Source organism: Geotrypetes seraphini, chromosome 10 (assembly GCF_902459505.1).
Source record: "Geotrypetes seraphini chromosome 10, aGeoSer1.1, whole genome shotgun sequence".
NCBI classification, from domain to species: domain Eukaryota; kingdom Metazoa; phylum Chordata; class Amphibia; order Gymnophiona; family Dermophiidae; genus Geotrypetes; species Geotrypetes seraphini.
In genome coordinates this window covers 60,203,232-60,347,410 of record NC_047093.1, presented here as the reverse complement: position 1 = coordinate 60,347,410, position 144,179 = coordinate 60,203,232, and the positions used below count along the sequence as shown (strand labels likewise).

Sequence of the window (144,179 nt, the reverse complement as noted above, 5' to 3'; positions counted from 1 at the left end):
TGATCTTTTGCATATGCTATACTTTTGCCCTAATATTCACAGTTTCTGGTCCTCTGTAGGGGAAATTATAAAATCACTTTTACCAATTTCTTCTCAGGTCACTAGTAATATTATAACTTTCTGGTCACTTGCAATTAATGACACCTTAAATATTTGGGAACAGAAACACGCTGAATATCCTAATAGCTTTAACTCTACAAATGATATTACATAATTGGAAATCTGCCCATTTACTTAACACTATTTTATGGTGGGTGACAATCTTAATGATCCATAAATATGGGTGAATATTCAAATAATTCAATTTTTATCAAAATTTGGGCACCACTAACTAGTTACCTACAGTCCAATTGACTATCCAGGTTTTATTATATCCCATCTTTTATTGACACTCCAATGTTTTATATACAATACATATATTATTGCTCAAACTTATCCTCCTGTTTATATTTTGAATCTCTCCTAAAGTTTTGTTGTTATTATTAATATTTTCCATTGTTCTCATAACCATAGTTTTATGGTGTAATTGATATATATATATATATATATATATATATATATATATATATATATATATATATATATATATATATATTTATTTATTTATTTTTTCTTTTAAAATAAAATATACTGAAATTGAAATCTCAGGTAGATCAGGGCACAGTGTGATGCAATTCATCATTTTCAAAGTACTCTTTCCATTAAGAACTATAAAACTCTATTACCTTTCACCTTCTGTTCACCCTTAAAACCCACAGATGTGAACAAATTTCTGGACTATAAAAGAGGAACATCTTTTAATTAATTTATGAATAAATCCTCTTGCTTCTTTTATCACAGTGTCTTTTCTATCTTCATTCTTTTTGGATCTTGCAGACCATTTGCCAGTTTGTTTTTCAGGTCCTTCCCTAGTTTTTGATATTGTCACATTTTGTTCAATCTGAGCTAGGCATGCTAGCTCCTGAAACCTAGATAAGAAAATGAATTAAGTTTTAAAAAAAAAAAATCTTAAAAGATTACAAACTATTCAAAATACTGCTATAAAAGTACTAGGTTATAAAAAGAAATTTGATAGAGCAACACCTCTCTATTTGCAATTTCATTAGTTTCAAGTTTCAAGTTTCAAGTTTATTAGGATTTTATATACCGCCTATCAAGGTTATCTAAGCGGTTTTCACAATCAGGTACTCAAGCATTTTCCCTATCTGTCCCGGCGGGCTTACAATCTATCTAACGTACCTGGGGCTATGGTTGCCAGTTTTTTATAAAACTCGCTTCAAAGTTCTCATTCTTACACATAGAAGCCATTGGGATGTAGGAGGGGCCTGCATGTTTAGTAGACTAGCCAAACAGACATCCCAGCCGAGGGTTCTGCAGTGAACTTCACATAAAAAAGCTCCAGGTACACATCTGATTTTTGGAATGAGATGAGTGAATATTGACTCTCCAAAACCCATCCAAAAGCTACTGGACCCAACTGTACACCATGACAATAGCCATTAAGCTTGAAGATGTCACCTATATGTAGGTACAGTGAGAATAGGGTGAGTTTTGGAAGGCTTACATAGAGCCTTTTATTCTCAGCAACCCAATTATTTACACTCTCTGACAATTCCTTATGCACCAATAAGAACCCTAAGGTCAATTCAGGATAATAGATTCGTACTCTCATCAGCAAACAGGGCAAGGTGGGAATTTAGCATTTTCCTCCCTCTTTTACTAAGGTGCGCTAGCCAATATAGGGCTCATTTTACGAAGGCGCGTTAGGGCCTTAACGTGCGGAATAGCACACACTAAATTGCCGCATGCGCTAGCCGCTACCGCCTCCTTTTGAGCAGACAGTAGATTTTCAGCTAGCGCATGCTATAGCGTGCACTAATCCAGTGCGTGCGCTAAAACGCTTAGCATACCTTTGTAAAAGGACCCCTTAGTGTGCGCTAAATATTAGCATGCACTAAACGCTAACATGCCCATAGAATATAATGGACGTGTTAGCATTTAGCGCATGCTAAATTGGCTAGCGCGCCTTAGTAAAAGGACCCCTATATTTCATTGCACCAAATTTATTTGCGTGATTTGAGGCTGGAAGAAAAAATGAATGCTTTTAAAATTCTTCCATGAAGGTTTTTGGGAAAGATGCAATTGAATCTGAACTAATCCATATTTGTCATGGACTTTTGGGTTTTCAGTTAGTTTCCTGTGATTTGACATTGGTACAAGAAGTATTTGTGTATTATTTATATGACTGAATGTTGCTCTGTATGTTTGGTTTTGAATTCTTTAGGTCTGTCCTATTTTAAGATGGAGTTCTTTTTCACTGGTTATATAAGAACATAAGAACTGCCATCTCCGGATCAGAACTTCGGTCCATCAAGTCCGGCGATCCGCACATGCGGAGGCCCAGCCAGGTGTAATTTTAGTCACCCATATCCCTCTATGCCTCTCGTAAGGAGATGTGCATCTAGTTTGCTTTTAAATCATTAGAACGGTGGATTCCGCAATAACCTTTTCTGGGAGAGCATTCCTGATGTCCACCACTCGTTGCGTGAAGCAGAACTTCCTGATATTTGTCCAGATATTTGTCCCTCTACACCTGGTGTAATTTTAGTCACCTATATCCCTCTATGCCTCTCGTAAGGAGATGTGCATCTAGTTTGCTTTTAAATCCTAGAATGGTGGATTCCGCAATAACCTCCTCTGGGAGAGCATTCCAGATGTCCACCACTCGTTGCGTGAAGCAGAACTTCCTGATATTTGTCCTGGACTTGTCACCCCTTAGCTTCAGTCCATGTCCTCTTGTCTGTGTCATATTGGACATTGTAAATAATTTTTTTTCCTGCTTTATTTTGTCAATTCCTTTCAGTATTTTGAAAGTCTCGCAGTCTCCTTTTCTCAAGGGAGAACAATCCCAGTCTCTTAAGTCGTTCCTCGTATTCCAAGTTCTCCACACCTTTTATTAGCTTCGTTGCTCGTCTCTGCACCCTCTCCAGTAGTTTTATATCCTTTTTTAGGTTGGGAGACCAGTGTTGGACACAGTATTCCAAGTGTGGATATATTTGTAAACCGCTTGGACCTGTTGTATGAACAAGCGGTATAACAAGTTTTAATAAAACATAAAACAAATATAAGTCTATGGATTCTCTCAGTAGCCTCACTAGCCCATTATGCTCCTGGTTTCATGACCATATCAGCTTAGTTTAGAGAAGAGGAACATAACCAGTTACAACTCTGCTGCTTGAATGGTGCAATGCGATGTGGTAGTAATTGCTTTGTGATGCTGATAAAAGAACCAATACAGTACTTTAGTCACAACTCATCCTTCGGACCTAGTTCATTTATGAAAGAGAGAGGTCTTGTCTGACTGCTGAAGTGAAATGATGAGAGTTCGAGCCACATGGCAAAGGAAAAGAGATTAAAAAATAGAAAGAGCTTAGCTACAGGAGAGGGTATTATGTGAAAAGAATCCCCATCTGGAGAAAGCCCGTGTTAAAGAGAATCCCAGAGTTGAGGGAAAACTCTGTGAAGTTTCAGCCAGAAGAAAATAGATTTTCTCAGTAATTGAGAAGCCACTGACTTAACAGAACTGACAAACAGAGAAGGGGATCAGAGACACTGATGAAAGAGATGTACAATGTGCAACTGGACAGTGTTTATTTAATGCTGAACATCCTCAGGGAAGAAAAACTACCTCAAAGCAGAACATAAGAACATAAGAGTTGCCATACTGGGACAGACCAAAGGTCCATCAAGCCCAGTATCCTGTTTCCAACAGTGGCTAGCCCAAGTCACAAGTACCTGGCAAGATCCCAGAGAGTAAAACAGATTTTATGCTGCTTATTCTAGGAATAAATAATAGATTTCACGGAGTCCATATTAATAATGGCATATGGACCTTTTATTTTAGGAAATTATACAAATCTTTTTAAACCCTACAAATCTAACTGCTTTCATCACAATTTCCAGTAATGAATTCCAGAGTTTAATTACATGTTGGATGAAGACATATTTTCTCCAGGTTCTTTTAAATTTACTGCTTAGTAGCATCATTGCACGCCCTCAGTCCTAATATTTTTGGAAAGAGTGAGCATGTGATTCACATCTACCTGTTCCACTTCACTCAGTATTGTTTTAGAACTCTATCATATCTCCCCTGAGCTGTCTCTTCTCCAAGCTGAAAAGCCCTAGCCACTTTAGCTTTTCTTCATAGGGAAGTTGTCCTGTCCCTTTTATCATTTCTATCAGTACTCTGGGATATATACCATCTGGCTCAGGCGATTTGGGTACATAGACTATAGCGTGTGGGACAACGGCGCGCTGACAAAGCCGCTCGGACAAATGTGTGTAGGACGTCAGCGCGCTGGATTAAAACTTAACTTTAAAGCGCTCTGAGAGTTTTTTGGAGGGGAAACCCCCCTGCCGCTACCGTTGGGGGTGTGTTTGGGGGGTATCCCTCCAACCCACCCCCGACGGCAGCAACGGCATGCTGACGTCCTACGTGCATTTGTCCAAGCGGCTTTGTCGGTGCACAATTGTCCCGCTTGCTTGTGACTCATCATTGGTGATTTGATGCTCTTCAATTGGTCAGATTTCCCCATTCCAGAGATTTGTTTCAATTTCTATGACTCCTCAGCATCAAATACCATTTCTAGCACTGGTATTTCCCCCATATCTTCCATTTAATTTCTCTGCTATGGCCTTGTCTTCCCTAGGTACCCCTTTTACCCCTCAGTCATCTGTCAGTACAACTGATTCTTTTCCTGGCTTCTTGCTTCTAATATATCTACAAAAAATCTTTACTATGTGTTTTGCCTCCAACTCAGTCTTCTTTTCAATGTTTCTCTTTGCCTTCCTTATCAGCACCTTACATTTGAGTTGCCATTCCTTATGCTGTCTAATATTATTTTCAACACAAGGCAACAGTGATGGAGACAGTCATGTTTAAATGCCTTTATTACAGCAATCAATGGATGACATTAAAAAAGACTCTATAAGTGTGATACCATGAAAACAATCATGTGCAGATAAAATCTGCCAATGTTACATAATGATTTTGCGAATTTTATGAGCCTGATGAGAAAATTTCAATGTACAGACTAAGGGGTTCTTTTACTAAGGCACGTTAAATGCTAACACACCCATTATATTCTATGGACGCCTTAGCATGTAGCACATTCTAAATCGGCTAGCATGCCTTAGTAAAAGGACCCCTAAGTCTGGTTTCAGTCTACTATGGCGTTAGAGAATGACACGGTGGCAGTTACCCACAGCTAGCCACGGGTAACCTGCTGAAACGGTGGGGGGGGGGGAAGTGCTCACTGCGGGCATGGGGACAAGGCCATCTACCACCCCATGGAACCTGAAGGGCGGTGAGGTGGCGAGAGGGAAGGGTGGATGCGACGGGGACGGGGACAGGGACAGAGCAGTGAAAGGGACGGCGGGGACGGGGCAGTGAAGGGGACAGTGGTTTGGTAACGGGGAAATGACAGGGACAGATTTTTTCCCTGTGTCATTCTCTATACAGCATGTCTCCAACAAATAATCTCTGTGCACCAAACTAGTTCTATTCTCATGATAACCTCTATTTTTAAACCTAGATGATACATCTTGTGCATGTGTTTCAAAATCACTCATGTTAGTGAATAGTCTCCGTAATCTCAAAATTTAGGCTGAATGGTAGATTCTTTTTGAGACTTTCGTTATGAAAGTTGGTGTAGTGTAAATATGAATTCCTGTCTATCTCTTTTCTATAAAGGGTAGTGATAGAAAAAAAAAAATCAGATTTTTAAATCTTTAAATCAAGAAAAGGAATATCATTCCCCCGAAATTGAATTTGAAATTTAATATTCAGACTGTTTATTCAGCCAATCATAAAATTGCAAAAGTTTGTCTTCTGATCCCTTCCACAAAATAAAAATGTCATCTATGTAACGCTTATAGATTTTCAAATCTGCCTGAAATGGGCAATCTGTAAGAAACAATTCCTCAAATTTAGCCATGTATAAGTTGGCTAGGCCTGGGGCCATGGAAGACCCCATGGCTATGCCTTTAATTTGTTGAAAAAAATTGCCCTTTAAACAAAAATAATTCTGAGTTAGTGCCAACATGGCTAGGGTAAGGATGAAATGGCTTGGGGCTCTTTTCTTAAGTGTCTATTCAATGACAGTCAAACCTTCAAGTTGGGGGATGTTGGTATAAAGAGATTGTATGTCCACTGTGACTAAGATAGTGCCTGGGACATCTCCATCATAAGCCATCAATATATTGATAATGTATGTAGAATCTCTGATGTATGATGGTATAATTGGAACAAATGGTCTGAGGAAATAATCAACAAATTTAGATAGAGGCTCTAGAATGGACCCATTACCGAAAAGAATTGGTCTGCCTGGTGGATTTATGAATCTTGGGCAGAACATAGATTGTAGGAATGGTAGGCATTTTCACAATGAGGAAATCTTTTTCTTTGTTTGTGATATATCCAATATTATGGGCATGTTCTACAATTTCTTTAATTTATGTCTATAATGCAGGTGTAGGATCCTTAGGTAATGCAGTTTAATAACAGGAATCGCCAATCTGTTGCTCATTTTCAGCAATATATTTAGGTCTATCCATCAGAACAATGCCTCCTCCTTTATCCACTGGTTTAATCACCAATTCTGTGTTCTTTGAAAGATCATTGCCTGATATTCTTCTTTGGTTAAATTATGGAATTCTTTACGTTTATCAGTTTGCTCTAGATGTGCTACATCTTGTAAAACACATTTATTAAAGGCTTAATAAGTGGGTCACAAGGGCCAGGCAGAACCCATATCTGTCTCTAAGGGCTCCTTTTACTAAGCTGCGATAGCGTTTTAGCACACGCAGAATTTTAGCACGCGTTATGCGGCTAGAACTAATGCCAGCTCAATGCTGGTGTTAGCATTTAGCGCGCATGGCAATTTAGTGCGTGCTAAGTGCACGCTAAAACCATTATCGCAGCTTAGTAAAAGGAGCCCTAAGTGTTTATAGTGACGAGGCATCTCTACACCTGAACCTTAAAATCTCTTCCTACCAGACAGAATAATAGGGAGTAATTAATGATGGTAGAAAATAAAATATGTGACAATATCAAACACTGTTAAAGCTGTTTCCATTTGACTGGTGACTTATCAGCAATGGCCTGCATGATGCTGTATGAAAAATCATAATGTTTGATTTTTCCAGCCCATTTATGTAATATGTGAGAGCATCATCCTCAGTCCTGTCTTACTGATTCATTATTGCAGAGTTAGAATTGAGATTGGATTGTGTCCAGCATGCACTGATGGCTTTATTCCCAGAAAAGGGTCTCTCTAAGTCATTAAAAAAATGCCAAAGTAAGACTCTGGGCTCAGAGGCTATTATTTATTCATGCAATGACCTGGAATAAAAGGGATATGTGTGTGGGGGTGGAGGGAGGGAATGTGGAGAGTTTCTAATGTTTCAACTATTGTATAGTTATTATCGCATATAGAATTCCACTTATAACTGTAAGTTCAGTCTTCTTTCCCTCAACCCCATTCACCTGCCCAAAAGGACAGAATTCTAGCTCTCTGGTTATCCTGCGTAACGCACTTAGGGCCTCTTTTACAATGCTACAGTAGTGATGCTCTCATAGTAAATGCACCACAGCCTGTTCAGTTCTTATGGGCTTTGGTGCGTTTACCGCAGCACCATCACTACCACTGCTTTGTAAAAGGGGATCTTAGAGGGGGAAGTTATTAATGTCAACTATATTTAAGAAGGAAAGTCAAAGCCGAAAGTCATAACATGGGATTAGAACTGAACATAAACAAGACGAAGATCTTGAACACGGAAAATGCTGAAGATTTTGAGCTTGAAGGTGATAGAATAGAAGTTGGAAAGGATTTCAATCTCCTGGGCTCTTTTGTAAACAAAGAAGCAACTAGCAGGGAGGAAATACTCCGCAGAATAGCAATTGGTTGCTCTTCAATGAAGACTCTCGCCAAAGTATTCAACGGCAAGGAGGTAACACTCCAAACGAAGATCAGACTTGTCCATGCACTCATTTTCTCAGTGATCAGTTATGAATGCGAAAACTGGACACTACGGAAGCAAGACAGGAAGAAGATTGACTCGTTTGCGCTTTGGTGCTGGAGAAGGATTTTAGGTGTGCTGTGGACTGCCAAAGAGAGCTAACAAATCGATTCTGGAAGTGATCAAACTGGCTACATCACTTGAAACCCAAATGATGAAGTTACGACTGTCTTATTTTGGTCACACCATCACAAGAGAGAGATCACTGGAGAAGGACATCATGTTTGGTAAGATCGAAGGAACCAGGTGAAGAGGGCGATCTGCAATCAGATATCTGGACATGCTGAAAACAACCATGGGAATGACACTGGGGGGCCTTTCCAGACTAGTACAAAACCAATTTCTTTTTAGATCCGCAATTCATCAAGTCGCTAGGACTCGAGCACAAGTCGATGGCACCTAACAAGAACAACAGTTAAGAAGTGTTCTGTTATTGTTAACCCCAGTTATTAGTACAAGGTCTCATTGCATAAAATGGGATCTGTGTTGAAAAAGAATGAGCTAGTGGTAAAATAACATATCTTAATGGTAGCTCACATTGATAACTATGCCCCTTTAGGGGGCTTTATTAGAAGCATCTCCACATGTAAATTGCATACATGTGCATATGTTGATTTCAGAAAGCCATTATCATGCAGAAATTTCAAGACAGCATGGTTTGGGTGAGAACAAAATGTACATGTATATTCCCATTTTACAAAGGGAAAGGTATGGGAATATGGTATGGGAAAAGTACAAAGAGAAAGGTATGTATGCAAAGGTATGGGAATATGTTTCCATCAGTTTTTACACTAGCTCAAAGATATGCAAAAAAATAAAAATTAATTTCAGCAAAGGTTTTATACAAGTAATCAATGGACTAATTGTACTTAATCCTTTATTTTTACATCCATAAGAACATAACATAAGAACTGCCATCTCCGGATCAGACCTTCGGTCCTTCAAGTCCGGCGATCCACACACGCGGAGGCCCAGCCAGCATTGATGGTTGGAAGTATTGTTATCAAGGTGTGTTTTTGAGTTCCTCGGACGCCATTGTGCCTTTGCCTTCAGTTCCAGCGTGATTGTGCCGCTGCTAGTGGAGCGGGGTTGACTGCACTTTTGCTCCCAGCTATAGGATCAGTTCTTTCGTCCTTCCAGTACTCCCCATTCCTGAAGTAGACACCGAAATGGGGCCCTGCCGAGTGGAGATATAGTGGCGATATGAATTCATGAACTTGAGAAGATTCAGCTAAGTTGATTGGTCCCTTAGCGTTTTAATTACGATCTTCACTATCCGTAGTTGTTTTTGATTGTGTGATTTGCGATTGATGAATGGAGACATAGTGGTGATATGAACTTATGAACTTGAGAAGATTCAGCTAAATTTATTTTTATTATTCACTATTTATGTTTGATTTTTTTTGAGGGGATTTCAAACACACCCTACATTCTCCCCTTTTCTTCCTATGCTGGATGCACGTCTGCACTTTATATTTATTTAACGGTATCAGCTAAATGTTTTGAAATAAGGGTAACCTTGATGTACAGGGCAGGATTTATTTAGACCTTTTGGTCTGGTGCTAGTCACCTCTGAACACCTGCTCGGGGCTTTTGGTCACTCGTAGGGATAATTGAGCAAGTACTGAAATCTCTTTATTCAGTTTCTGAAAATTATAAGGTTAGATTTAAATTGCAGGTGCTATCATTATGCTGGGTATAAAAGGGTTTGGTTTTTTTAAAACCAATTATTCAATTTGAATTTTACCACTAATGTATGCTACTTTAGTCCAGGTCCCATTTTATGCAATGAGAGGTGAGTTACTAAAGGGTAGCCACACTGATTTCTTTCTCCCTCATTTGGAAGCAGTCGCACATCTAGGTTTATAAAATTGGACAGTTCCATATGGAAGCAGTGCCATGTGCACACAGAAGTTACTTAAACACTTCTGCATGTGGAAATGCTAGGTTTGTGCTATTTATTTTGTTCACTACTAATGTTCAATATCCGTCTCTTAAATTATTACTATTTTGCTCACTCATCAAATACAGCGAACAGTAAATGTGAATAAATGTGAAGCAATATAAACCATGTATATCTTCAGTATAACCAACAGAATCTTCTATTTAGGTCATCAGATGTCTTGATCACTTTTACAACTTAGGCAATGATTTCAAAATTTTAATTGTTACTTAGCATTCCTCATTGACCCAATTTTATGTGCTTTATTTATATGCTTTATTCATAAACTTTATGCGTTTTGTTTAAATACTAAGCATTCTCAAAAGTTTCAATTTTTAAATACCATATACAGTATACTCGAATATAAGTCAATCCAAGTATAAAACAAGGTACCCTTTTTCTCCCCGAAAAGGAGGATAAAAGGTTGGCTTGAATATAAGATGTGTGTGTGTGTGTGTGTGTTCATATTTATGTACTCTGCAAGGATCTGTGCCTTGACCTCCTCCCTCCCTCCCTCCCCTTCCAGGCTCTGCATCCTGCCCTGCCATGCTCTCCACCCTGTCCCCTCCCTCCCTGCCAGGCTCTCCACCTTGTCGCCACTCCCTCCCTGCCAGACTCTGCACCCAGCCCCCCTTCTTCCCTGCCAGGCTCTGCACCCAACCCCCTCCCTGCCCTGTCCCCTGTTCCCCCCCCTCTTCTGATGTCCTGCAGGCCTCCACCAGGCCTGTTGTATGACATGGTGAGTCGAAACAGGAGGGATCCCTCCTATCTCCTGTCCCGGATGACTGCCAATTTGTTTTAATTCCCTTCCGCCTCCCCCGTGTACCTTTCTGAATTGGGTCAATGAGGAGTGCTAAGTAACGATTAAAATTTTGAAATCATCGCCTAAGTTGTAAAAGTGATCAAGACACGGAGAGCATGTCTGATGATCTACATAGAAGATTCTATTGGTTATACTGAAGATATAAATGGTTTATATTGCTTCACATTTATTCACATTTTCTGTTTGACTTATTTTGTCCATGTATACAGTATGTAAAATGGTGCTGCTCCTGTGAATACTGCCAAATACACATGGCACCTGTATGTATTTTACAAATATGAGTGTTCCATGTTTGGCAGAAACTTTTGAAAAATATTGATGAGATAGAGAGCATATTCTGACCCAGATATCCAAATTCTAATGTTCTGTATTAAATGAGTCTTTTAATTAAGAAAACAGGCCTTCTACTAAAAGGACAATGTTTTCTGTAGCTTTCAGAGTAAAGAAAGTGACTCTAATTACAATGTAGTTTGTGAACATCGGGTCAATATTTTTGATTGGAAACTCAGTAAATTGTTTTCCATGCATCTTTGTTAGGAATAGGTATAATTCAACCCCTATGACAATTATTAATGAAGCACACAGAAGTAATTTTTAACTGCCTTAATACCATAGAAGTCATTCTTAGCTGCTTTAAGTTCTAATATAAGCCAAATTAAAAAAAAAAAAATTCAAGATTTATTTCTACGCTTTATTTAAAACATACCCAAACTTCATTGAATTAATACTACCTAGGAATATTTATCAGAATTGTCATTAAATAAACTTTCTATAAGTACAAACTTTTTTTTCAAATTTATTATAAGCACTGCAAGTCCTGCTCTGTATTTGGAAGGAACATAATAATGTGATAAAGAAGAACACCAGATTCATCTGGTGTGATATAACATTAGCTGAGCTGATGTCACCGGCTGGTAATATTTATTGAATGATGGTGTGGGTAAAATGGGAGGGGGGACAGATAGTGAGGGGAATATATGAGGTGTTATCAAGGGTCTGTAGAATAAGGATTGACAATTTTATAAGAGGAGGTAAGAAAGGGTTAATAGATAGAGCTTGTAAGAAAGAAAAATGATTAGGGAGGTTGCTAAGGTGATGGGGTGGAGCAGTCACGTGATTGGTTGGATGTTGTGGCACTCTGGAGTGAATTCTGTGAGGAAAGGGGAACAGTAGAGTAGTCTCTTCAGGAAAAGATTATTCTCTTCAGAGTATATTAATTCTTACTAAAAATATTCTTCTTCATTGTGATTTTAATGTTAGGAAGTTTGGTTTATTTTGAGTAAGATAATTTTTTGCCTTGTTAACCTTCTCTGTGTCTGTGTTTTAGTCAGGACAGGATATTTGTCTGTCAGGTGCTGGATTTGTTGCCTGATTAAGCAGAGACTGTAATGGAGAGGAGCAGTTTGGGCTCTTCTGTGGAGGTTTAACAGCCTGGCAGCACAACAGTCCCCTGTGTGGAGCAGTAGTTAGCGCTGGGCTGCCATTTGGTGAGTTGTCTGCATGACCGTGGGCAGAGTGGGTTGGCTGTGAGGGAGATGGGATGTATAAGGTGTTTGCTCGCTAATGTACGGTGTGTGAGAGAAGGACTTACCTGTTGGGGTTATTTCGTGTGACACAGAGAGGTCTTTCTGTTGAGGTGTAATTTTGCCAGGTTGTTTCTTAGTAGGCTAGTTTGGAGGAACTGGCAGGTGGTTGGTCTTTAGTTCACGAGGGTAGTGACTGGCTGGTCTGTGTGCCACATGGTAGGGCACTTCTAGATAGGTTTGAGGCTTTGACTCTAAATTCTGGTGTTAGAAGGAGGGAGTTGGGAAGTGCCAATGCTGCATTCAGGTGTTTGTTTTTACAGCTAGGCAGAGTTGTGGATTTGCGGCCTTCGCGGATTTGGTGTTCCCGTGTCTGGGAGCTTAGGAGCACTGGCAGCTGCCATTGCAATAGTTATGTGCTCAGCGGCTGCATGACTGTATGGCATCAGCATTCACAGTATTGTGATTTAAAAATTTTGTTTGGAGTGTCAATAGGGGCCATCTTCCTAATTTTCCTTTTGTGCTGTGGCCTTTCTGGGTCTCTTGGATCTTCCTGTGTCTGCCATTCTTTCTGTGGTGATTCAGCATGGTGTCAGCTGTCCTGATTTGTTAGCTCAGCTGGAGATGACCTGTTCTTGGTGTTTAAGGTACATTCATATTATGTACTTGTGGTGTTTTTCTGGGTGTGTGGTGTGTGTGTGTTAGGGGGAAATAGATTTCTTTGTGTCTGTCTCTGTGGAAAGGGAGAGGGTTCATTGTAGTAAAGTTGAGGGTTTGGTTTATTTGTGCTGGAGAAATTAAAGGGTAAAAGTTTTTATGGTGTTAGTGGGGAATCATCTAGGTAAGTGGTGAGCAAACCTAAACAAAGTTATTGTAAGGGTAACAACCTATTGTGTATGTCATGTATAGGAAATACTGAGTGGAGTGCAGTGAAAAGGGCTGATGTGAATCGCTGGTTCACTCTTTCCAAAAATACTAGGACTAGGGGGTGTGCAATGAATCTATTAAGTAGTAGATTTATAACAAACCAGATAAATATGTCTTCACACAACATGTGATTAATCTATGGAATTCATTGCTGGAGAATGAGGTGAAATCACTTAGCTTAGCGGGGTTTAAAAAAGGTTTGGGTACTTTCCTAACCGAGAAGGCCTTATTGAGATGGCTTGGGGAAATCCTCTGCTTATTCCTATGATAGGCAGCATAATTTCTGTTTTATTACTAGGGCATAGAATTTGGATTATAGGATCTCACTAGGTTCTTGGGTCCTGGGTTGGCCACTGTTGGAAACAGGATACTGTTCTTGATGGACTTTTGGTCTGTCCCAGTATCACAATTCTTCTGTTCTTCTGTTCTTATAAGGTGCAAGGCATCAGAAGCACTATTGGATAGAGTTAAGGGGGGGAGGGGGTTGGTCGAGTAGTCTAGAAAGTAAAGATAGAGATGGAAGGATAAATAGCTGCCACGATAATGATGGGGGACAAGACATTTTTGGATTTATTAGGGATAGGAAGACATGCAAAAGTGGCATTGTGGAACCCAAGGGTACAAGAGGCCAATAAGTAGCAGATGGTAAAGAGATAGATGACTTCTTCACTAATATTTTCTGTTCTGGGTTCACAGCTGAAGTGTTTGGGGGGGAGGGTGTACAAACACCTCATGTGACTGGGGCAGGAGGTGTAAAAAACCCTGATTGATTTTCAGTGGCTTGGGTTTGTGAGGGTTCGTTAGAACTACGGGTGGATACCACGAGGGGAATGGCTGGTACATCCAAGGGTACTGCAAGAATTTGGGGGTAGTTCTGGTGACTCTGCTGACTACCTTCTCACTGCTTCTGTAGAGTAGGGAGTGGGTAATGCATGAATAGAGCAGGGAGAATATGGTTTCCCTCCACAACAAATGGAGAAAAGGCAGCACTAGGGATATACAGACCGGTAAGTTTGACTTATTGGTGAGTATCTCAATAGAAACACTTTTACAACAGAGCTTGGGGATTCACTAGAGACAGATTTGGATTGACAAATCTGCTTACTTTCTTTGGGTGATCTTGGCATTAGATAAGGGGAGTGTGGTGAATATGGTGTATTTTGATTTTAGTCATTTTACCATTTTCATAGGCATATCGTATTCAGTGTTCTCGGTATGAAGGGCTCCACTGGTGGTCTGGGGTAGGAACTAGTTGGTCAGTAAGGTGTCAGTGGGTTGTGGTCCCAGGAGATGGTTATGCCAAGGGAGGATCTTATCGGTAGTGTGTTTGAAGGTTTGTTATTGGGCTTGTTCTTTTCACAATTATGTAAGTGGGATTGTTGTAGGAGGCCAAAGCAGTAATGGACCAGACAGTCCTGATGGTGTGCCTAACGAGGATGGGCTTAAGTTGTAAAATGGCTTCATATTGTGCAGCTCAGATTTCATGTTTAGAAATGCCAGGTCATGCATTTGCATTGCTGAACCACAAGGGAATGGTGCGATTAAAGGGTGAAGACCTTGGTGTACGAATGAGGAGTGCGAGTTTGGTGTGATTGTATGTGATGAGCTTCAGGAGGCAACCAGGTTGTAACAGTGCTAGCAAAAGCTAGACAGATGTTTGGATGCATGGGAATCAGTATGGCCAGCAGGACAATGGAAGTTTGCTGCCCCTCTACAAATTTTGGTGAGACCTCCTTGTGAATTTTGTGTACATTTAAGTTCAGTTCAAAGGAAGGCTACTACAAGGGTTGATGGTCTATGTCCTATAGGCATATGGGAACTGAGTTCATGATCTCCATCTGTATACTTTGAGGAGGAGCATGAGAAGGGAGATAATAGTGATGTTTAAATACCTATGTGGCCTAACTATACATGAGACTCCCCTTTTATTTGACAGCAAATCCAAAGTAAGAGGGCAGGGGATGCAGTGCAGCAGTGCTGGGCTCTGCAGTACGGTATGGCGCTACATTGTTACAGAAGGTGAGGTAGATGCATGAAATAGTTTTGGAATTCCAGTAGGTGTAGGAGTAGTAGATGCATGAAATAGTTTCTGAATTCAGGACGGCTTTGGATAGGCACATGGACTCTCTGGGAGAGAGGAGTTAATTGTTACTGTGGAGGGGTATACTGGCTGGGCATTTTGGTCTTTATCTGTCCTTATGTTTTTTCTAAGTGGCTTTGTTTGTGTCCTCAGACTGGAGGAACTGCAAGGCGCTGGATAGGTGCTGAGAGCCAAACTGCTTTGTTTGACTCATTTTCTGCAATTTTGGGTGCCAGAGGTGCATTGCTCCTTTCTCATATGGAGCAGCCGCATGTTCTATTAGTACTGTATTGTTTGTTTGTAGGATGATTTTAGAAGATGGTTCACTTGACATTTGCTGGTGTGGGGATTTTATGGAAGTTATGAAATTGGTTGTGGGTGCGTGTGATCTGGTGTCCATGTGCAGGGTTTACTTGTTTGTTTGTTTTTTGTATGAGGGTTTAGTGACATTTGTTTGCAGTATTGCCTAATGTGTGCACTTCATGATTTGTAGTGGTGCTCTGGCAATTAGCCTTTTTGCAGCACTGGGCAGATTATCGAGTGGGTAAACTGGCACCTTCTCGACCTGCTATTGTGTTCATGGGGTAGCTGTCTGGAGATGTTGGGTTGACTGCAGGTTAAATGCAATTGCCTATTCCCCGGTCACCTTCTTGGAAGGATCAGGAATTTGGATTCTTTTATACGTGTGTGTGTGGAGTAACGGGAATGTGCAATATCTTGTTTACCATTCTATTGGGCTGGTGAGGATTTTCTTAGCTGTTTCTGAGTCCAGTGGGGCATGGACTATAGATTTTATGGTTAGGTATATGGAGCATTTGTTGGGAGTGACCCTTGCTAATCCTTTTCCAGCAAAGGCAGTTTCCTAATCTTCTATCCTGCTTCCCTTATGATTCTTTTGATGGGTTGTGACATTTGTTCAGCAAAGGGAGAGGATTTCATACTGCCCCTGAGGCAGGATCTGTTGATTGCTGTCTGTGTTTTCCCTAATGCCCCCACCCCTTTTTGTTTTGTTTGGTCCTCTATTGAGTGTGTAAGGAGGATTGGGACATGGTTGCTTTGAGTGGGTTTAATACTAAACTTTTGGAGTTATGGATAGCATGTGGGGGTTTAGAGTGGTTTCTCATGAGTTTGTTGCAGCTATTTTCCATGGACATTATTGTCCTGATGCTGTCAACCTTTCAGGCATAGGTTTGGCCTATTTTATTGGAGACTTGTTTTAAAGCTGTTGGCCGCAGCTTATGTGGTGGGGGGAGCGGTGACAAGCTCGAGGCTGTCACCGCTTGTGGCGGAAAATGGGGTTTGGCCCAGTTGGATCTGGGAGATGAGCAGTTAATAAATAAATAAATGTGACACTCGTATGCGATACCGCTGCGAGGGGAAGCATGACCTTGCGTCACCGTGGATCATGTTTGGGGGGAGGGGAAGCATGACCTTGCGTCACCGTGGGTCATGTTTGGGGGGGGGGGGAGGGGAAGCATGGCCTTGCGTCACCGTGGGCCGTTTGGGGGAATGTTATAAATTTAAAGACTTAACTGGAGCTAGTTTCGACACCGAATAGCTCCCTTGGGGTGTGTGAAATATGCATTGGGGGTTTGTTGGTTTTTGGACACAGATTGCATTGTAAGTGAAGATAATATTCAGATAGATAATAAAGCTGCGGCCAAATATTTATTCCAATAAAACTGAGTTGTGTGATTATTGATTGATGGTGATTAGCTTTCAGTTGCAGGTGACGGGAATGCGAATGCTAATGTTAAGAAGAACACCAGATTCATCTGGTGTGATATAACATTAGCTGAGCTGATGTCACCGGCTGGTAATATTTATTGAATGATGGTGTGGGTAAAATGGGAGGGGGGACAGATAGTGAGGGGAATATATGAGGTGTTATCAAGGGTCTGTAGAATAAGGATTGACAATTTTATAAGAGGAGGTAAGAAAGGGTTAATAGATAGAGCTTGTAAGAAAGAAAAATGATTAGGGAGGTTGCTAAGGTGATGGGGTGGAGCAGTCACGTGATTGGTTGGATGTTGTGGCAGGCTGGAGTGAATTCTGTGAGGAAAGGGGAACAGTAGAGTAGTCTCTTCAGGAAAAGATTATCCCTCCCTCCCTCCCATTTGTGCTGATGTTATGTTTTGTGTCAGTGTTGTGGGGTGGGGGGTTTACATGTTATATGTCGACTTGAGTGGGTTTGGTGGAGCTTATGGGGTTGGGGGGGAGGTGGTCGCAGCTTTGGGTGGGGCGGAAAATGGGGTTTGGCCCAGTTGGATCTGGGAGATGAGCAGTTAATAAATAAATAAATGTGACACTCGTATGCGATACCGCTGCGAGGGGAAGCATGACCTTGCGTCACCGTGGATCATGTTTGGGGGGAGGGGAAGCATGACCTTGCGTCACCGTGGGTCATGTTTGGGGGGGAGGGGAGGGGAAGCATGGCCTTGCGTCACCGTGGGCCGTTTGGGGGAATGTTATAAATTTAAAGACTTAACTGGAGCTAGTTTCGACACCGAATAGCTCCCTTGGGGTGTGTGAAATATGCATTGGGGGTTTGTTGGTTTTTGGACACAGATTGCATTGTAAGTGAAGATAATATTCAGATAGATAATAAAGCTGCGGCCAAATATTTATTCCAATAAAACTGAGTTGTGTGATTATTGATTGATGGTGATTAGCTTTCAGTTGCAGGTGACGGGAATGCGAATGCTAATGTTATATCCACAGATCCATTCATTTTGGAGCAGATGTTGAACATTGTGTTCAAAGAGTGCTGAGTAATGGTATGATGTTATGACCTTGCAAATAAGTTTTATTGTGGCTCGCCAGATGTCCTTGTAGTGTGTTGCTGTTGACATGAAACCCTTGTAGAATGTATTAAGGAAAAGAAATAGCATACGCCAATAAGGACTAAAAGCAAACAGCCAAGTACAATGATACGCACACAGCTAATGTTCACAGATTAAGGCTAGGGCCAAAACGATGATCAGTATGCATTCTGTAGTCATCAAATTCCATGCTTGCAAAATAGTCAAAATCAAGGGAAAGAGTCTGCAGGATTTTCTAACATGGAAGTCTAAGAACAGAGATAGTCTGAACTCGATGATGCCTTTGTTGTCATGTGTTTTAAATCACCAGCATTAAGGGGATAATTTTAAAACAGAATGCCTGAGTGGAATTTCCAAAATGGCACCCATTTTATAAAAGTAACATTGGGGCCTTTTTACTAAGTGGTTCTTAAAAGTGGCCTCCACTCTCCCCGGTGTGAGTTTTTCCTTTGTGCTATGGCCACTTTAGCACTACCAGGAAATTTTTCTATTTCAGCCAATTTTTCATTTTGGCAATAATGGCCATGTACTAATTATCATAACCAAAAGAAACACTGCAGAAATTATGTGCAAGATTCAGGATCTTTATTGAAAGTAATAAACTGTTGCTTTCCAAAGAATAGTTCAGATTGGTTGGAAAACGGGACCCAACACGGTCCGTGTTTTGAATAACACTTCTTCCTCAGGGGTCCTATGATGGAATATAATGACATTTTTTTGTATGTTAACTTTATAGAGGACAAATGAAATGTGTGACATATGGCGAGTACACCCAATGGTAGATCAAACAAAGGTGTGATGAAGAGAAAAGTGTTACTAACTCTGCGTGTTAAGAACGTCATAGTGAGATGAGTGATGCATTATTATAAAACAGTGGAATAAATGGCACAGGATAATGTATGGTGATCAAATGTGAAGTGTGATGCATGAGGCGGATAATAAAGTGAAAGTTATGTGTGTGAAATGATATGAAAGAGATAGAGGATATGCAATGTACATGTATGTACCAAGGTGTTATTTATCTGGTTTACCAAGAACCAGTATTGTGGTTAAACATAAAATTCTTAACATGTAAGAGAATAAAAATAGGAATGAGAGTTGAGAAGCAAAAGTTAAAAACCCAAAGTAAAAAACATTGATAAATGGGTATAAAAAGTATTAAAAAGTTAAAATAAGAAAAAACTACGCTCTACTATATACATATCAAAAGCTATGGGCGGGCGCCAAGGACTAGTTTAAATAGACAGAATTCAGCTATCCAAGGGACATAATAATAAGGATACAGCTAACTAAAAGAAGCTGTGATTAATAAATAAATCTTGATTAAAGGACAGCGTAGGCAATTGGACATGAAAACTTTCAAGCGCACCCTTGTGAAAAGGAGTTAAAGTAACGCTATACATCTAGCCAAATTTGGTGCACACAATCTTATGTTTTTGATTGTTGTACACTAAATAATGTATTGCCAGTAGCCATTTTATTTTTTTCCTTATGTTTGTGCCTCATATATGAAGCATACAATCTCTTGTTCTTCTCATTTATATACACCCATCACGCACACTTTCAATACCTCAGTACCAATCATACACACAGGGCAGATCCAAACATTTACAGGGCAGATCCAAACATTTGACATATGCTCATTCTATTATTTGCCACCTTCTACAATTCCAAATACCCATACTATGGGCTATATTCACTAAGCAAACCGATCATGTACTGATGGGTTTGTGAGCCCTTTGCGACCAAATTTCCTTCCAACCTCATTCACTAACGCTTGTAGCGATCCGATCTCGACTCTCCCTTGCAAATGAGCAAAACCCCATGCAAAATAGCCAAGCGATTGATTCACTAACAATTGCTTGGCTATTTTGAATTGGGTTTTACTATTGGCAAACCCGACTGCTGCAGACCTGTCGGTCACTGAGTTACTGACAGGTCTGAGGATTTTTGACAGGCGTTCCTGTCTTTTTTATTCATTTTTTTCCCATGGCACATAAATAAAAGACAGGCAGGCCTGTCAAAAAAATATGCTCCCCACACACACAAATGCGCCCCTCCCCCTGAAGAAAAAAACAGGAGGGATGCCAACTCCCTCCTACCATCGGCGATTCAAAAAACCCAAAAAACCAAATGCTGCCCCCCATCCCGTGTGAATATGGCAGGAGGGATGCCTACTGTCCCTCCTGCCAATCCCCCGACCAGCACAGCCCTTGACCCCCTTCTCCCCGTCTGGCACGGCCCCAAAAAGTTGGAAGCAGGAGGGGTACTCAGTCCCTCCTGCTCCATAAGCCTCTCACTCCACCCGCTGCCCGGCCCGGCTCACCCGCGGTCGGGCCGGGCCACCCAGTACCTCTATGTTCAGTCCCTCCTGCTCCTCTGGGTCCAGCGACGCATCTGCTGGGCCTTAGGCCCCACCCTGGTGCATCATGTGATGCACAGGGAGGAGCCTAAGGCCCTGATTGGCTCAGGTGCCTCGGGTTCCTCCCCCTTGGGAGGGGCCTGAGGCGCCTCAGACAATCAAGGACTTTCTTAGGGCTGAGCCTAAGGAAGTCCCTGATTGGCTCAGGTGCCTCAGTCCCCTCTCAAGGGGGGAGGAGCCTGAGGCGCCTCAGACAATCAAGGCTTTAGGCACCTCCCCGTGCATCAGATGATGTGCTGGGGCATGGCTTAAGTCCGCTATTGCACAGCGGCCGGCGGAGGTGCAGGAACAGGAGGACTTTGCGCTTCCTCCTACTCCCGAAGATTGAGGCCTAGGAGCAGGAGAGACCGGGCACCCCCTCCTGCTCCTGAAGAGGAGCCTTGCCCTAAGGAGCAGGAGGGAACGGGCACTCCTCCTGCTTCCAACAATTTAAAAGGAATGCAGGGCGGGTGGGCCAGGCCCAACCTGGGGTGGACCGGTCATGGGTGAGGGGGTGGGGCCGGTCGGGGTTGATTCAGGGGGGTGTCGGAACAGGCAAGGGTGTCAGGCTATTGCAGACTACTGCAGACTCTCTTACCTCCCCTGCTCTGCCCTAATCTCTCCTGCCTGCTCGCCTCGACTCTCTTGCTCTCTGCCGCCATTCCCCGCAGGGCAGGCCCACTTTAAAATTACGGGCTTGCACTGCGGGGAATGGCGGCAGAGATCAGGGCACAGCCCAGACTGCAGTGACAAGGGGCTGCTTCTCCTGTCACTACTGTCAGGGTCTGCACATGAGCGAGGATCGCACATTTGAGATCCCTGCTCGCAAATGGGGGTGTTCCTCCAATCGCCCCCATTTGAATACGACTGATTGGTGAATCAGTCGGACCTTCCCCAATTGGAAATGGAGTGTTCCAATTTGGGCAGGTTAATGAATCTAGCCCTCTATTCAGTATTTTTCACACACTTAACACCACATGTACAGGCATGCGCTAAGTTGTGCGGTAGATCCACATACTTATCACATGCTCATTCCATTTGTTGCTTTTCTCATCATCACACCTTTGCTTGATCTACCATTGGGTGCACTCATCATATGTCACACATTTAATTTGTCCTCTATAAAGTTAACATGGAAAAAAAAGTCATTATATTCCACCATAGGACCCCTGAGGAAGAAGTGTTATTCGAAACATGGACCGTGTTGGGTCTCGGTTTCCAACCAATCTGAACCATTCTTTGGAAAGCAACGGTTTATTACTTTTAATAAAGATCCGGAATCTTGTACATCATTCTGCAGTCTTTCTTTTGGTTTTGCTGATTGACTTTTAATGCAGACCCGTTGGATTCTTCTTTGTTTTGTCATGCACTAATTATCCCATTTGCACATGGCCATTAGTGCACGAGCACTTAACACCTACTTTTTAGGCAGTAAGGGATCAGCAGCTAATCACTTGCTAATTGTGTAGCACGCAGTAATGTAACTATGCTGATTAGCACAGAACATGCCTGCTCTCTGCCCCCAGACTCACCCCCAACACACAAAAAAACAATTAATTTTTAGCATTTGAGTATCACGCACACATGCAAAAACTACCACGGGATGCCTGAACATGCTCTGTAGTAGTGCATTTTAACCTGCGATAAGGATGCAATTGTGCTTATTGCAGCTTAGTAAAAGAGCCCCAAAGATACTAAGATATCTTTATCCAATAGGCGTCGTGAACCTACCCTATTAATATGCAAATGCTAGCACACACATTTAATCTATGTAGATAGCCACTTATTATCTAAAATATTCACTTAAGTTGCAACTCTGTCTCTACTCCACCTAAACTATGCCTCTGCCTATATGCAGATTATGTAGTTTCAATGGAAACTTTTCGTCTGCTACCTTAGCCTCTCTGGACTGATACCATTCAGATTTAACCATTTGAAAGTAAGGTCTTCAGAATTACACAAAGTTCTACAAATGAAGCCCAGAGACTTATACAGAGACACAGTCTTCTCCTTTGTTCTACTTATCATTGCTCTCTCTATGCACCTACGCATCTTTCTGTCTTTTGCTACTATCATATATAAATTTTAATAAATTAGGCCACCTCTTTGGCTAACTTTAAGATTATCAGACACAATCACCCTAGGTCCTGGTCTTCTATAATGCACAAAAATACTTGACCCACTATGCTGTTTTGTTCCAGCTATGTTTGTACAACCCAAATCCATGACACTCGTACTGAATTTTAGTAGCATTTAAATCTTAGGTACCAAATGTTAGACCATTCCTCAAGATTCACTAGATTCTCTTCATGTTATCCACTCCTTTTCAGGTGTCCACCCTTTCATAATATCACTTAAAAAAATGTTAAAATGAACTAGTACAAGGACCTATCCTTGTGGCATATATGTGATAATGTCCTTTTCCCCAGTCTGAACTGTATTTACAACTATATTTTCTCAGCTCCCATTCAGGGCCAACCTGATCATCTAAGGCAACATAGTTTGGTAATGGTGGGGAGGAGGGTGTGTGTGTGTGTGCAGAAAGACTTGATCAATCACATAGCTAAAGACCTGTCATGTCCTACCATCTGTCACAGTGTTGCTGCCCACCAAATTGTGCTGCCTTGGAGGGAGTATAGAATGAAATGGGAGGTGTTGGACACCTCAGAGGAGGGAGGGAAGGAAAGAAAAGGAGAGAAGCTAGACACTTGAAGCAGGTAGGGAAAAATAGGCTGGATACTGAAGGAGGGGTAAGAAGGAGTGAAGATGGACCCTTGGGGTATAAGGAAGGGGAGATTGTGTATATGAGAGGGAAGGGCCTTATGCTGCCCAAGAGGACATTGCTGAAGGTTCAACTAAGTGTCAGATTCTCTTGGGCTGCCCCTATTCCCAGTCAATCAGTTTCTAACCTAATCCATCATTTTGGACACATACCAAAGGTGCACAGTTTATTTAAAGGTTGTCAAAAACCTTGTTGAAATCCAATTACACCACATCTAGTCCTATGTCTGGTCCGAGAAATCTTATCAATTGCTTTGACTTGGTGACAGAGAATTGTATTAAGTGAGAGTGTTAGACATGGAACATTGCCTTTTCTTGTTCTTTGTTCATTTGAGCTGTGAGGACCCTTTCATCAATACTAAATTAATGAATAGTACAGCCATATCCTGAATGAAACAACCTTCAATAATATAAACTGAAGTCTTCACCCCCACCCAAAGGAAAAATTCTGCTTTATTTTGCCACAATCTTCACATTATGATATAACAACACAGAAAAATTTGAAAACATGGAAGTATCCTAATACTTTATTGTTCTTTAGATAACTGTGAATAGTACAAAGTTTTCATCAGTTTAAAAAAATTCTAATGTCCTTCATACTTCCAATCTATGCAACATTTGAGAGGAAACTGATGCGCTACACTGTTTCCACAAAACCATTTTCATTGTCTTGTGATGCTAAGATATTGGAACAGTGAAGAGAACATTTCATAATTCTATTATTATCAACATGAAATTGGTTACCTTCATGTAAGAGTGAACACTGATTTTTATTATTATTTTAGAATCAAATCCTTCATTTATAAATCCAGACTACTCTATTGCATTTACAACATTCAGTGCACTAACTGGATGGACATATGCCACCAAGAGCCTCTGGTAAATAAGAGACTTACATTATACAATATATTTGCTGAATACATAAGGTCAAACAATATGGTCACGACAACTCTTCCTACTCATAGTAACATACTTAAGCCATTGTGTTTAATAGTTTACTAAGATACGGATCCATGAGCTACTTTGGCCCTCAGCATAGTTCATCTAAGAGACAAAACACAGAGAAGAGAAACGGGCATTTTGATAGAAATTCATGTGAAACTTATTGGAGATAGTTTCACTAGATCTCTAGTATAGCCCCTGGGTCAGTTGAATATTTTTTCCATTAGAATAATCGCACCCCTTGATGGCTGATCATAGTGCGGGAAAATGATCATGCAAACCAAATAGCGAAATCCCTTCTTCCACAAGAGGTGCCTACTCAACAGTCATTGCCTTATATCTTTAGTATGAGGATTTGCTACCAAAAAATCAATGTTTTTTTTTTTGTGCAGTTCCAGCTGCTTTCTTAGGTTCATGATTCTGTAATTTTGCTTCTTCAGTCTATAATGTGGGTCTTGTCGGTTCTTTAAAAACATGAATATCTGATATTTTCATATATTTGTAACAATGTTGCTCTGTGTTTTGGCAGCTGGTATTTATTTTATAAATGTTTGCCTTATATTGTTATGCTTGTTATCACCAGTCTCCGGATAGCATTGACTACAACTCATCTGACCGGATGACATGGAAAAGGGTGACATTGTACAGAACTTGGTGCCCATTGTTCCAGGCATACAGGGCCCTGTCCTTGGGGTTATAGTCCAACATAGAAAGATGAGAATATTTGTTCTGAAATGGGATGTCAATGTATTCATAGGTAGAAGTGTTGGTTTGATATGCGTAATGGACTTTTGTTCCTCCTGAGTAACCATTGGTAACGTAGAGTGTTCCACAGATGATAAAGGCCTCACCGGCACTACGTTTTGGGTAGCCAGTGCTCCAGCTCTGGAGAATCTGCAGGGTATTGGGGTCTAATTTGCTGATGACAATATTACCTGCATTTTGATTGGTGGCGTAGACAACCCACAAGCCATTTTCATCCACCATGATATCAATGTCCGAATGTCCACCCCAAGCATAATGGTACATATTATTGTAGCCTGCATAGTCCAGGCTGCGAGTCTTTAGTATCGTCTCTGTCTTCAAGTCAAATCTGATTATGATGTGGCTTTGAAACTTGTTAAAGTAAATCGACCCATTGTAGACTACTTGACCTGTTCCAGACCACGGATGGGGGAGGCGGTGAGAGGTGAAGTTATCCGTGTTCATAAAATCAGACATGGATTTGTACTCTCGGACAAAACGATTGTTGTGGTATCCATCCATGTACCAAACCTAGGTGAATAATAAATGCATTTATCAGTGTACAAAATACTTTTATCAGGATAGGTGAATAACAAATACTTTTATCAGGATACAGAAAAGACAAACTCGATAGAGCTTTTTTTATATGCGCAATTAAGAGGTCTGATCCCTGTCTGTCATAACACAAGAGACGTGGGTGGGAGTTGAGGAAGGAAGAATAAGGTTCCTTCCAGTCACAAAAGGGTATGCTTAGGAATCATCTCATGGGAGAGCAGGACATGGCAGTCTTTACTTTTGTTTTTACATAATGATAGCCTCTCAAAGTCATGGCAGAGGGCCCTTGATGTTGACTTGTGCTTAGGACAGGATAAGTGTCCTCATGAGGAGTACGAGGGGGTGCTGAAAAGTTCTCAGCCCAACCAAGAAGAGAACAATAAATCATTGATCGGAAACAATATTAAAACACATAATTTTGTTTCTGCAAATTGGCACTTAACAAAATAACATAACGCTCTTTTCAGCTACAGTGACAAAATAACGTTCACAATTTGATTGGTTGATTTGATTGGTTGAAGTTGATTGGTTGAGATGAGAACTTTTTGTAATATCACTTTTAATATGTTACTAGTGGCTATAAACCAATACTAGCAGCTGTATCACATCACCATTAAAAGTTCAAACCAGTTTCAATGCTGGATTTATCAAAAGCAATGTGCTCTTTTGTAAAGCAGATGTTAAATCAAGAAAATACCTGTATTAAAACTAGACATTAATGATTTTAATGCTGTTTAGAAAACAGACTTCCATGGGACTCCTGCCATGAGGCATTTTGAGCCATGAAATAAAATGTTGCCAGTCCTCCTCATAAAAACCATGCTGGTTTCAATTCTCTGAAATTTGAAGATGAGCAAATACTCAAACAGAAAATTCAAATCTCCTCAGAATAGAATCAAATATCCCCCTGTGATGACCTGTAGCTCAACTGGAGAAAACATGTCATGGGTTGAATCTACTAGTATTCAGAGACAACAACTTCAGAAATTTTGCAAAATCTGAGGCCACTGAATATACTTTATAATAATTAAACTTGAAATGAATGATCAGTGCAGAAATATGGTTGACCAGATGCCCTCCAGTACTTTTGGCTCTGGGTTTCAATGAGAGCTCTGAATAAACACTTTGAAAAGAACTCTCTCCATACTTATGTGTTTCACAGCCACTTGCTAATTGCACTTAGACAAATTATAGATAAGGACGCTTGGGAGAAAATAATATTCTAAGTATAAGTGTAATTAGGTTTAAAAGCATCTTTTAGTGCTACAGGAAATTTGACTTCCACAGGAATAATGAGAAAGCAGAAGACAAAACTGAAAGCTACAATCTGTGTTACATGTTCCTTGTCATGCTTTATATTCAGTTTTGAAAACACCATCTTGTTTGGCATAGATACCTATTTAGTTCTGGAGGCCTACTCTCAACATTTGGCTGCTACCATGTTTCCCTGAAAATAAGACACTGTCTTATATTAATTTTGGGCCCAAAAAAGGCACTAGGTCTTATTTTTGGGAAGGTCTTATTTTTTTTCATATACAATGATTATCTTTCTCTTCCTCTCCTCCATCCCAATTCTTCCTATTTCCTTTCTCTCCCCCACATATGCAGTATCATTCCTCCCCTCTCACCCATCCCCTTGTGCAGTATCTTTCTATCCCTCCCCCTCCCTCCCGTCCCCCTGTGCAGCAGAACCCTTGCAGCCTATAGCCTCCCTCCCGTTGTACAGAAGAACCCTTGCAGCTTCTTTCCCTCCCTCCTTCCCATCCCTTGTGCAGCAGAACCCTTGCAGCATCTATCTCTCCCTCCCACCCATCCCCCCATGGAGCATTTTATAATCCCTCCCATCCCCCCGCCACCGCCATACACCCCCCTCCCTGCTGACCCTTTCATCTCTCCCACCCATCCGAACCCTGACCGTGAGACTGAAATACAGTACCTTATAACAAACTGCAGCATCGACAGCACAGGCCCCATTGCGGCTTTCTCATGCCCGAGCGTTCCTCTGCCGCTAGCTGAATGGCTGCTTTGGGAACTTGTGGGAACTCGCGGAAGCCATTCAGCTAATGGCTCTCCTCAGGGCAGGAGTGAAGGAAGATTGCTCCTGCTCCGGTTCACTGGGGAGGTGGGAGGGAGGTAAAAGTACTTAGATTCAGCCAGGACAGGAGATGGGAGGGATCCTTCCTGTCACAGCTCACCGCTGGACCACTAGGTCTTACGGCAGGCCTTATGGAGGCCTGCAACAGGTCCAGTAGGGTGGAGAGTGGGTACTGACCTGAAAATAAACCAAGACCCCCATTTTGGGGCCATTTTTTTGGCCCAAAAATCTCAGTTTAGATTCGAGTATATACGGTATCTACATGAAAAGAATTTCATCTATCTACCGTGTTTCCCTGAAAATAAAACAGTGTATTATATTAATTTTGGGCCCATAAAATGCACTAGGGCTTATTTTCGGGGTAGGTCTTATTTTTTTCATGTACACGATCATCTTTCTCTTTCTCTCCTTCACCCCAATTCTTCCTCTTTCCTTTCTGTCCCCCACATGTGCAGCATCTTATCTTCCCCTCTCACCCATCCCCTTGTGCCTTTCCTCTGCAGCATCTTTCTATTCCTTCCTTCCTCCTATCCCCTTGTGCAGCAGAACCCTTGCACTGTGCACAGCATCTTTCTATCCCTCCCTCTCATCCCTCGTGCAGCAGAACCCTTGCAAAGTTTCTATCCCTCCCTTCCATGCAGTAGAACCCTTGAGCAGCCCCCACCCTCGCTGCACAGCCTAACCCCTGCTGACCCTCCCATCCTTCCATCTCTCCCTCCCATCCAAACCCCGCTGTCAATGATACCTGCATACCACCCTCCAAAGAGCAGCGTCGGCAGCACTCTAAACAGGCTGCTTTGCGGCCTTCTCCTGCTGGGGCCTTCCGTGCACCGCGTTACTGATGACATCTTAGGGTGATAAACTGAGAGAATGCCCCAGAAGGAGAAGGCCACGAAACAGCCTGTTTAGAGTGCTGCTGACGCTGCTCTTTGTAGGTCTTGCAGTCAGAGGGTCAGCAGGGTTCGGATGGGAAGGAGAGATGGAAAGATGGGCAGGTCAGCAGGGGTTCGGCTGTGCGGCGGGGGCAGTGGAGGAGGGGAAATATTGCTGCTGGAAAATCCAGTGACATCCGGGGACTAGAGCTTATTTTTGGGGTAGGGCTTATATTAAGACCTACCCCAAAAATCATGCTAGGGCTTATTTTCGGGGTAGGTCTTATTTTCGGGGAAACACGGTATCTATCTATTATGCTGGATCTGAGGAAGTCTTCTTTAAAAACTGATCAATATAATGTAGTCTTCAGTGTCAGTATAGAGTCTCAAACACATCAGTGCATGTTATGAACAATTGATACTTAGGAACTGATGCACTGAAGGGTTTTTGTGTCTGTGCTGAAAACGCTTCTTACATTTCGCCCTTGGCATATTGTATGCATTGTTATATTTTCCTATAATAAAAAAATAATAATGAAACATTTTGTACAATCTTAAGAGTCAGTGTTTCCTTCACTAAAGAAAAGGGCTTATTCTTGGAATGCATGTACGTAGGCAGAAATTCAATCAAAGGAGCTAAGTCAGAATTCACATAAGACATTATGCAGGGATTGACTCCAGGCTTTTTTCCAGACATTGACAGCAGTGGATAAACAGGATACAGTACCTCATCCATAAATACACAGAAATGACACATGGGGGTTCTTTTACTAAGGCGTGCTAGCCATTTTAGCGTGCGCTAAATGCGAACTCATCTATAGGATACAACGGGCGCGCTAGTGTTTTAGCACGCACTAATATTTAGCGTCTGCTACAATGGCTAGGGCACTTTAGTAAAAGGACCCCATGGTGTTCAAAGACAAAATTGAAACCCACTTACCCTGTCATCACCTTCTGGTGCCACCGGATCTGTCATCCAGGACCCAAACCTAGAGCCTGAGGTTTTAATGGTAACTGGGTCACTTATTCCTGTCAATTTGCCACAAGCTGCAAAAAAAACAGCAGTTAGGATGAGCAACACAGTTCAGGACTTGGAAGGTTTTTCTCAGAGCACTCTGTGATTGTCAGAACCTTCTGGGGCTAACAGTTCCCTCTTACTTCCAGAGGCACTTACCTCATATTAAGCCTCACAGATGCTGCTGCTTTGACAAGCCTAGGTCTAACACTGAAATGCTTTGTCAATTTGATGCAATTAGGCTGAGAACAACTAACAGCTGTTTGCTTCATTCCCTTTAATTACAATTTTCCTTATTGAGGTGCCCCTAGAAAACAAACTGAGAAATTAGCACCGCTGAGAATAGCAATGAAGCCAGATGACAATTGGAGTGAAACGGGAAAATTTGGTGGTCAGGTTCAAGGATTATACCCAACTTAAAATCAAACCAGTTAAAAATTGTGCCCTGTGATTAGCTGGATATACGTAGATTTAAAAAAAAAAAGAATTAATGTAATGAACGCTGGTATACATATGATAAACCCCAACAATTAGATGTTTCATCATCTCTTGTTATAACGTGTATAGAATACTTTTGATGTTCAATGATAGTACAGACACCTAATGAATGATTATGTTACTTGTTCTATGCAATACTGTTATTGAAGTATTGTATATTTTGTTTTCTCTTTCTTTAAGCTGTATAAAACTGGAAATTTTTCCAATATAAATTATTGAACAAAAAAAAAGAAAAGAAAAGAAAACAAGCTACCCAAAGCAGGGCCAGTGGAAGGCAATTTTGGCCAAGTTTTTCAAATATAGCCAGTTAGCACAATATTCAGTGATGACTGATTAAATTTACCCACACAAGTGACTCTCCTAAATCATTCAAGTTTTGAGCAAGTATGTTGAGCCAGGTGTTCATCTACAAAATTAGCTGGGTAAATGTCACTGAATATCTTTGTTCACAAAACCAGAGAGAAAACCAAGGAGTCCCACAAAACACAAATACTGGGGAAAAAAAAACCCCCTCCTCCTTGGGAGGTTGAAGGGAACAACATTACATAACATAAATTTTTATTTATATACCGCAAAAGCCTTTCAGTTCTATGCAGTTTACAAAAGAGATGGGCTGACCATTGTCAGTGAGCTACAATAGATAGAATATTGGCATCAATGAGTTAACAATAGCTTCACATCTGCTTTGAAGGGATTACAAGAATTTTGAGAACAGATGGGTTTTTAATAACTTTCAAAAATGCATATACGAAGTTGATATTCTAACCATTTAGCCCAGTTCAGGATCCATGGAAGTGGCTTGTTATGATGAGTTGGTTAATGAATCTTTTCTGAGCACAGCCTTTGACTGAAGGGTAGGTAAAAAATGATCGGGAACGTGTGGTGCGGCTTGGCGACAGGAACAAAAATTGAGCATTTAGGTAGTTAGGCAGTAGGCCATTCAGGGCTTTATAGACGAGGCATCCAACGTTGCAGACCAGATTGGGCCATGCCTTGCTTAAGGCATCTTGATTCTATGTTTCTATTCATCATAAGGTGTATGGGGCCAGACTTAAAGATCTCAATCTGTATACTTTGGAGGAAAGGTGGGAGAGGGGAGATATGATAGAGACGTTTAAATACCTACATAATGTAAAGGTGCATGAGTCGAGTATCTTTCATTTGAAAGGAAACTCTGCAAAGAGAGGGCATAGGATGAAGTTAAGAAGTGATAGGCTCAGGAGTAATCTAAGGAAATACTTTTTTACAGAAAGGATGGTAGATGCGTGGAACAGTAACCTGGAAGAGGTGGTGGAGACAGAGATGGTGTCTGAATTCAAAAGGGCCTGGGATAGGCACATGGGATCTCTCGGAGAGAGAAAGAGATAATGGTTACTGTGGATGGGCAGACTAGATGGGCCATTTTGCCTTTATCTGCCATCATGTTTCTATTCAGCTCTCTATTTCACATAACTATTAAGGTACTTTATATGTTTCATGAACTCCTGATGAAGGCAATTTGTACCAAAACATGGCCCATATTGGGGCCCCATTATATAATCTCATAATAAAGAGCTGTACACTCTGATCCATATTTGTTTGCCTGGTATTTCCCACTCGCCCCTTTTTTCAGTGAATATATTTGTTCAACTATTTCTCTTGTCTTTTTTTTCTGGAAAGATTAATTCAAGGCCCTAAAAGATGTATGAATAATGAATTGTATATATAGTATTTGCTAAACCTATCCATCACATGCCCATGAATGTGGTGGACAGGTGCTTATACAAGTCATGACTACCAAATATATGAGATAGTTAAGGAAATCCCTCCAATTATGACATAACTGAAAAATTAAAACCTGTTAGGTTCTGACCTGTCGTATGAACTCTGTTATACCATATCTGGAAGCTAGTCATTCTGTATCACACTTGGGTTCTTTAATTCCAACACAGATCATTGGGTTCTTCAAGTGGTGAGTTGAGGCTATGCCTTTTGTTTACAAAACACACCTCTGAACCATCCTCCAAAAGAGTCTTTCAACTCCCAGTAGAAGTGCTATCAGTGATTTTCATATATCAGTACACAAAAAGCCATTGTCTGTTCATCCTCTAGTTTCTAGACCACATCAGACCACCTCTCAAGCCTCCTTCAGTGGCATGGGGACCTTAATGTGGTACTTTCCACTCTGATGAAATCTCCCTTTGAACCACTCTCAGCCTTATCTCTCAAGTAGAAACATAGAAACATATGTTTCTATGTTTCTATGTTTAAGTATCTCATTTGGAAAGTAATATTCCCCATATTTCTTACATCTGCATGCTGAGTCAGTGAGCTTCAAATGCTTGTGTCAGATCCATCTTATACTTAGAGAAACAAGAGATGACAACTTCCCAAAGAATGGAAAGAAAGAACAAACAGAGAAGGAGACTCTGGTGTCCAATCACCTTTATTGTATCTCAAGACTCTGTCCAATCACCTTTATTGAGTCTTGAGATACAATAAAGGTGATAGGATACCAGAATCTCCTTCGCTGTTTGTTCAGTTCTAGCATGATAGGGTAGTTCTTCAGAATTATCCAAAGGTCATCTCAGAATTTCATCTAAATCAGCCTATAATTCTCTCTGCATTTTTTCCAAGATCACATTCACACTCTGGTGAGGTTGCATTCCACACATTAGACTGTAAATGTGCTCTTGCTTATTACTTGAATCAGACCAAACCTCACAGACCTTCACTCAGCTGTTCCTGAAATTCGATCATAACAGACTTGGAGCTCCTGTCATCAAGACTGGTGGACTGTATCTCCTTTTGCCATGCTCGGGCTGAGCTGATGCTTGAAGGCCGTGTCACTTCACATAAAATTAAAACAATGGCGACTTCAGTAGCTCATCTACATTCCACTCCCATTGAGGATATCTGTAAAGCAGCCACCTGGTCCTCAATTCACAATCCCACTTTTGTTTATAGAATCATTCCAGATAGGATAGTTGGTTCAGCCAAGCAGTTCTTTAAAATTTATTTTCAAGTTTCAAGTTTCAAGTTCAAGTTTCAAGTTTTATTAAATATTTGATGAATCGCCTATTAAAAAATTTCCATTTACATGCCAACTTCCCTCCAACCCTTTTGGTTTTACCAGGTTCATGGTAGTTGTCAATAACCCTCTTCTCATAGGCATGAGTCTGGAAGCTAGGGAGTTTCATATGTAAAAATATGCTGCCTGCTTATCCTTGGATAAAGTATAGTTACTCACCTGTAGCAGATGTTATCCAAAGAGAGAAGACAGATATTCTTGCAATTCTCCTACTTCCCCTAGTTGACTTCTTAGCTTTCTTACTGAACTGATGGTCTTGTGAGCCGATATCAGGCAAGAAGGCACCAGCACATGCTCGGTATGAGTGGCCTTAAAGATTTAAAGTGACAATACATTTTTTGACTGTCCGTGCTAGGTTCCCTCTATCCCCTTTTCCAGCAGGAAATTGTCCAATCCTTTCTTAAACCCCGGTACCGTACTCTGCCCTATTATGTCCTCTGGAAGCACATTCCAGGTGTCCACCACACGTTGGGTAAAGAAGAACTTCCTAGCATTTGTTTTGAATCTGTCCCCTTTCAACTTTTCCGAGTGCCCTCTTGTTCTTTTATTTTTCAAAAGTTTGAAGAATCTGTCCCTCTCTACTCTCTCTATGCCCTTCATGATCTTGTAAGTCTCTATCATATCCTCTCTAAGTCTCCTCTTCTCCAGGGAAAAGAGTCCGTGCTAGGATTTCCGTGCTAGGTTCCAAGGATTTTGTCACCCATCTGTGAGAATATCTGCATGCTGTCCTCGGATAAAACCTGCTTTAACATACCCCAAACAGCTGAGAAATCCAGCTATTACATAACACAGACCAGCCTCAGGGTACAGATATATCATGGCGTAAATGTGCATGAGTCAAGTCTCTTTCATTTGAAAGGAAGCTCAGGAATGAGAAGGCATAAGATGAAGTTAAGAGGTGATAGGCTCAGGGGTAAGCTAAGGAAATACTTTTTTACAAAAAGGGTGGTAGATGCATGGAACAGTCTCCTAGAAGAGGTGGTGGAGACAGAGACTGTGTCTGAATTCAAGAAAGCGTGGGATAAGCACATGTGATCTTTTAGAGAGAGGAAGACATATTGGGTACTGTGGATGGGCAGACTGAATGGGCCATTTCGTCTTTATCTGCGAGCATGTTGATATGTTTCTGGATAAGAACTCCTCGATAAGAACTGCTATTGATATGACTGGGCTGGAGGACAGAAAAGAGTTAAAAAATGCTGGTAGGCAAATCTATGTTTTTTGTGAAAAAAGCCTCAGGCACCAGAAACCCAAATATAGGCCAGTTCTGAATGAGCTGCAGACCCAATAGAGGAGAATGAAACTGTTAGGTAATCCTACTATCCATATCAACCTTCATCAATTTCAGTGATAACTAATATTGCTGAATCAGGCTCTATTTGGTACATACATTTTAGACTTTAGGACACCTTTTATTGGACTAACGTAAGTGTTATCCAAAGACAATGTAGCACTTGAAAGTTATGTGGTCTCAAATACTCATATTCAACATCTTTTGATAATCCCTATACTGGTCCAGAATAAAAAAAGAGTTACACCCTGTACAGGATTCAGTTCTCATCAATGAAGATATGAGAACTCTGCACAACAGAGTTGAAGGAAAATAAAACATTTTATTTTGTTCATCGTACCTGAACATTGAAGGGTGGCCAAAGTAACACGAGTTTAAAAAAAAAAGGTTCTAAGGGTGATCTGGGAATTTGCAGAACAGTAAATCTGATGTCAGAGCAGGACAAAATGCTAGATAAAGATGAACTGGTTGATGTGGAGGGGCATTTTCAATATGACGTCTAAATCTGAGTTCAGATATTTTGTGAAGCACGCACAAAATTCCAGTATCAAAATGTCTATCTTGGTTTTTTAATGGATGTGTTTGTGCTCAGAGTGTCTATCTTTCTGAAACATTTTCTGAAAAAAAACACATCCCCCCATAAAAGGCAGAACAAGCCACTGTGATGTAGGAGGAGGCAGCATTCTTAGTAGACTGGCCACGCAGACATCCCAGCAGACAGTGGGGCACCCTAGGGGGCACTGCAGTGAACCTCACATAAAAGGTCCTAGGTACACATCTCACCATAGTGGAAGAGGGTCAGTGACCACTAGGGAAGTGTGTTGGGGGTCAGTGATTATCTGGTCAGTTTGGGCACCTTTTTGGCACTTATTCATTGTAGAAAAAGATCTAGTCCCAGATGTCTAAATTGGGCCCTAAACGTATTCTTAAATGCTCAATTATGGTAAAAAAATGTCTGAGTCATAAACCCACTTTAGTCCCACTTACACCATGCCCTTAACACGCGTCCTTGAGATTTAGACACTGTAGATAAACAGCATAGAAATCTGTCTAAAATAGGTTTTAAAAATAGCACATTGGAAGGGTTTGGCAAAAAATATATCCATCTGCCCCTTCATGCCATTTTTGGATGCCTTTCTTTTTTTTGAAAATGAGCCCCATAGTATATGTAGATTTTCAGAAAGCATTTGACAAAGCTCCTTGTGATAGAGAACTGAGGAAATTAAAAAGTCATGAGATAGGAGGCAATGTTCTGTTGTGGACTGGGAACAGGTTAATGGATAGAAAATAAAAGGTAGGATTAAAAGGCCATGTCTATCAATGAAGTTAGGTGAATAGTGGTGTGCCCAAGGGATTTGTACTAGGTTCAGTGCAATTTATCATATTTATAAATGATCTGAAAATGGGAACAATGAGTGAAGTGATTAAATTTTCAGATGACATTAAAACTATTCAAAGTTGTTAAATCGCATGCAGACTGTGTGAGAAATTGCTGGAAGACCTTAGGAAATTAGAAGACCGAGCATCCAAATGGCTGATGAAATTTAATGTGGACAAATACAAAGTAATGCAAATATGGGAAGAATAATCCAAATCATAGCTACTTGATGCTAGGTTTCACATTAGGAGTCATCAACCAAGATAAAAGATCTAGCTATCTTCATGGATAACATATTGGAATCTTCTGCAATGTGTTGTGCTGGCCAAAAAAATCAAACTGAATGCTAGGAATTATTAGGAAAAGAATAGAAAATAAGACAATGAATATTATAATGGCTCTGTATTGCTCCACGATACAACTTCACCTTGAGTATTGTGTGTAATTCTGGTCACTGTATCTCCAAAATGATATAATAGAATTAGAAAGGATTCAAAGAAGGGCAATCCAAATGACTAAAGGAATGGAACTCCACTCACATGAAAAAAGACTTTAAAGATTATAGCCTTCAACTTGGAGAAAAATTGACTAAGGAGAAATATGAGAGAGGTTCACTAAATCCTGAGCAGACGTAAATCGATTCTTTCAAAAAGTTACATAATAATATTTTTTAAAACATGAGAATATAGGGCTCATAATCTAAACAGAAATAAGTCTAAAATCCTGCCCAAATCAGCACTTAGATGACTTTAAAGACAGGTCGTCCAAGTGCCGATAATCATAACGGGTTTTAGAAGTAGCTAAAAACAGCATAGGTTTTTTCAGTGCCGTTGTATGCCCAGAGCTGAAAGGGGCGTTTTAGGAGGAGTGGTGAGGGTGGGATTTGGGCGGGACGTGGGCTGACCTAGACTTAGTCGTACTACAAGTATAACCAAAAGTTTAACGGGATTGCCTAGATGGAACTTATACGCAGTGGCTTAGGAGATCTAAAAACAGGTCTAAGTGTCCAGAAGGTATCCAAAGTGACCAGATAACCACTGCAGACACAAAGTACAGACCCCCCCCCACACACACACACACTCCCCCAGTAATCACTGCCATAAAAATTGGAATAAAAACGTACATACCTGCCTCCAGAACATCAGCACCTGGCATAGGACAGCCTAGTAGAGCTGCACAAAGGTGGCTTCAGTAGTCTAAGGGGTGGGCTAGTGAACCATAGAGAGGAGGACCCAGGCCCATAAGCCACTCTAACAACTGAATTCATGGTGAAACATGTGCACCCAGCAAACCCCCCCCCCCCAAAAAAAAACCCTATTGCACTGCCTTATAGGTGGCACCTGCAGCCATAAGGGCTATTGGGGTAGTAGACAGGTGGGTATAGTAGGTTTTAGGGGTGTTTTGGGGGGCTCACCATGACCTATAAGGGAGTTGTGGAAAGATGTTAATGTGGCACCCTTTTTGTGAAGTTGCAGCAGTGCCTTGTAAGATGCTCCGTTACTCTGTTGCCATGTCTAAGTGTCCAGTCCATCACTTTGCTGACCCCTTCCATGTCCAAAAGGTCTTGTTCTAGGCATTTTTTGACTTGGATAAATTTTTGGATGAGAATGGGGTATAAAAATAGACGACTTGGCAGTATGGATGATCAAAGGGCTGGATGTATAATTAGATGATTCTATAAATGTATATATATTTTGGATGTATTTTTCGAGAATGGACTTTGGACATGTCCAACTTAGGCCCAAAATGGACTTAGACATATTTTTTGATTATGCCCCTCTATGCGTTTCATTCAATTATAGTTAAGCTCTGGAACTCATTGTCAGAGGGTGTGGTAATAGCAGTTAATATATCTGGGTTTAAAAAATGTGTGTACAAATTCCTGGAGGAAAAGTCCATAATCTACTGCAAAAATAGACATGGGAAATGCCAATTGCTTATCCCTGGGATAGGAAATATGTTTAGCAAGTTTCTTAATTCCTTGTTATACCATCTACCCCAAGTATCTAGATGGTTTACAAAATAGTTAATTCAGTAAAAGATAAAAAATTTAATCTAAAATATTGATGGGGGGTTGAAAGACAAACTTGACTGACATGAGTCCAGGAGGGAAGTGAAGGGAAGTAGGAAAGTTCCAATAGAATTTAAAAAGAAAAGGGTATGGGGAAAGTTAAGTACAATAGGTAAGGAAAGTCTTTTGGGTCTTTTTTTTCTTATGGTGTGAGAATGTTATTCTGCAATGAAAGCATCTTAAAATAAGAATGATTTTAGCTTAAATTTATATACTGGTAAAAATGATTCTTGTCTGAGTTCATGGAGCATCACATTCCATAATGTTGGGGCCATAATGGAGAAGATTGATTTACGGGTTGTATCATAGAAGATTTTGCGAATAGGGGGGATTACTAGAAGATTTCGAGAGTTGGATCTTAGCATTCTTGAAGAGGAGTAAGGAATAATAAGTTTATCAATGAAAGCAGGGGAGTTTGTGAGTCTTGTTTTAAAGGTGAGCAGGAGCAATTTGTAGGTGATCCGATGGGAAATAGGTAGCCAGTGTGCATTTCAGAGCAGGGGAGTTACGTGATCATATTTTTTTGCTTTATGGATGAGTTTTATGGCAGTGTTTTGAAGAGTTTGTAGTCTGTGGATTTCTTTTTGTGTCAAACCTTGATATAAGGAATTGCAGTAGTCAAGTATAGCATCTTGATACTCTTTGGCATTCTGCCAGGTACTTGTGATCTGGATTGACCCCTGTTAGAAGCAGGATACTGGGCTAGATGGACCATTAGTCTGACCCAGTATAGCTATTCTTATGTTCTATTTAACATTTTAAATTGTCCTTGGAGAAAGATGAAGTAAAGCAGTGGCTGGAGTTCTGTTCATGCATTTTCAAGAACATCATTATGAAATTGTGCATGTACTTGGTGCAAAATGAGTTAAGTGGGTATAATTCTTTAACTAGATACTAGGGTAAAGGTATTAATCCACATGGTTGGAACTTAAAATATGTGAATAATTTAACACCTATTTCGGTTCATAAATCAACTCATCAGACCCTATGGCTGAACTCCAAGATTCAAATTGGCGGATTAGGTTATCTGGAAGTATTGGATAAAGGCAGGTATATGTACTTTGGATGATGTTATTTCAGATGGTAAGCTGCTTGATTTTTCACAACTGCAACACAAATTTGGTCTTAATAAATCACAAAATTATAGATGGTTGCAGTTGAAGCAGGCCATTCAGGTTGGGTTCCCTGAATGGAAAAATCTCAGTAATCAGAATAGTTTGCCGCTCTTATGCTTTCAGGTAGACTTCCTGTGACATCAGGCCGCTCAGTGGTATAAATTAATATCTGGATTTCTAAATAAGAAACCAAAAACTGGTCTTCGGGATATTTGGAGCATTAAGATCAAGCATCAAATTACTGCTTCTCAATGGTCTTGGAGGATGAGATGTACAGTGTCTGCATCTATGAGACAAACTTGTTTTTTCTGTTACATAGAGCATTTTGGACCCCGGTTCGTTTACAGAAGTTAGATAGCTCTAAATCTAATAGATGCTGGCACTGTCATCTTGAAGCTGGGACATTAGATCATTTATTAATCTATTGTCCATTAATACTTGCTTTTTGGAAATCAATTTGGGGTCAAATAAATAATTTGTTAGAAAATCTGGTGGCATTGTCCTATGACACCGTATTGTTTGGCATGTCAATGATGGCTAAAAGCCAAATATCATCTAATAACAATAAGTTTCGACTCATTATGATAGGGGTTGCCATACAACAGATTACGAATAATTGGAAAAATTGGGATAGGCTGAATTATAGCTTTTGGTGGAACTCTTTGTGTCACATATTCAAAATGGAAAGGATAATTGCCATGCAGCAGGGAAATTTTATGAAATTTCAGGATATTTGGGATCCATTAACAAGATACTGTAAAGATTGAAATTACTGTATAGAATAAATATTAATTTTTTCCCTTTTGTTCATACACAGCCAGGGTGGGAATATTTTATGATTTCTTTTGCTTATGAATAACTGTTGGGTATAAGGGAGGGGGGATATTTGATGCGAGTTAGAATATGATGACATATTAAGTGATGTTAAAGTATAAATGATTGTATTATATGTTACACTTATTGTGAGTTTTAAAAATGAATAAAGATTAACAACAAAAAAAAGAACATCATTATGAAATTGTGCATGTACTTGGTGCAAAATGAGTTAAGTGGGTATAATGCTTTAACTAGATACTAGGGTACAGGTATAAATCCACATGGTTGGAAATGGGAACATTTTATTTCACAATGCTGCTGAAAGTGCTACAAATATTCTTGAGGCTTTTATTATGCTGCTGATTCCCTCACACCATCCCCTTTGGATTACCTAGGAGCAATAAGTAGAACGCAAATCAAAGCAAACTAGACTCATTGAATCTTTGTTCTTTTTCAGTTTGACTGATTACATTTTTTTGTCTGATTTTCTACTCTGAGTCCATCTGTACTGAAGCCAGGGGATTTAAGATGTGGGCAATTAAAATGAGGTTCTAAGCCAGAATAAACTTTTTTCACTTGTGGTCTAATTCCCATGGGAATACATATTCCAGATGTTTGCAACACACAGAACATTATTCAAGTACGCAGCAGATTTGTTTCATGTATCCAGTGTCCAAGTATTTTCACTGAAGAAGGGCTAAACCCAGCCCTTCAAACAAGGCCCACTTATGGAAATAACACTTAAAAAGAAAAATAATTAGCCCTTTCAAGAAATTAGCAAAAATCATTCTATTTATGCGCCCTTCGTAACCTACCTGAATATTAGGTTTCCAATCATACCCCCTGTTGTCTAACCAGGGCCACTATATTCTCCTGTTCTCTTAACACTGAAATGTTCAATAAGCACACATTTGTGTTCCACTTTATTGAACCAGACACTGAAAACATTTCTCTTCAGCCTGAGCTTGCAGTATGTTAAATTAAGAAAGCTTATAGGGCCAGATTCAGTAAATGATGCCCTAACTAAGGTACCAGAAAGATCTTTCCTAAACTCATATTAACATAATAACATAATAAATGACGGCTGATAAAGATCTCGCTGGTCCATCCAGTCTGCCCAACCATACATGCTCCATAAATTAATCATTTAATTTAAATGGTCCTCTTGCTTAGATATTTCTGGGCCAGAAACCCAGAGCCCTGCCAGGTAGTGTGCTTAGATTCTATCTACTGGAGTCTCCATCAAAACTCACTCCAGCCTATCTTAACCATCCCAGCCATCGAAGCCCTCCCCAGCCCGTCCTCAACAGAATGTCCATATATGGGACACAGACTGTGCAAGCCTGCCCAGCACTGGCCTTAGTTCCTTCAGTGAATACCCATTATTTTCTGCTTAGAGATCCTCTGTGTTCATCCCATGCTTGTTTGAACTTTGTCACCGTTTTCTTCTCCACCACCTCCCTCAGGAGCGAATTTCATGCATTAACCATCCTCTTTGTAAAGAAGAATTTCCTAACATTACTCTCGAGTCTACCACCCTCAACCTCAAATTATGCCCTCTGGCTTTACCATTTTCCTTTCACTGGAATAGATTTTGTTCTATGTTAATACCTTTAACTCCTCACCAAGCACCTTATATAGAATAATGCATAATGCCGATTCCTATGCCAAGCTTTGGGCATGGGGATTTACGACTGCTGTATCCTGGTATAAATCCTGGTGAAGACATTGGGCATGAACACTGTGCCTACATTTTTGGAATGCCCTTGACCCATCCATGCCCCTCCCATGACCATGCCATCTTTTGGGTTGTATGTGAGACACTTTAGAAGTGCGGTGTTATTCACAAAACATATTGGAAGTTCATATACCTTTTCCATATGGCATGGTGATATGTGGAACACGTGGTACTTCAGCGACATTTTTGACAACAAATTTAAATAAATTGTTCTTGATCCTGTCTGGAGTGGCAGTTAAGAACTGGAAGGATTTCACACTGGAAGGATTTCACACTGTCGAATTTCCATTTTGGGTGGGTAACAGTATGTCTCTTCTATAGATATGAAGCTAACTTAGCTGAAAGGTCTGGGAATATGGCCTCATTTAAGGATGTTTGGAGCCCCTTATAAGGTTTCTTTAGGCAGTATGAGTGATGGAATGACTAACCTGCCAGACAAATGAGAGGGGGGGAGTAGGGGGGGTTTGGGTTAGGGAGGGGGTTTGGGTTAGGGAGGGAGGGATGGGTAGATAATGACATGTTTTTGTTAAGAATTTCCTAGTGTATGTTTACATATGTTTATAATATATTTGTGCATTGCATTTCTCTGTAAGATGTTAAAATTTAATAAAGCTTGAACTAAAAAAGGAGTGCAGTATTATAGAGTAGAGTAATGACAGATTCATGCATAAGTCTGATTTAATGCCAATTAACCCCAATAATTGATTTTTAATGGCTTTTTAATTAATTAATTAGTATGCACATCTGCCCTGCATGCCCAAATTTGGATGACCTTTGTAGAATCCTGGGGATGGTCCTTAGAGGAGATGCTATATTAATTTGGCTCTACAGTTCAATGTACAGTTCCAAGTGACATTCCATAGCCTTTCTTTTCAGATAGGTTAAGAATCCCAGAGGCCATAGATTATATCATAAATATGGGCTTTTCTATTTCCACTTGGTGTACATCTTTCCCATGCAGGCTTAGCTAAATATTTATCCTGGTTGCCAAAAAGGCTTCACACTTCTCCCTCCGGATTCGCGGGGGATAGGGGCAGAGCCGGACCACGAATGGCGAAAAACAGCGAATATCCGGCTCTGACCCACCCCCGCCTTCCTGGCCTTACCTGGTGGTCTAGCGGGCTTTTGGGGCAGGAACAATCTTCCTACGCTCCTGCCCCGTGCAGATCGCCATTAAGAAATGGCTGCTGTGAGTTCCCGTAGTCTTGAGAGACTACGACGGGAACTCCCTACAGCTATTTCCTAATGGCGAACTGCACGGGGCAGGAGCGTAGGAAGATTGCTCCTGCCCCGAAAGCCCGCTAGACCACCAGGTAAGGCCGGGATGCCGGGGGGAAGACTTAACGATGTTTTTTCTTTCTTTTTTTCATCCTCCCCCCAAAAATCACGAATATGTGAAATTGCGATTACCGAAACCACAAATGGGGAGGGGGAAGTGTAATAGCTTAATGAGCACTGAAAACCAGGGGCTCCTTTTACAAAGGTGAGCTAGGGCCTTAACGCACAGAATAGCGTGCACTAAAATGCCGCTTACGCTAGCCGCTACCGCCTCCTCTTGAGCAGGTGGTAGTTTTTTGGGTAGTGTGCGCTATAGCGCACGCTAATCCGGTACGTGCGCTAAAAACGCTAGCACACCTTTGTAAAAGGAGCCCCAAGTTTCCAAGTTTTATTAAAATTTGATCTACCTCCTAAAAAAATTGTCAAAGCGGTTAACATCAGTCATATTACAAAATTTCTAAAATTTAGGGGGAACATAATTAAGACTGAATTTTTTTTTAATTGATTAATGGGGTGGGTTGGATTGGTTTGGGTTTTGAATAATTAAATATTTATATAGGTGCTTACTATTTCCTTATAAAGATGAAAAATATGCTATTTGCACTTTTTGAAGGTTATGAATATATTTCATTAATAACTATATAATAATTTTTGATGGGAAAATGTGTTGATCTATTTATATATTTTAAAGATTTTAAGTGATGTATAAAGTGTAAAATGATTTTTTTCTTGTATTCACTTAATGAAAGTGTTAAAAATGAATAAAGATATTAAAAAAAAAAAGACTGAGCACTAACAGAACTTAAAGAAATAATCAGGGAAGGGGGAGAGATACAATATATTATAGGAAAGAAATGCATAAAAGGTAAGTGCATGAAGGGGAAGGAAGGCTGCTCTTCCTTCATTCGTTTAATTCCAATGGGAGGGAATTATATATTATAGGTGTCATTAAATTACAAAAAAGTTTTTACGTTTGTTTTAAATATGTTGGTATGAGTCTCTTCACGTAAATGCAGGGGTAATGAGTTCCAGAGAGTTGGTGCTGTATCAGAGAATATTTTTTTCCCAATGGAGTCACAGAATGTATGTCGTAGTGAAGGGATATTTAGGAGATGTTGATGACTGGAGCAAAGGATTCTTGGTGAGCAGTGGGGAATGAGTCTGTCAATGAAGGATGGGGTGTGTGTGATTTTAGTTTTAAATGTAAGCAGTTGCATAAGGAACTACTGTCCAATATCAGTAATTGTTATTTTTTTCTAATTATTTAATAAATTTGGTTGTTTACATGTAAATTTTTTTAAAATGCAGCAGCAACAGTTTGCAGCATGTCCAATCCCGTGTCAACATGAACTCGGCTTTAAACAAGAGGGCATTCAACGCTTTAACTGGAATAACCTCTAACACATATGGAAGAGCAAATGACCACCCTCATACCAGCATGAATCTTTGCCCCAGGTAAGGATGTGTAAAGAGTTTAGGGCTCCTTTTGCTAAGGCATGTTAGCCGATTAAGCGCGCACTAAATATTAGCACGTGCTAAATGTTAACGTGCCCATTATATTCTACGGATGCGTTAGCATTTAGCGTGCGCTAAATCGGCTAACGCGCCTTAGTAAAAGAGGGGGGTTAATTAGGAGAACCTTTAATCCACTTGAAAAAAAACTCCAAGGTCAAAGTAGCAGAGTCTCTACCTCCTGGCTAGCATGTGATTTGAGCTCCTGCTCTATATTAATAAATAAAAAAAAGTGTCTTATTTCACAATGGGGGGGGGGAGGGGCAACAAATATTAATTCGAAGAGATGTGCGATTGCTTCATCTTCTTTTTCCCAAATGATTACCATTGTGATTTTTAAGGAAACCGATTTTACATCTGGAAACACAGAGAACAGCTCATACAAGGGAGTTGTGAGTGTTTGCAATACTGTGTTGCTATTTCAATATATCAGATCACCGCCCAAACTAATTAGCGCCAACGCCTTCCTTGATACACTTATTTTACATAGATGGAATAATTCTATATTAATTAAAGCATAATTGGTATGCAGATCAATGCCATTTTACTATCTTAATAAAAACGATCCATCACAAAACTAGTTTCCAACACTGTGGGGACAAGGCACACGACAAAGCGGAACTTGTCAAGCCCGGGCTGGTTTTCATGGTGATTGAATTTTGCAGATCAAGTCTTGCTTTGATCACATATCTGAATACACTTTGTGGATAGAAACTGTCTCCTTGTGTACGTACACTAATGCACGTACACTAATGCGTTTTGAAGTCCCCTCCCTTTGTTTATGGTATAAAAGCTGCCTCATTGTGCTTCATCTACTAGTTGAATACATTATGGGCCAGATTCAGTAAATGTTAGGTGCCATTATGATCCACACTAAGATAATATTTTGTAAAAGGCACTCCACTCAGATCACCCTTTACAGAATAGCAGCTTGGAATGCTTTCCTCAGCTAACGCTGGCACAATCACTATCACCTGCCAAAAGCTCAACTGATGGCAGGTGGGCACACACATCCAAGTATCTTATAACATTGTGCCTAATTTCTGGGAACACCCCTGTTATGATAAATGATTCTCCTTACAACTATGCTTTAATTAATATAGACTTACTCCCACTATGCAAAAGGAGTGTTATCAAGGATGGTGTTAGCTCTAAGTAGTTTGTGATATAGTCATACAGTGATATATGCCCATTCCAGAGCCACACCGTCTTTTGCACTAAGAAATTTAGGCAGGCATGCTACAGAATAGGACATAAGCTTGTAACTCCTAATTACTGCCAATAATGTGACAATTAACTCTGATAATTTACTTTTACCTCCTAATTCTATAAAATACACATAATTGTGGTCATGTTTCCAAATTGTGTGCACAATTTAATTGAACAGCAAACTAATTAGCACCAACAATTTCCAGTTTAGCAAGTAATCATTGGTGTTAATTAGAATCAATTAAGGGTTAGCCACATAAATTTAGGAGTGGAATCTGCCCCTACATTTTACATAAAAGTAAAAAAAGGAGGGATAGAAATGAGAGGGGAATGGGTGAATCAAGGTTGTTACTTTAAATTGTATATGTGATTGCAGAATTAGGGCCTCCGTGTCTAAATTTGAACTGCATTTTCATTAGTTTAAATGGCCACACCTAAATTTAGTTGCATTTCCTGGGTGTAGGCAGTATTCTATAAACCATGCTTAACTTTAAGCATGGCTTATAGAATAGGTTTTTTTCAGCACTGATTTTTTGGACACCTTATGTAGAATTTAGCCTTTATTACCTAATCAGCTAATTACCTTACACAATCTGCACCCTAATTTGAGCAACATATGCAGAATCTGGGGGTATATGCCTTTTATCTGAATTGGGTAAATATAGTAACCTGATTCTTTTATGAAGGAACATCTAGAAGGACTCTCAAACTAGTGAAAAGATTTACAGTATTTCACTAATCTGAGAATCCTTCTAGATGTTTCTTCATAAATAATCTCTAAAACAAACCTCTATGTACATTGAATATCTACTTCCCAAAAGACCCAATGCATATAAATTAGGATTGTGTATTTGCTTTGTAATAAGAATTTAGATTTGTAATTTATTTGTATACAATTTGGACATGATCATAGCTAATATATGGGCAATTGTATGGAGCTTTCTCAAAGAAAGATAACTAATTTTTTCAGAACAATGCACATTTGTGCTACATATGTGGAGCTCCATTTTGCATAGAACATAGAGCTCAGAATTTGGGATGTGCTTAATTCCAGTGGTATTTCAAAAAAGTATTTGCCTCTGAAGAGCCTTTTATACTGTATGTATTTGCCAGCATGTGAAGCAGGAGCAGCCATTTTGTAAATATGTACGTTGAAAAATGGACCCAGCAGCTTCTTCATGAAGTTGCCAGAAATTATAATTGAAAGTGATAATTTTACAACTTTCAAGCATAAGTGGCACCATTTTCATGTGTGACTGCCTCATTTTACAAACCTACATACATTAGTAGTACTAATTAATTTGATCTCATTTTGGAGGAAGAAATAAACTATATAGGATAAAGGAGAATAATTTCCTTAGTTCTTTCAATAAAGCCTTAACCAAAACAAGTTTTTCTAAAGAACCAATGTGTGTCTTTTAAAGAACCAATGTGTGTATCCCCTTTGCACACTTGTATATTTCAGTCTCACCAAGCCAAATCCAAACCTTTGCCCCTTGAAATCTTTGTGTGGCATTTATCTACACATGAAAATAGTGGCTTTCTAAAATTGGTATTACATGTGTATATGATGTTTCTAAAATAGTGGCCATTGTAAGTTCAGACCTGTCCAATTCAGCACGAACTGTGAACATAGCTAGACCTAGCTGAAAGGATTTGTCCAAATTTCAGCTCACATAAAATTGCATGATCACATGCATGTAATAAGCACACAAACAGAGCTGTGTGCCCAATTTTATTCAATTTGTATGGAGACATTTCTAGAGATGTAATTGGGATAGAGTATGTACACCTTCTTGGGGGAGAGGGGGTAAATTTCTGCACAAACATTTCTGCATTACTTATTTGGGCTGATGCTGGGAGCCTGTCATTATGGTACATAGAATACATAGGCATCTATGTTCCTTTTAGATCATTGGCTTAAAATTGTTGCTTTATTTGATATCTTGCCTAGGTATTCTATTATAAAATAACCCTCATAATATATTAAAGGCTGGATTTACTAGCCTGTGTTAATGTATTAGTATACATTATTTGCATGGGTTCCATTCTTGTTTACTAAAAGCAAGTTAAAAAGCAATAAAGTTGCTGAACCTTGCTATAAGGAGCTGTCCATTTCAGCACCACCAATGCTGTCTGTTCAAACACTACTGAGTGTATTATCCTTGTATTAATATAGCTGAAATTCGCTTTAATGGAGCTGTCAATCTCAGCACCATCAATTACAGATCTACAATTATACTGCATTAACACTGCTGTTCATTTTAGCACTGCTAACTAGAAGTGTATTATACAGTGATGGATTAAAACTGTTGCAACTCGCTGTACTTACACTTACAGCCATATTTAGCACCCTTCCTATAAATGTAGTTTCTAAGTGATGAGATGCTATTTAACCACTATCAACACGTGGGGTTTTTTTCACACTGATAACAGGCTTTAAATTCAAACACCATAGCCTATACATGTAGTGTGAGTTACATTTTAGCTGTCCACTTTATCAGACTGATGGCAAGTGGCTCTGTATATTTCATGTATCTGAACCTTCCTTTGGTGTCACTCACATCAGCACCACTGACTAAAGATGTCATATGTATTTTATATTGCTGATGGGTAGCTAGCTAGCACCAACAAAGTTTCTCTGAGCCTACCTAATTTTTGCATGCAGGCACGGAGCCTTTCTTCAAGATTTGACACTCTGCTTTGAAGCTCCTCGTAGTCATAGGCGCCAATCTCCTCCTGAAGATCGTTTAGAACTGACGTCAGATTCTGGACCTCCTCTTTAAACTGCAATACCAATTTTGCATCGGCTTTGTACTCTTCCAACACTGGTATCAAAGGCCTAAGTTCCTCCATTTTCGCTTTTATTGCCTGCAAGGTTAAAATAAGCTTGGTTCAGTGCCATGCGTGCAAAAATCTGCAATACCTTGCCTTTTTTTCTGGCTGCTATCTATGTGAGTGCAAATGTGCGTACCTCCCTCAATACCCTTTGTCCAAATGATGCAGTAGAAAATGCATATATGAAACAGTCTACAATACACCATAATATTTGAGAAAGGCTTTTATTGATCATTTTTGAATGCAACATCTTAAGGTTACATGCTTTCGATCACATACACAAATATTTTTCTTTTTTTGTTTGTTTGTTTGTTTCTTTTAAAAATATGAACTGACAAGGGAAACAATCTATTCATGGAATGCTCATACAGTTGCATGCAAAGGAGATCTCGGTTGTTTTCAAGATTCCTTAGTGATATGGTTGCTAGTTTTGAAAATGAAAAAGAAGAATTGTTTTTTTTGAAAATGTGCATGGTGCAAAAAAAAAAAAAAAAAAATTTAAACAAAAGCTCTGTGGCCCTCTTTCATGGTTACATGGGAGTGAGCTGCCTCTTCAGTCACTGCAGGTTTGAAAAATCTCTTTTAAGTTAGCCCTGTAAGCAAGAAAATGAAATACCGTTGAGGAGGTAGCTCACTAAGCCTGCCTTACACATATAATCATTCATTTACAGACACAGTTATGAGTATCAAACAGACCTTTGAATTAATGCTAGAGTTAGCAGAAAGAAAATACTTTAATGGTTATTTTAAAATATATCCTGGCAGCACTGGTTAATAGATTGTGCCTCTACATTTTAAGAAAACAGAAATTTATGACTCAGTTCTAATAAAATCCTGCCCCCCTGCATTATGCTGAAAGCAGCTTTTTGTCCTTGAAACAAACATTCAGGCACACCGTTTATTTCTTGCTGGTCCTTTCTGGGGGGAAAAAGGCATTTTGCTTTTATCATGGCACAGTATGCTGTAGCACCCCATGTGTGGTGTTGTGAATCACCGAGGTGTGCCATGGTATGTGCAACAACACTGGCTACCACTGTCCACATTTCTTTTCCACTCATGACCACAGAAGGGAGATCATTACAGTAAGGCTTTTCTGCACATAGAGCCTTTTCATCATACAGAAAAAGATGAGCACACTAATATGTTTGCCGCAGTAGGCATTCCCAGGGGTGGAGTTGGAATGTATGCCTTGGATTGGGTGTAATTTGAATTTGCACCCCACTGAAGATACTTCTGGCTACTTACTTTATATCAACACATAGGCGTCTACATTGCCTTTATAAAAATAAGAATAATATAGGTACACTAAAAATATTTTAGGTGCCCTGCTCTATTAAAAAATTCCCCATAAGCCCTAATAAGGTATCACATTTCGGAAAACTACTGAAATATATTATTTCCTAGTGTACAACACAGTTTAGCTTGAAGTAGTATCTTTAATTCAACAAGACCTCATCGTGATATACAACCATAATATTAATAGCACACATAGCAAGCTGAAATGGGTGGAGAAAGGACACTTAAACTACAGGAAGTAACGGAGAGCCAGGTGTAGACGTGACACCAGAAATAATAACCTATAACACCACAACTTCTGATAACGTGCCATTCATTAAAGAGGTGATTTTAAAGCTTGGCACCACTTACATGCATCATAGGAGCACTAGGTGCTATTCTTTAAGTGCTATAGAACAAAACTGCATGGGGGTCATTATATATGATTGGAGCATTGGTGAACCATGGGTCTGTCATCAAGTGACATGTATAACTTGCAGAATACTACCAGTTTTGCACATCACTTAGCAAATGAAGGTGCACCCATTTACTCCTACCAATGACATGGCATAAATGGTTGTGCCTAAACTTAGGCATGCCCATGTCAACGTATGCTAGGATTCAATGGCACAATGGCATCTTGGTGTACAGATGCAGTTAAAGATCTAGCACCCAGTGCTTAGCATCCACACGCCTTAAAAAGAGGCATCAATTTACAGAATTGCCTATTTGATGGTCACTGTATTTTTTTTCAAGCTTCTGATGAATACAATATATTATTTTGTCTTATTCAAGCAAAAGATTTCTCCTCTCACATCTGTCTACTTTTCATTGGAACTCACTTAGCAGTGACACAATAATTGATTTGCAGCATCCAACCATTGTGATGATGTCATAATGCTATGATTATGATTTCACTTTAAGATCAAGACTTGATTTTACTACTTATAGACATGGGGTGCCCACCAAATTAGGCATCTAACTTAAAATTTTTAATTGGTTGGCACTGATAATTGAAAATGACATAAATAACTGATTTTAAAAAAAACAATAAAAAAATAATTAAGCACCTAGCTTAGTAGACGCCTACAACACTAAGGTAGGCATCTATACTGAGGTACCTACTGTGCCTAGTGGGTGACAGGATAATCACGTGCCAGACACCAGTGCGCCGACAATCGAGCGCTGACAATTCTGCGCAAGAAAGAAGCACGCCGCGGGAAAACTTAGTTTTAAAGAGCTCCAACGGGGGGTGTGGGAGGAACCCCCCACTTTACTGCATAGTGCTCATGCTGCCATTGGGGGGGGTGCAACCCCCCACATTATAGAGAAAATGGAACTTTTCCTGAAAAAAATCAGAAAAAGTTCAGTTTTCACTATAATGGAGGATTACAACCCCTCACGCCCCATTTCGGAGCTCTTTAAAAGTTTTCACATGGCATGCTTCTTTCTTGCGCCAAATTATCATCGCTCGATTGTTGGCGTGCTGGTGTCTCGCGTGCGACTGAATATGAACTACCTAGTGGCGCCTACCTGGAAAGTAGGCGCGATTAGGGGCAGAGTTTTAGTATGGATTGAGTTAGGCGCGTGTAGGCATCTGGCCTAATATACCAGTGCCTACCTTTATGATTCATACCATCATGTAACTTGATTTAGGTGCCATAGGTGCGATTCTACAAATGGTGTCCAATTTTGATTGGCATGCGGTAGATACTGTTTTCCTTGTTACTTATCAAGTTAGGCAGCATTTATAGTCAGGCCCAAATAGCCTAATTAATCACAGGTGCAGTGTAGACCTAAATCATTATAGTAGTTATTTTAGAAGGGCTGTTTACATTTGAGATTTGTATAAGCCAGAATTTAAATGCTTATCTTGCAAACATTTCTAAATTCCTATTTTACGAGGGATCTTCAAAAAGTTCCCACACTTTTATTTTTTAACACTATCTCAAAAGCAAATTACGTCACTACCTGCAAGGTGAGCCTGCTTGCCTGTCTAGTCACATGGCATTCTATGACTTTACCACTTTTCTCACCCCAATCGTGTCCCGCAAAAATATGAAAGTGAGGAAACGTTTTGAAGAACCCTCATACAAACCCAGGATATGCATGTCAAAAACCCAAGTGTTTGTCACTGGCAAGGGGGTGTGGTTTGGGCGGGACTAGGGTAGGAAAGTGAATACACGTCCTACCAGATTGATGTGAGGAATCCAGACTTTTTATGCCCTTTCTAAAATGGAACTGTATACCTTATAGAGTACAGGTTTCAGTGGGCTGGATGCATCAATAAGAAAGTAATTTCATTTTGGTTCTATGGTCTACTTCAATTAATTCCCACTTTGGTGATTTACTGAACACAGATTTTCTGAGACTATGTCAAAATTACTTTTACAGTAAGAGTATAAAATTGTACAGAAATCAACAGCAGTATCAAACAGGATGTATTTCTTTCTGCAAAAACAGTTTTCTCTTTTCCATTGTATCCAAGAATAAATATTAATATTTAAGTTCACTTTCCTAAGTCTTTTTACATGAAAAGTGACAGATTTTTGGTTGAATGTATGCATAGAAAGTGGGCTATACAAATTTCTCCTCCATATCTTTGTATAAATATATAAGCAGGAAGCTATCCTACATATACTTTTATAGCTTTATAACATTTCTGGAAACAATCCCCTGGATTCCCTAACTGGCGCCCATGTCGGTGGCCACCTTAAAAGTGGCTGCCGATCACGTGTCAATCACGTGACGGTGCTGGTTAGAGAATCACGCCTGATCGCATAAATAGGTGGCTGAAACATAGGCTGGAAAACCCTAATAATTTAATCCCTCCAATGATCATCTGGTCAGTTTGGATAACTTTTTGGCACTTAGATGCTTTTACATAAGAACATAAGAAATGCCTTCTCCGGATCAGACCTAGGTCCATCTAGTCCGGCGATCTGCACACGCGGAGGCCCATTTAGGTACTCCTTTATGGAGACCCGGATTTACCGTATCCCTCAATATGATTAGCAAGAAGGTATGCATCCAACTTGCGTTTGAAACCCAGAACAGTAGTCTCCATCACAACCTCCTCCGGGAGAGCATTCCAAGTGCCCACCACTCGTTGTACGAAACAGAAATTTCCGACGTTAGTCCTGAACCTGCTGCCGCTCGGTTTCAGGTTATGACCTTTTGTCCGTGTCACATCTGAAAATGTTAGTAATGCTGATTCCTGGTCTATTTTGTCAAATCCTTTTAATATTTTAAAAGTCTCTATCAAATCCCCTCGCAGTCTTCTCTTCTCGAGGGTATAGCTCACAATGTCTAAGTTCTGTCCAGGACATCTTGGGAAAGGTACGATTATTATCACAAGATGTCCAAGTTTAAGCCCACCCAAAGCCAGCCTAGAACATGCCTCCAACACACCCCTCTTTTGTTTTGGATGCACAGTTACTGGGATATCTCACATGATGTCTAGAAAGATGATTTAAAAAATCAGCACTTGGATGCTTTGGCGAAAAAAACATCCAAATGCCGATTTATGCTGTTTTTTGGGATGTATTAGAGTTTTGAAAATTTCCCTAACAGTGTGTATTTATATCTGGTCTGGAGCAGACATACATATACATATGTGCTTCATGTTGCATGCATAAGCAACAATTCTAATAGGGAAAGTACAGGGGTGCTTTCCCTTTCTATGATCACTCCATTTGTATACTTATTGAGGTACATTGAATAGGGGTCACCAAAAGTTAGGCGCCAAAAAAATTGGGTGCTAAGCTATTATTTTATAATGGCAGAGTTGTGCGCTAAATTTGTTATAGAATGCTAGCTTAGTGCCCAGTGAATAGTTATACACAAAACTTTAGGCATGATCACTTATGTATTCTTGGAACCCACTTAGGTTTAGGTTTAAGCAGGTTAGAAATTTTTAAATAAATAAATATAGAGATTATTTGCCCATATAAAATCAGCACTGACAAGAATGGCACTTGGCGTGATTCTACAAGGTGCATGCACCTTTTAAAGAATTATGTTAAACGCCTGTGTGTCACATAACTTTTAGGCTCACCCATTTAGGCCAGCTAAAACCAGGCCAGGTACATCCAGGCCTAAATGCCTGCAGCTAAGCTGTGCGTGGATCAGGTATTTTCTATAACAATGCTCATTACTTTTAGGAACACCCACGATTTACCTAGGCCCCTCCTCTGACCACACTCCCTTTTCAAATTCACTCACTAGAACTGGTGCTTACCTTTCACAGAAATATGCTTTCCAGGTTATGCGCCTAGCTTTTAATTAGTGCCAATTAGCATCAATTATGAGGTGTTAGTTGCCAATTATCAGCAACAACTAGGCGAATTAATCAGTTAAGCTGTACAGAATTTGGGGGTATGTCACTTTTGCAGCTGTTGCAGAATAATGCTTAGGCACCCTGCTGACAATTTTGTGGGTAAGTGTACAGTAAACTGCAAAAATGCTAGCATTCTGTATATTTGCACGTAAGTGCAAACACCCACCCCCTCTTCTACGAAACCGTGCTAAAGGTTTTTAGCGCAGAGAGAGCACAGAGAGCTGCGCTGAATGGCCTGCACTGCACCCGACACCCATTGAGTTCCTATGAGTGTCAGGAGCAGCGCGGGCCATTCAGCGTGGCTCCCTGCGCTAGAAACTGCTAGCGCAGTTTCGTAGAAGAGGGGGTCAGTTATAGAATTAGGGAGATATTGGCCACATCCGATTTTATGGACCGTAATGTGTGTAATAATATTGAGTTATATCATATGAATATTTTCAAGCTTTTGCAGAACTGGGTGCCTGATTTGTGCATAAAGTTATGTGAGTACAGCATGCTCATGGGTAAGTTTATTTAGATTAGGCAGAGGTATTCATTAGATGCCTAGTCGGGGAGGGGTTTGCATTCCATGCAAAATTTTGAAAATGCACATGCATTGTTACTATGCTTCTTTATAGATCTCGATCATGTGTTTAAGTATTGCTGATTTCTGGCAAAATTAAATTATTTAATTATTATATTTGAAATTAATATAAATAAATAATAATAATAAAAAAAGAAAATATACATTTATTGACCCGGGAATTCTGTGTGTATCAAATATTTTCAAAATGGAGGTGTGTGTATACTTTTATTTCAAAAATTCATTGGAACCCTCACAGGGAAAATCTATATGTACTTTCCATGTATTTTTCTAGCTATAAAATAGCTCCCTTATGGTTGAGTTTGGAAGAAAATTTTCCCTTATATGCGCATCACATTTGATAATTATCAAAGAGATTTCAGGTCTGGAGGGTTTAAAAAAAAAAAAATTTACACTAGGAAAATAATGAGTTTTTGAATGATATTTCTTCACCAGATTCTGATGTCGAACTGTGTGGTAGGATCCCCTTAGATACCAACTCAGTGGGTTCAGCAGTGGCAACTATCTGAACATTTTACAATAGAAGGCCTAGAAATAGGCATTTTTATGTAGGGAGAATTGCTAGTACATATACAGTAAACATGGCTTCTGATTTGCAGTTATAACTGAAAACATTGAAAATCTATAGGGGGAGGTTGTTATAACTAATTCCCCCCCCAAAAAAAAACAACTTCTTCACTGAATAGCAAGGTAATGTCACCAGACGGCTGCCTGTGTTCCCTCTACTCTTGTAGCAAAGCTGTGCTCAGAAGCGTGATGGAACAACTAGAGAGGCCCTGCCACAAGGGGGGGCGGGGCTCCCAGGTCATGAGGGTGAGGAGCAAAGAAAAGGAACTAATGAGGGAGGAAAGAAAGGGAGGGGCAAGGTGAGTTGGTGGGCCCCTTTTTCAAATGGGGTCATTACCCGGCGTGGCCATTTTCATGGGCGCGCCGGGAGGAGAGGACACCCACCCGCTACGCTAACTGCCAGCGCAACCACCAGGGCAATGGTAGAGCTTGTTGCATCAGGCTGGACTATCAAGAGCAAGATTGGTGACCCAGGGGTCCTTGAAATGAATGGGGTGGGGCCATGTAGGAGGAAGGGGACTAGGATTATGCCAGTCTAAAGTGAGGGCTCCTACCTCTTGATGGCCAATGAGAAACCCCTCTTGGATGGAGGGGCACGTCCAAGAAGTGACCAACGGCACCTTATCACTTGAAAGGGGGACAGGGATAGTCAACGGGGCCTGAAAAGCTTTGACAGCAGCTCAGGCCAAGGGGGAGGAGAGCATGGATTGAACGGCGGTGCCTCCCTGCATGCAATCAGTTACACACTCAGAGAATTATTAATTATATGGGCAGAGGCCCCATCTTCTCTGTTTGGTGTGATAGTATGGCACTGGTAGGTATTAGGACAATAGATAAGTAGTATTGTTAGAACTAAATATTGTGATATATTGTAAATAATTGCTGTATTTGCTATCGTTTGTAATCATGCTGCAGCCTGCAATAAACTTGTCAGCAGAATTACCATGGACTCAAACTATGTTCTTGTTGGGAAAGGGAAAATAGAGGGGGAGGGGGAGGAATAGAGGAGCGGAAAGATCGGGCTGAGGCCTCTCCAGTTTTGTAGCATCCTGCCACTCTTCCAGGCTAGTCCTCAGCCTGCTGCAACTACAGCTAGCACTGTGCCAGGTAACAATTTCCTAAAGGAGCAATGCTAGCTTCAATTTAAAGCAATAATGTCAGTCCTGTCTAATAAGGAGCCTCAGCAGAAATCCTGCAGTGGGGTTAACTGTTGCTTAAGCAGAAATCAACAGCAAGAAAAGGGAGGAAACGCTGGAGACACACAAGACCGTCTAAAGCAAAGGGTTCATTTTAATTAGCATCCCACAAACCCAAAGCCGATGGTCTGGTCAGAAAGAACCAGTTCGCAATCAGCTACCAGCCCCCACATCAAAAACACATTTTTGTCCAGAATTCAGTTGTATGAAAGTGAACCGTCATATGACAGAGGACATTTTTGTATTTTGTAGGAAGAAGGGAAAAGAAGAATAAGCATCAACAGTGGTTCTGTTGCCAATTCATCTCTGATGCAGAGTTTATGATATTGTGTTGGGGGATTGGTGTCCTATTTAAATTAGATGTTAAAGGTTCTGATTTTTGAAATTAATGCTGCATGTTTCACTTTGGACTTTGTAGTAATGGAAAATATTAAATAAAATATTGGATTGATGATTACATTTACTATATATTAGCGTGCATAAAAACGGCTAGCACGCCTTACTAAATGGACCCTTTAGTTGTAGAGTATACATGTACAGTTGATTTGGGGATGATATTTGATTGTAAAATCACATGTTTTCATAATATTGAATATATTTTCATGAAACCAAATCAGCTACAGATTTTCCCTAATAAACCGAGTTACCTGTAGGTGTGACTGACATAAAGGGGATGGATCGAGGTAATGGAATATAACTTATGAGAAAATATTCCTCCCTTTGCTGCAATTACTGTCTTTGATGTGTATATTATTTATTTATGTATTGAGATTTATTAATCACTTTATAAGGAAATTCATCCAAGGCAATGTATATCAGGTACAGTGTGACATAAAATTTACAATTTTGATAACAGCAACTTAGAAATGACAACTGAAATCTAGTAATAGGACCAATATGAAATCATATCAGAAATATACATATTTAACAGCACTGTAGAATCATAGAAACACAATGGCATATAAAGGCCAAATGGCCCATCCAGTCTGCCCGTTCAAGGTAACCATTGTCTCTCATGCACATTTATGGCACGTAGGTATTTAAACATCTCTAACATATCTCAGCTCTCCTGCCTTTCCTCCAAAGTTTGTCCCTGTACGCCAACCATTTTAGTTGCCTTCCTGGGTCTGGACCAATTCCATCCTGTTTATATCTTTTTGAAAGTGTGGTCTCCAGAATTATACACAATGTTCTAAATGAGGTTTCACCAGTCTTATAAAGAGTCATCAATACCTTCTTTTTCCTACTGGCCATACCTCTCTCTATGCACCCAAGCATCCTTCTAGCAATTGTCGTCATCTTTTCAACCTGTTTGAACACTTTAAAATCATCACATACTATCACATCTGAGTCCCACTCCTCCTTCATGCACAAAAGTTCTTCACCCCCGAAATTGTACAGTTCCCTCGGGTATCTGCAGTCCAAATGCATAACCTTGCATTTATTAAATTTAGCTGCTAACTTTCAGACCATTCTTCAAGCTTCACTAAGTCCTTCCTCATGTTATTCACACCATCAGGGGTGTCTACTCTATTGCAGATTTTGGTATCGTTCACAAAGAGGCAAATCTTACCTGACAGCCCTTCAGCAATATATGTCATTAAAGTACAAATCATACTGTAATAATAGACAGCCTGGGAGAACACTCAAATAATGTAGATATGATTATTATTAATGCACCCAATTTGTCTCAGTGATACTTAATATAGATTTATCAGTCGGCTTATGTTAGTAATTTGACAATAATAACTACCTGCTTTATTTCATTGGCATGGTATAATTTATGGACTGGTTTTAAAACAGGGCCTCTCTATATAATAAGTTCATAAAGCTGCCTATTTTAGCCTCTTTTCTATAGATAGCACACCCAGAACCAGCGCCACCAGCATACAAATGTCATCATACACATTCCCACCTGCTCTGATGAAGATGTAAATGGGTGCATATACTTTAAACCTCAAATTCTAAAAAATAAACCCCACTATAAATTGGGTATACAAATTTGGGCACATGCCCAGTTTATGTGTGCAATTAATTGAACAGCAAGCCAATTGGAATCTTAATAACATAAGAATAGCTATATTGGGCCAGACCATCAAGCCCAGTTTCCTGTTTCCAACAGTGGCCAATCAAGGTCACAAGAACCTGGCAGAGACTCAAATGATAGTAATCCCAGGGCAAGTAGTGGTTCCCCTATGGCTATCTCAATAGCAGACTATTGATTTTCCTCCAGGAATTTGTCCAAATCTTTTTAAAACCCAGCTATGCTAACTGCTGTTACCATATCCAAAGCTTAACTATTCTTTAGGTGAAAAAATATTTCCTCCTATTTGTTTTAAAGGTATTTCCATATAATTTCATGGAGCATTCCCTAGTCTTTGTACTTTTTGAAAGACTGAAAAATCAATTCACTTTTACCCATTCTAAACCACTCAGGATTTTGTAGACCTCAATCATATCCCCCCTCAGCCATCTCTTTTCCAAGCTGAAGAGTCCTAACCAATTTAATCTTTTCTCATACGAGAGGAGTTCCATTCCCTTTATCATTTTGGTAACTCTTCCTTGAATCTTTTCTAAGTCCACTTACATCTTTTTTGAGATAAGATGACCAGAATTGAACGCAATAGTCAAGGTGCCCAACCCAAGGAGCGATACAGAGGCATTTTAAGATTGTTGATCTTATTTACCATCCATTTCCTAATAATTCCTAGCATCCTGCTTGCTCTTTTTGGTTTCCATCACACACTGGGCAGTCTATAATGGCACCTAAATCTTTTTCTTGGGTGCTGACTCCTAAGATGGACCCTAGAATCTAGTAACTATGATTTGGATTATTCTTTCTGATGTGCATCACTTTGCATTTGGCCATATAAAATTTTATCCAAACTATACCTTGGGGAATACCTACACACGGTACAATGTTCCTTCTAAGCTGCACATATTTTGATATGTTTCTACCAGTGCGAGCAGTGCTTCAAAATTACATTTTCAATCACGAGGGGCTGGCAGGTCCCATGGGAGCCCTGAGGAGCCTACCTGCACCTCTTGAAGATATGCTTTTGAGGCACCCCACTTCCCCAGTGGAATAGCGAGGGTGAGAGGTGCCTGGGGCGGTGGTGCCCCTCCCCCTCTTTTCCACCATACCCACCTCCACCTGCTCCTTCCCCATCCCCTTCTGCAGAGCGCACCCCACTTCCCTTCCCCCGTACCTCTATAACATTCCTGACGTGAGCAGCAACCCCCAAGCTGCTGTTGCGCCAGCATCGGCTCTTCCTCTGATGTAATTTCCTAGGCGCGGGTTTGGACAGCTTTTCAAAACCCAGCCCTTTGTCCAGGTTTTGAAAAGCGTCCAGCTCGGGACCGCATTGGGAGGGTGTCTGGGCATGCACCGATGCAATACAGCGATGTCACGCGCATGCGTGTGAGATCATCGTGTCATACCTGCGCACGCGCAGATGTCCTCCCGACATAGATCTGAGCACGAGAACAGGTTGAGGGGGGCAGGGCTGGGGACATGGCTGAGGCAAAACAAGGCAGTACATGGGCGGGACTGGGGGTGGGGGCCATAGGTCCAGATTTTACAATAATAAAATCTGGTAACCCTACAGTGGGCTCACAGTCTATCTAATATTCCTGGGGCAAAGGAATATTAAGTGACTTGCCTAGGGTCACAGGGAGCAGCATGGGGTTTGAATCCACAACCTCAGGGTACCCGGGTTGTAGCTCTAGCCACTATGCCACACTCTCCTCACTAAGCAGGCAAAGATAAGCCTAACTTTTCTGTGGACCTATCTGCCCAGTTAGCTATATGGGCACTGGCTTCTCTCTGATTCTTCTTCCCCATCAACTGCTCTAGCTTTAAGGCCCAGATTCTATAAATACACTTCCCCCTCCCCATTCGCGGTTTCACATATTCGCGATTTTTTGGGGAGAGGGAAAAAGAAAAAAAAAATCCTTAAGTCTTCCCCCCGGCATCCCTGCCTTACCTGGTGGTCTATCGGGCTTTCGGGGCAGGAGCGATCTTCCTACGCTCCTGCCCCGTGCAGGTCGCCATTAGGAAATAGCTGTAGGGAGTTCCCGTCATAGTCTCGAGAGAATACGGGAACTCACAGCAGCCATTTCCTAATGGCGATCTGCACGGGGAAGGAGCGTAGGAAGATCGCTCCTGCCCCGAAAGCCCGCTAGACCACCAGGTAAGGCCGGGAAGGCAGAAGAGAGGCAAGGGGTGGGTCAGAGCCGGATATTCACGGTTTTTTGCCATTCGCGGTCCGGCTCTGCCCCTATCCCCCGCGAATCCGGAGGAAGAAGTGTAGTACTCTAAGTTAAGCGCACCTAGCTGATTTTGACGCCTAACAATTAAAAAAAAAACAAATCTCCATTGGTGCCCTTAATTGAAAATACCATTAAAAAATAAAATACACTCCTCTTCAATTTAGCATTAGAACCATTTCTTCAATCAATACGGAATAATGTCAATATCAAAGGAGTTAAATGCGGTGATATTGAAGTGAAATTCTCAGCCTATGTAGATAATGTACTAATTTATACCTCACCAGAGTCCCTCCCTGAGCTGCTGACTTCTATAAAGGACTACTCAAACATCTCTGGATATAAGCTCAATAGTACTAAGACTGAGCTTATGCCTTTAAACTCATGGGTTTACCAGTCTGATATTAAACAATATAATTTTCACTGGTCAGGTGATAAATTCAAATATCTAGGTATAGATTTTGGCAACACTATTGAAATAACTATAGAAAACTGCTCAAAGCATATTGTTAACTTAATTAAAGATCAGATTAACAAATGGAGTCCATTACAATTATCTTGGTGGGATCGCTTAAAGTAAATTAAGATGGTTCTATCGCTTAAGATTATTTATACACTAAGTATGTTACCTGTGTTATTCCACCCTACAACATATAAGAAAATAGATACCGCGCTAACTCAATATCTCTGGAATAATAGTACATCGAGGATTACACTAAAAAAATTGAAAAGTTACAAAAAGGATGGGGGTGTCAACTTCCCTGATTTCTTCGATTATCATTGTGCCTTTCTTCTTTCAGATATCTCCTCTCTACCCACCAACAATTGGTTATCTTTTGAAAAGAATCGCTATTCTCCATACTCTCTGACATGCTCAACATTTATGGAATACCTACATTTGGAGTCTGGCAGGGACCATCTACTTATGTCTATGAAAACCATCTTTAAACAAGTTGAATGTTCTCTTGAGTGTTGCTGGTTAAACACGTTCCATTCTCCACTATGGAAAAATGATCTGATCGGAATTCAAAAACATGTTGTTGATTGGCCACATTGGCAAAGAGCTGGAATAGGGCAAATCAAGCAGTTACATGATGGAAAAGATTGGATACCATTCAGCAATTTATGTGCTAGTTCTGGTCTATCCACTAATAGACAATACCAATGGCTTCAACTCAAGCACATCATACATGGATTGCTCAGCACCAAAATTATAGTTGATGTAAATCCTGATATCCTTACCCTGAGCCAAATCATTACTTTTAAGCGAAAAGAAGCGTCTCAATGGTATAAAATTTTACGGGAAAAAAAAGTCCTTAAGACCTCATGAGGTAGAATCCATCTGGAATACTGAACTGCAAAGAAATTTATTGGAGTCAGATTGGCAAGTATTGTGGGCCTGTACGTCTTAGGGATGTAAAGCAGCATCCTTTCTTCAAACATCCTTCTTCCTTCTCCACAGAGCATATTGGATTCCTAGCAGATTATCCAAGCTCAGCTCTAATAAGGGTGATAGCTGCTGGTCATGTGGATCTTCAAGGGGCACACTATGCCACATGATTTATGATTCTCCGATACTTCAGAAATTTTGGAATAAGGTGTGGGTGGACATAAGTTCTATACTCCAAATAACTGAGCCCTTATCGTATTCCCTCATAGTTGCTGGCAGTTATGCATCTTAACTTTCGCTGACGAAAGAGGCGGACACTCTATTACATTTATTAATGCTTATTGCGATCAAGCTAATCCTCTCCAATTGGAAAAATTTGGATGCTGTGGATTACAATACATGGTGGAATACAGTTTGTATGACAATTAAATTTGAACGTATAGCTGCGGAGCGATCCAACTCCTTGGCTAAATTTGAAAAAATATGGAAACCATTGTTGTTCGCTAACTCTCCTTATTCCTTATGCTTATAAGTATCTCCACAATAAGTGGGTTTCTGATATAAAGTGATTTTAACACATATATATTGCGAGGCTGCATGTTAACAGAAAACATTATTAGGGCAATTACTCCAAAGTAATTAGCATTGTAGTGGAATGTTATGAGTTCCGGAACATTTGTATGTACCAGTAGTTATTTTACTGATATAATCTTTGTCTTTCATGTTTATAACTTACTTTCCCGTTCTACACTTATTCTTTGCTTTATTTTCCTTCCTAGTTCTTTCTTATTTTATTGTCTTATCCTTTTGCTGGCCTTGTTCTATAATTTCTCGTGTACTAATGAATATACTTGGTTCAATGCCTATATTTTTTTAATGTTCTGTTATTGAAATTTAATAAAATTTTTCATGAACTTAAAAAAAAAACCCCAAAAACCACAATTTAAAAAAAATAATTTATTGGCAGGTACCTTACTCGGTAGGCGTCTATTCCGAGGTGCTTACCAGAAAGTAGAAATGGTTAGGGGCGGATTCTGGACAGCTTTTGTGTATGGTTTGACTTAGGCACACTCATTTAGGCCAAGAAAACCCTGGCCTAAATTGACGTGTATCTAAGGTTTCAACACCTACCAGCACCTAAGACCACTTCAGTGCCAGTAGGTATGATTCTATAAATGGGACTGGCGGGATGATTGACAATTGTGCTCAACGGCGCCTAAAAGTTAGGTGCCATTTATAGAATCAGGGCCTAACTGCCCAGTACCATGGAGGTCAGAAAGGATAGTTAGCAGCACTGTGCAGTCAGGTGCTACTGAATATCCAATGACAGCCCGTTGACTGTCTACACCAGGGGTCCTCAAATCCAGTCCTCAAGGCCCACAACCCAGCCTGGTTTTCAGAATTTCCACAATGAATATGTATGAGATCTGTTTGAATGTAACGGAAGCAGTGAATGCAAATAGATCTCATACAAATTCATTGTGGATTCCTAAAAAAATAGCAAGGACTAGATTTGAGGACCCCTGATCTATTCCATTGTTTTCATTACAATAGCAAGGTAATGCATAAAAGATATTAAAGAATCTCACACACCTTAAACTGCCTTGCCTGGTGCTGCCTGTGATTTTCTTCAACTTGCTTGAATTTGGTCTCCAATCCCTTCATTTGGTTTTCCATCTTCTCTACATATTGTAAGTCTCTTTGAGTTCTCCTGTCCAGCACCTCTATTGACTGAGACATGTTTTGCACCTTTGAAAAAGACAAATTGGAGGAAATAGTTTTAACGTGAACCTCATACCATTTGCAAAAATAGCACTAAAATGCTGAATAAGCCCCCACTTTCTCCACAGTAATGCAAAGATTACTGACCTTTTACATCCTACAAAGAAACTCAGAGTTTCATAAATCATTTTCTCTGCTGAACTCTCCAGACACACCAGACACTCACATCTAGCCATACTGCTTGCTCCTTTTGCCTGCTTCTCAGGAAATTATACCGTCCATGGGAAAATATTGTTATATAACGAACGTATAAGTCTGTATTCTCAATTTGAAACAACCATATCTGCAGAGAGGATAATTAACAAAATGCAGGGGCAGCAGAACGCCTCTTTGGTTGGAGGAGCCAAAAGAGATCAGTCTCTGGCCCCTCCCCCAAGCTCTCTAACTTCTGATGCTCTTTTGAGAAAAATAGTGGTGACGTCATGCTCCCAGCAACATTCCCTATTTCTGTGCCTATCAATAAAAGTATATCTTTAGCAGTGAATCACAGTTCTATTTTTTTTTTAACCTTGGTGTAACATTTTAATGATTTACAGAAATACTTGATGAATAATCCAGTATAAATATAACTTTTTGGATGAAATCTGTATGTGTGTGCGCTAGATTGGAAATATATTTAGAAAGCTTAAGTGTCAGTCAAATATTTTAAAGCTGAAGATTGTTTTTTCCCATTTTTTCTCTTTTCAAATTTGTGTTGTTGTTACCCTCTCTGCTTTTAATTTTGTTTGGATTTTCTCTTTTTTTTTTTTTTTGCTTTCTCTTATAATTTAGCATGCTGATTTTTAGGGGCCTACCCATTTGACCTAGCTTAAGAGATTTTTCCAGCCTTTTATAACTTTGTAAGAAGCAGGTACTATCTGTTCACAAATGATCATATTTGCTGTAACTCCCAACAACTAAAGGGGTCCTTTTATTAAGGCACACTAATGGATCTAGCATGTGCTAAATGCTGAACAACCCTTTGTATTCCTAGGTATGGTATTTAGGGCCTGATTCTTGAAATGTATGTCCCATTTTAGGCGGCGGTAGGCATCCTACCGCTGTCTGGCAGCCAATTGGGACACATGTTTTTATAAAAAATTCTGTGAGGAAGGCATCAGTAGAACGTTTATGGAGATGAATAGGGATGCTTAAGCCCTAGGTGGGGCATGGGTATGGTTTTGCCTGGAAGTAGCCTTGGGAGAACTTAAGCTATACATCTCTGTAGATACCTTAAATATAGGTCTGCAAAATGCTGGCCTACATTGAAGGTATCTGTCAGAAATACTAGCCGCAATTCTGTAAAGGATGCCAACATGTGATTGACATGCGATCAGTGGTTGCTTCTAAGGCAGTCAAGGTTGACGTGTTCTATCCCACACCCCACTTGCATTCTTTCTTCGTTGTATTTTACATGGGGTTTCTGTTCCTTTTTTGGTTGTCATTTGAACAGAACCATTAAAAACCAATTTAAACCAATTTTTTAAAAATTAATTTTTAGGAAGGCACCTATCTCGGCAGGTGCCATGTAGGCTCTACTCTGAGGCACTTACCGGCGCCTTCCTGTACCTGCGGCAGAGTTTGGGTGTTAACTGTGTTAGGTGCTGGAATTTTAGGCCAAGAAAACCCTGGCTTTATAAACTGGCACCTAAGTCTTTGAAGCCTACTGGCACCTAACTTGAGTTAAACGCCACTAGGTGTGATTCTATAAACAGTGCCTAACCTTGAATGACATGCAATAGGTGTCATTTCCCTAGGGGGCCTACCAATTTAGGCTCCGTTTATAGAATCAGGCCCTAAGGGCTCACACGCAAATCCTACACTAATCCATTAGCACACAGTAATGGTATAGCACAGAAACACTCACTCTCCACCCCCAGCCATGTCCCTGCCACGTAAAAATTAAAAATTATTTTCCATGTGGTTTTCATGCACAAATGTCAAACTTACTGCAGGATGCCTGAGCACATCCTGCAGTAAGTCCTTTTAAGCTGTGTTAGGTACACTGTAGTGTCTAATGCAACTTAGTCAAAGGACCCCATAGTGATTTACTTTACAACCATTAAAGCAAACAAGTATATATGTGTTTATGTATGTGTGTGTGTGTGTGTGTGTAGGGTGGGGGTTGGTGGGAGATGTACAAGACTACATTCAATTTTCCCTTTGTAGGTCTCTTTGAGATCAAATCATATGACTGTATATCAGAAACCTGAGGGAGAGAAACCCAAGTGTAATGTAAGAAACCATTGTTTTTACTAGAGTGGTGGATGCTTGGGACAGACTTCCACCTGAGGTTTTAAAAGTCAAAATAATTGGCAGAATTCAAGCATGTAGGACAGATGGTTCACAGACAACTCGGCGAAAGACAAAGGCGCGCGCCGACAACTGAGCGCAAGACGGAGGCGCGCGCCAAAGAAAATTACAGTTTTTAGGGGCTCCGACGGGGGGTTTTGTTGGGGAGCCCCCCCAGTTTACTTAATAGAGATCACGCCGGCGTTGTGGGGGGTTTGGGGGGTTGTAACCCTCCACATTTTACTGTAAACTTAACTTTTTCCCTAAAAACAGGGAAAAAGTGAAGTTTTCAGTAAAATGTGGGGGGTTACAACCCCCCACAACGCCCCCACAATGCGGCGCGATCTCTATTAAGTGGGGGTGTTCCCCCCCATGCCCCCCCGTCGGAGCCGTAAAAACTGTAATTTTGTGCGGCGCGCACCTCCGCGCTGCGCTCAATTGTCTGCGCGCGCCTTTGTCCCGGCGCGCTTTTGACCTGACACCAGGACGGATATAAAGGGCTAGATTTACTATAAGGTGCTACTGTGCTGATGTGCATTCTTCTATTGCAGCCCTTATTTTAGGCAATGGGACCTCGTTACTAATAACCCAGGTGGAGTGGAGAAGGGGTCTGGTGGTTAGAGCTGCTTCCTCAGCACCCTGAGATTGTGGGTTCAATCCCAGCACAGTTCCTTGTGACCCTGGGCAAGTTACCTCGATACCACAGTTTGATTGCGAGCCTGCCAGGACAGATAGGGACACACTTGGAGAACCTAACTATTCACTGTAAATTGCTTCTAAACTGTATAAGTAGTTATACAAATCACCTTCAGGTCACATCAGGTTAAAGGCGTTTGCAGGTACTTATAAATCTAGCCTGAAGGAAAAAAGAAAGGGAGTAGACTTCAGACTAGGAAAGACATGTGACAGTGAAGGATACAAACAAGCAAACTGGGCTTTTCTCTACTTATCTATTTCCATGCAAATTAAAAGACTAGCAAACTGCTAGCTCTAGCAAATATTTTTTGTCTGTCTTTCTTTTACTGTAGCTACGTGAGAAATTTTTTAACTGGTTGCCAAGATTTGATCTCATTTCACCAGCATTAAAGATACTTTACTGGTTACCAGTTTTATTCAGGATCTCTTTTGAGATATTATTTTTGATACACAAGGTTTTCCTTATGGACAATCCTTATCTTTCAAAAAACATTTTTATTTCATCTCGTATGTATTTTCCAACTTGATCCCAATATTGAATTAATGATCTATTCTGCCACCATCAAAATATTATTTAGATACAATCAGACATACTGCGATGCTGGGGCCCCTATAATGGATTCCTGTTCTACAGTCATGTTTATTGCATTTAAGCATTAGATATATTCCTATAGTTTCATTATAGTACTGCTGTATAAGATTAATGACTGCATGATCTATTTAGAAACATAGAAACATAAAAATAGACGGCAGATAAGGGCCACGGCCCATCTAGTCTGCCCACCCAAAGACCCTCCCCTACCTTTCTCTGTGAATAGATCCCACGTGTCTGTCCCATTTGGCCTTAAAATCAGGCACGCTGGTGGCCTCAATAACCTGAAGTGGAAGACTATTCCAGCGATCAACCACCCTTTCAGTGAAAAATAATTTCCTGGTGTCCCCATGCAGTTTCCCGCCCCTAATTTTCCACGGATGCCCCCTTGTTGCTGCTGGACCCTTGAAGAAGAAGATATCTTCTTCCACCTCGATGCGGCCCGTGAGATACTTGAATGTCTCGATCATATCGCCCCTCTCTCTGCGCTCCTCAAGCGAGTATAGCTGTAATTTATCCAGCCATTCTTCGTACGGGAGATCCTTGAGTCCCGAGACCATCCGGGTGGTCATTCTCTGGATCGACTCCAGTCTCAGCACATCCTTGCGATAATGCGGCCTCCAGAATTGCACACAGTATTCCACGTGGGACCTCACCATGGATCTATACAATGGCATAATGACTTCCGGCTTCCGGCTCCGTTTAAGTATTAGTTATTATTTATTGTTTATTTAAAGCTTTCATACCACTAACTAATGACCATGAAGTCCATTCAGAGCAGTTTAAATGAGCTGCTTTGATGAACATATGAACATTAACTTCAGTAATGATGGTACAGTACATGAGTTACAATATATGAACTTTAGACAAGGAGTAACACTGCACTGCTGGAGTTATGACATAAGAGCTTAGAAATGGCATTACATACAGAATTATATTGTTTCTGATATGTCCATTATACATACAGGCAGTCCCCGGTTTAAGAACGCTCAACTTAGGTTGAACTCGTACTTATGAACCGGGATACTGCCTCTCCCTTCCTTCTTCCTCCCTTCCTGTCCAAACGCAACCCTCCTCCTCCCTTCTGTGTCCCAATGCACTCCTCATCCCAAATTCATGCCTCCCAAGGGTGTTTACCCCCTTTGGATGGCTCCCTCCACCCAGCCGCACTTCTCTGGGCAAAGACTCGAGCGAAGGCTCCTACACATGGTCACCTGGTCTTCGCAAAGTCACGATCGGCGATGCCTGCATGTGGCCCACTGACCTGGAAGCTTTCCCTCTGTTGAGACTAGCCAATCGCATTTTAAAGCTTCATTGCAAACGCATTTATTTTTTAAGGACTTTGGAGAAGCTTCCCTTACCAATTTATGCAGCAAATATAACCAATGCCTTTATTAAAGAAATGGAGAATAGGGGTTAATTTTATCAGTGATAAATGAGCTGCCCCAATTCTGGATTCTTTCTACTTTCCTTTATTAATATTTTGTAACTATTTTTCCTTTTCATATTACTTTTAATGTTATGCATATGTATCCTTTTATTAGAATACAAGCTAAACTATATTGGGAGGGCAAGTAGGAGTCTAGTTTAGGTCTAATTTATAAAGACACATAGGGCTCCTTTTATGAAGGCGTGTTAGCAGTTTAACATGTGTAATAGCGCACGCTAAACCGCCGACCACGCTAGCCGCTACTGCCTCCTCTTGAACAGGCAGTAGTTTTTTAGCTAGCACAGAGGTTAGCGCGTGATTAAAAGTCAAGCGCGCTGAAGCCGCTAACGCGGCTTCGTAAAAGGAGCCCTTACATGCCACGTTGGCAGAAAATGTGGCTAAAATGAAGCTGTGGATACATGCACCCACTCGTGAACAATTGAAAATGTTCATGGATAAAGAATGCCGACCACCACTTATTATTCCCTCATTTAAATATGTTTTATTTGTATTTAAAGTGAATCCTCGGCATGCTATCATGAGTTTGTTTATATACTCAGTATTGTAGCCAGCTTCATCACAGGATCAACTTTCTCTTTTGTACTTTTTTCCTTATTTCTATACTTTAATGCAATAAAAATCACTTATCTGAACGCTTAGCCATTCTGAGGAACACCTCTCCCGCCGTAACCATGTTTCACTATCTCCCTCTTTTACTAAGGCACGCTAGCACACGTATAATGGATGCGTTAGCATTTAGCATGTGCTAAATCAGCTAGAATGCCTTAGTAAAAGGACCCCTATATTTTCCTCAGAGTTGAGGTTCCTCAATATTCTATGTTATCTTTTCAGTGATAATTCTGTTGAATTTGGGTCTCACTCAATGGCAAATCCTTTCTCATAACAGCTAAGCATACAGATAAGTGATTTTATTGCATTAATGTATAAAAATAAGAAAAATAAATACAAAATCCTGTGATGAATCTTCTACAATATTTTGTATATAAACAAACTCATGATAGCATGCCAAAGATCCACTATACATATAAATAAAACATATTTAAATGAGGGAATAATAAGTGGTGATCGAGACTGTTGTGACTTCTACCCTCATATGATAGCCTAATACTACTATTCAAGTTTTTCAAGTTTATTAGGATTTTATATAATGCCTATCAAGGTTATCTAAGTGTTTTTTTTTACAATCAGGTACTCAAGCATTTTCCCTATCTGTCCCGGTAGGCTCACAATCTATCTAACGTACCTGGGGCTATAGAGGACTGAGTGACTTGCCCAGGGTCACAAGGAGCAGAGCAGGGTTTAGAACATCGATATAAAATGTGCATTTGTTGTGATGTCATCTGAGCTCCACCCAAAATCTGCTCCAAAACCTCCTATTACAAAATCACATGCAACTATCTGCAAGTAATTTTATATTGGAAGCACTGTATGAGAGTATGGTGCTTAGTAACTGGAGAACCAGACTGCTCCCTAATGCGACTTGTGAAACAGGGCCCATTTATTTGTTCAATTTTCTATACTGTTCTCCCAAGGGGAGTTCAGAACAGTTTACATTAATTTATTCAGATACTCAAGCATTTCTCTCTGTCTGTCCCGGTGGGCTCACAATCTATCTAATGTAAGTGGGGCAATGGGAGGATTAAGTGACCTGGCCAGGGTCACAAGGCACAACATGGATTTGAACTCACAACCTCAGGGTGTCAAGGCTGTAGCTTTAAGCACTGCGCCATACTCTCGCCGTCTCCTCCCGTGTTGGTGCGGCTCCGATTACATAACTACATATGAATAAACTTCAGATAAGTCAAACACATTTTTTTAATGTATTGGAAGTGCAGCTAATGATTGTACAAATGTTTTGGGATTAGAATTTACCACATTTTTACACCCGACGATGAGAGCGAGCAAACTACAGGCCATGTACCTACATGAAAAGGGTCGCTACTGAGCGTGTTGTTAGGCTCTAATTATGAAGTAATACAGATTTTTTTTTTTAAGTTTATTAGGATTTTATATACCGCCTATCAAGGTTTTCTAAGCGGTTTTACAATCAGGTACTCAAGCATTTTCCCTCTCTGTCCCGGTGGGCTAACAATCTATCTAACATAGAGGATGCTGGGATGTGCAAAGTGTAATTTTATTTGCGGTATTTTACATGTGAAAAAGCTTTATAAAATTACTCCCAAGAGTTAAATGTTCCTTGATGGTGGTGTTACTTGAGTACATGGGAATTTTCTTGTCTGGCACTGCTCTTTCATATCATGAACTGTGTGTGACCTGCAGCAAATCTAATTCCTCTGAATCTAACACAATGTCGTGCTTTGGCACTGCTGCTCGTCACTGAGCGGCTTCCTGAATGGCTCCCATGGCTCAGCGCTGAGCAGCAGCGCCAAAGTGCGCCCCTGCTCGGTACCACTCAGCAGCTGAAGCCATAACTTGGGGCAGCCACGGCAGCGATCGACTGACTGGGTTGGCAGCGGGGCAGGAGCTCATAATTTTGATTATCGGCGCATAAGACGCACCCCATATTTTAAGTATATTTTGAGGGGAAAAGAGTGTGTGCTATACTCTGGCAAATACAGTAATCTGCATGAAACCCATAAGTATGTAACTATTAAAGAAAAGGTATGGGATATTAAAGGAATGGGCAATGGAGGATTAAGTGACTTGCCCAGGGTCACAAGGAAAAGCTTTTTTCTCTTTGGAAACAGATGAGGTAGCTGACAACTCTTTTCGGCTCGAGAGCAAAGATAGCCTGGGTCATTTTTTTTGGAATCTAGAAGCCAAATCAGATTCTGGGGATAACTGTTAACATCCTAAAGGTCATACATAGGCACTTGAATTCTAATCTAATCTAATCTAATCTAATCCTTAGGTTTGTATACCGCATCATCTCCACGTTCGTAGAGCTCGACGCGGTTTACACCTTTTCACAGATAGGAGGTTTTACATTCTATTAGTCCTACAATCATTCGATTTCAGTGATGCATTCTAAAGGACAGCAGGAACTTCGATAAAGCCGGGTTTTATGGAGAACACCACATGTTCTCGGTGGCTGATTGGGAATTACTTATTAGTCAGAGATAAAAGGTGACCATTGAGAAATTTACCTGAATTTTGGGCTTCTTTCTTTGAGCCATGAGAAATATGATTCTCAGCCCAACCCTCTCTTTGGTACTGGGTTGCCATGGCTGTTGTCATATGATGCAATATTCCTAGGAAACAAGACCATGCCTGGAGCCAGCTGGATTGCAATTAGGTCACTGGAGATTTCTGCCTGGGCTAAAATCACATTTACTATTTGCTTCTGGATTTATACTGCTTTCCCTTAATACAGATGCAAGATCTAAACACAAGATCACATTGAGGTTTACTACTATTTATTTGCACTAAGGTCAGCTTTGTATTAGCTACTTTTTGTACCCTGATCATTTTAGATACTTTGGGTCTATTAGGTTTTAAGATAAGAACGTGCTTTGTAATTGTAAAATAATTTTGTAATTCACTGTGAGTGCTGCATACATAGAGTGAGAGATTCACATGAGAAATAAATGAATAACTTTTGTTGGAAACTGTTGCCTGATGAGGACCGAACCACTATGTGGCCAGTTCTACAACCTAATGACATGTGGTTGAATATTCAAAAAGGCACTTGGGTGCCCAGGTGCTTGTATAGAATACTAGCATAATTGGATATGGCAGAGAAACATGATGGCAGATACAGGCCAAATGGCCCATCTAGTCTGCCCCTCCAAAGTAACCATTATCTCTTTCTCTTTCTGAGAGATCCCATCTGCCTATCCCAGACCCTCTTGAATTCAGACACAGTCTCTGTTTCCACCACCTCTTCCGGGAGACTGTTCCATGCATCTACCACCCTTTCCGTAAGAAAGTATTTCCTCAGATTACTCGGAGCCAATCACCTCTTAACTTCATCCTATGTCCTCTCATAAGAACATAAGAATAGTCTTACTGTGTCAAACCAATGGTCCATCAAGCCCAGTAGCCTGTTCTCATGGTGGCCAATCCAGGTCACTAGTACCTGGCCAAAACCTAAGGAGTACCAATATTCCATGCTACCGATACAGGGCAAGCAGTGGCTTCCCCCTTGTCTTTCTCAATAACAGATTATGGACTTTCCTCCAGGAACTTGTCCAAACCTTTCTTAAAACCAGCTACGCTATCTGCTCTTACCACATCCTCTGGCAATGCGTTCCAGAGCTTAACTATTCTCTGAGTGAAAAATATTTCCTCCTATTGGTTTTAGAAGTATTTCCCTGTAACTTCATCGAGTGTCCCCTAGTCTTTGTAATTTTTGATGGAGTGAAAATTCGATCCACTTGTACCTGTTCAATCCACTCATGATTTTGTAGACTTCATTCCTATCTCCCCTCAGCTGTCTCTTTTCCAAGCTGATGAGCCCTAACCAAGCAGTTCCATCCCTTTTACCATTTTGGTCACTCTTCTTTGAACCTTTTGTAGCACCACTATATCTTTCTTGAGATAAGGAGACCAGATGAGGTCGCACCTTGGAGTGATATAGGGGCATTATAACTTTCTTAGTCTTGTTAACCATCCCTTTTTTAATAATTCCTAGCATCCTATTTGCTTTTTTGGCTGCCATAGCACATTGGGCGGAAGGTTTCATAATACTGTCTTCGATGATACCCAGATCTTTTTCTTGGGTGCTAATCCCCAAGGTGGACCCTAGCATCCGGTAACTGTGATTCAGGTTATTCTTCCCAATGTGCATCACTTTGCATTTGTCCACATTAAATTTAATCTGCCATTTGGATGCCCAGTCTTTCAATTTCCTAAGGTCCACCTGCAATTTTTCACAATCTGCATGCGTTTTAAAAACTTTAAACAGCTTAGTGTCATCTGCAAATTTAATCACCTCACTCGTCGTTCCAATTTTCAGATCATTTATAAATAAGTTAAATAGCACCGGTCCCAGTACAGACCCCTGCGGCACTCCACTGTTTACTCTTCTCCACTGAGAAAAATGACTATTTAACCCTACCCTCTGTTTTCTATCTGATAACCAATTCTTAATCCACAACTGAACTTTGCCATCTATCCCTTGACACTTTAAATGCAGAGTTTCCTTTCAAATGAAAGAGACTCGACTCATGCACATTTATATTGTGTAGGTATTTAAATGTCTCTATCATATCTCCCCTCTCCAGCCTTTTCTCTAAAGTATACAGATTGAGATCTTTAAGTCTGTCCCCATACGCCTTATCATGAAGACCACACACCATTTTAGTAGCCTTCTTCTGGACCAACTCCATCCTTTTTATACTTTTTGAAGGTGTGGCCTCCAGAATTATACACAATATTCTACATGAGGTCTCACCAGAGTCTTATAAAGAGGCATCAATACCTCCTTATTCCTACTAGCCATACCTCTCCCTATACAACTTAGCATCCTTCCAGCTTTTGCCGTCACCTTTTCAAACTGTTTGCCCACCTTAAAATCATCACATACAATCACACCCAAGTCCCACTCTTCTGTCGTGCACATTAGTTTTTCACCTCCTAAACTGTATCTATTGTTCCCTCTGGTTTTTGCAGCCCAAATGCATGACCTTGCATTTCTTAGCATTAAATTTTAGCTGCCAAATTTCAGACCATTCTTAAGCTTCGCCAGGTCTTTATTCATGTTATTCACACCATCTGGTGTGTCTACTCTATTGCAGATTTTAGTATCATCTGCAAAGAAGCAAATCTTACCCAACAACCCTTCAACAATATCATTTATAAAAATGTTGAAACAAACAGGCCCAAGAACAGAACCTTGAGGCACACCACTGGTAGCATCCCTTTCCTTAGAGCGATCTCTATTGATCACTACCCTCTGTCACCTTCCACTTAACCAGTTCTAACCCAGCCCATCACTTTGGGACCCATCCCAAGGGCACTCAGTTTATTTATCAGACATCTGTGTGGAACATTGTCAAACGCTTTGCAAAAATTTAAATACTCCACATCTAGTGCACATCCTCTATTTAATTCTCTGGTCACCCAGTCAAAGAAATTGATCAGATTTGTCTGACAAGATCTATCTCTAGTGAATCCATGTTGCCTCCAGTCCTGTAATCCATAGGATTCCAGAAACTTGACCATTCTCTGTTTTAAAAGCGTTTCCATTAACATTTAGCACCAGCAGTTAAACCAGGGATAGAGATGGCTTTAATGTGGGTGCCTAAATACAGCAAGGATGAACATAACAGTATTCTGTAAGTTGCACATTTAAGCGAGAGCCCTACTCCCTTGCAAATACCTGCTATATATGTTAAGTGAGGTTTTGCAGAATAGCACTCAGGCATCCTGCTGCCACTTTCACAGGTATCTATGCACTCACACGTAAGTGCTAGCATTCTAAGGGGTAAATATTCAGCTTTAATTAATCCAGTTATTCAATGCTGTAGGTAGATGTGGTCACTCGGAAGTTAAGCAAGCACTGACCAATATTCAGGCCAGTGCCCAGTTAGATCAGTGGAGAAAGTTAGGACAGCTCTATTTTGCTGTCGTAACTGTATCCACTTACTTAACCAGTTCTTTGACTGAATAGCACCATTAAACAGTTAAGTTCTGGCTCCATCTACTTTGTTTTCTCCAAGCTGAGTGGGAGTCCTCCAACTGCTTTGTTGCCAGTATGAGGCAGTGCTACAATATTGTGTTTTCAACCACTAGGGATAGGCAGGCTCCCTGGAGTTCTGCAGAACTTGCCTATCCATCACTATAGAAAATGTGATAGCACCCTGCACCCTCATTAGCAGGACTATAGATAAAAGACTCCCGCTGAGCTTAGAGGGAACAGAGTACCACCACAGCATTAACCAGACAGTACCTGGAAGATCATAGACAATATTCTATTGCATTAACTGCTTAAATGTCATTGAATATTGCCTAGGGTTAACAGACATCTGGATTTCCCTGGGCATGTCCTCATGTTGTGAAACAGGACCTAATGTTAAAACAGGAACCAAATATGGAGTAAGCAGAGTAAAACTTGCACTGAGGTAGAACCAGGAGCTGGAATGGCCCTAGTCACTCTTCTTTGAACCTTTTCTAGCGCCACTATATCTTTCTTGAGATAAGGAGACCAGAATTGAACGCAATACTCCAGATGAGGTCGCACCATGGAGTGATATAGGGGCATTATAATATTCTTAGTCTTGTTAACCATCCCTTTTTTAATAATTCCTAGCATCCTATTTGCTTTTTTGGCTGCCATAGCACATTGGGCGGAAGGTTTCATAATACTGTCTACGTTGATACCCAGATCCTTTTCTTGGGTGCTAATCCCCAAGGTGGACCCTAGCATCCGGTAACTGTGATTCAGTCCATCAAAAAGTGGCCTCTGCGGCTCAGCTGCACTCCTCTGGTCACTGATCTGTGAGATTGCAGGTTCAAATTCCAATAAATTCTTACAGTTGTTTGCAAATCCCTTAATTTCAGTGGGGCCTAGTGACTCACAATGTATAATAGCATATCTCATCAAAGTAAGGCAAACAGACCCTATAGTGGATTTCCTGAATAACACAATTATTATTATGTTAACTTTCTAAGAGGAAACCAATCTTAAAACCAATTTGCTTCAAAGACGATTGTTAGCCAGTCTGCCCCTATTTTTCTTTTTAGGTTTGAAAAGTTCCTCCATCTCCTTCGAGCTTCCAAATTAATGGGAGATGACCTCTGTTGGACAACAGTGCCATGCAACTTTAGTCAAAAACTCAGGGAGATTTCCCCTAGTTGTTATTCATTTCCCAATACACGTGGAGGGGCATAATAAAAAAATACGTCTAAGTCCGTTTTGGGCCTAAATCGCTAGACGCCCAAAATCAGACATGACAAAAAGTCCATTCTCGAAAAAAGAAATATTTTGGACATATTTTTCGAGAATCATCTATTTCTATGTCCAGCTGTTTCACTAAGTCGTCTATCTTTATACCCCTTTCTTGTCCCAAAATTTGCCCAAGTCAAAAATTCATAGAACAAGACCTTTTGGATATGGAAGGGGTCAACAAAATGATGGACTGGACACTTAGACATGGCAACAGAGTAGTGTAGCACCTTACAAGGCACTGCTAGAAACTTCACAAAAAGGGTGCCACATAAACATCTCACCAAAACTCCTTTATAGGTCATGGTGAGCCTCCCCAAAACACCCCCATCCATCTGATTACAGTACTCCCTCAAATTTCGCAGGGGGTTCCGTTCCAGGAGCACCTGCAAATTTCGAAAAACCGGATCGGAGGTGGGAGAGGGCTGTGGTGGGTGCTGAAAAGAAAGGCTGATGACCTGCGGGATCGTTCTTAGTATTTTCTGACCGCCTCTTCCGGGAACTAAAGTCAGGCTACACCAATTAGGAGCTGCTTTGACACGCTATCTGGCGTGTAGCCTGACTTTAGTTCCAGGAAGAGGCGGTCAGAAAATACCACGAAAGGCTGAGTCTGCGATTCGCAAACCATGAATTTGCGGGGCTATATGGTATAGGATACCGAAATAGGAATGTAGGTGAAGAACTACTGCTCAGCTTAGAACAGTGGCAATCAGGTGGCTGTATGACATCAGCAGTAATGTTCAATCTGTGGCAGAATCTAATTTGAAGGCAAAAGGAGAAGTGTAGAATTCAGCAGCAGCAGCAGAGGATGGGAGGCACAGACATCCTCTGGCTAGGCGAATGCCAGTAGAAAACCTTTTGTGAGCTAGCAGATGGTTAAACCTGATGGACATACAATGAATACAGTATTTATCATCAAAATCCCTGAATTTCCGGGCCAGTGGAAAGCATGGAGGACATGCATTATCAGCGTTATTTTTCCAAGGATAAATAACAGCAAAAAAGTAAAAGGTGGAGGAAAAAAGAATTTTGAAAAAGATGGTATATGGAAAGGAGGCCTTATAGATGTGAAGCTGGAAGAATAAATAGAGCCGTGATAGAGAACTAGAAAGGAGGATGAGAAGGATATGGAATGCTATGAGAAAGGATAACAAATGCAAAAAAAAATAAATAATAATAATATTGAAAAGCTGAGATCAGTGGTTCAGAGATGAGATAGGGAGGAAAGATTGAAAAAGAGAGATGATCATGGAATGATGATAAAAGCTGGAGTGAGGCAGTTTGTCTCTCTGTTTTTATGTCTATTTGAATAAGGTAGAAGCTAAAGCACAGTGAAAACATTTTACCCAACATGCACACACACAACCAGGACTGGCTCCATTAGCTTCAGTGGAGCCACAGTGAGTTGCTCTACCATACCATAGGATACCTGAAGGTCTGTGGCTTTCCAGCACTATAAGTGTATACACAGGCCATGGACAACTCACTATATAACTTAAATGCGTTGAAGGAGAGTTTAAAAATTCATTACGAAAGTCAAATGAGGATATCATCTTCTTTCAATTATATTATTTTCTTTCTCCAGGGCTGATTTGGAAATGTGTTCAAAGAAATGTTCCAAATTAGCATCTGGTTCTGTTCTGCAACATTATAGCTTAGATTTCATCATATCAGGAGGTTCAACTAGTTACCTTTTCTAACAGCTGTCTGAGCTGCTTTGTCCTGGCATCACGTGAGCACATTGTTTGCTGGGGTGCCACCACTGTGCATATGCAGCGCCCCTCACTGTCCTGGGCAGAGCTGTACACCTGCCAGCTCTCCTCTGGGTTCATTGGCAACACCTAGTGATAAACAGAAGTTAGAACAAGTGAATTCATTTGACAAAAAAGGGATTATTTCCTAAATAGTTTTTTTTTAAGCAGCAATAGCTAAGAAAGGCTTAAAGAAGTGAAAACAAGGCATGGCAGGTCAAAGTTCAGTTTAATTAGATTAGTTATAAACTAATAAGGAGTAACATTATGGAAAAGCAAAAAAAAAAAAGGGAAAAAAAGAGAAGGGATTATAGAAAGGTAAAGAAGAATTAAACCATTGCACAGCATAAAAGATAGGTCAATAAATGTGCAAGACTGGAAGCCAAACGGAAGAGCAGGATGGAGTTGGGCATTAAGCAAATAAATAGTGATTAGGGAAGGCTATTAAATTATTTATGCCTTGCTTCAGTGTGGTCAAATGCACTGTTTGAAGGGCACGATGAAGGACAGGGTGGTAAGGCTGCATACCATTACTTAAATCAAGTTCATATAGATCCGAGAAAAAGTTGAAACTTAATACAAAGATATTATTAAGCTAAGCCGCACTTTATAGTACATAAAATTAGCGATTCTACTGGGGTAATAGCATACAATTGCCTCCTCGCTCCATTAGAACAGCTGCGATCAATGCAAGCTGGAGCCTTGTCTAAGGTGCTGAATACAAGTACATGTTCTTAACGTATGGATCTGGAATGGCCCAGTTGTCGCCCCACCTCACCCATCACCCTCTTACCTTTATGTACACCAAATCTCAACGCTTTCCTGTTTATCAGATCCCTTATAACCTCCACAATAATGACAACCTTAAATAACCACAGACTCTTATTGATGGTCATAACCAGGCCGCAGCTTTGTTTATTGGGACAAGAAGTAAATAAGCAATTCAATTGCGTCACCTCCCGAGCTACAAAACATTGCAATTTTGACAAATCAAAATTAAATTCCACCTGACCCCGCCATGAAGCAAGAGTCTAGGGGGTGGCATGGACCTCCATGCCCCTTTTTCGTGACACGTGGCTAAAAGCCCATTAGCTCCCCTGAGCTCACTTCCCCCTAACGGCTCATCCCCGGATGAGCCTGTGGGGGTAAGGCACGTACCTCCATGCCCCCCCTGCCGGGTCACATGACCCATGACGTCATCCCTCAGCTGATCACACTACCACATAACCGCTCATCTTCTGATGAGCCAAAGCTTGTAGCTCGGGATCACCGCCACAGGCCTGTAAACTACAGGCCCCCCACCCAAAAACAAAGCTGCGGCCCCCCAAGGAAAGTGAGGCATTGAAAAGCCCCCCCCCAGCCCCGTGACTAAGCAACCACAAGGCCAGCACCCCCCAGAGGGGCACTGCCAAGGACACCACCAAAGGCAAGCAAGCCCACCCAACCGGAACCATCAAACTCATGCGTAATACCGGTAGACCACCACCCAGGACCGCCACTGAATCCTGGGCTGAACCCCACAAAGCCCAGGGGCCCAAAGGAATAAAGACCACAAGAATGGCCGAAGAATAGCCAGAACCATCCCCTACCCCCAGGACAAGGCCAGCAGTAACACCCCGCACTGGAACCGCCCTTCCACTCGCACACCGATGAGCCTGCACCCCCGAAAAACCTTCCAGGAAATGCGGACGACTCGCACCACTTGTGGCCCCAAACCTATCCACACTCTGGGAAAATCCTCAGCGGAACACACGACCCCTGACAGGCAAACCTGCCCCACCACCAGAAGAATGGAACACCCTGCTATCCCATCACAAGGCATCAACAAAGCAGAAGCTCAGCAAGACCCCCAACTCCCGGCCAGCTGACCTCCAAGCCCAACCCCAAAGCCCCCAGGACCCACCCAGAGAGCGGGCCGAAACCCAGAATCGGACCCCCACGGACGAGACCCAAACCCTGCCGAACCCACCCCGCTACCAGGACGGCAAGGGCACCCTGCCCGCCCCACACCTCCCCATCGGAGGAACCCCCTGACCAGTCTACAAAGCCCAAGCGAAACAAACCAAGTCGACAGCCCTGGACACCACCAGAACAGCCCCCTTGCCCCACGAACCAGCACCAACCAGCCATCACCGCCCCTCGCCCCAGGGGTAGGGCACCGCAAACCCATGGAACTCAGGCCGTCGCCACGCATCTCTCCAGCGGCATGCAACCAGCACCACCCATCCCGCACTGGAAAACCCCCAGACTGACCTAGTCCTCCCTAGGAGGTCCCTGAACCATACCCATTCCTAAACGTGCTCTAAGGAGATCACCAGAACCTCCTCAGGCCTGCCCCATCCTTGGATACCAAAGAACCTCCCCCAGCTAGCCCCAAGGACACCATCCAAACCACGCCAGCATTAGCCCATCCAGGGAGTCCACAGAACCATTGCCCGGGCCCTCTCCTCCAGGAGTTAACAGAACCACCCCCGGTCCCACCCCATCAGGAGTCCCCAGAACTACCCCAGGTCCTGCCCCCGTATGGGTGTCCCCAACCACCCCGGTCACCCCCCTCGGGAGGTCCCTACAACCCCCCGGCCCCGGCCCCGGGGAGGCCCAGAACTACCTCAGTCCTGCCCTCCCCGGGGAGTCCACAGAACCATCCTGGTCCTCCCACCTCAGGGAGTTCGCCGAACCCCACCCTGAACCTGTCACCCCCAGGGAGTCCGCAGAACCACCTCAGTCCTGCAACCTCCGAGGAGCCACAGAACCACCCCAATCCTGCCCCCCCAGGGAGGCCTCAGAACCACCTCAGTCCTGCAACTCCCGGGGAGTCCACAGAATCACCCCCGGTCCTGCCCCCCGGGGAGTCCACAGAACCACCCCGGTCCTGCCCCCCCGGGAAGTCCACAGAACCACCCCGGTCCTGCCCCCCAGGGGAGTCCACAGAACCGCCCCGGTCCTGTCCCCCCAGGTGAGTCCACAGAACCGCCCCGGTCCTGTCCCCCTGGGGAGTCCACAGAACCAACTCGGTCCTTCCCCCCCAGGGGAGTCCACAGAACCACCCCGGTCCTGTCCCCCCAGGTGAGTCCACAGAACCGCCCCGGTCCTGTCCCCCTGGGGAGTCCACAGAACCACCTCGGTCCTGCCCCCCTGGGGAGTTCACAGAACCACCTCGGTCCTGCCCCCCCGGGGAGTCCACAGAACCGTCCTAGCACCGCCCCCCCAGAGAGACCACAGAACCACCCGGTCCTGCCCCCCCGGGGGGTCCACAGCACCAGATCAGCCCAATCCCCCAAGGGGAAGCCAGGCCACCAACCAAGCCACATTTCGCTGCCACAGAACAACTCCATGTCCTGCAGACAGCTGGCAAAAGGGCATGCCACCGAAGCAGTGGCGCCCTCGAAGCAACCACCAGTCTCTCATCGATCCCAAAACCAGACCGGAAGAAAGAATGGCGCCTTTCGCAGCAACCAATGCGTCTGCTGACTCCCGCTGTAATCCGTGTCGTCCAGGGTCACAGTCACCAACGGCACTGACAGTCCTAGACGTTGCTCAGCAGCGAATCAAAGAGGAACCTGTGAGGCAGAGGCAGTGGCGCCATTCGGAGCAACCACCAAGCCCGCTGACCCCGTCGCACACTGGCACCCAAAGATCTGATATTCTGTCCACAGACCACCAGCGAAGAAGAGATGAACCCCTGAGCCTGCCATCGCCAGACCTGAAACAAAACCAAAAGAAAAGCAGCAATTGTCCAGGAGCGCCCCAGACCCACTCCCAAAGCACCCACACCCGATTGAACACCCGCCATGGCCTCAGCCCCTACTATCATCCCCACCTCCAGGCCAAGGCCCCCCCCCCCCCAGCCGGACCCCTGCCCCAGGAAATAAGGAAAAACAAGTGGAAGGAGCCGACTCACCAGGAGTCCAAAGGCAAGCCCATAGAGAAGGGGGAACAAGGCCCTAGAGCACCGAGCCACCAGTGCTAACTCCCCCACCTGCCTCCAAGGCAACCGCCCTCCAACGGAAAGACCCCAACTCCCGCCGCACAGACCCGAAGCCCACACGTAAGAGCAGCGCCATAGTGCAAGAGCAACTGAGAGGAGCCACATGGCAGGAAACCCCCCACTGCAGGGGCCGAGGCAGAAGCTGTATCCACCACGCCCCAAGCTCCCCCCAGTCAGGCACAGGCTGAGGAACAAGATTTAATGAGGTTTGGTTTTGATTAGATTTTTTTTTTTTTTTTTTTTAATTTTTGTTGTTGTTGTTTGAGACACATGAAAGGGGATCCAAAATCCGCCCCATCTCCTCAGCGCCCGCACCACAAGGCCGAACAGCCGCCCTCGAGGCACGCAAGACGGCGACCCGGCACCCCCTCCCCGGCAACCCCGCAAAGAAACAGGCAGCGCACAACGAACACCCCCCACTCCAGCCCCCAGCACTCCGGGATCCATCACAAAGGCGGCCGGGAGAGGGGCATCTGTACCCTGCACCACAAAACCCGATGGCCACACGCCGATGTGAACCCCACAGCACGCACACGTCGCTGTCCGCAGCACGGAACAAGCCCCAAACAAGCACAAAGGAGGCGAATTCCCACAAAGCGTGCCATGCTATCTTGCACACCGTCGGGACGGCCGACACCGCCAGCCACTAAAACAGGAGGGAGCTGCCGGAGACAGGGGGACGCCTGCGGAACCAGAGGTCCGGCGTGCCGCTCCCCCCAGGCACCACCGCGTACAGGCTGAGGATAACAACATGGATTCCCGCCCACAAGACAGCGCTCAGTAGGACACCTGAAGCGCAAAGCTACCAGCACTCAAGACACTCACCACGCCCACCGATTCCCAGTGACCCCTGGCTATCCCTCAGGCCTGACCCCTGCACAAACTCAACAAAATGCATCAGCATCTCCCATGACACCCAGCCACACACCCCATGCACAGCCAGCACACGAGGCCTAGCCAAGGCCTGCATGCACCACCAGGCAAACAGCTGCAACTAAACAGCAACCCTCGCCCTGTGAAACCCCCGTCCAAGTTTAATGAATGCAGGGAAACAATGAACAAGGAACAGTAAGGAAAGGGCAAAGGTTTTGCAGGGTAGCAAACAGGGAACAGAGCCAGGAACACAGTACCTGCAAAGCTGCCTCGGATGAACAGGAAAAACCCTGAATCACAGAGACACATATTGCTCCACCTCCTCCCATCATGCCCAGCTCCTCCTCCACCCCTCCCCACCCCTTCCCATCAGCTATAAGCTGATTCTCCATGGGCGACCAACCTGGGCCATCCAGCCCCTCGTTATAGTCGCCCATCGAGACCAGCTCTCGGGCTCCTTTTTTAAGGTCGGGCTTTCTCGGTCACTTTACCAAAATTCTCACTAGGCTTTAACAAAGTCTATTGGTTCTGTAAAATGTACAGTAGAAATTCATAGTAGGATAAGAATTTTACAACTAAAATAATAAAAAAAAAATTCACAGGCTAATGCTATAACAAATGTAAAGCATTTCAGCACATCCACGATATGCTAAATTAATCTATTAAAGTTTTTTTTTTCCTCCAGCACCCTATGTCCAATAGATTTTCCTCTGATATTCGGGTCTCATCAGTGCTGTGGTTATTTTACCACCTATTCAACTGTTCCTGTGCCCTTCTACGTTGGCATGCTTTCAGCCTAAGGAAACGTAAACGCAGGTAACCTAAAGTAGATTGCCTTTTTGAAAATGAGTTCTGGAGAAGCAATGTGGCCCTAAGCTGAAGTCTTCACTTATAGAAAGGAGGTGCTAAGGAGGTATTAAATAAATATTTTTCCTACTGAATCCGGAGGCAGTGGAATCACTATATAAAGGGAGGAGGGGGGGGGGGAGAGAACGCATAGCAAGCTAAAGGACGTTAACTATTAGTTGTCCAGTCAAGTGTCTTCATCCCCCCCCCCCAAAAAGTGATACAAGATACGGGAGCAAATCCAGAGAACAAAACTATTTGGACAATCCAGGATCAAGTGGTAGAAATGAGGACTGAATGCAACTGTCTTTATTTTCTATGAATTACACATAGCAAATTATGATTTCGTGGATACACTGAGCATTTCTATACTACAAACTTCTTTGAATTTAACCACTTAAAAATCCGCCATCCTCAGAAGCAGAAATTACAGCATTTGTGTTGTACCCAACAAACCGATACTGCGAGTAAATTGTAAAGCCAATGGTCACACTTTATGTGGCTAACAGGTTGGCCTGTAAAAATACAGGGCTGGGTCTTTCCAGCAGCACCCGGTTAGATCTTGAAGCTTTTAGGAGAGAATTAGCAAAGCACAAGCGCTGATACTTGCGCCCAGCTCTGGCCCCCTAGCAATGACCAATCTTTGCTCATTCATGGTGTCGGGCCATGTTTTCAAACAGCTATGCAAATGAAAGCAGTAATTCAGCTCCTAGTAGCTCCTGCGTGTGACAATCTATTTAATGAGAAATCAAAGCTGTTTGATTGACCCAGAAACACTCAGTCGAAAAGGGGAGGGTGGAGCGGGGGTGGGGGGTGGAAGCCCCTTAATATAAAACCGTGTCATTTTACAACGAATTCTTTTGCCATTGTGACTAAAAATTTCAGGTCAAGTGAGATTTCTCATGTGGGGAGTCCCCCCCCCCTCCCAGACCTCTCAGTCCCCTGGACTCCGGAGATCCAGAAGTGCACTTGGATTCTCTGAAGCATGTGTTGCCCTGCCCTTAATATTCTCCCTTCCACTGTCACTAAGTTACCGAAGGAGGGTGTCATTGAAACCATTCTTTGCAAAAGTACCTTTGCAGTTGAATTTTTATGCAAGGCTATAACTATTTCACATTAACTGGTTAAACTATCTCTTTCAAAAAAATCAAAACAAAATGTTGAGAAACGAGGAAAAAAAAATAGATTCTGCACAGTATTAGAAAGAACAATGTCCCCAATATTTACTGACTATTTCAAGCCACTTCAAATCTCTTTTCAAGGTTTACCTCTAAGTAACACAAGGCTATAGGCAAAAACAAAAGGCACTTACTCCTGTGCTTCTGTCCAAGGTACCGGTGTTGGCCGCTGTCAACTTGGTAGTATTAAGCCCCACCAAGGACGGCAGCGTCTGCGACATCCAGTTGGTGATCATGGCCATGGTGCTCAGTATAACCCCAATCTTAAGTAAAGGCACCGACATCTCTGCTTGGATCCGTTCCACCAACCCTTCATTCTGAGCGGGCGACACAACTTGCCCGTCGCTCCATGACGCCTAGAAACACCAGCTGCAACTTCCCCCCCTCGAGCCTAGTCGATCGCTTCTTAGACATGTTGGCTTGCGTGCACGCGTGTGTGTGTGTTTTGTGCAAGAGGCTGGCACGCTCAATCTCTCTCTTTTTTTTTTTTACAAGCACACCCTCACAATTTAAATCTAATGACAGAAGCCTCCACTCGACGACTGCAGCAGAAGCAGTGATCGGAAAGGAAAAAGAAGCAGCCGAAAAGCAGAGCACATTCCGATGTCTCCTCGGAGTCTAAGGAGCTGCTCCAGCACTAGAAACAAAAAAATGATGTCTACGATAAGCATTTTCCTTTTCTAAAGAAAGCCCTCTGTTCTGGCCGGAGACAGGATCCCAAGCTGCCGATCCCTGCAGTGCCCCTTTTAAGCAGTGCATTTGACATGCCTGCTACTGCCTGGGAAGCGCTGTGAAATGGATAAGGTGGAGGGAGGAGGGACCAAGCCTTGGTATGAGAAAACGCAAGCTGACAACCCATTTTTCCCGGTCCACAGAACGCCCCCCTGCTACTTTCAGGATCTCAGAGGAAGAGCACTGGGGGTTTGCAGGACTTACTATTTATTTAGATGTACTTTGAAAATCAGGGGTGGGAAATTTCATGGCCACACCAGGAAGTACTTCTTCACCGAAAGGGTGTTTGATCACTGGAATGATCTTCCACTACAGGTAATTTAGGCTAGAAGCATGCCAGATTTTAAGAAAAATGGGATAGGCATGTGGGATCTCTTCAAGGAGGAAGTTAGGGGGGTGGGTCATTAGAGTGGGCAGACTTGATGGGCCGTGGCCCTTTTCTGCTGTCATTTTCTATGTTTCTATGTACTGGCCCGGGGCCTTTTACCAGTAAAAAGTGATCTGTTTACCTAAGACATTTTAATAAGGGAAGAGGTCATATGGTATCTATAGGCGATTCTTTGATACTAGAAATAATATTTTTTAAAATAGGCTCCGAGTCAAGTCGTTTATTTCGAGGTCCGATTAATTTTGGAGATTTTTTTAATTATTGTTATTATTTCTGTCTGAAAGTAAAGGCATAATAAAGTTGTGTGCCTGGAGGAAAAAGCCTGGGAGTTACCCTCTTCCCCAGTAAGTTTTACAGAAGATTTCAACAAATTAGTCATATCGTGGCCTAGTCACAATATCAATCTCTGGAAAAACAATTCAAAATTCTTCCCCTTCGACAGAGCTTACAGTCTTTTCTGACCAAGAAGACAAACAAGGGTTTGGGAAGCTACATGTATTACGGGAGTGATTAACTACCCACTATAAAACTACACTCCACGTTACAGTAGTTCACCACAAAAAATCGATGCATCGTTTCTACCATTAAATATATCAGTTCTAGATTAAAACAGATTTCCTCTGTGGTTACTGAAATTTCTCATAGATTTTAAATTTCAGGCATCTTTCATTACACATTCTTACATTACAGTTTTCCTTTGGAATTTCAAACCAACATTAAATACCTAGATGAAATCTCCATTTTAAAAAAACAACAACAACAAAATCGCAAAAAACCTAAGCACTCTTTGGAAGGCTACCACTCACATCTTGGAGGAAGCTCAGAGAATAGATTATTTTCTATCATGTTTTCACTGGTGAGGGGGGCTGGCCTCTGTTGGAGGCAGGATGCTGGGTTCAATGGGTAATTTCAAGTGCTTAAGAAATTCAAGTCAAGAAATTATAAGCTATAATTATAACTTATATGCTAAAGAAATAATTTGTATGGTATAGATGGGAGACACTTGTAACTCTGACATTAAACATTTTTGGTTTTAAGATACTAAGCATAAATGCTTCAAGGTAAATTTGATTTAAAGAATGTTAACCTTAATGCTGTTATAATGCCAGGAGCTTCCGTTTAGAAAATCATTGTTAGAAGACATTCCTTTGGTAAGAACATTTTCGCCATCTGTTTCTTCCTCTGAAAGTAATTTCTGGGCTAGAAATTTGTTAAGACTGTCATTTTTCTGATTTGTAATCTTTAGAAGAGAAATCTACTGGCCTTAGAGAGTCCTATTACAATTATATACAGAAAGAAATATATATTTTAAAAAGGGTAATAGTGTTCACCCCAGCACTGCATAAATGATAAGGTATTGTTATTTTTCCCAAGGAAGAACATTAACTCACTGAGATGAAATTCTAAGACATCCAAGACTTCCAACTGCTGGCTTCCAGTGCCATCTTCCTATGGAAACTGGTACTGCAGTTATCCACAAGAACTTAAACATTAGACATACTGGATCTAATCTCTGTGCTCCCTCCTGGCGTTGAGTAGTAGCCTTCCAAAGTGTACTTGACTAATAGTATTAAGCCCTACCAAGGATGGTAGCATACGCAACATCCAGTTGGTGATCATGGCCATGGTACTCAGTATAACCCCAATCTTAAATAAAGGCACCAACATCTCTGCTTGTATCCGTTTCTTTAACCCTTCATTCTGAGCAAGCAACACAAGTTGCTTAGAAATACCAGCTGCAACTTCCCTCCACATCAAGCATAGTCAATTGCTTCTGAAACATGTTTGCTTGTGAGTGTGTTTTCTTGACACTTCATTTTAATGATATGAAATGAAACAAAATGTATCAAGAAAAGTGTGGAATAGCTTGTAAGTTTCTTGAATCCACATCATTCTCTTCTTGGTTGGGCCGAAAACTTTTCAATGCCCTCTCGTGCCTATATATGGATATCTTATGAAATATTGCAGAGAACCACCAATATGCAAATAATAGGAGAGTTCTGTCATAAACAAAAAAAAATAACACTCATGAATTAGAAAATGTGTTGAATTTAATATTTATGGGTCACCTTAAAGGTGAAATAATGGGGCTCATTTTCAAAACAGAATAACATCCCCCCCCCCAAAAAAAAAGGCACAAAGTGGTAGATGGACTTTTTTAATGTCCAAATTTCTATTTCTGAAACTAATTTTAAGATGTTTTTCTATGCAGTTCATCTAAATCTCAAGGAGGCATGTTTTGGGCAGGACTACGTGAGTTTACAATTTGGACATTTTTCTGCGATTATGGAACGATGTAAAAATGTCCAGGGCAAAAAAATGGACATTACTCACTAAACTTGCTTCAATAATGACTAAATGCCCAAAAAGCGCCCAAACTGACTAGATGACTACTGGAGGGATAAAAGCATGACCCCCCCCCCTTCCCTTAATCCTCCACTGGTCACTGACTCCTTCCCACCTCCCTAAGACTTCATGACAACTGCAGACGTAAAGGCCATTCCTCTTAGAACAGCATGCAGGTCCCTGGAGTAGCCTAGTGGTTGGTGCAGTGGACTGTTGAGAAGGGGTCCCAAGCCCATATCCCATTCTAACTGGTATACTTATGGTAGAAAATGAGTGCCCTAAAACCTAAAAAATATCTACTGAGCTCAGATACAGGTGACATCTCAAGCATAAGGACTTTTTAGCAAATTATATTCAAAGTATACAAAAAAATATTGTCGTTTAGATATATGTCCAAGGAACATATTGGCGAATGCCTCGCCTACCTTTAGAGCTCATCTCTATAAATGGATTACTTCTCAATTACAGTCTGGACAATTTGAAAAAAATCTAGGAAAAATAATAATAACCCCTATAGTAAAAAACCAGAAGGAGCGAAAAAAAACTATAAGCCAGTTGCAAGTATCCCATTATTTGAAAAATTAATGGAGGGACTGGTGAATGCCGAATTGGTGAATTATTTAGAGAAATATTCTACACGAAAATCAATCCGGATTTCGTTCTGGACACAGTACAGAATCAGTAATAACATTACTATTAAATTATTCTGTTCAGTACTGGTACAAGTGCCTTGATCCTGCAATTGGATCTGAGCAGCGCTTTCGATTTAGTGGATCATGATCTACTGTTAAACTGCTTGGACTCAATCGGGATCAGTGGTAAGGTACAAAATTGGTCCAGAGGGTTCTTAGAACAAAGAACATATAAAGTGTTTTCTAATGAGAAATATTCTCCGTCTTGGAACTTATGTGGAGTACCGTAGGGCTCTCCTTTATCCCCAACGTTGTTTAATGTTTATTTAGTGTCCCTGGCACATTTACTCCAAAGTCTAGAAGTAATGTTTTACATTTATGCAGACGACATCTCTATATTGCTACCTTGTAAGAACATCTCAAATGAATTAATTACTCGAATTTCTATAATCGTAGAAAAGGTAGAATTATGGATGTAGAATTTTGGGCAAGCCCTTATGATAAAATTCAAGAAAAAAGTATCCAACCGAAGGGCCAAAATTTCGAGATAGCATCTAATTTGAAAATTCTGGGAGTTACTTTGGATCGCACATTACATACAGATTTATTAATTAAAAAAAGTTATGCGCTTTTATGGAAATTAAGAACCATTAAAAAGATTTTTGACAGCAAATCTTTTCGGTTACTGGTTCAATCAATTGTATTATCAACTTTAGACTATTATAATATAATTTATTTGGGGTTACTTAAAAAGATTATATTAAGACTTTGGTTGGTGCAAAATGCTGCAGTTTGCCTGATTTTTAATCTTAAAAAATATGATCATGTTAGTCCTTTTTATACCAAGTTGCATTGGTTGCCTTTTGGGGATAGAGTGCTTTTTAAATTCGGATGCATTTGTTATAAGGTGCTTTTTGGATTATCTCCCTTATATTTGTCCCCCTATCTGAAACTTTCTTATTCAACAAAAGGAACTAGAAACTCTGGAAAGTTCATCTTCCCTACTCCAAAGGCCTGTCGTTTTAAGACCTTTTTAGACAGGACTTTGGAGTATCAAGCTGAGAAGATGAACTCCTGGCTAAGTCCGAAGATTGTTCAATCTAATACTTACTTCACATTTAGACCTATTTATTTAACAAATTTTTAAAATTATTTTTAACATTTTATTTGAATGTTTTTAACAATTGTATTACTTTTATTATATAATTTTAGATTGTACTTAGATAGTGTGTTCTATGAAACTGCCATGTACTGAAATGTCTCAGTATTCTCCTGTTGTGAACCGCCCAGAACTACTGGTTGGGCGGTATACAAGAAAATAAATTATTATTATTATTTATTATTATTGTAGTGGTGTACGTACAGTTGGGTATAGTATATTTTTTTACAATTCCTGGAGAACTCAGCAAACAACACAAGGAAAGAGTGGTATAGTGGTTAGAGCTACAGCCTCATCATCTGAGGATGTGGGTTTCAAGCCCAACACTGCTCCTTGTGACCCTGGGCGAGTCACTTAATTCTCCATTCAGTGGTGTAGTAAGGGGGGGGGGGGTGCAGTCTGCCCCAGGTGCGGTCTTCCTTGGGGCGCTTGCACCCCTCCTGCTTTCTGCCCCCCCTGTCTCACACATGTCTTTTGCCTTCCCTCCCCACCCCTCATACCTTTTTATCTTCGGCGTGAGTGACCCACACCTAGGAAGTGACATCAGAGCATGCTGAAGATGACGTGAGCAGCTACTTCGTGGCTGCTCCCGGTGAAGATAAAAAGGTATAGGGGAGAGGGAAGAGGCATGTGCATGTGTGGCAGGGGGGCAGGAGAGGGGCGACATCGCCCCTGGCACTGCTCACCCCCATTACGTCACTGTCTCTATTGCCCCAGGTACGCTAGGTAGATTTTGAGCCTGCCAGGACAGATAGGGAAGAAATGTTTGAGAACCTGAGTGTAAAACCACTTAGACAACCTGGTGGTATATGAATAATTAATAATAAACTTGAAATAATAAATAATAACTAACATGGTTATGATGTGATGTATACCTGGGACCTCTTATGTAACATTTAATGCAGTACCTCCTAGGCTGCCCCACTGCTCTGCTGGGATGTCTTTGTGACAGGTATAGTAAGACTGCTGGTCCGCAGACATCCCATTGATTTGTTTTTGTGCATTTTTCCCCTTGGATGTTTTTTTGTTTGGAAATGGTCCTTAAAGAAAGATGCACTGACTACAAAAACATCTAAAATAGGGTGATTTTTGAATAAAAAATATAGACATTTTTCTGATTTGAAAATGATCATGTTTGGACTTTTTTTGGACTTTTTTTTTTGGGGGGGGGGAAAACTGTCAAACTCTGATATTGAAAATGCCCCTCTATATCCCTCATATCTCTCAAATTTAATCATCATTTCATGGCTTTTCAAAAGGTGTCAAGAAGTGAAACAGAAACTGGACCGATGATTAAATATGAAGGATGTGAGGGCGGTCTGGCTGCGACATCTGTCACCCCATTGATCGCTAGGGTTGATTCAGCTGATCTGGCTGGCATTATTGTATGTTCCTTTTTCCTTTGTACAACTTGTCTGTGTTTTGCCTCGTTAACATTTCTCTGTTTGCACTTCTTGTATATTAAAATCAATAAAATTTTAGAAAAAAAAAATGAAGACTGCAAATTGTTTTGCAAGTAATGAGAGTGATTTGATTGCATCTTATAAGTATGGACAGAAGTGCCCATATTAATAATAATAATTTTATTTCTTGTATACTGCCCTGCCATTAGTTCTAGGTGGTTCACAACAGTAGATAAATACAATTGTATACACATTTCTATGGGCAGAATTATACATCATGGTTAAAAAAAACAACTTAAACATGCTAGTATTAATATCTCAATTAAAAATACAACCTAATTGTAAAAAAAATTTACAAATACGGCATGATAAAATCACCTCATCCTCCCCACCACCCATTGTTCATTCCCAGGAATTCTTACACAAATGGAGAGTAATTGAATAAGAAGTCACTAACCATAAATGTTATTCTGTTGGGCAGAATAGGTCTAATGGCTAAATTATTGAAATATTACTAAATTTAGCAATAAAAACAAATCTTAGCCATTGGAAAGATTTTACGAGGATAGAGTATATTACTTGGTGGAATTCTGTATGTCTCATAGCTAAATTTGAAAGGGCTTTTGCTGAAAAAGAGATAGTTTGCACACATCGTAAGATATGGAAACCTCTCATAAAATATAGTGACATAGCAGATTTATTTTGTTGAAATTTATTAATGACATCCATGCTGTTAATTATATGTTGATTATTGTTATCATCTATTGGTAGTTGCTAGTGAGCTACCTTTATTTGTGCTTTGTTTTAATTGTGTTAACTAATACTTTTTTTTCTGATGTATTATATAACTGTTATTGTATAGGATGATTGTTGGTTCCTATGTATAAAGTAAATCTGTTATGATTTGGTTGTATCTATAAGTATTATATAATAAAATTTATTGAACTAAAAAAAAAAAAGAAGTCGCTTAGGTGGGTATGCCATCACAGGACCTGTTTTGGATCTATGGGCTCCTTTTACGAAGGTGCACTAAGCGTTTTAGTGCATGCACCAGATTAACATGCGCTATAGCATGCGCTGGTCAAAAATCTACCACCTGCTCAAAAGAAGGCAGTAGCGGCTAGCACACGTGGCAATTTAGTGCGCTATTCCATGCGCTAAGGCCCTAACGCGCCTTCGTAAAAGGAGCCCTATGTGTCAATTTTTGTATGTGTCAGTTTTAGGCCCCCAGGATCCATCTTCGGGAGCAGGAGGAAGTGCAAAGTCCTCTGATCCTGCTGCTGCCGGCCGCTACGCAATAGCGGCCTTAGGCCATGCCCCAGCGCATCATCTGATACACGGGGAGGGGCCTAAGGCCCTGATTGGCTGAGGCGTCTCGGGCTCCTCCCTGCTCTGGGCACCTCAGCCAGTCAGGGCCTTAGGCCCCTCCCTGCGCATCGAATGATGCATCGAGGCATGGCCTAAGGCCGCACTCGTCGGCGGAGGAAGCCTTGAGCAGGAGGGACTGAGCACCCCTCCTGCTCCCAACAATACTAAAGTACGGGGAGGGGGTGGGCCTTGCCTGGTCATCCTTCTAGCCTCAGAGGAGGCTTGGAGCAGGAGGGACCAGGCACCCCAGAAGATGGAGCCGAGGCGGCCTAAGGAGCAGGAGGGACCAGGCACCCCTTCTGCTCCCAAAAATTAGTAAGATACACAGGGCGGGTGGGTCAGGCATAGCCGCCTGGCCCAACCTGGGGTGGACTGAACCGCTTGAATCGGGGGGGGGGGGGTGTCGGGCCGGGGTGTCGGGTTACAACAGACTCTCCTGCCTGCCCTGCTCTGCCCTGATTTCTCCTGTCTGCTCGTCCTGACTCTCTGCCACCGTTCCCCGCAGTGCAGGCCTACTTTAAAACCATGGGCTTGCACTGCAGGGAGGGCGGCAGAGAGCAGGAGAGTTGGGGCGAGCAGGCAGGAGAGATCAAGGCACAGCCCTGACAGCAGTGAAAGGAGGCTGCTTCTCCTGTCACTACTATCAGGATCTGCGCATGAGCAGGGATCGGACATTTGCGATCCCTGCTCGCAAATGGGGCATTCCTCCGATCACCCCCATTTGAATATTCTTCCTTTGTGAATCCCTCGGACCTGCCCGAATTGGAAACAGATTGGTCCAATTTGGGCAGGTTAGTGAATCTAGCCCCAAGTCTAATAAGCAATTGAGGCCCAGATGCATTACAGCCAGCGATCGTCACTAAACCTGTTTTGACAGCTTTAGTGACAATCGCATTTGCTGACCTGATGCAGAAAACGGCTCACCATCGCTCATTCTCTGATCTGACCATGCAAATCAGCTCATTAATATTGAAATGCCATGTAAACTAGTAGAGTGATTGATGTTCTAACATGGCTTCCCGATGCACAAAAAAAATGTGATCGCTTTTAGCGATCCAACAAAAGTGACTGGTCAAGACCAGTTGCTTCCCATAGTTTAGCCCTTTTTTTAATGGGCACAGATGCTGTGCATGTTACATATGCACAATATCTCCCTTGTTAAAAAAAAGAAAAGAAAAGCACCAGCACTGCCATGACAACCAACTTCCTCCATGGCAGCAAAATGGCAATAGGGATGTCCACTCCCTTCTGCCACTGAAGGCCCACTCCTGCACCAGGTGCCCCCTCGAACCAACCCCTACCCTACCCCTTCCCCCCCAAAAAGGCAGGAGGAATGCCCACTCCCTACTCCCTACTGCCACCAAATGCTCCCCCGAACCCCCTGCCCCCCCCCATACCTCTTTTTGAAGATCGAAGCAGGAGGGAAGCACAGTCCCTCCACCTTCAAGGCCCACCGATCCAAAATGGCAGGCCTTCCCTCCTTGATGCATCATATGATGCATGGGGAGGGGCCCAAGGCCTTGAATGGCTCTACCTAAGGTCCCTCCTAATCAGGGCCTCAGCCTCCTCCCTCTATCCTGTATGATGTATGGCAGTAGGGAGTGGGCATCTCCCTCCTGCCATTTTTTTCTCACATGGTGGTGGGTGGGTGGGGCGGTATGGCTGGAGGGAATGGGCATCCCTCCTGCTGACTTTCACTACAGGGGGAGGGGGGGAATTCCCAATGCCGCATTTACCAGGGCTCGTCGAGGAGGGCAGTCATCAACGGAGGTGGGGGGGGGGTGCTTTTTTTTAATGGGACAGATATTGTGAAAAGCACCCTGAGGTTGTTGGCTCAAACCCACACTGCTCTTTGTGACCCTCAGCAAGTCACTTAATCCCTCATTACCACAGATACATTAGACAGATTGTGAGTCCACCATGACAGGGAAAATTGCTTGAGTACCTGAATAAATTCATGTAAACCATTCTGAGCTCCCCTGGAAGCTAAGGGGGGACAGGTTCAGGACTAATGTCAGGAAGTTCTGCTTCACTCAGAGAGTGGTTGACACCTGGAATGCCCTCCCAGAGGAGATTATTGCGGAATCAACCGTCCTAGGCTTCAAGAGCAAACTAGATGCATATCTCCTTAAGAGAGGCATATAAGGATATGGTGGACTATAAATTACGCCAGGTGTACACCTGGCAGGGCCTCCGCGTGTGCGGATCGCCGGACTTGATGGACCGAAGGTCTGATCCGGAGATGGCAGTTCTTATGTTCTTATGTTCTTATGTTCTTAATATAGAAAATTGAATGAATGAAAGAACAAATTAACATGTGCTTAATTCAGGATAAATGACCTAATGCAGAATGAGCTAAAGGGCTCTGTGTCAGCTTTGGTATCTGCATGAGCTAAGTGTCACGGTAGTTGTTTTTAAAAATATTTTTTAAAGGGTGTGTGTCAGGGGCAGAGAATGGGCATGCAGTGGCATAGTAAGGGGTGTGTAGGGAGGAGGGTCTTGCTAAGGGCACGCCACCCCTCCTCCTCTCCGCCCCCTCCCTGCTCCTCTCCTTACTGCACGTACCGCTTGCCTTCTCCATACCTTTTTAACTTCCCCGGTGCACAGGTGCTGCCCGCATCGGCACTCTCTCTGATATCACTTCCGGGACCCGCACCTAGGAAGTGATGTCAAAGAGCGAGCCAACACCAAGGTGGGCATGCTGCCAATGCTGGTGAAATTAAAAAGGCAAAGGGGTGCCCGTGTGATAGGAGGGAGGGGTGCCACTGCTCCGGGCACCGCTCACCCTTACTATGCCACTGTGGGCTTGGAAGCACTATCCGTCTGGTGTGCTAGCGTGTCCATAATGTAGGAGCCCTCAGCACCTTCCACAAAGGAGTTGGTAAGTGATCCTGTGTTAATGTTATTATTTTTTTTTTTTTTTTAGTAGTGCGCTGATGCTAGCAATGGCTCACAGCCAGAAATTCAACACACAGAAAAATGCCTATTGCATGCTGCACTAGAAATGAGCTTAACACACAGGAAAGTCTCATCGTAGGGCTCGATAAAGCCCGTTTACTAGCGCAGTTTAGTCAAAGGGCCCAGCGTCATTTGTCTACAATTTAATTACAAGTGCGAAATGAGCTAATTTGTCATTGCTGATATCCAATGATAAGTCTTTCAAATGAGATGCTAAATCAAGGTTCTGTTTAGTTAGTGAACATCAAGAATCCTATTATATTTTATAAAAGTATTATGGATGGGCAGCATAATTTTACATCAAATTATATTTCCATCTGAAAAACTGCATGTACTAAGAAGTGAAAGAGCCAATGAAAATACTGATTCACCTTTCTGTTATGTATCCCTCTTAAATTAAACATACAGCTTTGAGATAAAAGCATTGATAAATTCATGCATTGAGGGCCAAAACCTATATACGTATGTCGCCTACAATCAGCATTTAGGGCTCCTTTTCCGAAGGTGTGTTGGCGGTTTAATGCGCGTAATAGCGCACGTTAAACTGCCGGCCATGCTAGCCGCTACCGCCTCCTCTTGAGCAGGCGGTAGTTTTGCGGCTAGCACGGGGGTTAGCGCGTGATGAAAAGTCATGCGGCTTAGTAAAAGGAGCCCTTAGTGTGATTCCATAAACTTTCTCTAGTTAGGTGCAGTTTATAGAATCACACAGCTCCTGTTTGTGCAACGTACATTTAGGCATTTATGCCAATGAAAACCAGGCCTGAATGCTTGTGCATGGACCGGGCATATTAAATAACAATGCAATTAACTTTGAGGCATGCCCATGACCTGTCCGTGCTCTCATTTTCAGATCCTCACACTAGAATTTGCACACACCACTTTATACATATTGCTTAGAAAGTTGCGCACATAAATTCTAATTAGTGTCAATTAGCGCCAGTTATTACTTGTTAATTCGCAATTATCAGCGCTGATTTGTTTCTTAAACAATTAATGTTGCATGCACATATCAGCAGTGCGTACAGACTTGCACGTGTAACTTTGGTCACACTATACAGAATGAGGTCCTGAGGGTATTCACACTGCTCATCTTGCATTGCACTAAGAGCTAGTGTTACATGCTGGGGCTCAAGGCAAAAATTTTGGAAGGGACTCCAAAGACCATCAGTAGCCTATACCCCTTTCATATCCAGGCTGACTTGGGGCCCTCTATGGAATTGTAGCCCAGAACAGTCGTCCTGGTCGTACTCTCTGGAGGCACTGAGCATACGTACATGTTCTTCAATCCTGCAGAAATACCCCTTTTCAATCTGGCAAAATGTCCTTCTTTGCTGGCAAACATACACAACATGAGAAATCCTCTTACATGCTGAGATTCTTAAATGGAATAATACTTTAAGAAGGTTTCACTGAAAATGTTAGTGTTTGAGAAGTCATCTGATAGCCATGCTTTCAAAAGTACTGTTATTTCTATAGGATCTGCAGTTCACAATCTAAACATCACTAAGGATTTTCCAGGCAAGACATTAACGATTTTCTTTATTGTTTATTTAAATGATAAAATCTAAAATCTAAGTTACAAGATAGTTCATAACCTGTAACTCAGTCAAACCAATATTCTGTTCTCATTCCAATCTAAGACAAACAGTACAAAGACTTAAATTAAATACAACTTTGGGAAAGAGCAACTTCTATATAGGAAAATATCCAAATGAATTTATGTTTAGGGAGGATTAAAAAATAATGTCTTTGCACTATTTTCAATCTACTTTTCCAATAATTTGGAGCATACAGTATATGGTATTTATTACTAGAAAGCAGAATTTTTTTGCTGTACAGCTTTCGGCACACACAGACTTTGGTCAGAAGTGTGTATTGAAACTGTATATTGTATTGAAAGTGTATTGAAAGTGTATTGAAAGTGTGTATTGAAAGTGTGTATTGAAAGTGTATTGAAAGTGTGTATTGAAAGTGTGTATTGAAAGTGTATTGAAAGTGTGTATTGAAAGTGTATTGAAAGTGTGTATTGAAAGTGTATTGAAAGTGTGTATTGAAAGTGTGTATTGAAAGTGTATTGAAAGTGTGTATTGAAAGTGTATTGAAAGTGTGTATTGAAAGTGTATTGAAAGTGTGTATTGAAAGTGTATTGAAAGTGTATTGAAAGTGTATTGAAAGTGTATTGAAAGTGTATTGAAAGTGTGTATTGAAAGTGTGTATTGAAAGTGTATTGAAAGTGTGTATTGAAAGTGTGTATTGAAAGTGTATTGAAAGTGTGTATTGAAAGTGTGTATTGAAAGTGTATTGAAAGTGTGTATTGAAAGTGTATTGAAAGTGTGTATTGAAAGTGTGTATTGAAAGTGTGTATTGAAACATTAGTAAGTAGAGAAAAGGGGCATTTGCCTTTGATCAAAATTCAGACCTATTTATAGTGATAAGAAGACAGAGGGTAACTAATGTATGTTTGGGTTTACGCAACAGCAGTCTTCAACAAGTTGTATAACTGTAATGAGACTCAAAACAGTAATATATTGATGGATCTTTAACTGATTAATTGAGCTACAGATGGATTATATAAGTGTCAGTTTGTTTTAAGCAACAAGAAGATGGCTGAGCTCCCCGAACACAAGTGTTTATTCAATGTAAAAAATATTATTGTCACTGGACTAGCTGGAGGTACATAGAAACATAAAAATATGATGTAGAGAATGACACAGGGACATATTTTTCACCGTCCCTGCTGGAACTCATTTTCCCATCCCATCCCCGCAAGTTCTTTTCCTGTCCCTGCCCCATTCCTACAAGCTCTGTCCTCATCTGCAGAAGCCTCAAACACTTTAAAATCATAAGTGTTTGAGGCTTGTGCGGTTAAGGCAGAGCTTACAGGAATGGGGCAGGGGCAGGGACAGGGACTGTGACAGCGACAAAACTCACAGGGATGGGACAGGAAAATTGAGTTCCTGCAGGGATGGGGACACTTTTATCCATATGTCATTCTCTAACATGATGGCAGATAAAGGCCAAATGGCTCATGTAGTCTGCCCATCCACGGCATCCACTAGATGGACCATTTGGATATCTCCTCCTCTCCCTAAGAGATCCCATGTGCCTGTCCCATGCTATAGAAACATAGAAATACGATGGCAGATAAAGGCTAAATGGCCCATCCAGTGAATCTCTAAACAGAAGAACAAAAACACTGACTGAAAATAAGAGAAAAGGTGAAGAATTTATGTCGAGAAGTCCCAATACAGAACTATTTCACTCCTTATGACCTTGGCTATAAGATCTGGGCCCGGATTATATGGAAATAGAGAAAATGAAGGCAGATAAAGACCACATGGCCTATCCAGTCTGCCATACCATCTACTATCCCTTCATCTCACTTAGAAATCCTATTTACTTGTCTCAAGCCATTCCATGCATCCATCACCCTTTCTGTAAGGAAGTATTTTCTTAAGTTACTTCTGAGTCCGCCCCCTTTCATCTTTATCCAATGCCCCCACCCCTGATTCTAGAACTTCCTCTCAATTGAAAAAGACTCAAGACATATTTATGTCACTGAGGTATTTAAATATCTCTATTTTATCTCCCTTCTCCCACCTTTCTTCCAAAGTATACATATTGAGATATTTTTTGGTATCAACCAACTAGGAAGTTGCGCTCTGAGAAACAACACTGATTGGAGGTGCCTTCACTGAAACAGGTGAAATCAGGGAGTTGTTGACATTCCATGATTGCAGTCCGGGACTCGGTGTTGTGGAATAATTTGCCTTCTGAAGTAAAGAAAGTGCCCACTCTATTAAGTTTCAGGAAATTACTTAAAACTGAACTGTTTCGGCAATATTTTTCAGTATGATTTTTCTATTTATAGGAATGTGGTAGCAAACAGTTGATTCGTCCAATTTGTTGCACTGTATGTCTGATTTGTTATATTGTATGCAGAAAAAATTTTATTGTTTGTATTTTAATTATGAATGCATTATTGTAACTCACACAGAACTATGGTCAGGCAGGAAGCAATTTATGCATGTTTGGATTGCCTTCTGCTCAACGCGATTGAGAGGAGGCTTTTCAAAACTTGGACAAAGTGCATGGTTTTGAAAAGCCGTCTGGACCCCCGGACATGTCCTGAAAAGGAGGACATGTCCGGGAAAATCCGGACGTCTAATAACCCTAGTTAGAGAGGTCCGGGGAAGAAGACAGAAGGGGTGATTTCTCTATGCACCTTGGTTCATAGACAAAACCGCGCGAGACAACGGCGCGCCGAAGAAAAGCACTATTTTAAAGGGTTCCGATGGGGGGTGTTGGTAGGGAACCCCCCTATTTTACTTAACAGACATCGCGCTGGCGTTGTGGGGGATTTGGGGGGTTGTAACCCCCCTCATTATACTTGAAACCAAACTTTTTGCCTGTTTTTTAGGGAAAAAGTTCAGTTTTAAGTATAATGTGGGGGGTTACAACCCCCCAAACCCCCCACAACGCCAGCGCGATGTCTGTTAAGTAAAATAGGGGGTTCCCCACCAACACCCCCCATTGGAACCCTATAAAATAGTGCTTTTCTTCGGCGCGCCTTTAACCTTGCGCTCAGTTGTCTGTGCGCCGTTGTCTCGCGCGATTTAGTCCCATCACCATGCACCTTGACTACAAACCCCTAGAGACTGCTTGGCTGAAGTAAGCCAACTTTTTCCTTTGATGAATTCCTTATGAGTCTTGTTTTGAGGTCTGTCTCAAGATGGACTGTTCAGACTATGTTTAGGGTGTAGCAGTCACAAGCCCTAAAAAATACCGGGACTTTTGTTTCTTGAACAAAAAGACTGCTGCTTATATACCTGTCCCTGTAAAGTAACAGGATTTTTTTTTCTCCTTTTGATCAATAAAGAGTTTTTCTTTATCCCTTGTGTCTGGGTCTGACTGTGTGGGCACAGGCCCAAACCTAAACCCCGCTTGCGTTGTTACAGACTTATGGACTTTGCTTTTAGGAACTTGTCCAAACTTTCTTTTAAACCCTACCATGCTAACAACTTTTATCACATTCTCTGGCAATGTATTCCAGAGTTTAACTGCATGTTGAATGAAGAAATATTTTCTCTGATTTCATTGCCTGCCCCCTAGTCCTTGCATTTTTGGAAAAATAGACACACAGCTACTCATTCCACTTCACTTAGTATTTTATAGATCTTTATCATATCTTCCCTCAGCTGTCTCTTCTCCAAGCTGAAGATCCTCTCTCTAACCTTTCCTCATAGGGAAGTCATCTCATCCCCTTTATCATATTCCTCACCCTTCTTTGTACCTTTTCTAATGCCACGATATCTTTTTTGAGATGCAGTGACCAAAATTGCACACAATATTTGGGGTGAAGTTGCACAGTGGAGTTATGCAGAGTTTTAATAATAGTCTCAGTTTTGTTTTCCATGCATTTCCTAATAATTCCTAACATTCCTATATGGTATCCTCCCTCCCTTTATCCCTCTTTCTTGGAATTCCTCAAACCCTAATACCACCAGATCCTCCCACAAATTAAAACTATCCTTCCCCTCGCTAAAAGGCATTTCCCACACAGGAAAGCTAGGGACCTCCCTCCACTTCAAAATCGCTGAGCTCTGGAACAACTTTACCTCCCCTCTTCGGAACTTGAGCTCTCTCCAAGTTTTCCGCAAACATCTGAAAACCTGGCTTTTCTCAAAAAATGTAAGTCTCCCTCCAACTTAGGAATCAAGGAAACTCTTATATCTTGGCATCCCAAGTCCTCTAAATTTTCTTCACACTTCTACCTCTAACCCTCTGTTGTAGTTCCATCCTATTTCTCCTATTGTAAACCGCGTCGAGCTCTACGAACGTGGAGATGATGCGGTATACAAACCTAAGGATTAGATTAGATTAGATTTGCTTTCTTAGAGTTTCAATGTATCCTTAATCCTTTCCCTGGGCGACGACTCCAAATGCGAAACCTTGCATAGTCAAGCCTCTTTATGGATCTAAAAAATTGTTTGTGCTTATGTCTGATCTGCTCCTTTTTTTTTTTTTTTTTGCTTCATATCTGTGAAAATCCCAGGCTCTCTTTGTGTAATCTCATAAACTGACTGCTACATGGCACAAAGACTTATAGTTTAATTTTATTTCTGTTATACTGAGCTTCAAATTCAAAAATCTGCTGGGGGAGAAAAATGTCTTTCAAGACTTCCAGGATGCTACGGTACTACATTTGATTACGCGAACCTTCAATATCTGCGCTTTCCTCTCTTTCCAACACAAGCAGCAAAACTCAACCATTCCATCTCCAATCTGCTGACAACAACGGACGACTTCAAAACATTCCGAAAAGAAATCAAAAACCTGCTTTTCAAAAAATTCATCCAAATATCTTAACCCCTCTTCACCTACCTCCAGATAATTCACCTACCTCCAGATAATTCTCCCCCAAATAACCCCCCAAAACACCTTCCAAGTAAACAGACCCCTAAAATAGATTAATTCTGTACCTTTTTAATTTTTTGTAAACCGCATAGAACTTCACGGTATTGCGGTATATAAACTGTTATTATTATTATTAATCTTACCTACTCTAACTGTATTCTATTTGTTTATATCACACAGTTCGGCACTGTCAGTTTACTATCCAACTTGTAAGTTCCCCTAGGATTCTATCCAGCTATCTCTCCTCTGTTAAAAAAATAAAATAAAATTGTATCTTCACTGGAAAATGTCCAGTCAAATCTTTTGTAATCCGCCTTGAACTGCAAGGTATAGGCGGAATAGAAATCCGTAATGTAATGTTTTATTAAGCTGTGGTAGAGGTTTCTACCAAGGCCCGGAATGCTAAATACGCCGACGCTGGTATGACACTCATAGAATTTCTATGAGCATCAGCGCATTTAGCACCCCGGGCCACAGTAGAAACCTCTACCGCACGTGATTTTCTTCTTTTGAAACCGCGAGTCACCTCGTTGGAGGCGACCTTTTATTTAAGACATCCTTGTAAGTGCATTGTCCGTTATCATTCCATTAAATATGTATTCTTTGAGCCTCAACATTTGATTAATTTTCTTGCTATGTCCCCTCTGGACAAGGAGAAAATTCAACCTGAGCTCTAAAGAAAATAGTAACTTCCAACCCGATCTATAGGTACATTTTTACTTCTTTAGGTTGTTTTCTTGGTTTTTTTTTTCTCGCAAACTAATTCTTGGATCTAAAGAGGACTTGAGCTAATTTCACCATAATAGTTTTTCTTGTAAACTACTTAATTTGTTAAGTAAGGATTTATAATTGTAGTATGTTTGGTTAAATTTGCTTTCTGTACAAGTTTCACTTGATATTATATTGAAATCAATAAAATACTTAAATAATAATTAAAAAAAGAAACCTCTACCCGCAGTATAGCAAAAGAGGGCCTGTATTTTTCAAGCACACAGTGTTTATGTAGTGTACAACTGTTATATCTTCTTATTACCATATCTTTGAAAACTATTACAAATTTTTGGAAAAAAAGAGGGCCTTTATTGTGGAAAATAACAGAAATTGAACATACCTTGCTAATAGCTAAACCTGTACCAATAGCACTCCAAACACTCAAGCATTCAGAGGCGCCTAAAATTAGGTACTTAACTTAACTCCTCCTTTACTAACACGTAGTGCATGTTTTAGCGACAGCAGCGGCGGTGACTAATGCTCATAGTACACGCTAGTAAAGGAGAGGGTTAATTAGTAAATAGGCTTTAATGAGCTGCGGGTTTTAGCGCCAGCAGCGGCAGTAACTGCTCCAACGCTCATAGCACGCACTAGTAAAGGAGGAGGGTAATTAGTAAATAGGCTTTAATGAGCTGCGGGTTTTAGCGCCAGCAGCGGCGGTAACTGCTCCAACGCTCATAGCACGCACTAGTAAAGGAGGAGGGTAATTAGTAAATAGGCTTTAATGAGCTGCGGGTTTTAGCGCCAGCAGCGGCGGTAACTGCTCCAACGCTCATAGCACGCGCTAGTAAAGGACGGGGTTAATTAGTAAATAGGCTTTAATGAGTTCATAATTGAAACAAACAAAAAAATCAATTTGGCCTATCTTCTTAGGCGCAATTCTACAAAGGATAGGCACCTATCGCATGGTGCTTAGCAGCACCTAACACCAAAGTAGGTGTGTTTAGGGGCAAAGAAGGATTTAGGAACCACTAAGTGTGATGGAGTTAGGCACCTATAATGTAGGCCTTTAAAACCCTGACCTATATTATAGGCACCTAAGTTTTAAGTTAGACGCCAATAGACACAATTCTGTAATGGGCGCCTAAGTGTGATTGACAAGCGATAGGTGCCTACATTACATACGCCTATTTTTTTAGGCACTATTTATAGAATTTTCCCCTCAATGTTTTCCTGAGATAGTCAGGATAAAGCCTGCAGTGCTGTTCAGCCCCTTGCAACAAGGCCTTACATAACCCTGAGTGCACTGAGTACATTGAGTGCAGCGTGAGGCCTTGTTGCAAGGAGTTGGAACCCAAGCACAGTACCGGGTAGAGGTTTGGATTCTTGCCCAGAAATAGCTAAGAAAAAAAAAAAAAAAATTTAAATTGAATCAGGTTGGGCAGACTGGATGGACCATTCGGGTCTTTATCTGCCGTCATCTACTATGTTATTATGTAACAGCATCACAGGCTTTATCCTGGCTATCTCAGGAAGAGATTGAGGGCCAGTGGGAACAGATATAAATATGTGGTCTACTCTTAGCCTGCTACTTGAAATCTTGCTTCTGCCTTCCTAATCAACCAAATTTTCCTGTACCAAATTTTTTTAAAAAATTTCTAATCCACATTGTTATGGCCTAAGGACAGGCGGTATATTAACCTGCTCTAGTTTAATGGGCACAAAATGGTTCCAAGCAGGGTCATACAAATACAGCTTTCACCAGCTTCTGGTACAAGAGATGCCCATTCCAATGGGCACATCTGTGCTTCCACATTTATCCTAGGCAAAGTCCAGAAGGAGAAGCTGCGTATAGGCACCGTCATAAAGTAACAACATGCTATAGAAAAGCTTTGAGATCGCTCAAAATTCAGTGCAGAAAATCTGTTTGCTTTATCGTTTCTGATTCCTTGAAATGACAGTAAATAGGATTTTGTAAGGCATAAAATCCCCACAGCTTATCTGTCTAGATTTCACACTTGTCAGCCCTTTCTGCTACACTCCGTTCCCTTGCCTAGATGGTGCAACTTAAATTCACTTAAATCTTAAAGAATATTTATGAGAAGAATCATGTTCCATTCATTAAACCAGTGCAAGTGAATTAGATTTAATATATTTTGTTTGTCAGTATGTTTTAGTCTGTAACAACTGTGGAAATATTCAAATAAAAAACATAATTCTGAGGCTGGTGGCATATTTGAACCAAAATTAAACTGTAAAAATGCATTGTGTCCCTTCAGTGGGTTCTGCTTTCAAAAAAAAGATTTAACAGGGGCATATGATAGGAAAAATATTTTCAAAATGAACCAAAGATTGACAATTTAAAGCTCTTGTTGCCCCAGGTTTACAATGATTTGTACTTGGTTTTATAATTATAACCTCCCAAGACAGGGTTAGCTACCGAGAGTACAGCTGAAGTGTTTTAGACTGCTGGATAAAGGTTTGATGTTTGCCTGTGCCAGAAATGTATTGAATGCTTGTAATTTAAAGAAATACAATAACTGTATTCTCTCAGTTTCATGCTCCGTCTTCATCTAATTTCCTTTCTCTCTCCCTCTCTGACAGCTGTTGATAATGTGAGAATCTGTAACAAGAATGATTTTGGCCTAGTTTTCCGACCCTGGGGAACTGATTACATACCGCAAGCAGAGCTGCTAGGAAATTGCAAAACATTGTCACAAATATTGCAGAGGGCAGTGAGGTTGGTTTTATTGCGGTACTCTGTGTTTACATATCTGAACTGGTCTTGAATTGCTCCACCCTCTCCACACAAAATGTGGCGTTGGGCTTCCCAGCACACCACTAGAATGGGACTGAATGCATAACCACTAAATAGAAACCGAAAAAATGTCAGCCCAAAGGGAAAATGTTGACAGTGTACAATGTAGGAAACTGTACATTTCTTAAAGCCAGATCCTTCCAGTGGCCTTATTACCCTTATAAGGGAAAAGAATGGGAAATCCTATACTGCTTTTTTTGTGGCTTTTGGCATTGGTGGGCACTGGAGGATTAGGTAACTTGCCCAGGGTCACAAGGAGCAGCACTGGGATTTGATCTCGTGACCGCTGGGTGCAGAGGCAGCAGCTCAACCAGCGAACCAGACCTTCCTTCCTTGCTTATAAATTTATATTATACCCCATAAGACAATGATCTCTAACCTTTTTCATGTAAAGGTCCACAGCGTGAATACGAGAAAGCTCTGAGGGCCACCAAACGATTTCAATTTTACACTTACTACTATTTTTGTTAAGCACTTTGACCTTCTTGACCTTGGGTGATTAAACAATGAAAATTAATACTAATTTCGATTCTATAACACTTCAAGGATATATTTTAAAAACGTACTTTATTTTGGATTTTCAACAGTAGAAAATTCCATAAATGAGACACCTGAGTATCACACTTAGGGCTAGATTCACAAAGCAAACCAATCGTGTACCGATCGGTTTGTGACCCCTTAGTGACCCTGGCCCGATTCACTTACCTCTCTTCCGACCCTCCTCTGATCCGCGCATGCAAATGAGGGTAACGGCATACAAAGTAGGCAGGGACGCGATTCACTAAACAAAACCCTGCAACACCGACTGGGTTGGCTGATCAAAAAAAAGTGACTGCTGAGGGCCAGTCGCTGAAGCCCTTTCCGAATGCCCTGCCTTCTGCCTTCTGCTCTCTGCCCTGTCAGCCTCGATCTCCTGCTGACCTGAATGCCTCCTGCAGCCCCGAGCATGCCTGCCTTCCAGCTCCGAACCCAAACACCCTGCCGGCCTGCCCCGACTCTCCCACCCTTTCCCGCACTGCAAACCTGTGGTTTTAACCTGCGGGCTTAAGCGGATTAAAACCATGGGCTCCAAAAAGTTCCTCGATTGCCTATTTTTAAAAATCTATGTTGGCCCTGAGGACCAGCACTTTCAGGTTCCCTGGCTGCGCTCAGTGGTTTAACAAGCAGATCCACCTTCCATTAAAAAAATAGAAGAAGAAAAAAAAAAAAACCTCCGATGGCCCAGAGGTCCAGAGCATGCTCAGACCATCTAAAGATGGGCTGCGCATGCGTGGGGATCGCTATACAGCGATCCGTGCCTATAGATGGGGGCGTTCCTCCGATCGCTCTCATCTGCATGTTGGAGTTTGCTGAATTCGACGGACCTACACGGATCGGGCAGGTTAGTGAATCTGCAGTTAATATATCAAGTGGGCATTAATCTGGATCCGTCCCCCAGGCCTGCCCAGTTCCACCCATCCCCACCTCATTCTATTCCAGTCCCGCCCCCAATCCTGCCCTAGCTCCGCCCCAGCCCCTCCCCTCCCCTCCCCGCTGCCTGCCCAACAGCGATTTCTTGTAAGCTTTTCAAAACCCGGACAAAGTGTCAGGTTTCGAAAAGCCGTCCAGATCCTCCGGACATGGTCACCCCCAAGTGGGCAAGATTGAAAGTGACACATTTACAAGATTTGAAGAGCATTTCAGCCAACTGTTTGAGGGCTGCAATGGAGGACCTTGGGATCTGCGTGTTGGAGACCACTGCCATAAGAGATGTCATTTCTAGACCTTATCAGTTTCAATTATTAAACATCAGAGGCATTGCTCGGTCAGAGTTCTTTGTAGCTATTATAGGGTGTGGAAGTATTGCCGGAACATTCATGCAGCCATGCACTATGCCTTCGTACTATTTCAAAACATTGACTCTCTTTTGAAATGTTTTGAGCAAACAGCAAATCAGTTCTGGGACACAGTCTAATAAAGTTTATTTGACAATAAATACTGTCCCCTCCTTCACTTAGATTCAGATGGAGGTTGACATAAGTACAGCAATGACCCTTCTGTCTCATAATTGTACAGCGTTAGTGTCTGTTTTTAGCAAGTCTTGCATTTTTTTCATACATCTAATAATGTTTGACAGCTATTAATTTTTGCAGTGCTTTATACACAGTGCTAACACTGATTACAAGGACCGATAACCTCAGGAATATATACTGCCTGAACCTGGAAATTACCTGCCTGTTTAATGTGAAAGCTGAATGTACTGAAATAACATGTAAATTGGTTTCTGAAATGAAGTGCTGCCTTGTATCATAGGCTACAAATTACAATTTAATCCATCTGATTTCACTCTGGCTCAACAAGTGAAGAATTGAGATGAATACAATCATAGTTTGGGTGAAGATTTGAAAATCACCCCCATCAATTAATTTGGCCTGTCAAGTCACAGGGCAGAGATGGCATTTGGAACTTGCTGATCATACCTTAATCCTGGGCAGTTCAAAACAGAGAGAATGTGGGCTCATTCAGAAAGTTAAATGATGGGCACAGGAGAAAATAATCATAGCTGTAGGTACAAAATGCTGGGTTCCATATTAGGAGCCATCACCCAGGAAAGGATCTTGGAGACTGCGTGGAGAATACGCTGAAATCCTCAGTTCAATGTATAGTGCTGGCCAAGAAAGCAAATAAAACATTAAAAATTATTCAGATATATAATGCAGCCACACCTTTGGTATTGAGTGCAGTTCTGATAGCTACTTCCCAAAAGAAGATGTTCAGAGAGGGGCAAAAAAAGTTCTGAATGGGGTGAAATGGGTTTCTTATAAAGAACAACTAAAGAGGTTAGCACAATTAGCGCAAAGAGATTATTGTGAGGAGAAATGATAGAGATCTATAAAATGATCATGGAAAGGTCACTACAGATAAACAGAGGATGATTATTTTTTTTAAGAAGTACTAGAAGTCGGGAACACTATATCCTTCCTGAAATAGGGTGACTAGAACTCCACATAATGGCCTAAATTCTGTTTATAGTGCTAAAAAATCAGTGATGACAAAAATGAGCACTACATACGATTCTATAAAAGGCACCGTTTATAAAATAACATTTGATGCTGGGATCGGCATCCAAAATAGGGCATGAGGATTTATACCAAATGATATTTGGAGCAAATTCTCACACCTAAATTAGGTATGGATCTCTCTTATTGTGTAACACTGGACTCCAATTCCAGGAATGCCTATGATCTGTACGTGCACCTCCCTTGGCCACACCCCCTTTCTGGGTCCATGCATAAACCCCCTCTTTTACAAAGGTGTGCTAAGCTTTTTAGCGCGCGCTAAACACTAATGCGTGCAAGTTATCCTATGGACGTGTTAGCGGTTAGCGCACACGATGATTTAGCGTGCGCTAAATCCGTGCTAAAATGCTTAGCGCGCCTTTGTAAAAGAGGGCCAAAATTTACGTGTGGATCCTGGCACCTAAAAATTTAAATTAATGTCAATTAGTGCTGATAATTAGCATCCAATTATCGACGCTAATTGCCTCATTTGGCAATTACATTGCATGCACAATTTTGAGCACCATATGTAGAATTAAGGGAATACTCAATGTGTATTTGCACCGTAGAACTATACAGAGGCATTAATGTATTCACAGTTTTATCCTTCATTCCTTTCTGAATGATACCTAATATTCTGCTTGCTTTTTTTTTTTTTATTATTGTCTCTGGCGTACACTGAGCCACGGATTTCAATATATTCAGGGGAATTCTATATAAGGTACTGAACCTTAGATGATACTTCTACACTGACTTTTTCTCACAGAAAAGCATTCTAACAGATGCAAGGCACTGAAATGGTGCAGAAATGGCAGATCCACATGAAAACATACGTACATGCCTATTTATAGAATAGCACCTAAGTGTTTCGTTGTGGATCTGCAAAGGGAACATGGCCACTGGATGGACATGGGTGAGCCAAGAATATTCCCTTAAAATGCGTAGGGTTATAGACAGTGGCATAGCAAGTGTAGGAGATGCCCAATGTGATGGCGCCTCCCGCACCCTCCTTTATACCTCCCACATTCCTCCCCATTCCCACACTCCTTCCGGGCCCCCTTCCTTCCCCGCCCCCCACACTACACTCAGCCCTCCTTTCCCCTGTATCTCTTTAAATCTTTGCCAGCGTGAGCAGCTTTTCCATCTTGCTGCTTGTGCTGGCTTTGGCTTTACCTCTGACATCACTTCCTGGCCTCACAACCCAGAAGTGATTTCAGAGGGGAGCCAGGCTGGCATGAGCAGCAGGCCAAAGAATTTGCTCACGCTAGCGAAGATTTGGGGAGGAGGGAATGGAGAGCCTGGCATGACGTGATATGGGGGCAGAGAGGTGCCAGCACCCCCACCACATTGGCGTCCTGGGAAGTCCACCCCTCCTATCCCCTTACTACGCCACTGGTTACAGAATAGTGTGGATCGATACCTAACTTTCATGTGGTTTCAGTTGGTATAACTCCTCACATCCCAAGTTGAGCATGTTCTATTCTATAAAAAGCTCCCATCCCAGAATACACATTAGACAATACTGTTCAGTGTTGATTTTTTTCTAGCGCTGACTTTAGACAACCGTTTACTGAATCGAGCACATTGTCCATACTGACTGCAAGATCCTTTTTCAGAGTGGAACCATTGTGGACGATACATTGAAATTCTCAGTTGAATGTGTAGCAATGGTCAAGAAAGCCAAAGAATGTTAGGAATTTGTAGGCCTCGAGATCCCAGTAAACACTGTGGTCTGACTAAATGCTCAGATCCAAAGACACACTAGAAAATTGCAACACGGTGCATAAAAATGTTGCAAGGCTGAAATGTAGGAAACTGCATTTTTTTGCAGCCACTTTCCATGCCCATAAAACATAATTTATCATTAAAAGTTTATATTTTATTTGTTTATTTTAAAAATGTATCCCCTTTTACAAAGCTGTGTTAGATCTTTTTTTTTTTTATCGGTCACCGCAGTATTAGCTCCAGCGCTCATAGAATTCCTATCGCAATAATAATTTGGGATATTTTTCTACTTTTATATATATATATTTTAATTCTTTATTGATTTCCAAACTTCAATAGTGCAATACACAAATATATCACATATGATAAGTCAACAGAGCACATTCAACTTACAAATATACATAACCAACCATTTTCTCCCACCCACCCACCCAATGATTATTCAATAAAACACAGCAACATAGATTTTCCCAATAACCTTACCTTATTCGAACTAATATCCTCCCACCTCTAATGTAAATATTCAAAGATCTAATTAGGACAGAAATAGCCCCCCCCCTCCTTCCCTGGATGTGTACAAAAATAAACAAAAACTGACTCACAAAGACCTACTATAGTGAGGTAATATAAGATGTCAACGGGCCCCAAACCAATTTAAATACATTACCGTACCCCTAAACTATCGACATTCATCCTTTCATATCTGTAGCTGGAACAAAGATTTGCTACCAGAAAGGGAAATTTAGATGATCATAATCTACTTTTAGATATTTGATGTTTTCTTACCACCCACTATAAGAACTGTTATATATGTCAGGTTTTGCCTCCCTGCGAAGTTTGACATCTCTAAGGAATAAGAATTTTTAGATTTTGAAGATTTCTGTCTTTTGCCATTCCTGCTGTTGAAGGAAATAATGAGTACCATAGTGGTGGAGTTTTTTTCTGCCTTATGATGAACGAAGGGATTGGGTGATACACTAACTGCATGGGTCAGCGACTGGCTAAGCGGGAGACTTCAGAGGGTGTTGGTTAACGGTACCCTCTCTGAAACGTCGAGGGTGACCAGTGGAGTGCCGCAGGGATCAGTCTTGGGCCCGATCCTTTTCAACATATTTATAGGAGACATGGCTCAGGGGCTTCAAGGTAAAATAGCATTATTCGCCGACGATGCCAAATTATGTAACACTGTGAGTGACACCGCAAGTAAAAATGATTTGTCCGACAGCATGAGGCAGGACCTGCTTTTACTGGAACATTGGTCCACAACCTGGCAGTTGGGCTTTAATGCGAAAAAATGCAAGGTCATGCACCTTGGTAACAATAATCCGTATAAGACATACACACTGAATGGTGAAACATTGTCCAGGACTACAGCAGAGCGGGATTTGGGGGTAATCATTAGTGGAGACATGAAATCAGCCAATCAAGTGGAGAAGGCTTCATCTAAGGCTAGACAAATGCTGGGATGTATCCGTAGAGGCTTTGTTAGCCGGAAGCCAGAGGTCATTATGCCGCTGTACAGAAGCATGGTGAGACCTCATCTGGAGTACTGTGTGCAATTCTGGAGACCGCACTACCGTAAGGATGTGCTGAGAGTTGAGTCGGTTCAGCGAATGGCCACCAGGATGATCCTGGGGCTCAAGGATCTCTCGTATGAAGACAGGCTGCACAAGTTGCGACTATACTCTCTCGAGGAACGTAGGGAAAGGGGAGATATGATAGAGACGTTTAAGTACATCACTGGTCGAATAGAGGTGGAAGACAACATTTTCCTTCTAAAAGGACCCTCGTCCACAAGGGGACATCCGTTGAAAATCAGGGGGGGGAAATTTCATGGGGATACCAGGAAGTACTTCTTCACTGAAAGAGTGGTGGACCATTGGAACGAGCTCCCGGAGCAGGTGATCATGGCCAGCAGCATACAAGATTTTAAGAATAAATGGGATGCCCACGTCGGATCCCTACGAGGGTAGCATAGAGGAGGGCAGCTTGGGGACGAGTGATAGAGTGTAGATTAGGGGAGGGTTGTTGGAGTGGGCAGACTTGATGGGCTATGGCCCTTTTCTGCCGTCATTTTCTATGTTTCTATGTTTCTATGAAGGCCTCACTCGCTGGGCAGCTTTTTGCTGTCTGATGAGCTCCGTGACTTGTGAAACCTTTTTCTCCACCACAGTTTTTGGTTATTTTTTTGTTTCCTATCTCAGCAGAAGGAGATAAACCCCCTCTTTTAATAAGGTGCGCTATGCTTTTTAGCGCACGTTATATATTAACGCACGCTAATCACGCGCTAAATGCTAATGCGTGCATGTTATCCTATGGACGTGTTAGTGGTTAGCACACACGTTGATTTAGCAAAGTTTTTTGTGTGTGTGGGTGATTGGGATAATCTCTTCCGGTGATTTTGGGTTTTATTTTATCCCACGATCAAATAAGTTCACTTGTAAGAATCTGCTTCTATAGGTTAAGGTTGATTAGATCACTAGCCGCTTTTCTTGATGAATCATCGTTGAATATTTTAATACATTCATTAGTCATATCTAAAATTGAATATTGCAACGCCCTGTACAAGGGTTCTACCTTAAAAGAAATGCGAAGACTGCAAATTCTCAAAAATACCGCAATTAAAATAATTATGAAAAGAAAAAAATTTGATCATGTAACTCCCCATTTAGAGGAAAAGCATTGGTTACCCGTAAATCAGAGAATCACATATAAAATAGCATTACACACAAAAAAAATATTAGCAAAGAAAGCTCCTGCATTCTTAGAAAGATTTCTAATACCATAGATCCCTACTAAATCTTTAAGATCTGAAGATAAATCCTTGCTTGTAGTCCCCTCGTTAAAATTCATTGATTCAAGGAGGGATGTGATTTTTTCTGTTACAGCCCCTCAAATCTGGAATTCACTCCCAATCAACATAAGAGAAGAAAAATTACTCAGCAAGTTTAAAAGTCTCCTAAAAAGTTATCATGCCGCTGTATCGGGCAATGGTGCGTCCACATCTTGAGTACTGCGTCCAGTATTGGTCACCGTACCTTAAGAAGGATATGGCGTTACTCGAGAGAGTTCAGAGGAGAGTGACACGACTGATTAAGGGGATGGAAAGCCTTTCATACGCTGAGAGATTGGAAAAACTGGGACTCTTTTCCCTGGAAAAGAGAAGATTAAGAGGGGATATGATAGAGACTTACAAGATCATGAAGGGCATAGAGAGAGTAGAGAGGGACAGATTCTTCAAACTTTCAGAAAATAAAAAAACAAGAGGGCATTCGGAAAAGTTGAAAGGGGACAAATTCAAAACAAATGCTAGGAAGTTCTTCTTTACACAGCGTGTGGTGGACACCTGGAATGCAATTCCAGAGGACGTTATAGGGCAGAGTATGGTACTGGGGTTTAAGAAAGGATTGGACAAATTCCTGCTGGAAAAGGGGATAGAGGGGTATAGATAGAAATTTACTGCACAGGTCCTGGACCTGTTGGGCCGCCGCGTGAGCGGACTGCTGGGTGCGATGGACCTCAGGTCTGACCCAGCGGAGGCATTTCTTATGTTCTTATGATTCATTTAAGTTTTAAGATTTTACATTGGACTAGGAACACCGCCAAGTGAAAATTAAGTGGGTAACATTTCCCAACCTCTTGTTTCATTACCTGTCCCTTTTTATTTGTTTTTGAAGTGTACTTAAGCCAATTTTTTTTTCTCCTCCCTTTTTCAAATGTATTATTTTATTACTATCAGTGCTAATTGTCTTGTTTTTTTATTTTTACCTTAAACTAATTTTTAACCAAATGTAAATCGCATTGGATTTGGATTTTGCGATCAAATCAAACATATTAAATAAACTTGAAACTTGATAAATATTGCACTTGCCACTTATGAACTTTTCAGATAGTGCCAGCATTATGAGACACTTCACAGGGAGCCGACTGAAAACAAATATGAGAAAGCAATCAGTCAGAGGAAAATTCTATAAGAGGTACCTAACTTAATCCCCTTTTTAAGAAGCTACATTAGCGTGTTTTTTTTTTTCACTGGCAGTGGCGGTAAAAGCTCAGATGCTCATAGAATTCCTATGACGGTCAGAACTTTTACCGCTGTGGCTGGTGATAAAAAAAAAAACCCTAACGCGAGTTCATAAAAGGGAGGGGGGGTAGTAAATTGGATGAAACTATTCAAGACCATCTTTGAATCCCTGGGTTCCAAAATCTGGAATGGACTGCTCCCGGTATCTACGTCAGGTCTCCTCACATTACAGCTTCTGGATAATGTTAAACACTTATCTCTTCTCCCTATAACGAAGGATCTCTATCCAATCTCTAGAATCTAATTGCTAATTGTAATAAGAACATAAGAAACGCCTTCACCGGAACAGACCAAGGTCCATCTAGTCCAGCGATCCGCACACGCAGAAGCCCATTTAGGTGCTCCTTGTTGGAGACCCGGATTTCCCGTATCCCTCAATATGTTTTGCAAGAAGGTGTGCATCCAACTTGCGTTTAAAACCCAGAACAGTATCCTCTGCCACCACCTCCTCAGGGAGAGCATTCCAAGCGCCCACCACTCGTTGTGTGAAACAGAACTTCCTGACATTTGTCCTGAACCTGCTGCCACTCAGTTTCAGGCTATGACCTCTTGTCCGTGTCACATCTGAAAATGTCAGTAATGCTGCTTCCTGGTCAATTTGGTCAAATCCTTTTAATATTTTAAGAGTCTCTATCAGATCCCCACGCAATCTTCTCTTTTCGAGGGTGAACAGTCCCAGTTTCCTGAGGCATTCCTTGTAGCTTAAATTCTCCATGCCTTTGACCAGTTTCGTGGCTCGCCCAGAACCCTCTCTAACAGAATTATATCCTTCTTAAGGTATGGAGACAAGTGTTGGACACAGTATTCCAAGTGTGGTCTGACCATTGTTCTATAAAGTGGCATTATAACATCTTCTGACCTACTCGTGATCCCCTTCTTGATTATGCCTAACATCCGATCCTAATCTTCTCCTTATAGCTGACAGATCTCTATCCAATATGCTCTCTAGAATCTAATTCTAATGTAATAACTGATTCCAATCTTATTGTAAGCCGCAATGAATCCTTGCTGAAAATTGCAGCATATAAGAAACTATGGGCTCCTTTTACGACGGCGCGGTAGCGGTTTAAAGTGTGTAATAGCACGTGCTAAACTGCCGGCCGTTCTAGCCGCTACCGCCTCCTCTTGAGCAGGTGGTAGTTTTTCGGCTAGCATGAGGGTTAGCGCGTGATTAAAAGTCACGCGCATTAAAGCCGCTACCGCGGCTTCGTAAAAGGAGCCCTATATGGTATGGTAAATTGGCTTTAACAAGCTCATAATTGAAAATAAAATTGGACAATAAGCCCCTATCTTCTTAGACGTGATTCTACAAAAATTAAGCACCTATCACAGGGCCAGATTCTGTAATTGGCACCCAAAAAAGATAATGGCACCTAACTTAAAAAAAGCAGGCATTGAGGCTTTTCTTTAAAAACAAACAGAAAGAATTTATTGGATGTAAAATTCAAATGTATCCTGATCTTTCAAGAGAAACTCAAAAAACGCCGTCGAGAATTTCTTCTTTTGAGACCAGGGGTCATTTTGATGGGGGGCTACATTTTACTTGAGACATCCTTGCAAGTGTATTATTTGCCACCGCTCAGTTAAATATGTTTTCTTTGAACCTCAACAGTTAACTGCTTTCTTGGCTTTGTCCCGAATGGATGAAGAAAAATCATGTGCTCTGTAATTTAAATAAGCTACTCCTACCTCAGCACTATGTATGGCAGTGGTCTCAAACCCACGGCCCGGGGGCCAAATGCGGCCCGCCAGGTACTATTTTGAGGCCCTCGGTATGTTCATCATAATCACAAAAGTAAAATAAAACAGTTTCTTGATCATATATCTCTTTAGCCATAAATGACAATATTATTATTAAGACTTAGCCAAAAGGAAAGATTTAGAAACTATAAAGAGTTTTACCTCATGCAAAATTGTCATTTCTTTAATAAGACATTAACTATTTTTTTGAGGCCCTCCAAGTACCCACAAATCCAAAATGTGGCCCTGCAAAGGGTTTGAGACCACTGAGGCATAGCATATCTTACGATAGATTTATATTTTCCTAATTTCTTGCTATGTGAAATCTTGGACCCCAATATGGAGGACTTGAGTTTTGTTAGTTAAAATATATATTCTTCTTTTCTGATATCAAGGGGCTCCTTTTACTAAGCTGTGCTAGCGGTTTTAGTGCACACTTAGCGCGCGCTACAAGCTAACGCCTCCATAGAGCTGGAGTTAGTATGTTCCACGTAGCGTGGGGGTTAGCGCATGCTAATCTTCAGTGCGCGCTAAAAACGCTAGCGCACCTTAATAAAAGGAGCCCAAGTTTTATACCTTGAAATATTAATGTCTTGTCTAACAACTTTCTGTACAAGTGTGTACTTGGTTTGTAATATGAAAATTTATAAATAAATAAATAAAAAAACAACATGCAGACGCCTATAATGCAGGGCAAGGTTTTAAAGGTCTACATTATAGGAACCGAATTTGATAAGTAGAGGTGAGTTTAAAAAATATTTGGATAGTTTTCTGGAAGATTGATCCTTTAAACCTTAAGGATCTGGGACTGAGCAGCCAGGAAGTAAATTTCCAGGCAGTGGCATAGTGAGGGTGAGCAGTGACCCTCCCTGCCTTCTTCCCCCTCCCCAACACGTACGCCCCCCTTCCATTTCCCCCTTTCCCTTTTTAACTTCTCCGGCATGAGTAGCATGCCCACGTCAGTGTCGGTTTCCCTTGTGATGTCACTTTCTACCCGCGGGTCCCGGAAGTGGCATCAGAGAGAGCGCCAATGCGGGCAGCAACCTTGCACTGGGGAAGTAAAAAAAGGCACGGGGGAAGGAAAGGGGAGCCCACACACAGCAAGGAGAGGAGTGGGGGTGGGGGTGGGGGTGGGGTTGAGGGTGGAGAGGAGGAGAGGTGCCGAGCCCTTAGGAAGACTGCGCCCAAGGTGGACTGCACCCCTCTATTGGTCTGTTTCAGAATGGCAGTTCATATGTTAAAGCAACATTATGGGGTAAGGATCTGGAACATCTGATTAGGCTTTCTGATTCATATGTGGAATTTGGGAGACATTTAAAGACACATTTGTTCATGAAACACTTAGGGCTCCTTTTACGAAGCCGCGTTAGCGGTTTAACGCGCGCTAATTTGCCGGCCGCGCTAGCTGCTACCGCCTCCTCTTGAGCAGGCGGTAATTTTTCGGCTAGCATGCGCTACAAATGTACGTGCGATAAGGAGCCCTTAGGCAGCTAACTGGCAAGGATATTGTAATGAACCATCTAGAATAGATCATTATAGTATTATTTCTAATTATTTGGTTATCTACCTTTTTCTCTTAATTGTAATTTTTTAATTTTTTGCAAACCACATAGAACTTTACGGCCCTGTCGTATATAAATCGATTATTATTATTAACCTTTTCCTATCGTAATACATTTTATGTTACGCTGGTTCCAATCGTAATTATTTTAGCAAAGTTTTGTATTATTCACCGTTATCATTTACGGCTATTGTAAACATAAGTCTGTAAATTCAAATATTTTGTGTTCCTGGCTCTTTATTAGTATGGGACATACGATGGCAATGACATTTTTGGAATGTCCCGTCAACCGGGACACACGATAGGAAAAGGTTAAAGCCTTTCAGTACATGTGGGAGTAAGAAAGGTATCCAGCCGACTCTCTTCAGTCCTTTGCATACCAAGACATATATTCCCAGTCTACATATTAAGGGGAGAAATAAGAAATGGTTCAATCTGTTCTGAAAAAACTAATGGAACCAGTTTGTAACTTTAAGAACCAGGGTAAAATTAACCCTTTTGGCAAACAAATTAACCCCAAGCAAACAAAATATTCCCTTCATCATAATATACATTTTAAAACCCCTTAGCATGGTTCTGATTTCAGAGGAAAACCAGCAGGGGAGGAAGCAGCAGGTAAAAACAAAACAAAACACTGTTGCTGACTGGAGGACCAATGCTGAGGGGGATGGGAAGGGGAAGATCAGACATCTCTATGGGCAGTGGTGGCTCTAGTCTTCCTCCCTCTCCTCCTATTCTTTCTACCAGCAGTTGACTTACTAGGCTAGGGCAAAACGCTGACTTGTGAGCCACTGAATTAGCAGTTTGAGGGTCCCTTCTAAACATTTGGGCCCTAGGCATGAGACTAGTTTGTTTATGCATTAATCTTTAGCCCTGCCAAGGACAATTTTCAGAGCACTTTGTAAATTCACTGTCTGAAAATTGTGTGCAGGACTACAAGTTTATGCTAATGCAAAGGAAACATTCTAAAAGTAGCCACTTGCTTTAACTCACTGTTCACGTGGGTGGCTTACTGAACGTAAATAGTGACTATTTTTTGGAAATCCCATATATTTGAAACTATCCCCCTCTTCTACAAAGCTGCGCGGCAACAGCCCCGAAGCCCTTCAAATCTCTATGGGCTTTGGGGCCGTTACCGTGCGGCAGCCACTATCACAGCTTTGTAGAAGAGGGGGAATGTGACATTATGTGTGAGGTTTTGCAACCATAGAAATGACTCTTTTTTAAGCTAGTCAAAGTATACCTGCTGTAGAAGCCTATGCATACTTTAGACTAGGAAGAGGAGAGTAATTTTCAGACAGACCAATTTACTAAGGTGAATGTTTTTGATACCTGTTTGCTAAAGGGGTCATTTTCAAAACAGTTCTAATATTTGCAAAGTCCGTGGATATGGCACCAGTTCTCAAATGCATAATATGCACCTCAAGTTTCAAGTTCAAGTTTTATTCGTATTTAATGAATCGCTTATTTAATATACTAAGCGATGTACAATATAATAAAAGAAATATACAAATAAATATCTGGTGCTGACGTACAAAGTGACAATGACAGTATGGGGTATAACTAACGTGAGTCGTGAGGGAAAAAGGGGCAGAATTACAATGCTAATTGAGTAAGAAAGAAAAACATTAATGGAATGAACAAAAGGGAGGGTAAATTTGGTGCCAAATTGGCTTCATATATTATTAGATGAAAAGAAAAAAAGATTATTTTCAAAATAGCCTTGGAGAACATGGCCTGCAGAGATTTCCATCTGATTTTTCTGCAGATGCTTTTCAACTGAAAGACAATATGCACAGTTTTAAAAATGCAAATGTTGCCTCCTCATCCTAACCCTGTCCTAAGGACGCCTCCCAAAAATGTGTGCAATTTTCCAAATGCTCCTTTTCTCAACCTTTTGAAATTTGCCCTGTAGAATGATAGAAGTGTGGTTTCCCCATTCTCTGCAAATCAAGCCTTAATGCTGAACAAGAACAATAACATCTCTGGGTAATAGGCACCCAATGTGTGGAAATAATTATTTGTAAATGTAAGCTTTAAAATATACAGTAAAACCTTGGATTGCAAGTAACTTGGTTTGCAAGTGTTTTGCAAGACAAGCACAACATTTTATTACAAGTACACACACACACACCACAACTGAGCCGATGGTTCTTCTCTCTCTGACGCTGCAAGAGTGTAGTGACTGTTCTAAATGAGCGAGGTCTTGCAATACAAGTATGTATAGGATTTTGTATTAAAGTTTTTAGGTTGTGGAACGAATCGTCTGAGTTTCCATTATTTCTTATGGGGAAATTCGCTTTGATATACGAGTGTTTTGGCTTACAAGCATGTCTTTGGAGTGTATTTTGTATTAAAGTTTTTGGGTTGTGGAACGAATCGTCTGAGTTTCCATTAAACTCTGAAAGTACATGGTATGTTAACTAGCAAGAGGTTAATTTAGTTACACAGTTTAATATACTGAGAACTAAAGCCCGATGTTCTGGGGAAATTTGCTTTAATATACGAGTGCTTTGGATTACAAGCATGCTTCTGGAGTGAATTATCCTTGCAAGCCAAGGTTTTACTGTATTTCCTGCAATCCAAAAGAATGTTGAACTGAATGAAAGACTATGGGCTCCTTTTACAAAGCTGTGCTAGTGGTTTTAATTGCCACGCACGCTAACACCCTCATTGAGCTGGCGTTAGTTCTAGCCATGTAGCACGGGTTTAGCGCGTGCTAAAATTCTGCGTGCGCTAAAAATGTTGTCGCAGCTTAGTAAAAGGAGCCCTATAAAGACCAGATGGAAACAAACTTGAATCTGATCACTTTTCATAGCTTCTAGTACTAAAGTCTTGAGTGCTGTAGATTCAAAGCAATATTTAACATTGCAAGCTAAAATTTGACTAGATTGGCATGCTTGATTTAAAGTACATGCCTTTTGGGGAGAAGGAATAACCTTTCTAATTTTTTGTTCTCCCTTATGGTCTTCACCCTGACCCTTGATCTCCTGACATTAGCAGAAGTTATACAATCATAAGAAATCAGAGATAACCTTGAAGCATAATTTCCCAAATCTCACAATGACTTCCAGATTCCCTCTAGGCACTGTAGACAGCTGCCTAGAGGTACCGTGCTACTTCTGCACTAGTGGCACTTTTTTCTAAGTACTGCTCACCCTGAGCATTAACAACCTGTCAAACCTGCTTCCTGCCTTTTGGTTATGTCCCATTATTCAGTGCTTCTGGAGGCGTATAATCTCTTATATGTCAGGGTTAATTGGGAGAGTCTTACATAGTACCCTGGACCACTTTGTCTTGGACTTGTCAGAGGCTTTTGGTCATTTACCTAGGGGGCATCGGACTTTGTGTAGAAAGATGAGTTTACTGGCCAGGAAATGTATTCTTCAGTGCTGGATGGTTCCGGATCCTCCGGCATATTGGCATTGGCGGAACCAATTGCATCAGTTGGTTATTTAGGAGGCGCGAGATGCCGGAGGGTTTAGGAAGCGAAAGATGTTGTTTTTGAATATTTGGGAGCCTTATCTGCAAGTTTTCCATCCCAAGGGCCGCAGTGTGGTTTTAAGATGGATGTCATAATTTGGGCGCTCAATTAGATGGGTTTAGAAAGTTATGGTGAGTGCTGGTGGGGCGGGGTGGAGAGTACCATGGGGGGAGGGGAGGGGGGTTTGAGGAGGGAAATGGGGGGTATTGAAAGGTTCTGGTAATTAGTCATGGATAGGATAAGTTGGCTTTGGTTGATGTTATTCTTTTATTGTACATGCTTGTTCTATTATTGTATACTAATCTTATAGCCCGTTACATTAACGGGTTCTAGAATATATGTGTGTGTGTCTCTCTTTATTTCTTTCTCTCTCTCTCCTTAGCCGCTTTCTTTCTTTCTGTCTTTCTTTTTCCTTGGCTGTCCATCACCACCCCTTGCCTGCTCCCCCTGTCCATTCTCCCTTCCTTTTACCTCCCCTGTGTCCACCACCACCCCTTCACTGCTCTCCTTATGCAGCAGCAGCCCTTCTCCCTTTGTTTTACCTCCCCCCTGTCCATCAGCACCTCTTTCCTTCTCCCCCTGTCCAGCAGTAGGCGTCCCTTCCTTTTTCTCCCACCCTCCTCCTTCTTATCCCTATGATACACTTACCTTGCTCTGCCCCTGATCAGAGGTTCCCGACAGTCGCTCAGTTGCACCCATTGGAAAAGTTCCTTCTGCCGCATCCCGCACCCCTCCTGACACGACTCCCGCTGTCTTTCTTTCTGTCTGTCACTGTCCCTGGCCCCCTTTGTCTGTTTGTCTTTCTGTATATCTCCCTGCCCCTGTGTCTTTCTTCTTTACTTTCTGTCTCCCTTCCTCCCTCTGTCTGTCTGAACGAAGCAGCATTCCCTCCCCCTGCATTTCCCTTCCCCCACACCAGTTCCCTGTGCACCTGCCCCTGTGTCTTCTTTTCTTTCTGCCTTCCTCCCTCTGTCTGTCTGTCCGAAGCAGCATTCCCTCCCCCTCCATTTCCCTCCCCCCACACCAGTTCCCTGTGCACCTGCCCCTGTGTCTTTCTTCTTTTCTTTCTGTCTCCCTTCCTCCCTCTGTCTGTCTGTCCAAAGCAGCATTCCCTCCCCCTCCATTTTTCTCCCCCATCACAAGTTCCCTGTGCACCTGCCCCTGTGTCTTTCTTATTTTTTTCTGTCTCCCTTCCTCCCTCTGTCTGTCTGTCCAAAGCAGCATTCCCTCCCCCTTCCATTTTCCTCCCCCCACACCAGTTCCCTGTGCCTGCATTAGCGTTTCCTCTACCCCCTTTCCCTTCCCACAGTCGCGACTACAAATGCGGGCCCGAGTCCTTTGCCGCTCCCCCCCTTCCCTTCCCGCAGGCCCGACTACACATGGCGATTCAAGCAGCATGTGCAGCAGTCTTCACATGCTGCTTCGGGTCCTTCTACTGCCCTGATTTACTCTGGCACGTCCGGAACAAATCAGGGCAATAGAAGGGCCCGAAGCAGCGTGTGAAGACTGCTGGACACGCTGCTTAAATCGCCAGTCGGGCCCGCGGTAAGGGAAGAGGGGGGGGCGGCAAATGAGTCAGGTCCCGGGCAGCGGAAAGTTGCTGGGCTCCTCGGTGGGGGCGCTGAGTGGCCGCGATCCCTCTCCTCCCAGACACCCCCCCCCCTCCGCTTGAGGAACGGATATCGGCGGTTACAGCCGCTGGCTTCGGCGTCTTCTATCCACTGCGGCCAACCCTAGCGGAAAGAGGAAGTAGTCAGAGAGGGCGGCCCGCAGTGGACAGAAGACAGCAAAGCCAGCGTTCTCTTCATTTAAAAGCGGGTGAGCCGGCGAGAAGGAGGAGGTGGTGGTTTTGGCAGTGAGTGAGGGCGGGAGGGGGGAGTCGCCGGCTGTGCTGTGCTTTCCCGATCGCAGTGGCGCTGCTGTTGGTGTCAGAGCTCGCCGCCTTCTCCGACCTTCACCGGGCCCTTTGAAAGCAGTGCTAGGTGGAGAGTAGGGAGGCTGTTGTGAGGTAATACGCGCGCATGCGCACTCGTGCGGCCACATCCCGACAGAAAAGGGATCAGGGAACATGCTTGTTGCGAGTGTACATGCGCGGGCTAGCATTTTATTATTTAAGATGGTGCATCATTGTTGGTACTGTGCACCTTTGGGGTGCTCTAGTGTTGTATTTGTTGTCGTTTGCATCAATAAAAATTTTGCATCAATAAAAATTATAAAAACCTAAAGCACAGGAGAAGGCGGGTACTGGGTTAGTACCACTGGTAGGTTCCATATTTTACTATAGCTGCAACAGAGACAAGGAAATAGGTTCAAAAAAGTTTCCAGCAGAAAAGAAGTAAATCCAGTCTTGTTCACAACCTAATTTTTCTTTTTCACTTAAACCTATGTTGGACTTCAAAAGGTGTGCAGACTTGTAAAACAACACTTTATATCCAGAGGTCAACATTGTGAAAAAGAGTTGATATTTTGCTTGGCTCTTCCGAACTGCTACTTTACAGCCACTGGTATGGAAAGCTACAGACTTAGAGCTATAGAAAAACTACAACGTGTGCTTCTAACTTTTTCTATGAATCCTGCTGACAATAAAATCAGAAGACTTAGAAAGTTTAGGCACTGTAGTGTATCTCCTGAAAGCCGCCTTTGAGTCTTAGATTCAGGGGAACAATAATATGCTGGAGGCAGCACTCACAGTCCCCGAGGGGAAGGAATTCTCAGATACCTCAAAATGATGACATGATAATGACCAGACTGGGTACATAGCTACTGGGACTCACAGAGGGCTGCAATCTGTGGCCACTAGCTGGAAGTTTCACTGCAAAAATCTGGATAGATAGATTGGAGTTAAATCGGGGGATAAACCGGGTATTTGCATATGAAACCACTGTGATGCTTGACAATGGTGGTATAGAAAGTTTTCCATTAACAAAAATATTAACTCCAGAAAGGGGCAATTCCAACTGTCTGCAGCCTAAGAGAGCACAAACAAACTGTTAGTCCAAAATGAAATGAGGTGCTTTCAACAGCTTTCATGCTGTCTTGATGTGCATTTCAGGTTAGTATTTCCTGGTTCTAAGGGTAGATCATTGCCTCATCTTGAAATTCACCACTGGAAGTTGAGACCAGGGGAAGAAGAACATGTTTGTGCTTGAGAAGGCCAAACAAAGAAAGTTCTGTCTCTCTTCCCTCCTACTCCCTCCCCCCCCCCCAACTCTCTCATTGCTGATTCTGTGTGGGCAACAAATTGGTAGGACTATGGCCCTGTGCCCAATCTCTTCTGCTACCTATGGCTGAGACCCACATTTTGGGATCCCATCCTAGATTGTAGTAGGAAAATAAGAGGTTATTCATTCTGCTTCAGTTAGCCAATAACCTCCAGACAGAAGTCACAGTTGTGCAAGCTATTAACTCACAAAGGGCACTGAATGACACTAAGCCATCTGATTCTTATTGAGGTTACTCATGCATCTGTGAGGTGTGGCACCCATCCTATCCCCATCAAGGAAAAAGAACCGACAAAACCAAAGCTGTAACTGATTTGGAAGCAAAGGCACTTCAGCAGGTTCAGCCTAGCTATTACTCCTAGAGAAAAGCTTTGATAAATCACTTCTTCTCCACTCTCTTATCATTTAAGACTGCCAGCTAGTGCAAATTCTTAAGATGTATATTAATCCAGGCTGTGGCTCTTTCCTGAACCTTTATTTGGTCACAGAGATAATCGGATTTGCTAAATTCTTCCCATGTGAAGTTTAAAGATCAAAGATCTGAAGGAAACCTGATCATAAACGTTTATCTCTTTGCTTAGATACACTGTATTTTCTACATTTTATGACTTACTTTATAGCACCCTGGTTGAAAACACTTGCTAAAATTCATGATAATTATTATTGATAAGAAAGAAAGAAAAATATTCTTGGATGGAAAAAGAAAAGCAATTTTATGCTAGTGGTGCTGAAAGGATAGCGAATGGGAAATCAGTGCAGAAGCAACAAAAATATGTCATGTACAGTACACTGAGCCCCACATGCATATCCAATGGTCTAGGAAAACCATTGTACATGCCTGTATTAGTAGAAGTAGAGAAAAAGTCAATAGGTGTTAGCATGGAGAGAATTACAGCTGCAAAGGCTGAGGAAAAAAAAAATCCTGGAATGCAAAATTTCTGGTATCCTGCATCCCAACCCAGGATAAGGCTGCTCTCTTAACTAGCTGGTTGTAAATGTCACCTCTGTGTGCATCTCAGCTAGTCCAACATCTTATAAAACAATTCATAGCTACAACCCAACCCCCTTACTACATAGACATTGTAAAATCCCAACACACTATTCTGTTTTCCTGTCGGTTGTGTTTGTTCATCTGAAATGGGTAAATTGTGCACCTATCATTCTCAAGTTCACCGTTCTGATAATGCCTAACTCCACAAAAGTTCTTTAGAACCTGCCTCCCTTTAAAGTTAGTTTAAGTTTTAATCTTCCTAAGAAAGAAGGACTGGAAACACCAATGGATCTTTCCTCTTTATTTGCCGAGATAAAGCCTTCTTTTACAGCCTTCACCAGGAGGGAACTGATTACACCAGCTGTCCCTGTTGTCTGTCAGAAGCAGAGAACTGGAAAGAGAAGTATTATGTGTGCTGGGTATCTTATTTCCTGAGGACAGAATAGATAAGTTCTCTTGTACACACTTATAATGCCAAGTGCAAGAAAGGAGGCCAGACAACCTATTTCCCGTCCCTCTCTTTCTCTCTATTCACATTGTCTTCCAGTTCTCCAAACCCCTCCCCCAAGCCCTACTTGCCTCACAAGCTACAGAATGCTAATATGTTTTCAGCACCCTGGAAAAGAAACCTATAATTATATATATATATATATATATATATATATACACACACAGGTATAGTATATATATATATAAATTTTTTTAAGATATAAAAAATTAGCAAAATTGGACTACAAACACTAATTTGACTGTAACATAAATTACAAGTGATTGTACTAATATCTGACATGAAACAGGGACAGAAATGAAAACACCTTATTAGATGCAAACTATACACCAAAACTTATCAATAGTAAACCTTTCCTCCCTCGGTTCAGTTTCTGTTAGCTCTGAATGTGAAGTCTTACAGAAACACTGGATCTGTTATCTTCCAGAATACATAGATATTAATCTAGAAATAATCACAACAGAGAAGGAACTGCCAACCCCACTATCACTATCTCTTCCTGATTTATTTGGAGAAACATTTAAACTCCCCAATAAAATAAATATTAGAAAAGGCTACAATCTACCACCGCCTGCCTTACATTTGAATTAAAAGTGAGGGAAAGACTTGCTATAATCTGCTTGGAAGGTGACTATTTCAAGCTTAGTAGGACTTGGGAGACGGTGTGCTCTCCCCCCCCCCCCCCTCACCGGCACCACGTCTTCGCCAAAGTCAAGGTGAGTGACCTCTATTGCAGACAGAAGAGAGAAAGCAGAGATGCATCGATGGTTACCCCGGGGGGAGGGGGGGGAGAAGGGGGGCAGGGCTTGGAACTAAAAGAGAAAATGGCATTAGGAAACCTACTTGAGTGAGTTCTGTGCCTGTCAAGATGAGAAGGAACAGGCTCAAAAGCTTGCTTGTAGGTTGCATGTCTAGATATCACACGGGTCCCCTCCTGCTCTTTATTTTCCCAGCTCTTCTTTTCTTCTCCTGTGGTTGCCTCTCAAGTGTTTGCAGTAGCTTTCAGCAACCCGAGAAGGCAAGACGAGAGCTCTGCTTTACAAAAGCCTCACTTAGCATATTTATTGTATCCCAGGTTCTCTCTTCACTGCTTCTATAGATAGATTGGAGGATTTTTTTTTTTTTTTCCTTTTGTTAATGGCTCCCCTGATCGAGAAGCATTTGCAAGGAGAGGGTTCAGCAGAGCGCAAAATGATGCTTCTGCTGGTAAAAGTTTGCTCTGAAATGGAAGGGCAACGAGAGGAAAAAAGGGCAGAAAATCGGCAGGCAGCGGCTTGCAAGGCTGCAGCGAGCTTAAAAAGGGAGGGGCAAGGGGGAGCAGCGAGAATTTTTCCCTTCCAGGACTAATTTCCTGCTGTCACTGGAAGTCGCCTCCTGACTGGTCCCTCCGCGCCCCGCCCACCCTGCCCGCTATTATTTTCCGGCTCACCCCGAGAGGCGGCACTGTGTTCTGATTGGTCGCCCTGATTTCCCTGCCTGGATTGCTTTGTTCTCTCAGTACAATGGGGAGGAAGAGTCTCATTGTTACATTTTTTTTGCAGCAGGTTTAGCTTCTTTCCCCTAGGAAGAATAGTGAGTGGCTGGCAAATCTATCATCGTATCTATTTGCATGCAACCAGTTTCAAACCTCAGATCTCGGCAGAGCCATACAGTTTGGTTACTTTCAGTGTTTCTGCACATTTCCTCATTTCATTCCAAACGAATGTCAGTAACATCAGGTAACATGGGATTATAACAGCTGCTAACTGGTATTTTAAAACTCAACTTTTATTATAAGCTATTAATAAAAGGGCCCTTGAAAGAAAGCATACAGGTGTATAGTACAAGCTCTAGGTCTGGAAAAGCTGCCTATCCCAACCTTACATGAAATACGAGATAGGCGCACATTTTTCACAGTAGGGGAGAAGTGTATGCATTATTGTATGACCTATGTCATTGTACTTGTACAGAGGCAGGTCAGTATTCCAAAATGTCTTTGTGGATACACACAGCCTCAAACACATAATTTTGGGTGAGATGCCAACAAGATACCCTAATGAAGCAAAATCAATCGTTAAATATCTCAACATGCAGTGTAAATATGGTTTAGAGGGCATGACACATACAGTAGCACTCAAATCAATTTATGTGTAGAGAGAGAATAGAGAAGGTAAAATGAGAAACAATTTTCCCTTCACTTTCTTCCAGCTTCTTTGGGCTGAATTGAATCTGATTCTGTTGGTCATGGTTTCACAATCCTTTATTTGTAGCACCATTTTAATGTGTAAATAGGCTTTCCACATAGAAACAACAACAACAACAAAATAACTTTATTAAATTACCCTCTTTAATGACAATTAATAGGATGACTCACATTCCCAACAAATATTATAAGACATTAGTCACACTTTGATTCAGTTCCTTGATGTGTACTCCTGTCATGCACTGCAGAAAGGAACATGCCTTATAACATTCTGAGAAGTACCTGTGCCAGAAAAGACACAGTGGAAATATACCTGCACATATATACTGTCTGAGCTGTGAATATATCTGCACAGATTAGCTAACCGAAGTGTATTTATATCTAGACTAGTGTTTAAGCCCGTTACATTAACGGGTGCTAGAATATATGGCTGTCTGTCTTTCTTTCTTTATGTCTCTCTCCCTGCTCCTGTTTCTTTCTTCCTTTCTTTCTGTCTTTCTCCCTCCTGCAATTTTTTTCTCTCTCTCCCTGGCACCCTTTGCCTGTCTGTCTTTATTTCTGTGTCTCTCTGGTCCCCTGTCTGTCTTTATTTCTGTCTGTCTCTCTCCCTAGCCTCCTTTGTCTGTCTGTATTTCTTTCTGTGTCTCCCCCCCCCCCCCACTTTCCTTTGCAGAAGCAGCAGTGCTATTTCCCTTCCCCTCCAGATCCCTGTGAAGTAGTAGCAGCATTTCCCCCCACCCACCCCCCATTCCCTTCTCTCCCCCCCCCACTTTCCTTTGCAGAAGCAGCAGCGGTATTTCTCTTTCCCTCCAGGTCCTTGCTGAAGCAGTAGCAGAATTTTCCCCCACCCCCCATTCCCTTCTCTCCCCCCCACTTTATTTTGCAGAAGCAGCTGTGATATTTCCCTTCCCCTCCAGATCTCTGAGAAGTAGTAGCAGCATTTCCCCCCACCCACCCCCATTCCCTTCTCTCCCCCCCCCACTTTCCTTTGCAGAAGCAGCAGTGCTATTTCCCTTCCCCTCCAGATCCCTGTGAAGTAGTAGCAGCATTTCCCCCCACCCCCCCATTACCTTCTCTCCCCCCCCCACTTTCCTTTGCAGAAGCAGCAGCGGTATTTCTCTTTCCCTCCAGGTCCTTGCTGAAGCAGTAGCAGCATTTTCCCCCCCCCCCCATTCCCTTCTCTCCCCCCCCACTTTATTTTGCAGAAGCAGCTGTGATATTTCCCTTCCCCTCCAGATCCCTGTGAAGTAGTAGCAGCATTTTCCCCCACCCACCCCCCCATTCCCTTCTCTCCCCTACCACCACTTTCCTTTGCAGAAGCAGCAGCGGTTTTCCCTTCCCCTCCAGGTCCCTGCTGAGTAGTAGAAACATTTTCCCCCACCCCCCATTCCCTTCTTACCTTGAGCTGCCCTGCTCCGTTCGGCCCCTCCCCCTTCCCTTCCCGTGTGCTGGCCTGCTGCGGCTGAAGGTTTTTTTCGGCGACTCCTCCTGTTAAAACTCCCCCCCCCTCCTCCTCCCGCAACCGCTCCTGTTCAAAGCGGCCTGCTGAGGTTCGCGGCCGCTGTAACGAACCTCGCAGGCCGCTCTCCAACTCGGTAGCACGTTCCCTCTGACGCGATTGCGTCAGAGGGAACGTGCTACCATGTGGAGAGCGGCCTGCGAGGTTCGTTACAGCGGCCGCGAACCTCAGCAGGCCGCTTTGAACAGGAGCGGTAGCGGCTGTTGCAGGAGGATTGGGGGGGGGGAATTCGTGAGCGGCGGCAGGACCATGAGGCGGGATTGAGTTTTTCGGCTTCCCCTATCTGGGGAAACCGCCGTGCCGAACTGAGCTGCGCGTGGGGCCGTAGTAAGCGCGGGGCATGCTGCAGTCTTGGCGGCCACGGACATACGGATCATGGAAGCACGCTGATAAGACTGCGCATGCGCCGCCTACGGTTTTATTATATAGATAGAGTGAGCTGCCTGAGGTATACCAGGGGGGGTTGAAACGTCATCAGCCCAATCAAGAAAAGAATGATGTGAATATGGTTCAATCAATGATCTGAAACAATGGCAAAAGATAGAATTTTGTTTCTGCAAACTGACACTTAACAAAACAAGATAACACTTTTCAGCTACAGTGGCAAAATAGCGCTCAGAATTTGGAAGTTATTTGGTTGGTTGGGCTGAAATCTTTTCAGCACCCCTTGTAATTATACCTGCACAGATTAGCTGAGCTGTAAATATACCAAGTTTTCAAGTTTATAAAAAGAAGAATTGAACATATCAAGTTTTCAAGTTTATAAAAATTTTGGTATCCTATGTTAGAATAATAACCTCCTAAGTGGCTTACAATCTAAAAATTTTAGAGAGGAGAAAGGGAATATGTGATTATAAACAAAAACATGAAAGTGAATGCAGAGGTGAGAACTGCAATTGTAAATAGGAATGAAGGGGAGAGGGAAAAAAACATAAGGACTACTGCATGCCATCTGAAATTCCCCCCAGGGAAGAGGAAAATGAAGGGAGTCATAGTGAATTAAGAATATGCATCAGTGAAGAGAAATGTTTTCATTTCTGATTTGAACTGATCTAGAGATGTTTGTAGTCTCAGTGAAGTGGGAAGAAAGTTCCAGAGCAAAGGACCATGCACAGAAAAGATTCATTAAATGTATTTATGAACTATGACATGATATGATGGAATAACACGTTGATTATGATTTGATGATCTGAGAGCTCTTGCAAGAACATAGGGGATAAGGTGCTGAGAGAGATGATGAGAGAACTTTAAAGACTAACAGGAGTGTTTTATAAGTAATTTGGTGTGGTAAAGGGAGCCAATGTTCATTTTTTTGAAGAGGGGTAATATGATCAAACTTACTGGCATTATAGATCCATCAAATAGCAGTGTTCTGAATCAGTTGTAGCCTATATAAATCTTTTTGGTTTAATCTGGCATACAGAGAATTGCAATAATCTATTTGCTGGATAATCAATCAGTGAATCAGAATGTTTAGTGCAGAAGGAAAAAGAAGTGAATGTATGGAACTGATTATACAGAGTTTATAGAAAGAATGTCTAACTACCTGCCTGATTTGTTGGTTGATAATGAGATGAGCATCTAGAGTAAACCCAAGAACATGGACCTGCACAGATTAGCTGGCTGAGGTGTAAATAATATCTAGGGGCCTAAGCTGAAAGATTCGCAAACTTAGCACAAGAAAATTGCTGTGTCATGCTCAGAGTGATGAGCATGCTAATTAATGCTGCGTTAAAATAGCAAAATCCTACTGAATGACATCAAAAGAGATTCCTGTAGATTCTCAAGCCAAAACATGCCATTCACCTTCTGTGATGCTATTCGATCACAAGAGACATTGCTGATAACAAAATGAGATAATAGGCATGTCCTGTGACAAGAGATTAATTCAGTTATCTCATCGACTTATCGTCATCAGAACACTTCAGCTGGAGCACTGCCTGTGACAACCACCTGATGTTCCAGCTGTTGCCGAGGACAGAGAAACTTAAATCACCCCACACAGGTTATATAAAACAAGATCTGTAATCACTATTGGATAACAAACAGTAGGCATTTGGCCACAGAGAAAATGTGTGTTTATTCCAATTAATATATAACTAGTGTTCATTCTTGCATTTAAAAAAACTACCCTCACAGAGCCATTTGTGAAGATGAGTGTCATGCCCTGGATGTCCTGTTTTCTGCTAATATACTCAAGAAAGGCAAATTGGCTTGGAGTAATTTCCAAATGTCAGTGAAGTCCAGCAGAGTGGCATACACATGATACAGCATTGTGTGATAGGAAGGTACCTCCCTGGTTCTCTAAATAAGCTCTGGTACAATGCACCTGTTAAACAGCAGCCACCAAGCAAATGCTAACATGTGCTTGTTCGTTATATGGAAATTGGTTTAGACTTTGACCCTTCATCTCTCAACTAGATTTAGATTGAACTAGGTTGTTATAACCCTCAGTACTGCTGGATTCTGTTTGGGATTCTGCAGGAGCACAAGAGATTGCAAGTACTCCAGAATATTGTGGCTAGATTAATTTTTGGAGCAGGCAAAGTCAAGAGGGCTATCCCATTGTTGAGAGAATTATACTGGCTACCAATGGAAAGAAAGGATTATTTTCTAGATCACCTGTATGGTCTATAAAGCAATTTATGGTGAAAACTGGCAGACTAGTATCGGACATCAAGATCCCTCATTCCTGGTCTCTTCTGGGTTTTTCCTCTCTTAACGGTTTTCCTTCGTGTAAAGTAAAATTTTTTCTTTCATTTATTTTAAAAATTTATATACCGCATACAACTATGCAGTTTCCAAGTTATATACATAAAATCTTGTTTCCCTACGATTTCCACATATAATGTAGACATTGTCACAGGGTAGGCCCTGCGACTGAGCCAGGTAGTGAAAGGACGCCTATGCCTAGGGCTAGGCAGGGGAAAATACTCTCCCAAAGAGATAAAACACTACCCACACCAACACCTCAGCCCAGAACTACTGTCAGACAGGGAAGATTCAGTGAAGATCAAGGAAGTACCTATTTGTTTTCGCCAGAATTAAAGAAGGGAGAACAATGGGTAAGTGGAACTAAAAGTACTCAGGATATTGTTCCTAGGGGGAGTATGCTACACCCATCTCCTAACATTCATGGGGGACACAATTCCAGGCAACACCAGGAACATTCTAGTCCTCAATTTAGCCAGGAACAAGCCACACCTGTTGCTCATTATCCTGAGGTTTATAGGGACCAGCAACTATGCTCAGAAAGGAGGCTGCCACTGAACCAACCCACACTGTACCAGAGGAGAACGCATGGAGACCAGAGACCAGTTCCAAGGACACGCTGAAATGTTAGATGAATGCATGAGAGAATCTTCAGACAGTGAAGACTTTGTAGACCAGGAAGAAGCCATGGATTTTAAAGAAGGAAATGGTGATTCTGACCAGTGGGCTATGGAAACCAATAGGGTTTAAGGAAGTTGGGCTGAGACTGATTGCGCTAGGTAATGGGCTGGCTGTCTTTCTGACCTTAAGCCAAAAGAAAGATTACTGGAAGCCTTAGAGGCTTGTGTGGGTTGCTTGCCTTCCTTTTGGAGCAAGAACCACAAAGTTTTAGGCTGTGGCAACATGTCTGGACAACATCATACACATCCCCCAATATAAAATATCAAAAATCAAGGCAAAGCCACGTGGTAGGAGCACTGCTGAAGCCTTGCAGTGCCCCGAGCCCACTCCGCTTGGCTTGTTAGATAACGTTTTGAAGAGGCTGCAGAAGGAGATGACAATGTTGGAAGGATGCCTGCAGGAGACACCGGCATGGAGCGGAAGCACGGTAGATTTTCCTGGGCTGGATACCACATTGAGCCTCAACTGCAGAGTCCCTCCTCCTCAGCTGCAGAGTGTCAGTTTGCCAAAGAGAGTTCAGTATACACTGGGGGCGGTAATGATTTCTTACCTGGAAGCTTTTGTGTCAACACCAGCGAACTTAGACTCTCCTCGTCAGGTTAAGCCTACTTAGGATAAATATAAAAGCTGTCTTTTCTTGATCATGACGGGAATAGCCATCGAAATGGTCACACATAACTGGAAGAGCCACGACAGAATAAATTACACATTTTGGTGGGAAAATGTGTGTACCACATATAAATATGAGAGAATAAATGTAAGGGATGTAAGGGGTTTAGTAGTTCATTTAATAAAGTGTGGAGCCCATTGAATACATTTCTTACCTCTCAATAAGGATCATGTATCTTTCCTTTTCTTACATTTCCTTACACATCCAGGGTGGGTGGGTGAGGGGAGAGAAATATATTTTGAGGATTAAAATAACTTAATTATAATATTGTAATCACATCATATGTCATATTGTATTAATAATTGGGAGGAGGGTGGGAGAAAATGATTGTTTTATGTATTACTTGTGTAGTTAATAGTGCGTTTTATGCAGTATTTCATGTTCAATTAATTGTATTGCACTGTCAAAGTTTGAAAATCAATAAAGATATATATTTTTTTTAAAGGAGGAAGGTCTAAGGGCCCTGCAGGTTTACCAACTTCTGAGCGGAAGCAGATTCCAATGGAGGTATTTGGGAGGAGAGCAGCATATAACTGTGCAATTATAAACTTATTCCTTGACTAAACCCTCAAAAGTTACTCTTGATTCTTTATTGGATTTATTGGCTAATTTGGGGAAATCTTTGTGCCCTCAAATTCAGTGTCTGGAAGGAAGAATTAATAAGCAAAAAGAAGAATTTAAAGAATTGAGAGTTGAAATGGGTTCTTCAAAATTATGGTTTGATAAAAATGATAAGGATTTAAGTGAGATACGCCAAACTCAGGAGGCTATAATTAAAGATAATATGAACTTGAGGAGAAAAAATAGAAATATTGGAAAATAGTTCTCGAAACAATAATTTACGTTTCCTGAACTTTCCTCAGGTGTTCACAGTGGGAACAAGGGAGATGCTGAAAAGATATTTTTTGGAAGTATTGTTAGTTCCAGAGGATTCAATTTCTCCTTTTTCTCAGGTCCATTATCTACCAATTAGAAGACTTCAAGATCAGCAAATTCCTTAAGATCAGCAAATTCCTTAAGATCAGCAAATTCCTAATCACAATAAAAATGAAGAACAGTTAGATATTTCAACTATTTTGGAGACCTCTGATAAAGAGGAAGCTAAATCTTCAACATTAGTGGCTTCGGTGGCACTTTTGCAAGATAAAAGGTGGATTTTGAAAATGTTCTTCAAAAACAGATGGAAAGAATTTTGGGGGTTTAAGATCCAGATATTCCCAGATGTTTCTCAGGATACACAAAAGCGAAGGCATCAGTTTTTGCTTTTAAAACCAGGAGTTACTCTCATAGGAGGGACTTTCTATTTGAGATATCCATGCAATTGCACAGTGAAATATCAGTTAGGAATTGTACCGTATTAAAGATTTCATATTCTACATAGAAATCCAGAGAGGGGGGAGGGGAGAGGATTGTTTATTTTGTATTCATGTATAGTACATAAGTGTTTTTCAAGAATGTTATTGATGAATAATCTGTTATACTTAGGGCTCCTTTTACTAAGGTGTGTTAGGGCCTTAACGCGCAGAATAGTGTGCGCTAAATTGCCGCGCGCGCTAGACCTTAACGCCAGCATTGAGCTGGCATTATTCTAGAAACATACCGCACGGTTTAGCATGTGGTAATTTTGTGCATGCGCTAATAACGTTAGCGCACCTTAGTAAAAGGAGTCCTTACTATAAGATGTGTTTTTATAAAATTAATAAACAATTTAAATAGAAATATGTATTTTTTGAACCTTCTCATCTAACTGCTTTCCTATCTAACTGCTTTCGTATGCCTTGAGGGAGTACGAAGTATGAGCTCTTAAAAAGATTGATGGTCTCTGGAAACCAGGCTTCAGATGATTTAATTCCTTTTTGTCTTTCTACTTTAATCTAGTAGTACCTTCATATTTCTGCTCTATGTAATCTTGGATCTAAATTGTGGACTTGAGAATGATTCGTCAATAATGTTTCTGTATATATTTTTGTTTTCCTGAAATCTATTGGACTGTATCAATCTTTTCTGTACAAGATTTATGCTTGATAAAATAACTGAAACTTGATAAATAAAAAATAAAAAAAAAAGATTCCTCATTCCTTCCATAATTCAAGAAAGACACATCTTAAGCTGAACTTCCCCTCCCCTCATCATGTTCAATCCAAAAAAAATCTATTTGAAACTACCTTTGAATCCCTGGGCCCCAAAGTCTGGAATAGCCTACCCCTATACTTATGTCAGGTCCCTTCCTATTACAGCTTCAGTAGAATGTTAAAGATTTATCTTTTCTACTTATAATGACTGATCACTATCCAATATAATCTCTTGAATCTATTTGTTAATGTAATAAATGATCACAAATCTTATTGCAAACCAACAATGATTCCTTGTTGAAAATTGTGGGATATAAAAAACTCTATGGTATGGTATGGTATGGAATGGTAGATAGTTTTGTGCTCAGTCTAAGGCAGGGGTTCTCAAGCCAGTCCTCAAGACACGTTCAGCCAATCAGGTTTTAGGCTATCCAGCCCTACATGCCTCCCTAGGCTCGTGAAAATACTTACAACGTAGGCAGCCTGCCTCAGGTTTTTTTTTTTAACATGCATCCTACCGCTGTCTGTTTAGACAGCGGTAGGATGCCTATCGCCACCTACAATCGGGACACCGTTTATAGAATTTCCCGCTAAGTGGCTTAAAACATGCATAAACTTCCAGAAAAGCACAATAGCAGATTGACATAAACAATATCCATAATCTTCCCAAAGAAGTCTAGAAAGTGAGTTGCCCACCTACCATGGACATTAGGAGAGGCCGGTAAAAATAAATGGGTTTTCGACACCTTCTTAAACTGCAACATCGTGAGGCAAAATTAAATAGGACCTGAAAGCGTATTACACAATAACACACCTGCTGCTGAAAAAGCACTGGCTGCTTTTTTGTTGTTGTTGCATAATTTATGGTACTCATTACTGACACAGATAGATGGCTATCAGTGCCAGATCTCAGTCACTGTGACGGTATATGAAATGTAAGTACCTGCTTCAAATACCAGGGTATAGGGTCTGGTAAAGCAGTGTCAAAATCTTTTATTCGGTACACTGCAGGTAACCAACATAGAGTAATTCCATTCTAGAAAATTATTATTTTCTGATTAACAAAGTTGATGTCTTTTTAAAAACAAAATGTTATATTCCTCAGGCATACAGGAGGGCAATTACAATGCAATTTGACAGTTACCATGGTAACTATAATAACACCCTTTCATGAATAATGAAGCAGTTTGTTTCTTTATACTGCACAATAACACTATAATTTGGGACTGAGCGTCTGACATGACTAAACCCAAAGATCAAATTCACCCTAAAAAGAATTCATTTACACAGCTGACTTCATAATAAATAATTTGGAATTACACAGTGCCTTTTTCATAAATAAAGGACTTTCAACAAGCTTGAATTTTTCATGAGTCATTCGTGAAGAGAATGAAAGCATGTTGCTGGCAACTAAACATGGCCATTGGGAATATGGAGAGATATCTCACTTAAAGTTAAGTAAAATGAGGAACCAGGGGAATGAAGGGAGTTGTCCAAATATACAGGGAATGGGTGGCACTGGCAAAGCCAAGATTTGTCTCTCCATTCAGGACTCCTCCCTTTGCCATTCTTAAGGACCTTTCATTAGCTAGTGATTTATGGCAGGTGAAATTTTAATTTAAATAACCTCAGTGCAGACCTAATCTGTGACTTACTGGACAAGGACAGTCCTAAGCCCTCCAATGACATCCTACAACATGGAGGCAGCAAAAATATCTCTTATCAGAGGCTAAACTAAGATGAAGCACAAAGAGACTGGAAGGAAATGATGAAAATATGGTGGTCAGAATGTAAACAATCAAAGGGTTTAGAAGAGGAGATGGAAGACACTGTTTTGCAGCATCACATGGCGAGGAAAAATGGGGTTGTGAACAGGATGCAAATGGTAAGATTTTCAGTAAGACCAGGCAGCTGGTAGCTGGGGTACTGAATAAGCATCATTCAGTAAATGGAAGAGAGGAGGATGCCTAAAATGACAAACCAGCTGGTGTTAGGAACTGGATGGTTTGCAGTCTGAAGAGCTAGTTACATGGCTTAATGCACCAACACAAGATTATGTTAGATTTGTTCTAGTTTCCTGCTGTTAATTCACAATAGAAAAGCCCTGCTGCTTATCCAATCAGGATTCCAGCTCATTTCAGAAATAGATCGGCATCTGCCTGTCAAATAAATCATCTCACACCTTATTCCTGTTCTCCCCACCACCCGAGGGCCACCAAAAGATTTCCAGCTTACACATACTACTAATTTTGTAAACCACCTTGACCTGCTTGTTCAGACTGGATATTAAAAATTAACACTTCAGGGATATGTTTAAAAAAAATCACTTTATTTTGGATTGTCAACAATAGTCAAATCCATAAATGAGTCACCTGAGTAACACACCCAAGTTTGCTGTTGCTATATCAAGTAGGCAAGATTGAAAGTAACACATTTACAGGATTTGAAGAGTATTTCAGTCAACGGTTTGAGGACTACAATGGAGGATTTTGAGTGCTGCAAGCGGCCAGGGGACTACACATTGGAGACCAATAGGTTAAGGTGTGTGTGTCCTTGAGTAAGTTTCTTGAAACTTGTACTGAAAAGGGTTTCATGAAAATGGTCTCATTCAGTACTGTTTGCATTGACAAAGCTTTAGTAACAATTTGTAGAAGTGAGGCAGAAGACAGGACTCCAGGGCAACTAGAGTCTGCTTGAAAATGGAGTTTCAGCGACTCAAGACCTGAATGTTCTGGGACTGAATGAAAATGAGAAAAATCTTCCATGATAGACCTAAGTAGGGATGTGAGTCCTTTAAATCAACACTGAAAATAGCAACAATACTGAATTTGATTTCCGAACCTACAATTTTTAATTTCTGTATTTTAGTATGTACTAAGACATAAAAAGAAAACAAAGTAAAACAGAAGAAAAATACAGTTATAGAACCTTGTGCAACTGCTTTAAATGGCTATTGATTGACAGTCTATAAATAATTTCAGATAAAGCAAAATAAAAGCATTTCCCATGTTCTCCCCTAGGCTTAACAATATATGTAGAGCATCCCAAAAGGACAATAAAGGCAAATGACATTTATAGAGCTGCAGGAAAAAATGATTGCAGAGCTTGAGAACTTCAGATTTTGACTCATAAAGCTTTTGACAAAGAATTTTATATATGTTTAACCTGTAACTCGTTCTGAGCTCCTTGGGGAAAATGGGATAGAAAACAAATTAATTAAATAAGTTCCTTGTTATTTGTTATCTATCTGATACGTAAATTCCTTCCGTCCCAGCTAGGGCGCTGTGCTCCTGCACTCTCAGTCTCAAAACCACTTGCCTCCTCTAATAAAGGTCTAATTCGACAATTCCCACCAGGTTGTATTTTTCTATGTTGCTCCAGTACTTTGAACTTCTGTGCCATAGTACCTTTAAGGGAGGGAGGGGGAGGGGAAAGGGATTGGGCCTTATATACTACCTTTTTGTAGTTTTGCAACCACACTCAAAGTGGTTTACATACAGATACTTCAAGCATTTTCCCTATCTTTCCCAGTGAGCTCATAATCCCTCTAATGATGAAATTTGTGGATGATACGAAGTTATTCAGAGTAGTAAAGACACAGGGGGATTGCGAAGATCTGCAACGTGACATAATCAAGCTCGAGGAATGGGCATCGACATGGCAGACGAGGTTCAACGTGGATAAGTGTAAAGTGATGCATGTCGGTAACAAAAATCTCATGCACGAATACAGGATGTCTGGGGCGGTACTTGGAGAGACCTCCCAGGAAAGGGACTTGGGAGTTCTGATCGACAAGTTGATGAAGCCATTCACACAATGTGCGGCAGCAGCAAAAAGGGCAAACAGAATGCTAGGAATGATAAAGAAGGGGATCACGAACAGATTAGAGAAGGTTATCATGCCACTGTACCGGGCCATGGTACGCCCTCACCTGGAGTACTGCGTCCAGCACTGGTCGCCATACATGAAGAAGGACACGGTACTACTCAAAAGGGTCCAGAGAAGGGTTACTAAGATGGTTAAGGGGCTGGAAGAGCTGCCGTACAGCGAAAGATTAGAGAAACTGGGCCTCTTCTCCCTCGAACAGAGGAGATTGAGAGGGGACATGATCGAAACATTCAAGGTATTGAAGGGGATAGACTTAGTAGATAAGGACAAGTTGTTCACCCTCTCCAAGGTAGAGAGAACAAGAGGGCACTCTCTAAAGTTGAAAGGGGATAGATTCTGTACAAACGTAAGGAAGTTCTTCTTCACCCAGAGAGTGGTAGAAAGCTGGAACGCTCTTCCAGAGGCTGTTATAGGGGAAAACACCCTCCAAGGATTCAAGACAAAGTTAGACAAGTTTCTGCTGAACAAGAACATGCGCTGGTAGGGCTAGTTTCAGTTAGGGTGCTGGTCTTAGACCAGAGGACCGTCGCGTGAGTGGACTGCTGGGCATGATAGACCACTGGTCTGACTCAGCAGTGGCAATTCTTATGTTCTTATGTAATGTACCTGGGGCAGTGGAGGATTAAGTGACTTGTCCAGGGTCACAAGGAGCAGCAGTGATATTTAGAAGTCCTTTTACTGAGCTATGGTAAGCACTAATGCGTGCTCATCGCATTTTTTTAAAAAAAAGCACTACTGCAGGGCACCCTCAGGCACCCTTCGGTAGTTTTGGAATCAACATGTGTTATACACATTATATTCTATGGACACGTTAGCATTTGGCGCATGCTAATATCTAGCGCACGCTGGGTCAGCTGGTGTTCCTTGGTAAAAGACCCCCTTGGCCACTTAGAGGTAGATTCAAGAAAAAAGCACCAAAAATTAGGCATGAAAAATAAAGGTGGAAGGCAATTGTGCACAAAATTGCTATTTTTACCACTTTTTATTAAAAAGGTGCCTTAGGCTTCTGTCAGCAGCAGCAGGGCTATCCTAGTACCTTTGTTACAGTTCTCAACAGTATATTTTCCTGTACAGATCTATCATTTTGGAGTTTTAAGACCACTAAAAAGTTTTGAAATGAAAATTGTGGCTAACAAGCATTCCTGTACTGAAAAGGTTCCTGAAAATGCAACTGTAAGTAAAATAAATAGGGAACTGTTGTTTTGATGAGTCAAAAAAACAAAAACAAACAAACCCCAACCAAAGCATGTTATACACACGTTAAAAAAAATAGAATTTACTTTTTGGCACTGGGGGCATGTCTGGGGCAGAGAGTAGGCATGTTCTGTGCTAGTTGGTTAGCACAGCTACAGCGCTGCATAACTGATTAATGTGTGGTTAGAATGGGAGCCCCTACCACCTACAGGTGGCAGTAAGGGTTCACAGTCTACTGTTCCTTCAAAGCTGAGCGTGTGTCATCCAACTGCATTGCTACCAGTAGGGGGTGGTGTGTTTTCAATAGCTGCAGACAGGCAGGTTCCCAGGAGTCCTGCAGAACTTGCCTGTCCCTCATTATTGAAAATGTGATAGTGAAACATCACCCCCTACTGGCAGAACTGTAGGAAGAGGACTCCTGCTTAGCTTAGAGGAAACACTGGTTCACATGCTAATGACCATGTGCTAATGAAAAAATTAATAGGAAAAATGGAAACTGGGGTCATTTTATCACCACACTAAAAGTGACCTCAGCGAGTGAGACAGACCCACACTGGGTGCTTTTTAGCACAGTTTGCTAAAAGTGCTCCTTAGTCCCAACACCAGTGGGAGCTGGCTGATGGGTTCTGGGAAAGTCAGACTGTGGATCAGAAGCTCTGCCATTTTCTCTATATTTTTCCTGTCTTTTCCTCTGTCTTAATATTGCGTGCATTTGTTTTCTTGCTAATAATTTAGATTTAAACTGTTGTAAACCACTTTGATTTTGTTCGACAGTGATATAGTAAATTTACCAAGAAACATAAAGAAAATAGACCTGCTGTAACAGAAGGCAAGCTCTTCTCAAATGACACAGGAAGCCATTCTGATAAGGCATCCCTAGGTGATACAAGTAGGCACCCAGAGACCTCTTGATTGTTTCTTCAAGAATAAACTCTCATGTCTGCAACTGCCCTTAGCATCTTAGTGAGCAACACATTGTTAATTTAAAAATAAAAACGTGGCATGCATATTTTAGCAGTCTAAACATGTTCTCTAGTGCATGTACAGTTATGATATTGTGCTTTTAAAATAGCACAGAAAATAGCACAGACATAAAGAGAGCAGATGGCAGGGCAGTCCACGCCATTTCACACATCTTCCAATTGCTGCTCGATGTGATAGAGCAGTGTGGATCACACCTAAAATGCTGTTCTAATATCAAGCGTCACACTCCAGGCCTTAACTGTGTTCACTGTGAAAAAAACGTGATGTATAAAAGGTTTACCAAGGGCACCCGTGTAATGCAACGTAACTAGCAAATCTCTTCAGTTGGAGAGTTGTAGCTGCCTTGTTCAGGAGCTTGCTTGCAACATCAAGTAATATCAAACAGAACTGGGGGATGTAGAAGAATCTATGAGTATATGTTGTACGTTGGTTTGTAAACTGCCTAGACTCTAGGTGGTATATACATTTTTTTTTTTTTTTTTCATTTTTTTAAAATAAAACATTAACTTTGACCTGCCTAGGTGAAGATTGATAAGGAGGAAACAAAGGGCTCCATTTACTAAGCTGTGCTAGTGGTTTTAGTGCGTGCTAAATTGCAGCGTACGCTAGACGCTAACACCACCATTGAGCTGGCATTAGTTTTTGGCACGTAGCACAGGGTTAGCGTGCACGAATCTTCAGCGTGCGCTAAAAACGCTAGCGCAGCTTAGTAAAAGGAGCCCAAAATCTCTTTAGTCCCCTTATTAATTTAATTTTTGGGGGGGGGTTGAAATATTTTTATTAAGAAAGCAAACAGACAAAACAGATGCATGCACAAAGGCCTAGATTCTGTAAAGTGCGCCTACCTTTAGGCGTGCTATAGATATCCTTGTAGCGCAAGTGGAAATCAGCGTTATTTAGGCACTGTTTAGGCATCGTATGTTTTGTAACCAGACAGACTTCGTGCCTGCCCTGGTTCCAGTTAGTGTTTCTACTAAGACTCCCAGCAAAACCCGGAAGGGAGTAGGTAAAAGCTGTCCTAGTGAGGATCTGGCTGATTCTCAGGTTGACCACCAGAGGGAGCCTGAGTTTCCCAATAGTTCCCTAGACCAGCAATATTCAGGTCACCAAAGGAGGAGCTCTAGAGCTACTTTGAGGACTGCTGAATCAGCCAGGTTAGGGTGTGGCCCAATCTGTATAAAGCCAGCAGCTGTGTACAAGCAAGGGAGCAGGTTAGGGAGAAGGTTGGGACCTTTGCTCCCTGCGAGTCTCCTTGGGCCAGGCAAGAGCGAACCAGTTACACCCATGGAGGTGCAAGAGGCTGGAGATATCCTGGAAGAATCTGTAGCTGAGCTGGAACTTCCAATGGAGACTAACAACCTGCCAGAAGAAATGAGCTTGGCTGAGGAAGCCATGGAAGTTGGTTTGTCCACCAGCTGTACCTGCTAACAATTGAAGAAACTGTGAGTGCATTTTTTTTCAGCTTTCTTTATTGGAGGACTTTCTTTTTTTTTACTGTTTTGCATTTTTGGTTGAAGCTGATAGTGCCTGAACTGAGGGAGAGGTTTGCTATAATCTGGGAGGGAAATTTGAAGCTATTATAAGCTAAAAAAAGTAAAGCAAACCTGAGGCACTCTCCTTATCCTGACAGTGCAAGGCTTGGCTGTCAGAGGCTTCTTTGAAACACTAGCAATAGGGCAGCCA

The 144,179-nt window shown here is 41.6% G+C and overlaps 1 protein-coding gene across 2 annotated transcripts; it reads right to left on the bottom strand.

Annotated features, from left to right (window-relative positions):
- Positions 1-23,889: 23,889 nt before the first annotated feature.
- Positions 23,890-127,891, bottom strand: OLFM1 (olfactomedin 1). 2 transcript variants are annotated; one of them, XM_033962120.1, is made up of 6 exons: positions 127,438-127,891; positions 78,366-78,515; positions 63,628-63,783; positions 48,229-48,448; positions 29,527-29,633; positions 23,890-25,595 (listed from the first exon to the last, which is right to left on the bottom strand). In XM_033962120.1, exons 1-6 carry the CDS (start codon positions 127,501-127,503, stop codon positions 24,921-24,923), a joined length of 1,374 nt encoding a protein of 457 aa, XP_033818011.1. In that variant the 5' UTR covers positions 127,504-127,891; the 3' UTR covers positions 23,890-24,920. The 2 variants fall into 2 exon arrangements, with proteins under 2 accessions (XP_033818011.1, XP_033818010.1); XM_033962119.1 differs by lacking the exon at positions 127,438-127,891 and adding an exon at positions 85,445-86,085.
- Between the last annotated feature and the right edge of the window lie 16,288 nt (positions 127,892-144,179).

Coding starts and splice junctions, on each gene's coding strand:
- OLFM1 (XM_033962119.1), bottom strand. CDS start 85,594: ATGTCGGTGCCTTTACTTAAGATTGGGGTTATACTGAGCACCATGGCC. Junction 63,784..78,365: donor TCAGACAGCTGTTAGAAAAG/GTAACTAGTTGA, acceptor TCTTTTTCAAAG/GTGCAAAACATGTCTCAGTC. Junction 25,596..29,526: donor CACCAGAAGGTGATGACAGG/GTAAGTGGGTTT, acceptor TTATTCACCTAG/GTTTGGTACATGGATGGATA.